Source organism: Trichosurus vulpecula, chromosome 6 (assembly GCF_011100635.1).
Source record: "Trichosurus vulpecula isolate mTriVul1 chromosome 6, mTriVul1.pri, whole genome shotgun sequence".
In the NCBI taxonomy this organism is placed as follows: domain Eukaryota; kingdom Metazoa; phylum Chordata; class Mammalia; order Diprotodontia; family Phalangeridae; genus Trichosurus; species Trichosurus vulpecula.
Window position 1 is genome coordinate 56,355,533 of NC_050578.1, and position 144,179 is coordinate 56,499,711.

Consider the following 144,179-nt stretch of genomic DNA (forward strand, 5'->3'; position numbering starts at 1 on the left):
AATACTGCAAGCAGCCAGAAAGAAACAATTTGAATATTGTGGAAACATAATCAGAATAACCCAAGGTCTGGCAGGTTCTACATTAAGAGATCAAAGGGCTTGGAATATGATATTCCGGAGGTCAATGGAGCTAGGATTAAAACCAAGAATCACCTACCCAGCAAAACTGAGTATCATGCTCCAAGGCAAAATATGGATTTTCAATAAAATAGAGGACTTTCAAGCTTTCTCAGTGAAAAGACCAGAGCTGAGTAGAAAATTTGACTTTCATACTCAAGAATCAAGAGAAGCATGAAAAGGTAATCAAGAAAAAGAACAAGAAAAAGAAATTGCAAGGGACTTACTAAAGTTGAACTGTTTTGTTTACATTATACATGGAAAGATGACATGTATGATTCATGAGACCTCAGTATTAGACTCCCATGCATATATACATATATATATGTTTATATATATGTATGTATAAGTGAATGTGTATGTATGTGTATATATATATATATGTATGTATGTATATATATGTAAATATATATATATATATATATATATATATAGAGAGAGAGAGAGAGAGAGAGAGAGAGAGAGAGAGAGAGAGAGAGGGCACAGGATGAGTTGAAGATGAAGGGAAGATATCTAAAAGGAATAAAATCAAATTAGGGATGAGAGAGGAATATATTGAGAGAGGGAGATAGAGAGAGACAGAATGGGGTAAATTATCTCACATAAAAGTGGCAAGAAAAAGCCGTTCTGTAGGAAGAGAAGGGAAGGCAGTTGGGGGGGGAAATGAGTGAATCTGGCTTTCATCAGATTTGACCTGAGGAGGGAATACCATACATACTCAGTTGGGTATCTTACCCCACAGGAAAGAAGAAGGAAGAAGATAAAACAGGGGGGGATGATAGAAGGGAGGGCAGATGGAGGTGGAGGTAATCAAAAACAAACACTTTCTAAAGGGGACAGGGTCAAGGGAGAAAATTCAATAAAGCGGGATAGGTTAGGAAGGAGCAAAATATAGTGAGTCTTTCCCAACATGAGTATTGAGGAAGGGTTATACGTAATGATACACATGTGGCCTATGTTGAATTGCTTGACTTCTTAGGGAGGGTGGGTGGGAAGGGAAGAGGGGAGAGAATTTGGAACTCAAAGTTTTAAAAACAGATGTTCAAAAACAAAAAAAAAAGTTTTTGCATGCAACTAGAAAATAAGATACACAGGCAATGGGGCGTAGAAATTTATCTTGCCCTACAAGAAAGGAAGGGAAAAGGGGATGGGAAGGGAGTGGGGTGACAGAAAGGAGGGCTGACTGGGGAACAGGGCAACCAGAATATATGTCATCTTGGAGTGGGGGGAGGGTAGAAATGGGGAGAAAATTTGTAATTCAAAGTCTTGTGAAAATCAATGCTGAAAACTAAATATATTAAATAAATAAAAAAGAAATAAAAAAATAAAAAAAACAAAAAAGAAAAAAAAAAGGGTATAAACTGTTTACCCCTTAGGCATAGTTCCAAATTGCTCTCCAGAATAGTTGGATAAATTCACAACTTCACCAACTGTGTATTAGTGTCCAAATTTTCCCACATTCCCTTCAACATTTGTCATTTTCCTTTTCTATCATATTAGCCAATCTGATAGACATGAGGTAGTATTTCAGAGTTGTTTTAATTTTTATTTCTCTAATCGATAATAATTTAGAGAATTTTTCATATGATTATAGATACCTTTAATTTCTTCATTTGAAAACTGATGGTCATATCTTTTGACCATTTATCAATTAGGGAATGGCTTGTATTCTTATAAATTTAACTCAGTTTCCTATATATTTGAGAAATGAGGCCTTTATCAGAGACACTTGCTATATCCCCCCCCCCATTTTCTACTTTCTGATATTGGCTGCATTGTTTTTGTTTGTGCTAAATGTTTTAGTTTAATGTAATAAAAATTATTCATTTTATGTCCCGTAATGCTCCCTATCTTTTGTTTGCCCATAAATGCTTCCCTTATGCATAAATCTGTATGTAAACATGTTCATGCTCCCCTAATTTGCTTATGATATCACTTTTTTTTGTCTAAATCATGTAGTCCACCCTGCTATCTGATTTCCATTTTACAAGCAAGTTCATCCCATTCACAGTTACGATTACTAAGTTACATTTATCCTCTCCTACTTCCCCTCCCACATTATTTCTCTCTCTCTCTCTATCTCTCTCCCTCCCTCTCCCCCTCCCCCTCCCTCCCTGTCTCTCTCTCTCTCCCTCCTTTCCTCCCTTCCTCCCTTCCCCTCTGTCTCTCTCTCCCCCTCCCTCCTTCTCTCCCCTTTCACCCTATTCCTCCTTGAAAGTGTTTTGCTTCTGATTATCATCTCCCCCAATCTGCCCTTCCTTCTATCAGACTCCCTCATCCTTCTCCTCTCTTACTTCCCTGTAAGGTAAGACCAATTTCTATACTTAACAGTGTATATGTTTTCTTATTCCTTCTTTGAGCCAATTCCAATGAAGCTAAGGTTTAAATATTGCCCAGAACTCCCCATATTCCCCTCCATTGTAAAAAAAAAACTCTTCCAAACCTCTTTTATGTAAGATAATTCACCTTATTCTACCTCTTCCTTCTCTATTATCCCAATGCATCCCTCTTTCTCACCTCCTTAATTTGTTTTTATATCTTCCACTCCACTGTGGCCACAAACTCTGGTGTGCTAGTAGCCCTCCTGGGACTGCAACCCAGAACTGAATATGGGCAATGCAACAGAGTCCTGTATCCAATGCCAGCAAAGTGTCCCATGTAATAACCTCCTTGCCAGTTGTCTGAGCCTGTTACTGTCTTTGGGCTGAAGGCTCTAGAAGTCTGTACTGCAGTGACATATTCAGTAGCCCCCAAGGCTTGCTGATAGCTTTCCAGGGCATGGCCTGCACTGGAGTAGTCTGCACCAGACTGCACTCCAACTTCATCCTAGTGAGACAAACCTATTCAGCCAGCCTTCTAAGTTGTCTCAGTTGTCAAAAAAAATGTTTCATCTGTCCTTTATTAGTTCTGCCACTTCAGAATTTGTTTTGAGGAATTATTTTAATATTATTTAGAGGGGAATTTGGGAGAGCTCAGGTGAGTCTCTGCCTTTACTTTGTAATCTTTGTTCCACTCCAGAATTATTTCTTTCCAAATCTAATTTTTAAGGAGTTATTTTCTTATGTGAGGTTTTGTACTGCTCCTGCCATTTGGCAATTTCTTATTTTGAAGGAGTTATTTTCTTTTTGTATCTCTTTTTCTAAACTGTTAATTCTTATTTTGTAATTTTCTTCTATAGCTTTATTTTCTAACTTTTCTCTAATACTCCTTTGCTTTTTAAAAATCCTTTCTATTCTTTTTTGCCTCTTCCTTGAATTGTTTGCAAAATTCTTTTAGGGTTTGTGTCAAATCTGCATTTTTCCTTGAAGCTTTGTTTTCATACCTTTTGAAGTCTTTGTCTTCTTCTGTGCTTGTGTCTTGATCTTCCTTGTCACTATAGTAGTTTTTACTCTCTCTCTCTTTCTCTGTTTCTCTCTCTCTCTCTGCTCATTTTTCCAGACTAATTCTTGACTTAGGACTTTAGGTTTCGGTGTTGGTATCTGCTCAACTCTGAACAGAGTGTTTGGCCTGATCTTCTATGTTTTATGTCCATCTGCTACTTTCACAGGACGATTTAGAGGTTTTGATACTTCCAAGGTGGTATGATCTAGGAAGAGGTCTATTCCCAACTGCCCTGATTTTCACTCTGCAAAGTCTCAATGTAATTGTTTCTATTGGCTTGTGTGTCCTTGTGTTTTCCATAGACTGCTGCTGGACTCAGTCACTGTTAATCTGCTGGAATGTTCTTCAGTTTTAGAGTGACTGAACTGCTGGTTGCCCCTTGGTTTTAGTCTCTTGCATTGTGAATGGGAACTGGGTAATTGTCAGTAGAGCTGCAAGATGCCACCTGTTCCTGCTTCCCAGTATGAGTACAGGGCATACATAAGTCCCCTGGGATCTTTTTCTGCCTTGATGTTTGGTATCCTTACCATCCCAGTACTGTTCCCTACCTCTGCAGCTTGATGCCTTTTCTGCTTGTTGGTGCTCTGCTACTGCTGCCATCTACTCCTAGCCAGCCCCTAGTTTGCTATTACAGACCTCTCTGTCTATTACTCTAAGTTTCCCTTTGATAGAAAAAAAAAGACTAACTGTGACTTTTCTTGTCTTTTCCAATCAGAATTTGGTCTGGTTTGCTTTATGGATTATTTCAGAGGATGGCTTTTGGGTGCTAAGACAAAATTATAACCTTTCACTCAACCATCTTGAGTCGTCCCCTACTTTGGTGTCTTGGTTGAGCTAAGATTCTTTACTCTGCCAATTTAAACACATGCATTCTAACACACACCCTGACATGACTTACTATGTGGCAGGCATTGTGCTAAGTGCTTTATAATTATCTCATTTGATCCTCGCAACCCTGAGATGTAGGTATTATTATCTTCATTTTGCAGATGATGAAACTAAGGCAAATAGAGGTAAAGTGACTTACCTAGGGTCACACAGATAGTGAGTGTCTGAGGCTGGATTTTAATTCAGATCTTTCTAACTCCAGTCCATTGTACCACCTACTTGTATGCAGTAGGGAGAACTCATTTAGTTCCTGTATTTCCTGACCTATTCTAATGTGTACAACTTCTCTGATTTCTAGTAACTCATTGCTTAGATAAATGCATTTTCCTTATGCCCTACTTACTATGATCTCTTTTGTGTAACTAGAGTTTGGTATCAAGAAACTAAGCAATTTTTATATGTTTTTTCCTAAGTTAGAATATCTAGGAAAGTTTTCTTTCTGTTCTAAATCAATTGTGCCCCTATTATGACAAAAAAGATATAGTTCTCATCCATCATTCTTGGGGTCCCTTCTTCTACACCTCTGAAGATAAGAATCACAGTGTCCCTTAGAAGTAACTGGACAAGATTTCAGAGATATACTATCAGTGGCTCTCCCCACCTCCCACCCCCACCTTGAGTTGGCTGCATGTCATGAGTGTAGATATCCTGTGTTTCTGTATAATGCATACATATTATATAGATAGCACACACTTCTATAATCCTTGCTCTCTAATTTTCAATCTATTTCCCTCCCTCTAGCTACTTTCTACTATTGTCTAGAAACATTTCAATTAGGAAGGAAGGAGGGAAGGAAGGAAGGAAAGATGGAAGGAAGGAAGAAAAGAAGGAAGGAAGGAATGATGAAAGAAAGGAAGGAGGGAAGGAGGGAAGGAAGGAGGGAAGGAAGAAGGGAGGGAAGGAAGGAAGGAAGAAGGACGGTCCTGGGTCCCCTTTTATATATAATACCTCACTTATCTTATTGATGATCTCGTAAGTTCCTGTAGGGTCCGTTAGTTATAAAAGATATTCACATGAGTCCTAGATCTGTTAATATTGTTGTATCCTCTTTCCTGAACCCCATTCTCTTTGTAAATAATATTTTATTTTCCCCAATTACATGTAAATTTTTTAACATTCATTTAAAAAAAACAAAAAAAAACCCCAAAACTTGAGTTTCAAATTATCTCCCTCTCCACCTAATATGGCAAACAATCTGATATAGGTTATACATGTGCAATCACATAAAACACATTTCCACATTAGTCATTTTGTGGAAGGAAACTTAAAAAAGAATAAATAAAGAAAAAAAATAATATACTTTAATCTGCATTCAGACTCAGTTCTTTCTCTGGAGGTAGGTAGCATTTTTCATCATTACTCCTTTGGGAATGTCTTGGATCATTGTATTGCTGAGAAATAGCTAAGTCATTCACAGTTGTTCCTTGTACAATATGTCTGTTACTGTGTACAGTGTTCTCCTATTTCTGCCTGAGCCCCATTCTTGAATCAGCAGCTGCCTTCTAAACATTTAGAATTGGATATATTCTTGACCTCATAAATTCATCATTTCCAAAATAGAGTCTTTTATCTTTTTCCTCCCAAACTCTCTTCTCTCCTCTACTTTCCTATTAGTGTTGAGAGTGCCACCAGATTAGTCAACCATGCTCACAACCTTACTGTCATCTTTGATTCCTCAATCCAAATCACCTCATATGTCGAAGCTGTTGTCATTCTTATCCTTTCTACCTTCACAACATCTTTGGTGTTCATCTTTGTCCCTTCACTTACACAGTTGTGACAAATGTGGAAACCCTCATCTCCTCATGGCTGGACCATTGTATAGTCCTCTTATTGATCTTCCTTCATCAAATCTCTCACCATTCCAATCCATCCTCCACTAAGCTTCCTAAGTGTGCTTCCTAAAGTACAGTTCTGATGATGTCATACATCCGTCCTGCGCAGTAAACTCCAGTTTCTCCTAATTACCTCCAGTATCAATTGTTCAGGTCTTGTGTTTGGCTTTTAAAGTCCTTCACGAATTTTTGCCTTTTCATTCATGTTACATTTTATTCAAATTCTATGTAATCTATGATTCAGTAATACTGGCTTTGCCAGTTTCATGCCTTTTCATTGGCTGTCCCTTGCACTTGGAATATTCTCTCTTTTTATCTCTGACTCCTAGCTTCTCTGGCTTCCTTCAAGAGTCAGTTCTAATCCCAACCTTCTGCAGGAGGCCTTTCCTACTCCTCCTCCTCTGTTTGCATGTTCCCTCTGAGATTATCTTTCATTGTATTCATTATCTTGAAAGTATATAGTTGTCTGCATGGTGTCCCCCCTTTAGAATGTTAATATCTTAAGGTCAGGGACATATGTTTGCCTTTCTTTGTATCCCTTGAACTTAGTAAAGTATTTGGCACACAGTAAGCACTCAAAGGGGTTCTGTTGACATGATTTCAGAGGACCTATTATGAAGCATAATATATACCTCCTATAAGAGAAGTAAGCAACTCGGAGGGTACAGATTGAGATTCATCTTTTTTGAACATGGTAAACATAGGGCATTTGTTTAAATTGACTGTGCATCTTTGTTACAAGAGTGCTTTTTTTCCTTTAGCCCCTCCACCCCTTGGACTGGGAAGAAAAAAAGTATCAATTGAAAATTTTTTTTAAATGGTGTTGACTGACAGAGGATAACATCTATGCTACAATAAAGCACCCGAGTATAACTTTAATGGAGGATTTTACAAGTATAGCTAATTTCCAGAGCTAGTAATCTATTTCAGATTAAAAAGAATTTCAAATAAGAAATTAAGCAGTAATGAAAGTCTTTAAGAAATAGATGAAACTTTATCAATTGTAATATTGGATTTTGCATGTTATTTTATATGCACAAGTTTAATTAAATCACTACAATTCTGTATCACCTAACATTAATTTATTTTCTGTTCCTAGATGGAGGAGACAGGTTTAGGATTCACCAACATTGAAGCTGAGTTTATCAATTCATTTTTATCAAGGGAATCTTAATATTCATCTGTTCTGGGTTTGAGGGTCTTCCTTTTAGAGACTGGAGGAGTGAGCGGTCTTTCCCATTAATTTCTTTCATACATCAGCATTTTAGAGAAATGAAGAGACAATTCCCCCACCAAACTTGCATGTCTCTAGCAAATATTTTGAAGGATATTGTGTATAGCCTGACAGTTCTCAGGTAATGATTTGAAAACTTAAAATAGAAGTACAGCAACTTTCTCCCAGGTAGTTCTATGGGGAGGAGGTGCTGTTGTTTAGACTTGTATTTTAAGTCTTATGCCAACTGTGTGCAGCAAGAAACACCAGCATCCATAGATCTGTTAGTGAGAGGCAATATTGCAGAAGCACATGAAGTCTCCTTTCTGATATATGTTGATGATGCCTCTTTTTTTCCCCTTTCACACCCCCTTAGAGATAGGGAGAAAAAAACCTTGTAAAACTTAGGATCCCTTTAAGATTCCACGATAGCAGAAAGCAGAAATACAAGCCATTTTATCTAAGAAAAAACATCCTCATCTTATTACATTGTATTCCTAATGTTGTCTGTGCAATGTCAGGCTTCTGTGCTATTCATCACTTCTAGTGGAATGAAGTTAACACTATCACTGTACTAAGAACAGGGTTCATTCCTGTCATAAATAAAGTATACCCTTTAAGTGGGAATGCAAGCTTCTCAGATATAAGACAGAAGCCTTGGCATCTTTCCAAAGGCCATGACGGATTATTTATACTGTTTTTTAATAGCAGTAATCATTTCTTTCCAGGAGCAATTTTTGATGAATCTGCCAAAAAGGATGATGAGGTATTTCGCATGGCAGTTGCTGATCTCAACCAGAATGAGGAGATCTTACAGACAGAGAAAATCACATTTTCTGTGACATTTGTGGATGGCAACAACCCCTTTCAAGCAGTTCAAGAAGGTAAGGTCCCTTCAGAGGTCAGGACTGCTTTTTAATGAAGTTTGAGGGTGAAAATATTTGATTTATAAAGAGCACTTAGCCATCTCCATAATTTTCATGCTGTTGTATATTGTATAAAACATGTTGATCATCTTTCGGGGTTTTTTTCAAACTATTTTATAAAAGTTTGGTCATGTTAACCACTCCTGGCAGGCTAAGGTGTAGGAAATTATTTTCTTGATTGAAGTGGAAAAGAAGAAGGGATTTTAGTGGTCTTCCACATGTTTGTTAGAAGTGCAAAGGATGTATTGGAGAGAAGGTCTGCATCTTGTCTTTGACTTGAATGGTTTCTTCGAGTTTTCTGCCAACATGTGCTTGTGATGACATTTCACTTGCTCTAGGGACTTGTATACCATTGTTAGAGAATTATTAGACACTATATCTAACCTAAAATTTAATGTCATAACCCTGTGCTATCTAATTGTTCCATATATTTGTCTTCCAGATGTCCAATGAAATTAATTTATTTAAAATGTTTCTATAAAGATAAATTCACAGTTTGCAAGGTACAAAATAATTGAAATATAAACCATTTTTATTGTGTTATATTAGAATTATTCTTAATATGAATATAGTTGCTGATTTAAAGGTCATGGAAAAATATGTATATAGTTGTGTTTTTTTTTAGCATAGTCAACTAATTAACTCCCAGAAAAGTAAAGCAAAACGTAAGCTGTGGGCCTATTGATAATCCAAGATATATATGTCTTTATTATCCTAAATACATGTGTTTAAAAATAGACTAGGCAATTTTAATAAGACATATGTTGTTTTAACTTTAATTTTGAAGATTTGTGACAGATATGATTTATTTGACTTTACATGTAATATTTGGATTTTTGAAAAAATATTTTAAAGTCAAATACAGCAAGAGAAAGGACAAGTGAAACACAATAAAAATCTTATATACTTTACATTTATAATCTCAGCAAATAAATGGTACTGTAATACAGTCTTAATCAGTAGGATTAGTTGACGTGTATTTATGTCTAACAATAAATGCTGTCAATCAGAGTGTTGTGGTGATAAAAGTATTTCATAGTTAATTTCAGCAAAATATTTTTAACATCATATTTGTTTAGATAATTGAAAAAAAATCTGTTTTATAAGGATAGGATTACTTTTAAAGATAATTTCCAAAGTAATAAGTTAATCAATTTTATTATAATATGATGTAATTTTCCTTGGTAAAAATTATTTCAGGAAGTCATATTGGAATATACATTGTTATATATCTACTTCAAATTCTACTTAATATATAAAATGAAACCTTTTAAAAGAGCAGTATAATTATTAGGAAAAAAGGTGTTTTATAAAATATGTTTTTAATTTTCAAGCCCTAGTAGTTTTCCTTTTCTTAATATTGTCTAAAATTGTTAGATATGGGAGTAGAATAAGGGAAGGGAATGCTTTATTTATCTATGCTACTGCCTTCTGGGTAACTAGATATCTTAATTTCCGTTCAGACAAAAGTCAACTAAGTTTTTTAAAAGGCAGCCATATTGGGTAAGACTAGGATGAAGAAGCAAGGAAATCAGGAATAGGCAGGATGGGAGGACAATTTAAAAAGCAAAAGAAAGCATCTTAAATAAAATTCTTTCCTAGGAGATTTAATTCTCCGATTTAGAACAGGGAAATGTTTTTACTCTATTTTCGTATTAACCTTAGCTATTCTTATGCAGTCTAAATTCTGGAACCAAAAAGACTTTTTCCAGGAATTCAATAATAAAGACCTATGTAGATATAAGATAGTAAATGGCTAACAACCAGCTCTCCAGGAAGAGAAAAAAAAGATTCAACATTTTTAAATTTAATCTGCATTTTTTAACATTTCCCCAAGCACTTTCTTAATTCTAGCCAATCATCAAAATCAGTAAATGAAACCCTATTGTGTTTGTTGATTTCTAAGGCATAACTAAAATTTAAAAAAGGCTTTCCTCTGCAGATTTTATACAGCAGGATTTTGCTTACAGATCTTTTTCTTTTCTTTTTAAAAAATTACTATTTGTTTTTAACATCCTTTTAAAATTGTTGTGTTCTGAATTCTCTCCTTCCTTCTAGTCCCTCCCAAACCCATTGAGAAGGCAAGCAACATGTTATCAGTTATACGAGAAAACATGCAAAACATTTCCATTTTAGGTATGTTGCAAAAAAGGCAGGAAAAATAGATTGAAAAATTATACTTCATTTTTCACTCAGAGTTCATCAATTCTCTCTGGAGCTGGATATCATTTTTCATCATTAGTCTTTCTAATTGTCTTGATCATTACAGTGATCAAAGTAGCTAAGTCTTTCACAGTTTATCATCATTATGATATTGCTATTATTGTGGACAATGATCTGGTTTTCATTCTGCATCAGTTCATATAGGCTTTTTAAAGGATTTTCTGGTACCATCCCCCTAATAATTTCTTGTATTACAATAGTATTTGAATATATACTACATATATGTCATATACTACATACATGTCACATACTATAACTTCTTTAGTCATCCTCAATTTCAAATCCTGTGCCACCACAAAAAGAGCTGCTATAAATATTTTTATACATATATATCCTTTTCCCCCATTTGACTTCTCTGGGTTAGAGAACTATTAGTGGTATAGCTGGGTCAAAGGGTATCCATAGTTTTATAGTCCTTTGGGCATAGCTACAAATCGCTTTCTAGAATGGTTCAACCAGTTCCAGTGTCATAAAGAGTACATTTGTGCCCTAATTTTTCCACATTCCCTCCAGCATTTGTCATTTTTTTACTTGTCATGTTAGCCAATGTGATAGGTATGAGGTGGTATCTAGAGCTGTCTTAATTTGCCTTGCTCTGATCCATAGTGATTTAGCTCATTTTCATATGATTATAGGCAGCTTTGATTTTTTTTCATCTGAAAACTGCCTTTTCACATCCTTTGACCACTTATCAATTAGGAAATCACTTATATTCTAATATTTGACTCAGTTCTCTATACATCTGAGAAATGAGGCCTTTATTAGAGAAACTTCATGTAAATCCACCCCCCCCAATTTCTTGCTTTCTTTCTAATGTTGGCTGTATTGCTTTTATTTGTGCAAAGCCATTTTAATTTAATGTCATAAAAGTTATTCTTTTTACATTCCATAATTCTCTCTGTTGATTATAAATTCCTCCCTCATCCATAAATCTAACAGCTAAAATTTTCTAAGTTCCTCTTATTTGCTCATAATATCACCCTTTATGTGTAAATTGTATACCCATTTCTACCTTATCTTGGTATATGGTGTTACATGTCAGTCTATTCCTAGTTTCTTCCAAATTGTTTTTCTGTTTTCATAGCAATTTTGTTAAATAGTGAGTTTTCACCCTAAAAGCTTGGATCTTTGGTTTTATCAAACACTAGATTAATATGATCATTTACTATTGTTTATTGTGTATCTAATCTATTTCACTGATTCACCACTCTACTTCTTAGCCAGTACCAAATTGTTTTCATGATTATCATTTTGTAATACAGTTTGAGATCTGGCATTGCTAAGCCATCTTCTTTTATTTAAAAAAAATGATTCCTTTGATAGTCTTGACCTTTTGTTTTTCCTGATAAATTTTGCTATAATTTTTCTAACTTTATAAAATAATTTTTGGTAGTTTGATTAGTATGACAGTAAATGAGTAAATTAATTTACGTAGAATTTCATTTTTATTACATTTTTCAGCTTACCCATGAATAATTGATACATCTCCGATTGTTCAGATCTGACTTTATTAGGTGGAAAAGAGTTTTGTAATTGTATTCATATTGTTTCTCGGTCTGTCTTGGTAGGTAGACTGCCAAGTATTTTATATTGTCTATAGTTATTTTAAATGAAATTTCTCTTTCTATATCTTGCTACTGGACTTTTGTTGGTAATATATGGAAAAACTGATGATTTATGTGGATTAATTTCATATCCTGCAACTTTGCTGAAGTTGTTAATTATTTTAACTAGTGTTTTGATTGTTTGTCTAAGTATACCATCTTATAATCTGCAAAGAGTAATAGTTTTGTTTTCTCAGTGTCTATTCTAATACTTTCAATTTCTTTTTTTAAACATTCTTCAAGGGGGGAAGGCAGGGCAATTGGAGTTAAGTGATTTGCCCAAGGTCACACAGCTAGTAAGTATGTCTAGTGTTTGAGGCCAGATTTGAACTCAGGTCCTCCTGACTCCAGGGCTGGTGATCTACTCACTGCACCACTTAAATGCCCCTAATTTCAAATTGCTTTCTTTTTTCTTTTTCTTTGGAGGGGGGAATGCAGAACACGTTGGATTAAGTGACTTGTCCAAAGTCACACAGCTAGTAAGTGTGTAAAGTATCTGAGGTCAAATTTGAACTCAGGTCCTCCTGACTCCAGGGCCAGTGATCTACTCACTGTGCCACCTAGCTGCCAATTGTTTTCTTTCCTTATTTCTATAGCTAGCATTTCTAATACAGTATTGAATAATAGTGGTGATAATGGACATGATAGCTTCACCACCTATCTTGTTGGGAGGCTTCTAGGTTATCCTGATTACATATAATGCTTGCTGTTGCTTTTAGATAGACATTACTTATAATTTTAAGGAAGGATCCACTTATTCCTATGCTTTCTAGTGTTTTTTTTTTTCAAAACAGGAATGAGTATTTTACTTTGTCAGTAAGCCTTTTCTGCATCTATTGAAATAATCATATGATTTTTATTGATTTCATTATGGATATGGTAAATTATTCTGGTAGTTTTCCTAATATTGAACCAACCCTGCATTCCTGGTATAAATCCTACCTAGTTATAACGTATGCTTTTTTTGATATATTGCTGGATTTTTGTTTATATGTTTAGAGTTTCTGTTGAAGAAACTGAGTATCAGAGAGCTTAAGTGACTTGGGCAGGAGGTCCACACAAATAGTGACTATCTTAGGCAGGATTCAAACCCATCTTCTGTACTCAAAGACAGATTTTCTGGATACCAAGTCCAATAATCTATCAACATACTGTTTTACATGTTAAGGTATACATATAAGGAATGTATATGGTTAGGATAAAAATTGTAGGTCTACACATAAGAAACAAATGTGGACAGTGGCACGCACGAAGGAACAATTCATGCCTCCTGCACTACAGAGCCACTGGTGTCTGCTGAAGATTCCCAAACTGTGACTCCTTTTGGAATTGTTTCCCATCATTCTTATGTGGAGTCCAGTCTTTTCCAAGAGTATAGTTTGCATGTTGTCTTTGCTACTTTCCATTCTGTGCTCACCTGTTCACTTTTTGAAAGTACTCTTCTGCTCCTATAATAACACTTGTTGCTTCCCGACATGAATCCATTGAGCCTGAGGTTGTAGAGTCTTGATGAGTTTTTAGTTTCTGGTATTAGTGATGAGGTACTACATTTTCCTGAGAAGAGAAAGGATTGATTTTGAAATCTTTCTTTTTGTTTAAATCCCAGGACTTAAATATAGATCATTTAAAAATTCAAAATCGTAGCACATCATTCCTCTTGGTTGGGGCAGGGGAAGGGTTGGTATCTTCACATCTCTTCCCCTTATAAGAAGGGTCTTTCCATTCTTAAAATATTGATTGCAATAGGTATTTCTTCTCCCAAAATAGGACTTTTTCCAGATAGCAAACTTTTAAAAAAAATAGTTCTACCAAACTAAGACGTGTGTATGTACACAGATATATGTCCATATACTCATCTATGCATATGGGCACACGTTTATGTATCAATGTGCATATATGTGTCAATGTTTGTGTATATATGCTTATGTGTGCATTTATATCTTTAATCTCTGTCATAAAAAAACACACTTTGAGGAAAGATTAGATATTCATTGTGCCTACTGGCCAAATATGTGATTGTAACACTGTACTCACTTTAGAGATTACCCTTCCAATAAAATGCCATAATCATTTGGAGTCTAGCTCCCCACTCCCCATGTCCACCATATCAAATCCTCTACTGTTTTTCAACTTCTCCATTAATTTTGAATCCCCTTGAAATGAACAGAAGGTGAAAGGCCAGTATTTGTGGTTGGCATAAAGCTACCACCACATTTTATATTGAATCTATATCATTGTTCACCATTTCTTGTCTGTTAAATTTTAGGATGCAAACTAACTACAAATACACACACATGCACACATGTATACATATGCATATATATATATACATAATATTTAACTGAAGGATACTGTCTATATATGTTTACATTATTTTTCTAAAGAAATCATCGTGGTGAAAGTTTAGGCAAATGAGATGACAGTTACTTTAAATTATTTGTCATAAAGTTAACATAAAATACTAACGTAACCATAAACATATTTTAAAACTATTAGCATGTACATAAATGAATTTCAGTATATACTTCATAACTTTTTAGTCCCTCAGTATATTTTTAATTCTCCTTCATTTTTTTCCATTCATGTGAACATAGTTAAAGTGGGCTTATTTCCTTTTACATTATTTTAAAAATGTCTCTGTACAGAGTTTTATTAATATCTGACATATTGGTTAGCTTAATTATACTGTAGTATTTCATTGTAATGTACCATAATATATTCAGATCTTTAACTCTTCTTGCACATTTAAGTTGCCTTCTTGTTTTTGTAATTACAAATAATTTTGAAAATGTTTGATTTGCTCTTTTTGTTTTTATCAAAACTTTCAGGAAACAGTGAAACAATATTGTAGGATGTATTACAAGAAATTTTAAAGAACATGGAACATATTACTTATAAGATATGCATAGGTGACCAATTTATAAATAAACAAGAGAGAGCAAAATGAGGTATAAAATAGATAATATTGATTACATTAAATTAAAAAAGTTTTTGTACAAATAAAATGAATGTAGCCAATATCAGAAGGAAAGCAGAAAACTGGGGGAAGCAGAATTATAAAGATGATTTTTCAGATACAGGCTTCATATCTCAAATATATAAAGAACATTGTCAAATCTATAAGAATATGAGTCATTCCCCAGTTGTTAAATGGTCAAAGGATATGAACTAGCCGTCTTCTGATGAAGAAATAAAAACAATTCATAGTTATATGAAAAATTGTCTAAATCATTATTAATTAGAGAAATGTAAATTAAAACAACCTTGAAATATCATTTTACACCTATCAGATTGGATAAATGACTGAAGGAGAAATCAACAAATATTGGAGGGGATGAGGAAAAATTGGGACACTAATTCAGTGTTGGGGAAACTGTGAACTGATCCAACCATTTTGGAGAGCAATCTGGAATTATGCCCAAAGAGTTACTAAACTGTCTATACCCTTTGACTTAGTAATACCACTACTAGGTCTATTTCCAAAGATGATTAGGGAAAAGGGAAAAGAGCATATACATTCTTAAATATTTATAGCAGCATTCCTTGTGGTGGCACAGAATTGGAAATTGCAGGGATACTTGTCAACTGGGGAATAGCTGAACACGTTGTGGTATATGATTTTGATGGAATAATAATGTACAATAGGAAATAATGAGCTCAATGACCTTGGAAAAATGTGGATACATTTGCATGAAATAATGAAGAGTGAAATAAGCAGAACCAAGAGAACATTGTATACAATATCAGCAATATTATTTTAAGAACAACTTTGAATGACTAAGTCATTTTGACTAGTATAAATACCCAAATTAACTACAAAGGGACATATGAAGGAAGATGATATCTGCATCAAGAAAAAGAACTGATAAATAGAATTATGCAAGAATGATTTTATATACGCACATGCATACACTCTCACACATACATATTTTTGTCTGATGGTAGTCATCTCTAGGGCAGGAGGAGGGAGAAGGGAAAGAAGAAATTTGCATGATAACTTTATTATATTTAAAATAATTGATTTGCATATTCATATGCAATTATCTTTTTATTATAATATGTTATGGAAATGCTTGTTTTACTTCATAAATTAAAAATAAATAAATTTAAAAACTTTAAAAGTGATTGAATTGAGTCAAAAAGTATATGTATTATGTAATTTATTGCATATGAATAGATTACTGCTTTCTAAACATATTTAGGAATTTTGCAATTCTGTAAGTAATGTTGAATGTGCTTGTTTCTCCATAATCACACAAGCATTGAGTTTGATTTCATTTACTCTTGATAATTTAATGGGTGTGAAATGATACCTGAAAATTTTCATTTGCTTATGTCTATGATTATCCATTAGGTTAAGTGTTTTTTCTAATGGCTTTAAAAAACAATGTGTACTCCCTCCTCCTTTTTTTTTCTTTTTAGAAAATTGTCAAGATATGGCTATTTTCAAACATGGAAAATCAAAACAGCCATGAAAGGAAAAAACTATACACACACATACACACACACACACATGCACATATATATATATTCCCTACCCAATGGTTAGAAATTTATTTCATTTTTAAAAAATATTTAATTTATTTATTTTTAGTTTTCAACATTCATTTCCATAAGTTTAAATTTTCTTCTCCTTCCTCCCTCCTCCCTCCCCAAGGTGACATGCAACCCAATATGGGCTCTACGCATACATTCCGATTAAACACATTTTCATGTTAGTCATGTTGCATAGAAGAATTAAAGAGAATAAGAGAAACTATAAGAAACAAAACAGAATAAAACAAAAGCGAAAAAGTTTATGCTTCACTCTGCGTTCCAACTCCATAGTTTTCTCTCTCTGGAACACATATATATATATTTAAAGAAAGCAGTCTAGTATTACATACTGAAAATTACTCAAAACAGCATATTATTTGCTCCAATGATATTATAATTGTGAATATACCCTAAACGTAGAACAATAAAAAGAAGTATCTATTCAAAGTTTTGCCTCATTGCCTTACTTGTAATTGCAAAAGATGAGAAGCCACCTACATGTTTTACATTATAATGAAGTAGTTTGAGACACTGAAGGGGACAGATTTCAGAGATGTCATAGAACTAGCTAAACAATTAATAAGATTTGTTAACTGATTGCTTGTGAGGGGTGAGGGAGAAAGAAAAATAAAGGATAATTCTTGTGTTGTGAACCCTGTTGACTGGAAGGTTTGTGGTGCCACCAACATGGACAGGTTTGAGGAAGGTAGTGGATGTTTGGGAAAATGTGAGTCTTGTTTGGGATATTTAGAGTCTGAGATGTCTACTTGGCATCTAGTTCGAGATTCTGGAGTGGCTAGATAAAGTAGTTAAAAAAAGAAAGCATTGGACTTGAGAATTGGGGAGACCTGAAATCAAATTTTGCCTTAAGCACTTATTAACCTTGTGACCCTCATCGAGACATTTAACTTCTTTAAGCCTCAGTTTCCTCCTCTCTAAAATTGGCATAATAACATCAACCCCTTGCAGCATAGTTATCATTGATCAAATTTATATAATACACACTAACTTTGCAAACTTTGAGGAACTATCATATAGAACTATCTAACTTTAAAATAAAATATTATGCTATTAATAAGCTTTTATTATTGTCGCAATGATATAATTTAGGCATTAGGACTAGAATTTAAGAGATAAGACAGGGATAAACATAAAGATTTGATTGTCTTCCATTTAGAATTGCTATTGAATCCACTGAAGACTGATGAAACCACCAAAGAGAATAGATATAGGAGAGATGAAAGTTCAAGACCAGGCCTTGAGGTATTTTCAAATTTATTGAGAAGTTGAATGATAAAGACCCAACAAAGGACACTGATATGGAGAGATCATATAGATAGGAGAACCAAGAAAAAGCAAGCTCATGGCATCCAAGGGTGGAGGGAATGTCAAGGTGGAGAATGTGGTGGTCAAGTATTAAAAGGTACAGAAAGGTCAAGAAGAATGAAAATTGAAAGAAAGCCAATTAAGAAATCATCCATAATCTTGGAGATAGAAGTTTCTGAACAATAGTGGAGTCAGATGCCAGATTAAAAGGGGCTGAGTAGAAGGTAAAAGGCTGTGCAAAGGAGAACGAAGAGATGATACAGCATGTAAGCACCAGGTAAATGGATATGTATGCATACGTATATGTATACATGCAAGTACATGTAATTGTTGTTGTGTGTTTCTCCTTTGTTCTCAAAGAGGACTGTATATCTGGAAGGTGATGCCATGACTTGCAAACGAATTGGATTTAAGTTGGAGAGGGCTGAGCAATGTCACTGGCTTCACTTTCTCCTCTGGAACCAGCTGGGTCTAGTGGCAAGATATAGATCAAATATGACTGGGGCATGTTAACAATTGGGGAGAGATGAGAGAATGTTTACATGAAGGAGGGGAAGGAATGTGTGGATGAGAGAAAACTGAAGATGAGAGAAAGATAAGGAATAATGGAGGGGGCAAACTAAATATCATATAGTATTATTATAGGCAATTCAGTTAACCATTCTGTTATGCTTAAATAAATCCATGTGATTATTTGTAGATTATGTTACATGGAGTTAACCATAATTGTGTTTTTGTTCTTACAAGGTTATTGTGAAAAAAGTTATTTTTTTAAATTGTAAAGTGCTAGACAAATAAAATCTATTATTATTAGCTGTCAATATCCACTAGCACTCTGCCCTGCAAATACAATTCACCTAAAATAAGCTAATTTCTAAGCGTATTTTTAGAGTGTGGTTCCTATGTAAAATGCAGCATAAGAGAATTCTTGTGTAGGATTAGTGAGTCAGGAAAGAGGAACATTAAGCACCCTCTATTTGTTGAAGCTCTGCATGTGAATTACTGCTCTTGCTCACTACTGCTAACTACAACATTTATATTCCTAATCCATGAACTTAATTCTGTCCTGAACCAGATATTTTTCACATTGTATATTATGGTTTTGCTACCTTGCCAAGTGTAATGAAAACTACAGCTCATAAGACTTTTAAGTTGCCTTTTCAAAAATCGATCCTGAATTATAACAACATAACAGATGGAGTAGGAGAGAGAAGAGGGGAGCTTTGTGGTTTGCTTGTTGGACAAAGCTGACTCTGAAAACATTTTTAAAAACACGCATAACCTTTTATATTAGAGACAGCTTAGGTGGGGAAAATGGTCTTAATCACTTGGTGAGCCAGGTAGGTTTTCAGGATTCATAGACAGAGGCCAAGAAACCTAAGAAGTTTTAACCTCTCAGGAAGTTAATAAATATCACAGTGGTAGCAGGTGCTCCCTACATACCACATCACTACATTTCAAACCTCCTTAGTACATCTGTCATCTTATATATTGTTGTAAATCATCTTCATTGAACCCCTTCAAAACGTTTCACATGTAGCACCCCTAGGTATTCAATTAAGCACTGGGGTTTGCAGAAAGGTGTCGAAAGTGAAGTGGAAAGAGGCAGAAAATGAAATTGGATATAGCACAATTCTGGCTGTCAGACACAATTTCTTCTCTTAAAATAGGCAGTAGCCAATGTTGTTCTATTGAAGCATAGTAAAGGAGGTGATTGATTGAAAAAGACAGACAGGAGTAGTGTGAGGTTAGGGTGAACTTTTTCAGATATAGCTAAGGTCTTATTGGTTGGAATCTTAAGAATTCAGTGTGGATTGCTAAAATAATTGAAGGACAAACATAAAATAGATTCAGCTTGCTGTTCTTTTTTCAAAGCATACATATGCATCCTCTGTAATATATCGTTGTAAAAAAGAGGATAAGTCTGTATGTGGATTGTAACAAAAAGAAAGTGGCTTTATTTTAGATTTTCCTTTAATGTTTCCAAAAATTGAATAATGATTCTTGTGTACTTCCATTTGAAACAGTTCAGTATTCCTTCCTTAAGTGAAGTCATTTAATGAATTTGTTGTCTCTTTGAAATAACTGTGTCTAGGTAAAAAATAAATTAGCCTATGGTAGAGTTACAGAGTACTTTCCCATCTCATTGTCACTAATAAGGTATACACCTTCATTACCATTTCTTTAGACACAGGGTCCATATCTAACAATTTTGGCCTCCAAGGCTAGTAGAGAGAAATATGCCCTTGAATCAAAATGAATTTAATAGAGGAAGGGAAAAGAGATACTAAGACTTCTTCGAGTCACGTCTGTGTAGACTTCCAGGCTTAGGATGCTGCAGAAAGAGAAAGGAATCATGCCATCAGGAAGTTTCTTATTTTAATCATCATTATTGCTAACAAGGTACTAAATTCGATTGTTCCTATGTTGCTGAAGGGGCACACTCTCTAAATTTTAGTGCCTTTTTCAAAAATCCAGTTGCTTTACTCAAGTCATAAGAGCATATAATGTTTTAATAGCTCTTCTTTTCCTGCAATGTGTTTTTGCCAGTTCACCTTCCCAGAGCATAGATCTGATCATCTTACTTCACTGAAAAGTGGATTCTTGAATGTTTCTGTATTCTGTAACAATTAAAACATTTTAGTCTGGTATTCAAAACTCTCTACAATCTAGTATCAACTTATCTTCTCAATTCATTTTGTATTTCCCTGCTCCAATAGCCTTCCAGAAATGCAAGCAATTTTCTTTTTCAATTCATGATGAAAGTAAGCATTTGTTAGAGGTTTATTTGCCACTGGCTGTATACCATGAAAAACCAAATATACACAAAGGTTGAAGCCCACTGAGAGAGAGGGCGAGTGAATATTCCTAAACCCAGCCCAACTCAAGTTTCTTTTTACTCCTCCCCTCGAACTAAATGTCAAGTGGTATTCATGTTTTTTATTGATTCCTTATTAATTTAATTCTAAAAAAATCTACTTTTTCATGTTTTCTGCATTCTAGTATTTTTTTCAAGATGTTCCTAATAGAGACTTGAGATATTCTATTATGTTTATTTCCATTAATCTTTGTTGATTTCACCATTCTGCCTATCTGAACTTTTAGTATGTATATACATACATATATACATACATGTATGTATGTATATCCCTTCATTATTTTCTAGTATTGTTTGAGATGATTACTGAAACTGTTGTAAAAGTTCTAATCTTATGTTCTATTTCTAATTGTGACTGAGTATGGAAGTTATTCTTAAAATTGGGTTTCCTTCCAAATAAATATGGAAGACAAATAGCTTGCTGCTTATCACATTGAATTTTTCAATGTATTTTCCCATTGATAATCTCCTGGGGGGCGGGGGGAAATGGGGCAGCTAGGTGGCATAGCGAGTAGAGCACAGGCCCTGGGGTGTAGGAGGATCTGAGTTCAAATGCGACCTCAGAAACTTGACACATTTACTAGCTGTGTGACCTTTGGCAAGTAATTTAACCCCAATTGCCATGCCTTTCCCTGTCCAAAAAAAAAAAAAAGGAAAAAAAAATAAAACCTCTCATGGTCCTGACCATGTTTGACAGTTCTGTACAATATTATGACTTCTCTGCTGACCCTGCTGATTCTAGGGTGGACTAAATCCTACAATCCCCGGTGTTCCCAAGGGTCCTATATCCTATCCCCATAATGATTGCCTGCTTTACACGTATCCCTTTGCTCTCCTGCTTGTGTTCAGACTTTTCCATGTTTGAAGATCCCTGCACCCCACATCCCCCATTGAACTTCTATTCCTCTTTTGTAATTCCAATGTCAGTTTCTCTATGAAGCCTTCCCTAATCTTCTCAGTCAGGAATAACCCTTGCCTCTTGAAACTTCACACAGTCCTCTATATATGCATCTTTAAGCATTTATCCTATATCATATAGTATGGCTGATCTTTCGCTTCCTTTAAGTCCCATTAAAAATCCCATCTTTTATAGGAAGCTTTTCCCAACCCCACTTGATTCTACTGCCTTCCCTCTCATAATTGTTTCCTATTAATCCTATATACAGCTTTCTTTGTACATTGTGTTTGTAAGGTGTGCCCCCCATTAAATTGTAAGCCTCTTGAAGGCAGGGACTGATTTTCCTTCATTTGTTTGTATCCCACTTAGCCCAGTGCCTGACATATAGTAGGTGCTTAAAAAATGTTTATTGATTGATTATTGATTGGTTGAAGTCATGGACCATGTTTGATTTAAACTTTTCTCCTTCCTTAAAATTTAGCCCAGTGTTCTATACTCAAGGAAAGTTGTTTTTGTTTGTTTTATTTTGAAGAATGCACCTGAATTTTATGATGAGAAAGTTACTATGTAATTGTATTTAAAACTTCTTTATTTAATTATATTTTAAAAACATATTGGTGATGAGTTTGAGGAAGCGATTGTGAGATTAAAAAAAGAAGATAGTCAAATGTTTTGGTAAAACATTTTTAATATCAGTTAAAGAAGAGGAGGGGCAGCTAGGAGGTAGAGTGGATAGAGCTCTGGTCTGGAATCAGAAAGACTCAGCCTCATGAGCTCAAATCTGGCCTCAGATACTAACCAGCTGTGTGACCCTTGACAAGTCATTTAAATCCTGTTTGCCTCAGTTTTCTCATCTGTAAAATGATCTGGAGAAAGAAATAGCAAGCCATTCTAGTATCTTTGCCAAGGAAACCCCAAATGGGATCACAAACAATCAGACATAACTGAAATGACTCAACAATGAAGCAGAGAAATCAAGAGAGGCTAAGTTGAGAGAAGAGGGTGAGAACACATTGTCTCTATAACTTATTCTGCTACTTTACAATATCTTGATTCAAGGAACAATAACAGTATTGGAGGCAGCCTTTCCAAGAGAGAAGAGAAACAGATTTAATGTGGTTGTTAATCTGTCCATCTTTTCTGTTACTGAGACAAAAGAGAAAAAAACTATGGCTGGTGAAGTATTTGGAATCTCTGGTAGGAAACTGGTTCTCAGGTAGTTCAATAAATTTTTTCTAGATGAATTGAAACAGTGGTACCATGGAACTGGTTTAATGATCTCTAAGTTAACCAGGTAGAAAATAAGCATGATATTTAGTTAATCTATTTTAAAGCAAAATATGTAATGTGATAGAATAGAAAGAATGTTGTACCAGGGACTCAGTGACCTGGACCCTGGTGCTAGAAGGGCCCATGGACCTAGCTATGGGGAGCATGGATAAATAATGCAATAATACTCTGTCCTAAATTGTTCTACTGTAAATTTTTAAAATTTACTTATCTGTGAAAAGAAGTAGTAGGATTGAATAAATATTAAGGTTATCTTCAGGCCTATGAATTTATGCAATTTAATAAGGCAAATGGTTTACTGAGATGTATTTCTGAAGTCATATATTTAATAAGTATGACATATTAGAGATCTGGGCTTGGAGCTAGGAAGAACTGAGTTCAAATCCTGACTCAGACATTTAGTAGCAGTGTGACTCTAGGCAAGTCACTTAAATTCTCTCAGTCTCAGTTTCCTCATTTACAAACTGGTAATAACACCTAGACCAAAGGGTTAATGTGAGATAATAGATGCCAGGATTGTGTGAATAACAAATGACAATGGATGTAAAGCACCTTATAAATGTTAAAGTTGTATATGAAGACTGGCTTTTTGGCGGGGTAAATATTATATGATACCATCTTCACATAAATTAAACAAGTTGAAATATTAAATATTATATGATATTTTCATATTGGTAATTTTAGAATGGTCTAACAATTTTAACTCAAATCGTGTCTGGAAATGAGAATAAATAGCTCTGGCAGTTCCAGTAGAATGTAAGTTCCATGAGGACAGAAACTCTTTTATATGTTTTTATATTCCCCATCACCTTCTACATATTAGGTTATCCTTGTGTTATTGTTCAGTTGAATTGAATTTATTCCACAAATACTTCTATTATTCTAAATATTACATATATTTTTTCAATTAATTCCAGTAGGATATTAAATTAATGGCACAATTGCATTTATCTCCCAGTCAGAATAAACCCTTTAAGATAGCAACATTCCTAATTCCATGTTGTTTTTATTATTATTTTTTATTTCAGAAGAGCATGCATCATGTACCTACTATATTTCACATGCTGATGTGATGCTTTCACATTTCTGCATGCTGATGATTCTCAGATCTATTTATCCAGTCCCTTTAAAAGAGAGCTAAAAAGAACCATTTATTATTTTAATCACCCAAGAGTGCCCTTCCTCAGTGAAAAATGACTTCCAGTTACTCATCAGCTGCATTCCACTAACATTTCTTACTGCTCAGAATTTTTGTCATTATCATAGAATTAAACGAAATATGATGGACTGAAATAAACTAACAAAAGTTCAGTCTGTTTCTATCCATAGAGATCTTAATCATTATAAAAGGACAGAAAAGTCTTGTGTTTTATTAATTTTCCGCATTGTAGTTTTAATTTGGATTTTTAATATTTTCCAAGATGAGGAAAGCAGCAGAACTGAACCTTGTAAGATGATTGCTCCTGAGGCATTATTAAAACTTTTAAAAATATATCTGCCAGAAAAGCACTACAGTTGCTTAATGGTCCAGGTAACAGGTGTGCACATGTGCGCGCGCGCACGCACACACACACACACACACACACACACACACGCGCGCGCGCATCCTTTCTGCTCAATTAGATGCTAGGGCTGCTGAAGAATTCTTCAGATGATAAGAATTCCATTCCTATTCAAGGTTCTCCAACAAGAAAATCCAAAGGAGTTGGCTGAATGATTGCATATTGACTATCTTTCCAAATAATTAGTTGATAAGATTTATATTTTATATTTTGGCATGACAAGATAACAAAAGTCCATGGATAAGATACAGAGTTTGAGGAAAATAATTATTGTTTGTAGCAAGAGAAGGAAACCTTAAGTAAAACTTCAGTAAAGTTAAAGCAAAAAAGAGCAAATCAACAGACAGCTGGGGTGATTAGTGATTAGTGTTGGACCTAGAGTCAGGAAGACCAAGGATTAAATGTGGCCTGGGATATTTATTTTTTATGTGACCCTGGGCAAATCTCTTAACTTCTACATGCTTAATTTCCTCATCTGTAAAATGGGAATACTAAAAGCACCTGAATCATAGGGTTTTAAAGTACTTTCAAACTGTAAAACTCTATGTAAATGCTAGTGTTTATTATCTGTAGCTGGGCAGCTGGGTGGCAAAGTGACTAGAATACTGGGCCCCAAGTCAAGAAGACTCCTATTTCTAAGTTCAAACCTGGCCTCAAGACACTCACTAGCTGTGTGACCCTGAGCAAGTCACTTAACCCTGTGTGTCTCAGGTTTTTCATCTGTAAAATGAGCTGGAGAAGAAAATCACAAAGCGCTCCGGTGTCTTTGCCAAGAAAACCCCAAATGGAATCACGAAGTGTCAGACATGACTGAAATGACTGAACAAGAACAGAATTATTACTAGCTATCAGTTTGACATTTTCAAGACAAATTGATAGTCTGACATTCCTGGCCTCTGCTCCAATATGTGCTTGTGTGTGTGTTTGTGTGTGTGCATGCTCATGGGTAAAAGAATAAGACAGGCATTTTCCTGACAGAAGCATCAGCAGCTGCTAGGGCCTCTTTGTCCTGGCCTGCAGTCTTGCTGCCAAGATTTCCAGTTATACCAGGTGTGTGGTAATTTTTTTTTGTTGTGCAGAAATAGGCCTTTGGGCTGACGATCCAAACTGAATGTGCTAGAGTTAAGGGTAAATGGCTCTAAGCAGTCTCAGGGATGAGTTTTTCATTTTTCCTCTCTTCCATCTCCTCTCCAAATCATTACTTTCATTATAATAACATTCAGCCAAAACCATGATCTGGATTTATTTGTTAAGGCCCTGAAGTTTTGTTCGCACCCTGTGATGCCTCCTGGAAGCATTTGCTTGGTGAGCAGTGTGCTAGTCATAGACTCAGGAAGAATGTCCTTCAAATCCTTCTTCTTTGTGACCACTGAAAAGTTATAACCTCTGTGCCTCAGTTTCCTCATCTTTAAAAAGGGCGATAATAAACTAGGGGTTTTGTGAGGATAGAATGAGGAGATGTTATGGGATTATATTTCTATGCCTTTAAAATTATAGTGCTATATAAATATCAGGTATGTGTGGTTGGTTGGTTGTTGTCCTTCATTCTTGAAGAGGACCAAAATGACATTACTGTGTTAGAGTCAAGTTACAGTGTGTCTAACTGTCTAATCAGACCAATTCGAGCTTGGGTGCTCTACCTCAGGTTGGACACAAAAAGTCTATGTGAACATTGGGGGTGGATTCTTTAAATTTGCACATCTTGCATTTCTTTTAAGCTAACTCCATTCTGCTTTGCTCATAGAGCACTGTGCAATACCAAAAGGTTTTATGTATAACCAATATGGCGGATGCTTCCTCTAGCCCTCACCATGCCACAGGGACCAACCTCTAAGGGGGTGCATTTTCTCCTTGCAGTTGTCACTTAGAACATCCTAGGGTCATGGAGGACCCCTGCATGTTGACTCTCAGATGTGGTGCTCACTTTCTCCTTCTACCGCATTTCAGGACTCTTGACATCTGCCCTTGGAGGCCTGCCCCCATACCTCTTGACCTCTTCACTTTGCTCTATGTATCTGCAGTCAGATCAGGGTGTCCCTTGGTTATCTGACACCTCACATGCCACCTTCCTACTTCCCTACATACACTTTGACCCAGGTGCTAAATATAGAGCTCTGTATAACAGATTATTTTAATTCTTGCATCTAAAGGCATTCCTTATGTTTAAAGGATACTTGATATCACTGAACTGAATATTTTGAATTTCCTTTGGTACTGACATATTTGTATTGTGGACAAGATTCATAATCATGATGTAACTTTGCAATATAGCTACTGAAATATTTGTTATCCAGAAACTTCTGATACTTAACTCTATACTTATGTTTGTTGTTGTTGATGACGATGATGATGTCAGGATCTACAAAATTAAGAAAACACTTTATAAAGGCAGATTGGGGACTTTTCTGCTATGTGTAATCTTAGAGTTGTCTGAGGCACTGAGAGATTGTGACTTTGTCCAGAATCATATAGCCAGTATATTATAAAGTTGGGACTTGAACTCAGTTCTCCTGGTCCCAGATCTCTCATTCTTTTTATAGACAGTATTTTTTGTTTTTGAGCCAAAGATTTTTTTTTTTGGTACTTGTACAAAATCAACTTAGAACCATAGACTCAAAGCTGAATCTAACATTGAAGGTCGGATCTAGTCTAGCCCAGGGTTGGAGAACTGTTGCCTTGAGGTCACATGTGGCCCTCTAGGTCCTCAAGTGTGGCCCTTTGACCGAATCCAAACGTCCCAGAATCCAAACTTCACAATTTGTTCTGTGAAGTTTGGATTCAAAGGGCTGCACCTGAGGACCTAGAGGGCCACATGTGACCTTGAGGCGGCAAGTTTCCCACCCCTGGACAACACTTCATTTTATAGATGAGATATCTCAAGCCCAGAAAGCTTATGTGACTTTTTCAAAGCTACATGTCAAAGATAGATTTCAAACCCAGGGCCTCAGACTCTACACTCAAGCATTCTTTCCATTGGATTGCATGGTCTTATGCTTTTGATGTTCACATCATGGCAGCAACCTGTAAATAACATGTGAAGAATGATTTTTGTGTTCTAATTGATCATAGTTAAACCTCTGCTAGTTAAACTCCCACTTTGTGATTTGCCATTCAGTCAGATTTCTCATGGTGTGAAACATTCCTAATTTTTTGTATAGTATCATTAATTCTATTCATCATCTTGCATATTCAATGAAAGAATATGAGTTAATTGTACAAATATCTTTTATATGCTTATTGCTATTAATTGAACATCAAATTCATGACTTTAGAAGCCCTTTAAATTAGATAGTTAGTGGTTATGAAGCTGACTGAAATGCAGTTTGGCAACTAAATTTAACTAAACAGACCCATGGAGTTGGTAGGATGTTCTCTGTGTGAATTGTTTCATCAAAAATTGCATCAGCAGGTATTTTTACGTAACGGAGGTAATCAAATGAGTGCCCATCTCCAGGCTTGTGCATGCTCCATGAGACAGTCCCTTAATTCCCAGTCCATCAGATCAATGGGGCTTCCCTGATCACATCCATTACTCTTAGAATGCTACAAAGATAGGAAGCCATGCTAAGAACTTACCTATTTCTCCATTTCTCTGACCAGGAATGCATAGTGGCATCCCTGCTAGGAATATGTCTGCTCACAGTATTTGTATGTTAGTGCTAAACTCAAAATTAAACAATTACAGTAATAAATCTGATCCAGTATGAAAAATACAGAGAACAGCCCTTAGATTTTACAGCCAGCTAAACCAAGTTACTGTAAGATCAAGATATTTGCAATGAGTCCTATCGATTCAATTTGAAGCCAACATAGTTCAAGGCTTTTCAGTCTTTCAATCTCTTTATTTTACCTTATCCCTGAACATAGCTCAGCTATTAAATTTTTGATGATTCGATTTAGTGGCACATTCAATTATTTTCCAGTTATGTAAGATCTGCAGGCTGCAAAATGGCAATAGGTCAGAGGTCATGCCACAGGCTAATGATGTAGCCCTGTGCGACATCCGTGATGTCAAACCCCAGCTTTGCCGGTCAGCTCTTAGAGTTCACAGAAGATGCCAATTTGACATTCATGTGTCAAAACTGCATGCAACTGTCCCTGTCTGCACTTCTATTTTGATTTCAATTGCTCTTGCTTCAAATTCTTCCTCCTTAAAAAAATCATGGTGTTATAATATATGAGTGATGCCTCAGAGGAGACTGTGGTTCTTTTTTTTCCCACGTTGAAGATGAATTATAATCATGTTATATTTATCGTACAGAGTATCGTAGCTACTTGTTCTTTCAAATCAGCAAATGCTCTTTATTTGTTTTGCACTTTGTTTTCAGTTGAATATAAATATAAATCATTTTAATTTCCAGTGACAACAGAAGTAATACATTTTCTTAAAATATAGCATTTATTTGTTTCTCACAGTGTTATTTTGGGTAAGAAGGCCACTTCTGCATTCTGATAATTGTGTTTTTCAATTGGTTCTTTGTCTCATCAGTGTTGTGTCTTTTAATTCAAAAATTTCATATCTGGATATGCGCAGTTGGTTTTCAAATTGGGTGAATTTATTAGCAGAGTTGTGCCCAATGTAATCAAAGTAGATAAATTTGTATCAGATATTTTTTGAAATTGTATCTGAGAGGATACGTAGTGGATAGTGTACTGTATGTGAAGTAAAGGAGGCCAAGATTGAAAGTAACCAATTCCACGAGCCAAAGTAACCTGGCCTTACTCTGGTATTACTGGGCAAATTGATTAATCTGTTAAGCCCAGTTTCCTTATTTACAAAACGGGGATTATAGTAACTATTAACTACCTAACCAGGTTGCTATGAGGTTCAAATGAGGAGACGATGACATACCTATTATGTTCCAGGCCCTGTTTTAGGTACTAGGGATACTAATATAAAGAATGAAATAATCTTTGTTCTCAAGGCCCTGATGACATTCTAATAAGCTTACATTATGTGTTAATGAGTTCAATCAGAAAAATAAAAAAAAATGTGCCGAATAGTTTAAGTAATGATATGACTCTAAAAATAAAAAGTGTGTTAGTGTGAAAATAATGACACTGCATAGTTTACATTCTTTCCAAGCAATCCTTTCCAATAGATTAATTTGTTATATGTAGTAGACTTAATAATGGAATTAGAAACGATGGACATCCTACATTGGTTTAAAGTGAAAAATGTTTTTAGTGTGAAAATAGCTTTGCATAGTTTACATTATTTTCAAGCACTCCTTTCCACTAGATTAATTTGTTGTATGTAGTGGACTTATTAATGGAATTAGAAATGATGGACATCTTATATTGGTTTAAAGTGAAAAGTGCTTTAGAGTTCTTGCTATTTAGTTATTTGTCTCTGTTTATTTTAACCCTTCTCCACGCTCCATTTCATAAGACCACTTAACTTAAACCAGAAAAGCTCATTAGCATCTGTCTGTATCCACATACTGTTTCTAGCTGGTCTGGTGTGAAAAGACTCCCAGAATCAGAGCTTGAAGGGCCTCCAGGATTATCTGTACCTGTTTGTTTTTCTTGCACAAATATCATAAACAAGTGGACATCCAATCACTATTGTGAACTTTGAGTGGGGGAGAGGAAGGCAACTTATTCCATTTTTTGGAAACTCTGTTTTTTAGGAAGGTTTTCTGTGCATAAAGTTGGATTCTGTCTTTTTGAAGCTTTTATCTGCCACTGCTTGTTCTATCTTTTAGGTCCAATTTGAACAACTCTAGTCTTTCTTCCATATCATAGCCTCAATATTTAATATTTTAAAATGATTATCATATTCCCCCAGTCCTCCAGGGCAAACACTTTTACATCCTTCAACTGACACTTACATGTTATCATCTCCAATTATATATCCATCCAGGCCTTCTCCTATGAGAATCAGTCTATCAAAATTATTTTTTAAATGTAGTGTTCATAACTGAATAGAGCTCTATGACTTAAGAAAAGCAGGACTATCAGATTAAGAATCCATGGTCTTCCCCCTAATTATAGAATAATCACAGCTAAGGTTGTATTCCACTATAAGTATTTTTACTTCTTTGATTCTTACAACAGCCTGTGAGGTAAATATCATTATTATGTTCATTTTACAGACAAAGAAACTAAATCTCAGAGATTAACTGTTTTGTTAAAGGCCATACAGCTAGTAAGTATCTAACATTTAAACCTCAGTTTTTTATTCCGTCCTGTGTGTACAGTATACCATACTGTGCTGCTTCCACTATACAAGGTTGCCCCCACCAGTTGTTCAAGGAAACTCCTGCTACCACTATAGATTGGCATGTGCTCAGAGATTTTTAGAAAATTGTTTGGGGCATTGAGAGGTTCAAAGACATATATGTCAAGTCACACAGCCAATATACATGAGGCAGGCCTTTAACATAGGTCTTCCTGACTCTGAGGCCACCCCTCTTTCCACTTCACCTAACCACCTCTTAGGGCAAAGTCAGTATATATAATATTTTTCTATATACTTACTGCTTAATACTATTTATTGTATTCTCTTTAATTTATCATTATATCATGTTTAGAATCAATTTTGGGGGTGAAATACAAACCAGGATAATGAACACCCTCCGCCCCCTCACTACTTTCCACTATCATCACTGTGGAAACAAGAAGCCACATAAAATCGAAAGTAAGTTTGTATTTTTTCCCTGTTTCTTGGGTAACTACATGTGTAACTGATAAAAATTATAAGCTGATTAACAACCTTCCAGGGCTATGTCCCTATGAATTGAGTTTGATTGATCCTACAGTTCCAAGTTCAGCACTTTGGTGAGTCTCCATCTCAAACTCTGCTGTATAGCTTTTCAGGACTTTTATAGCATGATGGGACTTTGGAGGAAAGCCACACACCAGGCTTTATTACTCTTCTTGGATTTAGTGCTAGACAGAGAATAGAAAAGTTGCCTGTTTTGAAAAGCTATACATTACTAGTTTGAAGATTACACTTTTGCTGTCCAAATTCTAGACCTTCTTCCAGCCACACTGGAATCTCTTAAATCCCCAGTTCCCTAGAACTATTGGAGCATGTTTCCAGCTTTAACTGTATGTAGGAGCACTAAAAGCAAAGTTGACATGGCTCTTCTTGGGGTGGGGATGCAAGAGAAATAGGTAAAGAATTGCTGCTTGGGCTTAACAGTGGAATGCTAGGTAGATGAGTGTCACAATGAGTAAGAGTCAATGGCTGGGAAAAAGATGGATAAAGCAGCTCTCTACTATTCTGTAATAAACTTGAGGAAAGACTAAAGAAAAAAATATTTTGAGATACTTTCCCCTGCCCCCTACTTTCCAGATGCCTGCTCGGGTTATATCAGGAGAATGAAAGCTAGAATGCTGATGGAATGAGAAAGCAGGTAGTATAGCTTTAGTTCCACTTTAAGGCATAAAAAGCTATCTGCAGAAACACATTGTTTTATTTTACTGCATGGCATCAAAGATGTAGTGTGTGATTTATCTTTACTTTGTAGTAGCAGGTGTTTGATTTTCTCAGAGTCATAATTCTGACCCTGTTTAATTAATATTATTTCCAAGGAAACACAAGTATATGACGTTCCTATGAAAAAATAAGAGTGTCACAAAGGGTACACAGATACACGGATGTTTGCCATTTAACAGGTTTGTTATTTGGAATAACATATTAGTGAGTTGTGTAGCCAGGGAACAAAATTCATTCACATATAATTAAATAATCTAAGTGATATCCAGGCTAATAACTCACATCCCTTCAAATGAAAATTAATTCTGGAAAAGGGCGTATTTTATATAATAAAATTGATTTCTTTTAAAAAATGTCCTAAATCATCGTGAAAATAATCCAGAGATAATGTATGGACCGTGAAATTGTAATCTGAAATATTTGGAACTGAAAAATCTAGAGAACCTCAGAAGTTGTGTGTTAACTATATAGCTAGTAGAAGACTAAAAATAACAGCTTTCATTTTTATTCTGCTCTTAGATTTGGCAGCTTTTCTTGTTACGGCTATTAACTTTTATAGATGTCAAGAATTTTTATGTTAGTAGCTTAAGCATTGTGTATGAAGAGGATTTTGACTTCTGTTCATTGAATGAATTCATGAGCATATTATGATACACCCCCAAAATGCTGTAAAAAAATTATAAATAATTTAACCATAATTTATGAATTGAATTTTTTATAAAATATGTTCCTGGCTCTACTTCAGAGATCTTCTGCAGGAAAAAACCTGCCTCTTGTGGTGCTGACTATGGCTTGAGTAAGTTTTGTTAGTCTGGAATCTTGGCTATCTGCCCTAGCCTGAGCAGACATCTGCCTGGAGCTGGACATCCATGATACTGGAAAGAAGACAGAGGGGAGACCAAATGGTGGGGGTGGGGTTTTTTGAGAGCTCATATTGGTCAGGTAATACAGCTTCACTAGTGTGTAGCGTGAGGGAGGGGAGCTGTCAGTTCCACATAGAAGTCAGTTAATGTTTTGTTTTGTTATACTCTGCTTTGTTTTAACTTTCTTTTGGATCCCAAGTGTCCTAGATCATAGAAACAGCTAAAGTTTCTTTATATTTGGCCCATAATTTCTGTTTTGGAGAAGTGGAAGGGATCAATGACAATGTCTAGCCCTGCATCCTTTACATCATGTCACCTGGAAGTCTAGTGATGTGCTTTTGATTATATTCAGGGATTGATATTAAACAATGACAATAACCTTAGACTTTGTTGCTACAAAAAAGATAAACTAGAGTACAGTAACTATTCATATATAAATACCTGCTTTCCCAGCTACATGTAATTTATGAGAATAATCTACACATGTATCAAAGGCATTTCTGATGCATGTTTAGAAGGTAATAATCAGGCTTTTGTAAGACCTGTTTTGAAGTAAACTACAACTTTATTTTTACACAATGTAGAGAAATTAGTGTCCTATTGAAAGATAAAACAATAGAGATAACCTTGTTCAGCAACTCTCTCTTAACTATAACTATTTTTTGGCCACCATCATAGAGGAGATCCAGCATTCGTGCTTGATCAAAACGGAAGAGGCAAGCCCTTTCTATTGTAAGGTCCTCGATTTTTTCTCTTCATAGGTACCATTTCCTCACCTTTGCTTTCTGAATCCTTTGCTCCATTCAAGGATCAATGAACATTTTTTCCTAGTTCCCCTAAATGTTAATAGTTACCCTCTCAAATTACTTTATGTTTTCTTTGTATGTATGTTGTGTTTGTTCACATGCACATAATGTTGCCCTGATGTAGAATGCCTTTGAGGGAAGGAGCTGTTTTCACGTTTGTCTATATATTCAAGGTACCTTCCACAATTTTCTGGCACAGAGTAGATATTCACTGAATATTTATTGTATTAAATTTTATATATTCTTCATTTTCTTTTTATTCTTATAAATAATTTTATTATTTTATTCTGAACTTAAGAAACAAAATAAGTATTGCCATGACATAGTAGAATAGAAAAAAAGATGATTTTACATGAAACTGCAAATCTCTTATACACGCTCTTTATTCCTTTAAATTGTATAATAAAATTGTCATGTAACTTTCTTTTTTTCCCTTTTTTATCCATTTTCTATATATGTATATAAAACACATGTATAGAATGGTGATTTTATATATGTGTGTATACATACATACACATACATACATACACACACAAATACACATACACACACATACGCATATATATATGTGTATATATATATCTATATATATATATTTATATATAAAATCACCATTCTATACCTACTTCTATTTATCGGTTCTTTTTCTGGATACAGATAGCACCTTCCTTCATATGTCCTTTGTAGTTAATTCGAGTATTTATAGTAGTCAAAATGACTTAGTCACTCAAAGTTGTTTTTAAAACAGTATTGTTACCATACACAACATTTTCTTGGTTCTGCTCATTTTGCTCTCCAACAATCCTCTCCCCCTGTAGTAACGTCCTTTACCAAATGCTAAAACAACAACAAAAATTAAATATGAGGTAAAACCACTAACCCAAACTGTCTCATATTTAAAATGTAACATTCCATGTTTATTTTTACCAGATCTTCACAGTGAGGAGGGAACAACATTCACCTGGAGTCTCTGTTTCCCACTATGTTTGACCTCTATTATGTTATCTTTTAGTCTTCATTTACATTTTTGTTGTCATTGTGTGTCTTGTTCTCTTCTGTGTCTGCTTGTTTTCTTATGCATTACTTCATGCAAGTATATGCCTATGTTTCTCTGAATTCCCAATATTCATTGTTCCTTATCATTGTTGTTGTCGGGTTGTAGCCATGTCCCACTCTTCATGACCCTATTTGGGGTTTCTTTGGTAAAGATACTGAAGTGCTTCATAATTTCCTTCTCTGACTCATTTTACAGATGAGGAAATGGAGGCAAACAGGGTTAACTGACTTGACCAGGGTCACATAGCTCATAAGTGATATGATAAGGCCACATTTGAACTTAGATCTCCATGAGTCCAGGCCTAGCATTCTATCCACCATACCACTTAGCTACCCTATCATTCCTTATTATCACAGTAATTTTCCATTTCATTTATATTCCTGTATTGGCAATCAAAATGTGCTCTTAGCACTTAATTCAACCAAGTGCCCTTGAAGAGTTTGGCCTTTTTTTCCTTGATTAAATTAGGAGTCCTTGATGACCTCCTTGCCTCAAGGGAAAGCCTAGTTTACATGGGTTTGAGTGACATGTTTGTGACATCAGAAGCTTTTAGACCATGTGGGTTTAAGTCGCATTTTTGCGACAATTTTAGGTCACGTGGGTAAGTCGCATGTGTGACTCACCCTTGACCCTGAAAAAGATATAAAACCAGAGGTTGGCTTTCTTTTTTTGGAGCTCTGACCCACAGCAGGAGTGTTGTGTGACTCTGGGCTGGCCCTTGTCGAGCTCCTGGCTGAACTCAGATGTTGGTAACTATGAATTGTATTTGATCTGTCTGTTGATGTTTGTAATTTGTTTGTATTTGCTCTGAAGTTCAGGGTACTGGCTTTTCCCCCTGAACTAAGTGAATGATATTTGTATGTTGGATTAAAGTAAGATTGTTAACCCCTTAACGTTGCTTTCCTTAGTAAAGCTGATCAAAAGAACTTGGGCTTGCAGCATTCTGTGAGCTGGTTGTTGTTGGTTTTTCACCCCCACAGCAGCTGCTAGCCAGATTGTTGAAACAATACCACAGTTTCTTAGATATCCCCAACTGATGGATGCATACGATATCTCCAGCTTTTTGGTATCATAAATTTTCTCATATAAATGTTTTAGTATCTATGGGACTTCCAAAGTTTCTGTCATTGACTTCCTTAGGATATATGCCTATTAGTAATATTGGTAGGTTAAGTTCACCTAACCCACACACTATGCCTTATATCAAGGTAGTACTTATATCAGGTACCTTACCAGACACTAGGTATTCAAAACAAAACAAAACAAAACTGAAACCCTATTTTATTAACTCATACCACCTCCCACCCCTACCACCTGAGAGACTGTGTGTATGTGACAGAGGGGCCAGAGAGTTGGAATCATACTCTGAAAGAACTGAATTGAAGTCTCAATTGTGGCCCACAGTAGCCATGTGACAACAGGTAAGTTGCTTAATTCTTAGTGCCCCAAGAAAATCTCAAAAATTTTAGATGACACAGCAAGGTCCTATCTGCCTCAGTGGAAGGATTTTCTTTACTAAAAACTCCATGTTTAAATGCAATCACAGGTCATGTGTAAAACAATAATGATGTAACCTCAGATAAATAAAAAAATAATAATTTCGTATTTATACCAGTTAGTAAAAACTAAGAAATGCACTTTATTTTCTATAAGCCAGTACTCTTTGTGGTTTAGAAATATTAAATAACTGAAACTTACGTAATCTTTCTTATAATTGACTTCCTTCCTTCCTTCCTGTCTTTAAAATAGAATTAGTTGGAATTTAAAATTGGACAGCTGTGTCTATAACTGTAAACACTTGGTATCTATTTTAGAATTAGAATTCAGACATTCTGCAGTCCAAGTGAAAAAAAAAAGTTGGTTATCATTTACTAAACACCTACTATGGGCCAGATACTTTGCTAAGCACTAGGGATATAAATAAAGGCAAAAAAAATAGTTCTTGCTATCCAGAAGCTCACAGTCTAATGGGGATTGGGGTGCAGGTGGACAACCTAAAAACAACTATGTACAACCAAGATATATACAGGATAGATTGTGAATAGTCTCAGAGGGAAGGTTTAAGATTAAAGGAGACTAGGAAAGGCTTCTTGAAAAAAACGGGACTTTATCTGAGATTTGAAGCAAACCAGCAAAGCTAGGAGACAGAGATGAGAAAGGAGAGAATTGCAGGTAAAAGGGGCAATCAGACAAAATATTCACTGTCAGAGATGGACTGTTGTGTGCAGGGTGCGGCAAGGAGGACAATGTCACTGAATTGCAGAGAATGCAGAGAGAAGTAAAGTGTAAAACTGAAAATGTAGGAGGGATCCAGGTATGAAAAGCTTTAAAAGTTGAACGAAATATTTTATATTTGATCCTGCAGGTATTAGGAAATCAATGGAGCTTCCTAAATAGGGGTTGATATGGTCAGACCTGAATTTTACAAAGATGAAGATGACAGCTAAATGAAGGATGGATTAGGGTGAGAAGAGAGAAGGGGAGTACAAACAATAGGATATTACAATAATCTAGGTGTGAGGTCCTGAGGGTGTAAACCAGTATAGTTGAAATGTCAGAAGAGAGAAGATAAATGTGCTAGATGTTATAAACAATGGGACTTGACAACTTACAGGAAATGTAGGATGAGAGATTGAAGAATGGAGTATGACACCTAGATTTTGAGCTTCAGTGACTGGGAGGATAGTGGCACTCTTAACAATAGTAGAAAAGTTAAGAAGAGTGAAACGGTGGGGGGCGGGGCATTCAGTTTTTAACATGTTGAGTTTAAAATGTCTATGGGATAATCAATTCAAGATGTTTAAAAGGCTGTTCAAGATTTGAAACTAGAGTTGGGGAAAGAAGTTAAGACTAGACTAGTAGACCTGAAAGTTATCTGCATGAATATGATGTTTGAAACTATTAGGGCTTATGAGACCAACAGTCAGGACAGAAATTTGACTGACCTTCTTGGTTGGTGGTTGTGCCTTGTATGAAGAGCCAGCAAGGGAAGAAGAGAAGGAGCAGTCAGTTAGGTAGGAGGACAACAAGGAACGAGTTACATCATGAAAAACTAGAAGAGAATATTAAGAAGGGAATGATCAACTGTGTCAAAAACTGCAGAAATTAAGAAGGATGAAGACTGAGAAAAGGTTATTAGATTTGGCAGTTAAGGGATCATTAATAGCTTTGGGAAAGAAAGAATCTTGTTTGAATAATAAGGTAAGAAGCCAAATTGCACAAAATTAAGAAGAGAGTGAGAGGAAAAGAAGTAGAAACAGCCATTGTAGATGGCCTTCTCAAGGCATTTAACCACAAAGGGGGAACAATTTTGGATGATAGCTAAAACGGAAGGATGGATCAAATGAGTTTTTTTTTTGATTGGGAGAGAAATGTATGTGTTTATAGGCAGTATAGGGAAGAAACTACTATTCAAGGAGCAATTTAATATTAATTAGTGAGAGAGTAGGGGACATGATAGAGGAAGCAATCTGCTGAAGAAGATGGGATGAAATGGGGGATCATGTAGAGTGGTTGGCCTTGGCAAACAAGTCACCTCTTTATGTGAAGCTCTGGTGAAGGAGGAGATAGTGGTAGAAGGTCAGTGATGTTAAGATGAGAAACAGAAAATAAAAGGTAGCTTTCAGTGAATAACAAGTTTTCCGTGAAATATGAGGCCAGCTTGTCAACTTTGAGAGTCAGTGATGGGAAGCCATGGGTGGTTTAAAGAGGGTTAAAAAGATTTGGAAAAGCCCCTTTTTGCTTCTGTAAATAACAACCGAGGAGAACAAGTGACCACAACTCTCCAGAGCATTCTGTTTTCTGTAAGCAGGGTAAATAATGCATGGCATTTCCCTTCTTACAACTGCCAACTAAACTTAATCCTTATCAAATTGTTATTTTTTTCAACAGAATAATGATTAAATTATTATGGGATTAAAATCGTAGTTACAAAAATTATAGATGGAAACTATTTTTGTCTACATGCTCTCATTTGATGCTATAACTTACATGCCTTGATTATGCATAATGTACTATATTTACACATAATACCTATGGTGATTTTTAAAGGATAATAATCATTTAAACATAACATCCTATACTTCAACTATGCTAGAGAACAAGAGAAGAGATTCAGTACTTCAGTGCCATTATCAAATGTCAACAAACTATCTTAAATTTTATCCATTAAAATATATCATTATATTGTTGCTTTTTGTTTTAATAAAATGTTTTTTGCTCTTCTTGTAATTTTGGTAATGTACCACGCAGAAAGAAATGTTTGATGAAAACCAGTGTATCTGTTTAGCACACAGTCCAGCTAGCAAGAGGATTGTTCAGAGAATTTGATTAGCTTTGCTACAAAGGGTGTAGCTGAAGCCCCATTAGATTTGGCCCAGAAAGCCTGTTTGTTTGCAGGAGCTGAGTAAATGACATTAATTGATCTTTACAGCTTCCTTACTGAAAGGGACTGGTGTCAGAATGGCAACAGACTTTTCTCCTATATGTCTATATTCTGCAAGTTCACCCAGGTCCTCAGGTCACCAGGAGAAAAAAGGCAGCTAAATGAAGTAAAGTACAGTTTTTTCTTGTTTAGCTAGAAGGCACTTGAACAATTATATTCATTAGAAGACTTCTTTTACTAAGGTGTTTGAGTTGGAACTGTGATGTGTATTTGCCCTCTCCCTAGCAAACTGTACTTTCTTTCAAAGGCTCACTGTGTTTGCCAGGGAGGTAATTTATTTAAAACTTATATAGCAGTGTCACTGTGGGATATATATGAGGTATATTTTACACTGATACACACTACCTCTTCTCTATGGTCAATGATATGTCTATCAGATCATGTCTATCTGATTTGATGAGGAAACTTATTGTGTAGGACTGGGTGATTGAGCAGGGGGTTGAAGAAATGGTAGGATTTCTGTAGGGGAACCTAGGGAAAAGAATTATTGACAGAGGAAATAACAGAAACAAAAGGCACAAAGTGAAGTATGATTCGTAGTAGAGGTTGAAGGAACTCTTGTTCTTCTGGACTGGAGCACTTCCCTTGCAGTTAGACATGCCTTGGTAAACAACATATACTTTTGCTCTGTTGACACAGGAAGTTATCCCTTGTCCCTAGTTATTTGGTGTTGTTTCAGAGTAAATTTGGCAAATGAAAGTCAGAAGGAATGGACTCACTGCCATCTTTCCAAACTCCTTTTGCTCTCATCCAGTCCATCCTATCACTGGAAATCTAAGAGAAAGAAGGCACTGGAAAAGAGTCCCAAAAGAGGAAGTGTTGAGGGAGAAAAGAAACCCAGGGATGTAGGAATCCCAAACCAAAGTTCCCAGGGCAAGGTTGCCTGGAAAGAATTCATGATCTCAAGCATTCTTTAAGTCTAGTTGGCAAAGATTTATTATGCTTTACAGTTGGCAAGAGTTCTTAGGGAACTTGCAACCTTTCCGGGGTACAGGGGAAGTTGTTATAAAGGTTTAGGGGGGAAACATGTCAATCAGGTGTTTTGGGGTTAAGATTAGGGAGTGGTTAAGAGGTGGTCAGTTCTTAAAGGAACATGCAATTTTTGTACCTACTGCACAGATATCTTACCCAGAGTTCACTGGGAAATAGCCCAAGTGGGGATTATTAGGGGCTGTGGCTTTTACTGTGAAATGTCACTGTTAACTATTGGTCAGGGCTAACAAGCAGTCTCTATGTAGCTTCTCATCTAATTCTTGTTAAACAAAATACTATGTCTAGGATATATATTAGAAAGGTCAGTAAGCAGCAAATATGGTCATGACTCAGTGTACAGTCAATTATTCACATCTGGAAATCAATCTATAGATAGGCACAGCTGCTTAACTGAGGAAGGAGCAGAGATAATCTGGGGCACACTGCCCTTTATCTAGAGAGAAACTGCTAGGGCCAGAATGTGTTTTAGAACTGGGGTGCAGGCACAGGCACCTAAGCAGAGACTGTTAGAATTAGGGTCCAAGCACAAGCACCCAAGTACCACATCATTCCCCCTTAAATAGATGGGACACCAAATCATTTGGGGTAAGGGACAAGGGTCTCAGCTTCTGGAACTGCTTCATGCTGAGAGAGGACATAGAGCTGTCCCTGCCTCCCAGGGGCCCTCATTCAAAGAGTTGGGCCTGTAGCCAGTGTCCGGAACTTGGTCAATGCCAGGTCCGGGGGTGATGAGACAGAGGGGGCCTTGGACAGAGGTTGGTATCCAGCTTGAGCTGTCATCTGCAAGTGGAGTGCACTGAGTCTGGAAGAGACAAATCTGATAAGGAGATTAAACAAACAAGGACCAAAAAAAAGAGTAGGAGGAAAATGACCAGAAGTGGGGTGAGTATAGGCTAGTAGAAATTTGATTGAACTATCAACTTTCAAATCAGGCTACATAATTTTTCCTTTCTTAATTCATTATTCAGACCATTTCGCTTTCCTTTATATTTCTACCATAGACAAGATAGCTCATAAGTTATTACTCTTCACTAACATAACTGTACTGCCTTAAACAAAAGAGGTTCCTGACTTGAACCTTACAACTGGATAGACATACACTGTTGTTTCACAAGCTTATTTATCTTTTCTGAAAAGAGATACTTCAGAAATTGAATCTTTTACATATAAGTTCAAATATTAATTTGAACTTGGGCCATGAAATGACTACAAATTCAGATCAAAACAGCAAGAACTATCCTGCTTTACAACTTATTACATTAATTTAGCAGTTAATTATCTTGCAAATGAAAGTTTGGTAGGCCTTCTAAAATCACAAAACTTTTTTTAACATTTCTTCTAAAAGTGTTTCCCCTTTTAAAACAGTTTTAAGATTCATCCTGATGTTAAGAAATAATCACTAATCTTTTCTGAAGAAAATTAGTTGAAAACTTTTAAAATGCTAGTTTTCTTTTTCACCTTGAGGCAAAAAAGTAAACCTTTAAAATTGAGATTCATTATAACTAAGTTGATGTAAAATTTCCTTAAGTAACATAAATTCCCAAAGTATTGTAAGAAACAAAATTTCTAGTTACTGCAGAATTCCTAGATATAACAAAGTTTCTTAGTCAAAAAGGTGTTTTAATGGAATCTCACATTGGTAGCAGTAAGAGACTGATCACAGGAAAAATACTGCTGCTTTTAGAATCCTTTTAAACAATGGGAGCATCTTAAGGTGAGTCTTAAGCAGTTTGCATAAATTTCTGTACATGTTCTAGTTCTAGATAAAAATAATATTAGATTGCCCAGTAAGATAACACAAAAGAGTTTGTATCTTTTACTGACTACTTGCTATGATCATAGAAATTTGCTATAGAAGGAAAAAAAAACAGGGATATGTGACATACCAAATATGACAGGATAAAACATCCTTGGTTTTGTTTAAAATCAGATATAGTTACAGTTATTCAATCATGCAGTATCTGTTCTATGGCTAAACTCAGGAATAGTCAGGTGGGAAACATCCTTTCCAAAGGAACACAAGGGGGAAACTGTGTCAGGAGGAACCCATTCTAGATTGAGGCTAATATTGTCCCCAAATATAGACCTACACCTTTTAACAGTACAGGATAACATTCCCTCTGAGTAGCTTGTGGCATTTCTCTCAGATACTGATTTAATGCAGACAACTATACCCAAATTCAAACTCAAAACAAAATTAGTTATGGTCCCAAGTGCCTTTTGCCTTGAACAGCAAGTTTCACCAATCACAGCTTAGAGCCAGATACAGTTGCTTTTACTCTTGTGGAGTTGCAGTAAGCAATAAAGATTTACCAAGACTCACATTAAACAGCTTTCCTTCTCAAATTTAAACTTGTCCTGGTGTAAAAGCCAATCATTAGAATCCTTTCTATCTATTGTACATAAACTTGCAACTTCTCAGCAAGCTGAATTCATTGTTTAGGACCTACATAACTCAAACAAGTTCTTTTCCCAGGTGTGATGACCTTGCCTGTACAGATGGCTTCCAGGGGCCTTGGCAATTTGCAAAATAAGGAGAATTAACATGGACCTGAGGAAGGGGTTAATACTGGTATGCCTGCCTGCTTACCTCCAGGCATACAGGAGGACTGTTCTGAATGGGCAGAACCAACCTGATAAGGCTTTACACAATTCCCTTCTTTCCACATACAGTAATCAATTAATAATTTTAAGTTTTAGCATAAATACAGTAACCACAAATGACTTGGTTAACAATCTTACAAGTTTTATAAGTGATAGCCAAATTGTTTTTAGCTGTAACTTCCCTTTAACTACAGGCAAAAGTAGAAATACCTGGTTTTCTAAATGACAGTTATAAAACATAAGACAGGTTTAGCAAGGCTGATAAAGTAACATAACTGGTTTTACACAATTTTTTCCATCTTTTAGTTTCAGCAAAATTCAGATTAAAAATTGCTTTGTCTAACACCATTTCTGGCTCACAATGGTCACTCAAGTTTTACAATATAGAAGAATTTTACTACAATTTAGAAATACAATTATAACACAAGCAGAAACCTTCAGATTACATTAATTGCATTTCCAAATCATTACATATATTGGGCTTACCAAGTGTAGAGGCTTTTCTTCTCTCCCCACAGTTGCAGAGTCTAGTTGTAGACTCAGGGGTGAGAGATTTGGGAAAGGGGAGAGAGAGGGACTAAGGACTGGGGAGTGCTGGGAGGCTGTAGAGTCCAGCACCTGAATTAAAGGTCTGAGGAGTCACTGAGGAGGGTCCCTGAGGAACCTTGGCTTCCTAATAGGGGTTGCTCCACTTTGGGGAACTTGGAGCAAAAGCTTCAGGTTCCAGTGGTGAGGAGCAAGGACCTGGGGGCTTGAGAGGAGAGATTCCTCTGGTTGTCTAGAGGTGTGGGCTTCAGGATGCCCAGGGGTCCAGGGCTGCTGCCAGTGGGGTCCCCAATGTAGCAGAAGGTGGAGCCATTTTCCTCAAGTCTACTTATACAACAAAACTGGTTCTCTTACTGAGAATCCATTTCTTCTTAACTCAGTCTCCAAACACTTCTGAGACAGTCCCTTGCTAAAAGAGATTAATCAGGAGCTCCCTGCAAGACTCGTGTTCCTGACCAAGGAGTCAGAAAAAACATGCAGGTCCATGGGAGGTGCCACAGACCAGCAAATTAGGCAGAGTTTCCCTCAGTAACCTTTCCTTTGTTTAGAACGTGTTCATGAAAAGGCAAACAGTTAAGGTTTTTTGCAAGTGTGTGTGTGTGTGTGTGTGTGTGTGTGTGTGTGTGTGTATGTGTGTGTTGGGGAAGATGAGGAGTAAAATGTGGGAAAGTAAGTCTGGTCCAGCTGAAAGAGGACCTCAAATGCAAAGACAAAGTGGTTGGACTCTTTTTAGACTAGTAAGTTCCATGGAGTGTGTCTGATCAAAGGATTGACACCATTCAAGTGTGCCTGGCAGTGACGAATAAGCTGAATTGGAGAGGGAGAATCAAGAGGCAGAGAGATGAGGTAGGAAGCTCTTCTTATAGTCTAAGTATGCAGTGGCTAGCTGCTGAATAGGAGTTTTGACAGGATAAATAGAAAGGAAGAACTATAGATATTTAGTAAATAAATTTTGGGATGGGAAGGAAAAAGCAGAGTGAATAGTCACCAAAGTTTTGAACCTTGATAACTGGGAAGTTGACAGAGAGAAGGAAATCATGACAAGTCAGCTTGGGGTGAAATATGATGAATTCTGATTTTGACATGTTAAATTTGGACTGTTCGTGGAAGAGCCAGGTAGAAGTCTGGAGGAGACTATCAGAAATATGGAATTTGATCTTAGGAAAGACGGGCTAAGCATATAGCTTCAGACATAAATTTTGGAATTATCCATATAAAAGTAACATTGATAGCAAGAGAAGAGAATTGGGGACTAACTCTTGAGGAATCATTATATGGAGGGTGGAACAAAAAGGTGAGCCATTAAGGGAGACAAAGAGGGAGTAATTAGAGAGATAGAGAATGCTTGCCATAGCACAGTGCAATGGAATTCAAAGAAATTTAAAAAATTAATTCAAATTAAAAATTTAAAGACAGGGAAAATGCTTAATAGAATCATATACTGAAGAAAAACCAAGGTGACTGTGGACTGGAGTTTTTAATTCACATTTCTTTGAAAACTATTTTAAAAAGTTTAGGTTAGTGCCAGCAGCTGTTATACTTTAAGGACGTAAGTCATGAATGGTGAGAAAATGAAAGCAGAAGTATTTTTTCAAGAAATTCAGTGATGAAAACAAAGAAAAGACTAGAAGGGTTTTATTTACTTTTTAGTGTGATGCTCAGACTGGAAGTCTTTGTTTTTATTTTGGCTAGGCATACCCAAATTCTTTGGGTAAAATGTAGCATAGTGTAGAGGATAGAAGGGTGATCAGAAAGAACTGATCTCAAGTCCCAAACTCAACAGTACTTGCTCAGTACTTCCCTCCCCTCCCCTCCCATTCCCTTGGGTCATGGACAAGTCATTTAACATCACAGTGCCTCCAAGAAAATCTCAGTGTTTTCAGTTACCTATGGGTTGCTGATCTACATTGGAAAATGGAGGTTTGCTCCTTGGAAGCCTGTTTGCATTTGCCTTGAAGTTCAGAGGGCTGATCTTTTCCCCCTGAACTAAGTGAATGACATATGTATGTTTGATTAAAGTGAATTGTTAACCCCTTAACATTACTTTTCTTAGTAAAGCTGATCAAAAGAACCTGTGCTGCAAGCTCTTGTTGCTGGTCTTTTTGGGTGTTACACCTCACAACAGCTGCTAGCAAAATTGTTATTACAAAATTGCTACAAACAGCAATAAAACAAACAGACAAAAATGTAATAATAGATGTTCCCATTTCCTAATTGAAATAAGTCAAATTAAAATGTTAAAATTAAACACTTGTTTTAACTCAACTTTTTATTTAATAAAATGTAGTTACCAGTTATATGGAAATAAATAGGATAAACATGAAATATATATAATTTCACATGTGCATGGAATTCTCTCAAAAATTTTTCTTGTATTAATTTATAAAATATGACAAATGCAGAAATTATACATGCTATAAAATGTTATAGAAATGTGAAAATCACTAAATATTTTAAAAAATCCACACAGCTGTATTTCAACAAATCAGAGCATATGAAGAAAACAGATTTTTAGTTACAATATCAATTACCAGAACAGATGAAATTAATTTTCCCATGTTGTAATAGATTTATTTGATCATAGAAACTGCTAGTTTTGATCTATAATCATTTAGCAACTGCTTTTTTGGCTGCCAATTTTTTAATCATTTTCTTTATTAATGGTAAGATCAATACCCTTTTTTTCAAGGCAAAGAAATCCAAGGCTTATTATTATTGCCCAAAACAAAAACTTTTGAAAGCCTTTTGGTAAAGCTACTGGTAATAATATCCTTTACACACATGACCTCAAAAGAGCCAGGATGTTTTTCTTTGTTCAACTGAAATTGGCACTGATAGTTACCACATCATCATGGTGCCAGTATCAACCTTGATGAAGTCAATGATCCTGCCAATTTTATAAATCAACCTGAATGACATGACTCCCTTTGGTCAGAGGGTCTGGATAGCACATATATCATGGGTCACCAAAGGAGTGATGGCCTTTTGTGGCCCCAGAGCAAATGTAGATTTTGCTTATTCAGTTGTAATATGATGAACATCAAAAAAACCTAATAGTTGGCTTCTGAACCTGGCTTTGACATTTACTGGTTGTGTGACCATAGAAAAGTTACTTAATTATCCATATCCTAAGGTTGCCAGTCTATAAAATGAAGATAGTAATACTCTCACTGGTACCAACCTGGAAAATGGTGAGTAAAACACTTTCAGCATTCTTATTCTCTCCACAGAATTATGATTGAAATGATAAAAATCAGTCATGCCCCCAAAACAAACAAACCAGGGAGAGGATATTACATAATGCAAATATTTGTCTCATATAACTACTTAAACTCAAAGGGAAAGAACTCAAGATCTGGTGTCAATAGATATTAGGCACATAACCTCCAGAGGGCCATGGTTATTCTCTTCTTTAAATGGGTTAAATGGGGATAGAGATACCTGTATTATTTTTATCATAGGACTAGAGTGGGGATCAAATGAGATAAAGCACATAAAGTACTTTGCAGACTTGATCTATATAGATATTATAAACCAAGAAGCTATTTTGTGCTTTTATCAACAATCCTGAGTATTCTTATTTTCTCCACACAATTTTATAGTTTTCTATTGTAAAATTGCCATATTTGCATAATTAAAGTTATAAAATCACTGGTCAAGTATTCAACTTAATTCTTTTTTCTGTATCATTGCTGGGAAATATGAATTCACTTAGTCTATTTACATTTTATATTTAAATGGTTATTAAATGTATTTTTTCTTAAGTGCATACAAGCCTTGTTTCAGAAGTAAATTCTGAAGATATTCTTATAATAGGGCATTTGGGAAAAAGCGAGTTGCCAGATGCAATCTTAGAGCCTAAAGATGTTCTTTATATGTACGCGCGAGGGATATATTTGAGAGAGGAAGCAGAACAATGAGGCAGCCTAAAAAAAGAAGACCTAAACTGCATACGAACCTATATGGGCCTGGATGCTCCCCATCCCAAATCCTACTCTTGCATGTAACTTGGATTCCCAGCATTTGGCTGCCTATCTCTACCTCTCAGGCCTCTAAAGATAACCATGTGGGGTCAAAGGTGATTCTCTAAAGCTAATTTCTCTAGTTCCCACTTGCTTGCTTCTCAATATTTTCAATTGAGAAACAACTTAGTGATTCTCAAAACAACTTTTATAAAAGGATATTTAAAAACAAGGTTACATAATTAAAATACTTTTTATAAAATATTCCCCAAAAGTTTATGATATACTCTCTCACACAAGTATTTACAGAATCCAGAGGAAAGTAGAAATGAACTTAGATACTCTAGGGAGCAGAGGAGTAACTCACAGCTCTTGGTTGATAGAAGTCCTTTTCTCTCATTCAAAAGGTGTTCAAGAATTTCTTCTCAAGCATAATGCCTCTGCATCCATCTATCGTTGGCTCACAATGATACAAACACTGCTTTCAGCTGATACTGGGACATTGCTAGGACACTGATGTTCCCATTGGAGCCTATGCTATTCCCCAGGGTATGATGCTGGAACACAAATGGGAAGTTCAACATTCGGAGTGATTGGGATATATTCTTAACAGAGCTAAAATGGGATAGGGTAGTTTCTACCCCAATGTTACATAATCATGAGTTTTTAAGATTCAAAAAAAGAAGTTCATATTTTATGATTGCAATATGTGAGGTCAAAAATTATCCAATCTGTAAGGAAAACAAAACTAAACACTGAGGCAGAGCTCTAAGCTAATAGCGCATTTTAAAAGGTCCATGACCACCTCTAACGAAATGAACCTTAGATCTTCCTCCTAATCTGAGATGTCCCCTTCCTCCACAGTCTTAGTTTTATAGTACTTGATTACCAAACAATACAAATTATGTAAACTAAAAATGTAAAGTCTCATTGTTTGATAGATCTTGACCTTGACCTTCTGGGTGAATCTACATAAAATACAGAGTTCCATTGGTTGACAAATAAGCCAATGAGCAAACTTTGATAGACCTACTTTGGTCTTTCAGGAGCTCCTACTGGCCCTTGAGCAGACCCATGGGCTGGGCTGATAAAAAGATGTCAAAACATCTGCATGGGTTGATGGACCAGTAGAAAGGCAGACCACAGGCCTGCACACAGGGTCACTTATTAGACTTATCCTCTCCAAGCTAGATATTCACGTTCAATAAAAGTGGTGGCCCAGAGGCAAGATGACTACCTAAAGACTTAATGTTGACAGATTAGAGCACTTCTCCAAGTGGGAATAGTTTGTTGCTAACTTGGAGGTAAACCTGAGCCAACATACGGTTAGCAATAGTGGAACAGAAAAGGAGGGGATAGCTTTCAGAGATTTAATATACAGCACTGCATTTACTAATCTGGGCCATAACACTCACAAACACTGAGATTGATGTGATGAACATAATGGTGAAATTTAGAAGCTGCTAAATGAAAAACTAGAACTCTACAAGGTCTATCAGCAGGACAGTTCATCTGTCTCTAAGAAGTCAACATTTTACTCCATCAAAAGTAAAGTACAAATGAAACTTCAGTAAGGAGGCAGATGAAATTCAGTTTAATACTTATAGTAACAAGCCAAAGCACTTTTATGATGCCCTGCTGGGTATTTATGTTTCAAAGACCTATGGTGTTTCTCAACTACTCAGTGATAAATAATGGACCCACATTGATTAGTTAAAAGGACATGATCCTGTAGGGATGGGCTGAATCCTTCCACAGAATTCTCAACAGACCATCATCAGTCAATGCTGAAGACATTGACCTGTATACCTCAGGCTGAAGTCAATCCATCTGTAGGTGGACTTCCAACAGAAGAAGTTTTGAAGTGCCATATGGCTCCTCTCGTGTGGCAAAGTGCCTGGTGCTGATTCTATTCCAGGTAAGATTTACAAGGCAGGGAATCCAATGCTTATATATAAACTGACTGAAATCTTCTGGTTTATACAGCAAGAGGAGATTATCCCCCAGGAGGCTGAGGATGCCTCCATCATCCATCTCTATAAAGGTAAAGGAAATAGATTGTCCTGTGACAATCACAAGGTGGTCTATCTCTTAGTCATTCCTGGCAGGTGACCATCTACCTGAGAGCCAAGAAAGAGCTGAGGAACGATTGATATGGTGTTTACTGACCAACAACTCCAGGAGAAATAGCAGGAACAGAACAGAGGTCTGTACACAATGTTTGTTGATCAAGGTCTTTGATTCTGTCAGTCTTGAGGGCTTCTGGAAAATTAAATTTGCTTGCCTGGAGTTCACCAGTATTGTGAATCAATTTCATGATGGCATGCCCAGGTTCTGCATAATGGATGATGCTCTTGTGCTTTCCCCATCACCAATAGTGTAAAGCAGGGCTGTGTGATTTCTCCCATGCTTTTTAGCATGTTGTTTTCAGCAATTTTTTCAGACACCTTCAACAAGGATGAAAACAGCATCAAGGTCAGCTGCTCCACTTATGGTAAATTATTTAACCTGAGAATGGAACAAGGCAAGACTAAAGCGGAGGGAGAGTTGGGGCATGACTTTTTGTTTGCAGATTATTGTGCACTCAGTGAATCCTCTGAGGCTGAGATGCAACAAAGTATGGATCAATTCTCTGCTGCTTATGCTAATTTTGGATAAACGATTAATTTCAAGAAAACACATATTCTCTACCAGCTAGCACAGCACCATCCATACGTGGAACTAGTGATTATACCAAATGGAGAAATATTGAATGCTGTGGAAAATACACTTACATTGGTCGTATACTTTGCAGAGATGTACACAGAGATGATGACATTGATACACACATTGCCAGGGCTAGTTCGGTGTTTGGGAGGCTCTTGAGAGTGTGGGAGAGAAGAGGTGTTAGATTTCCTACCAAACCGAAGGTCTACACAGCCATTGTGTTGACCTCATTGTTGTATGCTTGTGAAGCCTGGTCAGTATAACAGTGCCATGCTAGGACACAAAATTGCTTCCATTTTAATTGTCTTAGGAAGATTCTGAGATCACCTGGAAAGATGAAGTACTGGACACTGAGGTCCTTTCTTGAGCTAAACTTCAAAGCATTCAAAGTAGTGCAGAGAGCACAACCTTGATGGGCTGGTCACATTGTCCAAAGGCCAAACATATGTTTGGCCAAATGTTTATTTTATGGAGTACTCACACAAGGCAAGGTTTACACAGAGGTCAAAAGAAGGGATACAAGGACACTTTCAAGGTCTCTGAAGAACTTTGGAATCAATTGTGTGACATGGGAAACCCTGGCAAGGACTACTCAGCATGGTGTGCTCACATCAAATAAAGTGCTGTGTACTATGAGTGAAGCAGAATTGCAGTACCTCAAAAGAAATGTGGGATGCACAAATTTAGAGACATCTCAATTATATGTATATGTATATATATATGTGTGTGTTTGTGTGTGTGTGTACATATATGTACATGCATATACACAGATATATCTACGTATATGTGTATGTATCCATACACATATACATACACATATATGTATATATGTATATGTATACACATAGTGTTAAGTGATGGCACTGAAAAACTTAATTTGATCTTGGACTCCATTAAAAGACACATTGTTTTCAAAAATAATGACATAATAGTCCCACTGTATTCTCCCTCATCAACTCTTATCTGCTGTGTTGTCTTCAGCTCTGGGAGTGTATCCTGACAAAAACAATCAAAGAGGTTCAATTGAGGATTTGTACGAGGCTTGCGTGAATTTAGAGAATTGGTACCTAAACTGGATGGGAAAACCATGTGGGTTCCCCAAACCAAAAAGTGAGGAAGGAGGGGTAGGAATGACCATGTTGTTTTCCTCCAGCAAATAATTTGTCCATCAGAGACTAAGAAAGTCGAAGCTAGGCATCTTCTCTTCCTTGAAGATGCTGTGGTTCTAACACCATAGAGTTCTCCCATGTAGCCAAAGCATGTGGAAGAAGGGGAGATGGGAATGGCGAAAAGCATCTAATCTTTAAACTTATTCTTGAGATAACTACCTAGGCACAGAGATGAGACATGGAGTGGGAGAAGTATAGGGTCACTTCCCAAAATACTGGATTTGAAAATCAACCCTCTTAGAGCCTTAGCAATCACCCTTCTTGACAAGGCTCTTACCAGACCAGGACCTCCCCTGTCTCACCCTACCTAAGTGATGTTCAACCTGGGGATTTAGTGGGTTCCCTCTGATTGGATTTGTTTAAATAAAATCTGGGTATGTTTTGCATATACTGTAGAAGGGATTCTTTTTCAGGCATTGGTTGGAATTGTACCCTTTGTGCCTACATAGTACAAGTACAATTGTTAGTGATTATTGACTAATTGGGTGCCTAGCTACTGTCCAAATCTAAAATTCTATGACTTGGTAAATAAAATAACTAGGTAGCACTATGGAGGCCGTGAGTATATAGTATCCAGATACCTATGAATTTAGGTATAACGGTGTTTTCAGATAGATATTTAGAATAATGTATACAACCATAGAAGGTCATAAGAGTCATGTTGTTTTATTACCACCTTCCTGTCTCATCACTAACAATTCTTAAACCTTAACAGTATGTGACTTCATGGAAAATAAATTGTAGTAAATAAACTCCCTTTAATTCCTAATCTTAGTTTTGGCTATCCAGCAAGGATGAGAAAATATAATTTAAGGTTAAGCTTTTTTCAGATTTTCTAGCAAAAATGGTTTCTGTTCATGTTTTAATTGCCATTTGATGAATTGTTTTTTGAAGCAAACTGCTTAATTCATTCTTCAAAATAGTATATACATACGTATATATAAATATAATAACCACTTAATAAATATGATTGTTTTTTACAAGTACATGAGTCCATATAAATAGAATGCAATATATATACATGTATATGAATATATACACATTATATATATATATATGTATATATTTATAGAGAATGTGATGGAATAAAATTATAATATTTATTAGAAAATCAACCATTATTTTTTTCACTAAATGCACTATTTTAACAGTAAGTTGAAGATCTTTTCATTTAGCAAATTATTCTGTTGATATTATCAAAATAAGAATGTTCTACTTATCCTTTCCAGTTCATTAAATGCAATCTGTAATGAATCTCATGCAAAGCAATTTGTTATGGTGGAAGCTCTTGGTGCTGTCCTGCTCTACGTAATAGGTCAGACTCCACAGTGTCAAGGAAAATCAATGCTAATAGAAAACTTAAGTAATATTAATTGAGTATGATTCTGTTCCAAATGTTCTGTTTGAATAAGAGTTCGGTGTAGGGATTAATGTTTTTTCTTCACTAAAAGTGAAACTATGCTTTATTACCTTGTCCTCACTTTCTCCTTTATCAATCAACTGATGTCAAAATGTTAATAAATAAGAATGATAAATGGAAGTTCGAGACAAAAAATAAAAAAAAAGACATTTGAGGTCACTCACTCTACTTTATGCTAAGTCAGGCTAAGCCTGAAGGAATCTTTTTCATTTCTGCAGCCGCCTGTTGATTGAGATTCGTTAAAAAAGGTCTCTCTTACTGTCCTGGAAACAATAATGCATTTTACTGACTTGAACCAATGTGGCAGCTGTGACTGGGTTTGCTGAAATCCTGTTTATTCACTGTTAGTTTGTAATCGAGCAACTAAAGTTGTGGAGCTGACTCTGTAGGTCTTAGTTCAGCTTGTTAGATACTTGTTCATGTCACAAAATCATTGTATTTATAAGTCATTGCAATTGGCAAGTGTCTGATTAAGGAAGGGGCAAACAGACATGCTGTATATTAGCATGGGGCTCCAATCTCAGATTCTTCGGAAATAATGCTCTTTTCTTTGCAAGCTATTTTTATAATATGGTAAGGAATATGGTTAACATTTTGGTTCTCTCCTTCATACTTGCCCATCCATAAATATTATGCCTGGAAGCTGGCATTTCCATGTATAAACATTTACTATGCTGGAGGCTGGGAGGAGGAAGGGTAATAAACAAGTTCAATTGTGTCATTTTTTCTGCTGCAACAGGAAAGGTGTGTGATCACATGTCACGATTACAATATGGTAAAGTGGAGAGAGCACTGACCCTCACTAGACTCAGCAGAGTCTTTTTGCTGATGTGACCTTTGGCAAGTGACTTATGCTCCCTAGACTGTTCCCTTATGGGTAAAATGAAGAAGTTGGCCTACATGGGCTCTGATTTTCTTTGCTGTTCTAGATCTATGTCACATGATTCTTTGTGTTTATATATAATCAAAATTAACTTCTATGAGAACCCATCTTCACTCCTTTGTTATCACTGTTTGTCAACAGTGCTTGCAGAATTCATCATTTCTAAATTCTCTGCCTTTAAAACCATTGCCTGAATTTGGGGCTGAGCTTTTTTTTTTCATCCAAATATGAAATACTTTCACAGAATCAGTGAAGCGGGAGTATAGCTTAAAGACCATCTAGTCAAACAGAGAAGGAGGAGCTAACAGAAGCCAGACACAGGAAATGCCTCATTTATGGGCAGAAAGGCAGTTAATGTCCATTGTTTTTGCAATATGGTAGTGGAAGCGATAATAGAAAAAAGGAAACATCCATACTACCATGGCTGGAAGCACCACAGAAGCTGCTACTGTTTCCTGTTTGGGTGTTCTTCTGATGTACCTCCAGCCCACACAACTACTCTCCTTACAGTTTTTTTTTTAAATGATTTCCCAATCCATATGACTTCTATCGGTCTCCCTTTCCCCCTTCCCACTGATCATGCTTTATCATGTTCCAACCATGGATTTCTCTCACTATCCACTGCCCTCAGTGTTATTTACATGATACTGAAGAAACCTGGTGGGGTGGGGGTGGAGATCATGAAACCAGGAAAATAGGACTCACTATAAATTTATGTGTCACAATGTAAACTGGGCCCTCACAGCCACAAAGGCCCTCCCTAGTGGATTCACTTTCTTGCTCATCGGAGCAGTTTTTTTAAGTGTTAAAGTCAGCTAGGTGGCACAGTGGATAGCAGCTAGGGCTAGAGTCAGGAAATCCTGTGTTCAAATCCAGCCTCAGGTGCTTACAAGCTGTATAAACCTGAGCACGTCACTTAGCCCCTATTTGCCTCAGTTTTCTCAATTATAAAATGATTATAAAATGGAGATGATAGCAGCACCTATCTTTGGTTGTTGAGAGGATCCTATGAAAGTAAGTCAAGGAAGTGCTTAGCAGAATGCCTGGCAAACAGTAGGTACTATATAAATGCTTATTCCCTTTCCCTTCCCTCTCTTCCTCCTTTATTAACAAGCTATCTTTTGTATTTAAGAAAAAAGAAAGAAATAGAAAAAAGGAAAACCAACCAAGATAGCAAACATTCCTGACAGATTTTGTAATATTTCACACTCATATGCTCCCAGTTCTGTAATGCATATTTTCTTAGCTTATCCTTGAGACTAAGCTTAGCTATTATAATTGTGTGATATTCAGGCTTTCTTATTTTTTAAATTCTTCCTTCCCTCAGTCCTTCCTTCCTTTTTTACTTCTATTTTCTGTTCTTTCCTTTACATCAATGTAGGCATTGTATATATTGTTTTCAGGGTTCTATCTATTTTGGCATGAGTTCAAGTAAAATCTTTCCACACATCTTTGAATTCATATTCTTTTTTTCCTATAGCATAATAAGAATCCATTATAGTCATGTGCTACAATGTATTTAGCTATTGACCTATATATGTAGAGTGAGGGCTGTTCACACATATAGCACAGAAATTTCATTATGTGACTTAAAGGAAGAACAGAAATCTCTGTCTTCCTCTTTTCCTACCTTTCTCCAAATAAGACTGTAATTCCTGCCTGGAGGGAAAACAGAGTTGGCATCAGAGGCTCCAAGTCCTCAGATCTTCTCTCCTCAGAGAGATGGAGTACCAAGCTAGAATTATATCTTTATGCTTCTTTAAATATTATTTTTCTAGAGCATGTGATTTTCAGGTTCAAGCTAACTTCTGATTGCTCTTTCATTTTGGGGAAAAGAAGGACCCCAACAAAATTGACTTCTTTCCCACAGAAATCTACTTCCACAATGAGTACAAAGATGTCAAATATGAAAGAAACCCATGTAGATAAATAGCAGCAATCCAGAAATCAGAGAAGATAGACAAAAGTAAATATATACCAGACAATGCAGAGTAAAGAAGCTCTCCCAACGGCAGTGAGATAACTCAGCTCAACTGAGGGAGAGAGGGAGTCCTAGATCCAACCCAGGAATTACCTTGAAGTCTCTAAGGTAGGGTGTAGAGGATAGGGACATGATGGAGACTTCCTCTCATGTCCACTTCTTCCCAGAGTCTTAATTTCCCTTTAGAACCCTTAGGTGGGTTTGGCAATCTTGTGTCTCCTCTCTTGAAGCTGCATGCCAGAAGCGCACAAAATCTGAAGAGACTCGGAAACTTGAAGAAGAAAGAGAGCTCTCCTCTCTCCCACTCTTGTCCACTCCCCTCAAGCAGGTGATCTCCACTAATACGGAGAGAGTCCCAGGCTTTGGGAGTGGAGCTACGTATGGATGTCCACTTTGATTTGAGTTGTCACCACAACAAAGTTCTATTTGAACGTTTGTCCATGTGAGACTTTTAGGAACATTTTCCTTAAAAGGATTTTCTGAAGAATAGCTTCACTAAGGTGGCAAATCTATGTTGGGAAATTGTAGTAGACAGGGCCACTGAACATGTAGAAATCTTGTATTTTATGATCCATAGTGTAAAGTTGCAGAGCCACCAATAAAATGTTCCTCAGCTGCAAATCAAATAGATGTGCATGTATTCATTGTGGATAACTATAATACTGCCCTTTCAGATACACTTTCACAAATAGATATGACCATCATTGGTGACATCTCCAAAAACAGATCATAGGCAATATTTTACCTCTGAGGAAAGAAAAATCAGTTTGGAATATGTTCGACCTGCGCCAATGGCCAGCATTTCTCATCATTTTCTACTATACACCATCAAAGTTCCATAGCTGAGCTCACTTACGATATCACTATTTCTTTCTCTGAGTACAGACTAGAGATAGCTCCTTCAATATTCTTTATAGTACTGAATGATTGAGCTGTTCTTTTCTATGCTTGGCATAGTTGGCAAGAACAGTAAACTCTGTTCTCACTTGTTCAAACTCACTGCATGAAAACTAGTAAAGTACTTCTTTCCCTGTGATGACCTAATATAAGTTAAGTAGCACAGAGAACTTGCTGAGCTTTGTAACAAAATATCAAATACCTATAAATTGAAGGCTAATAAATTCGGTCTGTGGTGCCTTTGATTCATCTATAATCTAAAGTTACTGAAATATTCTATACTTGTGGAATTTTCCATTAGATTGTTGTTTGAAGCCCAATTAATTTACAATTCATTAAGTGTTCTGACCTTTGTTATGTTGTTATTAACTGGAATTTAGGGAAGAAAAGATTAAACAAAAAATGAAGACTATAGAATTGTCATCACATTTCTCATCTAAAATGCCTTTTGAAATACTCTGTACATGTTTTCTGGTTAATTTCCATCATCTTATAAAAATTTATTTCTTCTTGCTTTGTTCTATTTATTCTTGTTTTGTATGAATTGGAAAATTTAGGTTATATTTTAGAGTTAATTTTAATTTCGAGGTACACCTATTTGAGGCTTATATACAAGTTATATAAAATGTGGCTTTAAGATCACATCTCTAGGGTCTCTTAGCACCTGATTGGAGTCAACATTCCCATCTCCTTCAACTATAACAACTACCAGGAAAGTTTGAAAACATATTGATTCCTTTATTATATAAAGTTTGGGCCTTCTGTTGGAATTCCTTTTAAGGTCCTATTATCTTTTTTTAAGATTTTTTTTAAAATTTAAATTTATTTATTTAACATATTTAGTTTTCAGCATTGACTTTCACAAGAGTTTGAATTACAAATTTTCTCCCCATTTCTACCCTCCCCCCCACTCCAAGATGATGTATATTCTGGTTGCCCTGTTCCCCATTCAGCCCTCCCTTCTGTCACCCCACTCCCCTCCCACCCCCTTTTTCCTTCCTTTCTTGTAGGGCAAGATAAATTTCTACGCCCCATTTCCTGTGTATCTTATTTTCTAGTTGCATGCAAAAACTTTTTTTTTTTGTTTTTGAACATCTGTTTTTAAAACTTTGAGTTCCAAATTCTCTCCCCTCTTCCCTTCCCACCCACCCTCCCTAAGAAGTCAAGCAATTCAACATAGGCCACATGTGTATCATTATGTGTAACCCTTCCACAATACTCATGTTGGGAAAGACTAACTATATTTTGCTCCTTCCCAACCCATCCCCCTTTATTGAATTTTCTCCCTTGACCCTGTCCCCTTTCGAAAGTGTTTGTTGTAATCTATATCTCTAGTTTGCAGGTCGTTTTCCTTAATTCTATGTGGTAAGCAAGTTCAGGTTGTTAGACAAGCCTGATTTCTCAGTCAAATTCTTAGATAAGACACCATTTAGTGCACCCCTTACTTCCTCAAATGTGTATGCTTTTACAGTGATGTTGCCATAGTTTAAACAAAGAAAGAACAACACAAAGATACATGTGGTGTGTGTTCACACATGCTATGGTTAAAAAAAAAGAATTTATTATCTACTAGGCCCTATGCTAGAATTTGAGGATGTGAAAACAAAAGTGAAACAGCCATTGTCCTCAAGAGGATTATATTCTGTTGTGATGAGTTGACATCTATCATTGTTGCTAGGAACTATTTATATTATATTAGCTTCTAGGTTACCTACAGTATCTGATTCACAATTTTTCTTTCCAAGCTGTCCTATACCCTGATTTGTAGAAACTTTAGAATGCATATGCACATCTCTTCAAACATTTTAGCCTACCCTATTCATCCAACTACTCATCTCCCATGATCAATAGCTTTATTCTACATCAGCTGTTCCTCAGTATGGCATAGATCTCAAAATCACCCATAACTCCTCCATGAACTTGAACCCTGAGATTATCCCCTTTGATAATAATTTCCTGCATTTCTATGTATTCCTCTGCTGAGATCCTTCTATACTCCTTCTTCATCCTTAGACAGTCTACAAACAGACTGACCAACTTAACTATAAAACATCCTCCACCTTTGACTTCCTTACCTCCTCATCCTACCCTCATTCACATTCAGCAAACCCTAAACCCTATTTTACTTTGCACATACCTGTTCTTTGTTTATATTCTTGAATGCCATTCAAGAAAATGACACACTCATGACAAAGTTCAGTATAGATTTATAGTGTCTAATTTCAACTAGGTTCTCATTGCTGCATGGCAAAACCTTATTTTTCCCCTTGATTGTTTCTCTATCCATTTTCCCTCAGGTATTCCAAATCTTGTCTTCTTTCCTCATCTCCAACTTTCCCTCTACTCTCCTACTACCGCCTACTTTACTGAGAAAATGGAGGTAATCTGCTACAGTCTCCCGCTTCTTCTCTTCTCTTTCCCTCAAAGCTCTGTGAATCTTCCACATTCTTTTACCTTTTATTCTTATTTTTGAGCATGGGAAACTAATTTCTTGGCCTTGTATGCTATACTCTTTATCTCTTCCCTCAGTACTATCCACTTTTGCCTCCCCTAATATCTTGTTTCATCAGTCATTCTCACTGTCTGTCTTGCCTGTCTCTTTGTCTCTGTATCTATCTTTTATCTCTTTCCCTCTCTCCTTTACCATCCTTCCTTCTTTCTCTCTTCCTCCCTTCCCCCCACCCTCTCTCTCCCTTTACCACCCACTGCCTAAAAATATGTTGAGATGTTCTATATATCATCATTTAAACAATGACCCTAAATTTACTTTAACACTTCCTTAAGATGTCCTCTTTCTATACTTTTTCTCCCCACCAAACTCCTACAAAGAATCATCTATGCTGCCTGCCTCCACTTTCTTCTCACATACTCTTTATTTCATATGGGTTTGGTCTGATTGATTGAAATGTATCTTTTATGTTTTGGCATGTAGTTTGAAATGGTAATTATATCATTACAGAATTGAGAGCTACAAGAACCTTAGAAACTTTCTTCATGGGATTACAAATTTAGAGCATGAAGCTTAAGAATGCAAAATTCAGAAAGACATAGATATCTGTTTTATATAACCGTGTCTGACCCTGACTGCTAAATTCTATTTTTGTAGCTGACCATAATTCCTTGCTATATGCTGAGATAGAATAATGTGATGGAAAGTGCACTCACCTGTTACTTAATCTTTTGTACCAGCTTTGTCAGAAAGACGATGTGTGATCTTGAACTTAATCTCTGGCTTCATTTTTAATGGTAGTGTGAGATTGAAAGAGATAACCTAGAAAGGTCCCTCTTTTCCATCACTTTTTTTTCCCTTTGGGGACAGAAAATCCAGTTTCTTGATTACACTGGTTAAGGAAACATCTGGTGAAAAGCTCCCTTGCTTCTTCAGAGATCAACAACGATTCTGAAACTTGTGTTCTTGGATTTAATTGAGTTTCCTAAGAGGCTAAGTAAATTGCACAGGGTCACATAGCCAACATGTTCCAGAAATAGGACTTTAACTCAGGTCTTCCTAACTTGAATGGCAAAGATGCTTGTTAAGGTTCCATAATTCTGCAACTTCTAGAGTAAGTCTGGATCTTTCTAGCTTCTTTACCTCTTGCTACCATGTGAGTTACTCTTAAGCGCATTCCATGTGGCTCTTCATGACTCTCATTCCAGAGCTCTTCACTGTTTTTGTAGATTCTACCTTCTACCTCCATTGTCTTCATTCCTCTTAAAAAGTCCTATCTTCCAACTTGAGATATTTTGGGTCTTGCTTTAGTTTTCAGGCCTTTCAAAGAGATGGAATGACCCTTTGACTAGTTATCACTGGGCAGTGAAAAGTATCAAATGATAATTGGATGAAATGTTCTTCTATCTTTTACATCTACCACTAATGAGCTTGGTCCCAATGCTGGGTCATTTTTAGCTTGTAGTAGAAGGTGGTAGAAGAGAGGGGACATGAAAGAATAAATTCATGAACAAACCTGAGCTAGACCTTGAAACAGAAGGATCTACATAGGCAGAGAAAACATCCCCCAAGTTATTGCATGCAAAGGCATGGAGTAAGCAAAAATAGGACAGCATTGGGGTTAGTAACTAGCTTAAATTGGCTAGAACGGAGAGAGCCAGAAAAGAAACACAATGTTATAGCAGTAGATGGGAGTTGCAAACAGGTGGATTTCTTGTTTCTTGGCAAACAAACTCTTCCTTATAATTAGCACTTTCTGAAAATGTAATGGTAGTGGCCTCCACTTTACTAGTGGAATTCTACTGAAGAGTAGATTTCCACTTGTAGAGGGGGTTCCTATTGATGTATAGGTCTAAATAAATGATCTCTGAGGTGCCTTATGAGTCTTCAGTCCTTTTATTCTTTAAAGTTGCCCCTATAAATTGAAACTAGATTGTGGAGATCCTTGAATGCTAAACTTGGAGTTTGTATTTTATTCAATATATTTTAGGGAGCCACTGAAAGCTTTTCAGCAGAGCATAATGGGAAATTAGAAATGTGGCGGAAGAAAGGATGAAAGGAGAAAGCTGTCAGAGGGGAGACCAATCAGTGACCTTTAGCATCCAGATATCTAGATGCATGCTTCCTGTTTTAAAGAATATTATATTATGATATGTTATATTATTATTATATTATATAAATAATATTATTTTCACTAATATTTAATTATACAGTATTTAAACCAGAATTCCCCTCACTTATATCCTGTAATATATCCCTGTGCCTGTCATATTAGTTCTATCCCTCCTTAATGAGACTTCTTACACCAAAATATATCAAGTAATATTCTAGAGGACTTGCTTTACCAAAATGCTTAATTTGCATGTACTACCACTTCCTTTATCCTATGCATTGCACCAAGTTTATTTTGATTTTTCAATTACTTTTGAATGACATACAAAGTCTATCCTTCTTGCTGAAAGTAGCAGGTGGCACAGCAGATAGAGTACTGGGCCTGGAGTCAGGAAGACCTGAGTACAAAGTAGTCCTCAGACAGTTACTAGTTGTGTGACCCTGGAGAAGTCATTTAACCTGTGACTGCCTAAGTTTCCTAAAAATGTAAATTGGGAATAATAATAGCACCTACCACAAGGTTGTTCTGAGGAGCCACTGAGATATTATTTGCAAAAAGCACTTAGCACAATAACTGACATATGGTAGGCACTATATATTTGTTCTCTTCCCCAGCTTAAAAGGGAAAAAGTCTAATTAAGTTACTTAATTAAACTAATCAAGTAATTTAATTAAAAGAAATTAAAATTATGCTATTATATCAATAACTAATTATGAATTTGTGATCCATCCTTTTTCCTTTTATTCCTGTTAAGACCGAACCCCTGACAAGGTCGGGCTGTTGAGAAGGGTATAATAGTAAGGTAATCTTCTGCCAGCCCCAAGGCATCTACCTGGGCAGGCACCCTTACTTTTTGTCTTCTCTGTAAACAAAAGGCAGCCTCAGGTGGAATATTATTTTATTTTGACTTTGTCAAGTTGTTTTAGAAATATCTAAGCTTTTTAAAGAAAATACATGTTCTCGCTCTCTCTCTCTTTCTTTTCCTCCTCCTCTTCTTCTTCCTCCTCCTCCTCCTCCTCCTCCTTCCCCTCCTCCCCCTCTCTTTCCCTCTCTCTCCTATGCTATGTAATGTTTTTACTTTTTTTTTCAGAATCTATATACATTTTAGATGACATATACCTTAAACATCATCCAGATAATACCTCTATTTATGAAATAAGTACATTGAGGTTCATATAGGTTAAATGATTTAATGAACATTACATATTTAAGGACAGTCAAGATTAGAGTGCAGTTCTCCTAAATCATATTCTTATATTCTTTCTACTATAGCATCTTCATTAAGTTTATGCTTCCTTAAGTGTACTTCACTATTTCAGGTAAGTAGTTAATAATAAAAGGTTAAGAGAAAATGTATGCTTATATATGATATATCCATATGTGTACATACATATACACATACTATATATATGTATATGTGCATATATATATATATATATATATCATTCTAATGAGTGAAGGTTACTCACATAGCTCCTTTTTTTGGAGTTTCTATTTAACCTTGATGAAAACTCTTCAAAGACAAGTGATTGATTTTTTAACATCGAATATTCTAACCCATTTAGTTATTTGGAGAATGTTATTCTGGCTAAATTTTAAACATTCATCAGCCCAAAGCTTTAGAGAAATAAATTGGCTCTTTAGAGAGGGTACTTTATTATGAGTAACATTAAACATGGTACCAACATCCAAGGATAAACCTTGATTATTATTACTAATTATAAAAATAAAATTATATCACATTTTGAATATATGAAAATTCATATTATCTTGCAAGTGATGCATTTCCTCTTTGGTTAGAAATCAGAATCTATAACTAAATATATAGATTTGTCAGTATTCTTTACCGTGAATGTCATATTATCTTTTACCAAGAATAGAATAGATAATAGATATTTCTTGGCCTACATTGTTTTACAAAAGGATTAGGTCTTAGCAGACATTGTGAATTTGAATTCTTGGGTTCTGATAATTCAATTAAACTTTTTTTTTTCCTTTTTCTTTATCTGCTAAATAGAGGTGGCATAGCTAGTGAAGATGGAAATGTGTTAAAATTAAGAAATGTCTACGTTAGTAAATTAGGTACTGTTCCCAGAGGGTACCTTTTGCAAAGCAGATAGGTTAATACTAACTGATTAGGGAGATCTGCTTTTCCGCTTCGTTAGAACTCTAACTTTAAAATCATGGTTATTTAGAAATATGAATGAAAATTTCATGCAAGTAGGGCTGAATGAAAATTATATGCTTGTAAACATCCTTCCAAATAAGTTCTTGCATCAATAATATGAATGATTTACCTAGGGCTCATTTCATGGAATAATAGAATAAAGGTGAGACTTGTAAATGATCATGTGATCATTTAGCATAAGGTTTATATTTCATAAATGAGGGGACTGAGCAGATAGAGATAAGAGAGAGTTATTTGTGACTGAAGTGACTTGTTCAAGGTCTCACACTAAATTAGTATCAGATGCTAAGTTAGAACTTAGGTCCTCACCACTGGCTCTTAGATTCAGCTCAAGTACCATGATTGGCAGAGGACCTTTTCTTGTCTGGCAGATGATAAAGTCCTCCAGTCTAAAAGAGCAAGGTATCTAATCCGAGTGTATGTATGTATACACAGATATACATATATACCAGTCATATAAATACACACTGTTGGATAGATAGAGAGATAGATAGATAGATAGATAGATAGATACAGATGGATAAATGTTTCCCTCCACTAGAACATAAGCTTTTAAAGGACAGGGGGTGGTTTGCTTTGCTTTTTTTTCATATCACCTACTTATCAGAGTGGCCAGCACACAGTAGACAGCTAATAAATTTTTGTTGATTGATTGACATCATCTTTGTTTGTTGTCCTTGTCATTTCCTGCAGGCTTCCAGAATAGCTTGTAGGAGTTACTTGCACTACTGAGATATCACAGGCAATAACTATTAAGTGCAAGCAAAGTTTTTACCTGTGTTACACTATAAAAATGAGACCTGAGGAAACTGAAACTGACCTAAAGTCACATTGGTTAATGGTAGAACCTGAAAATGACTTTTTTTCCCTTTAAATTTTTTATATCCATCCCACTTTATGTCCAAAAGCTTTTCCAGTGGTTGAGTAAATCTAGGCTTCAGTAAGCTTTTTCCTCCTTCAACATAAAATAATCATAATAACACTAGCATTCAAACAAACAAAAACAAGACAGATATTTTAAAAGCAGAATATTCTATTAGTGTGAACGCCAAAGCAAAATTAGTCCTTTTGTTTCTGTTCCGCAAGAGTATTTTTAAAATGTAGTCTTCTACAAAGAAAGTCTAAGCTGTCTAACCATTTGCCATTTAAATATGATACTGTACTTTACTATAACGTATATTTAATAACAGTAAAATGGCTTTTAATTTATTTTTCATTTAGTCCATTTCATAAAATAGCAATAATGTTCTTTCAAGTGAGGTTGATGAAAAGAAAATTGCTCCTTATTTTTTAAATGTACTCTTCACTTTCCTGTACCATTTAGTGTTCTGACAAGGTCAGTTATTCCTTGAAACATTCATTTAATTTAAATGTATTGTATAGTTTATTTTTCGAAAAGAGAAACCCACCTCTCTGGGTGACTGCTCCCTGACTCCCATCTCTATTCTCCCAAACTGCATTAAGTCGGATATGTTCTTATAAGGCAGTTAAAATTTAGATGAATATTGCTTCCTTTTGGTAGAGGAAACCATTCATGTTGCAAAATAAAATATAAAGCACTTGGGAATGTTCTCAGTGGTACGTAGAAATATTTGTGGGAGGTAGACACATTTTTATTTCATCCATGCATTTTGTTTAATGGCATATTTCAGATAGAAGTGACTTACTATTCATCATTAATTTCAATATACCTACTTCATATAAAATCTGTGATTCTATTTTTTAAAGTCATCTTTTTCACTTTGAACCTTATTCAATAGGTAACAGGTAGATTTTGAAGAATTTTGAGCAGGGAAAAGATGTGTTCAGAATTATGCTTTAAGGAATATTGTTTAATGATTAAACACTGTCCTAGGAATCAGGAGCCCTAGCTTCTGGTCCAGTATCTACTTATTGCTAGTCATCTGTGTGACCTAAGGCAAGGCATACTTCCTCATCACATATCCCACATACTCAGTTTCTTCATCTTTTTTTTTAATTGCAATAACTACCTTCAATATCTCAAAAATCTCATTGTAAAGTCAATCTGTAAGGGAAACATCTTTCCTGGGCCCATTGAATTGACCTCAGGTGGGGCTAACAAAGGGAGGCCTGATTAGAGGCAGGCCCACACCCTTTCACTAACTGGGTATGAGGCTCCAGGCCCCACACCTTTTTGCTAAGCAGACTCTGAGCCCTCAGGGCCCTGAAGAGGGTATAAAAGCTTTGAGGTTCGTTGTTTGTCTTTGGAGGGAGCACACTCATTGGAAGAATGTTGGTGAGGAGACTCTGGGTAGCCATTAAGGAGCCTCCCCTCCCTCTGGCTTTGAAAAAACAGATATTGGACAGACAGCTAGAAGCCTGTCTACTGGTTTATGTTATTCTATCCCTTTGAAAGGCCTGAAGTTTGTGTTTGCTCTGTTTATATAATGTATGCTTGTAAGTTCTGTTTGTATTCTCTCTGAAGTTCAGTGTGCTGGTTTTTTTCCCCGAACAAAGTGAATGATATATGTATATTTAATTAAAGTTAGATTGTTAGCCCCTTAAAGTTGATTTAATTAGAAAAGTAGATCAAAGAACCTGTGCTAGCAGCCCTCCTGTGTGCTGGTGTTATTGGCGTTACACAACCACAGTAATGGCAAGCAGCATTGTTGTTAAACTCATTTAACTCTAATATTTTCTTATTCTGTTATTCCAAAATTAATTTGTCAGGATCTTATAATATTGGACAGGCTTATGTAGGATTCAATTAAAATTAGTTTAACAAGAATTTGTTAATTTCATACTGCATGACAAACACCATTACGTAGTGGCTAGATAATTGGCTTCAAGGTTTAGAAGATCTGGGTTCCAATCCTACTTCTGGCACATATTGGTTGTGTAGCTTTCCTTAGGTACAACCCGTAACTCCCCTGTGCCCTAGGTGAAGACCTAAGACTATGATTTCTGGATGAGTTCCAGATCTTCAATGCTAGAGGATTACAGGTCCATACCTGTTACTGCAACGCCCACCCCTGTCACCCCTAAAATTATGATAGACAGCATAAAAATGAGGCAGTCTGTACCCACAAGGAATTTATATCCTATTGGCATGAAACAAAATATGAACAGACAATTAGGTACAAAGAAATATAGAAATTATGTATTTGTACACTTAGTTCAATAAAACATTTGTTAAGCATACTGTGCTAGGTGGTAGGGTTGCAAACGTAAGTCAGCAAAAAGTTGCTTCTCTCCAGAAATTCATATTCCAATGGAGGAATACAGTACACAAAGGGGGGTGGGGTGGAAGAGTGGAGTATATGCATTTGGCCCAGAAACATGGTGGAAGGGTGAATCTAAAGAAGATAAGGCAAAACATCACTAATGAGTGAAGGGGGACACAAAAGAGGAGATTATGATACACACACACACACATGTGTATGTACATATATGTATGTATGTATTCCTTCCAACTACCCTATTACTGAGAAAGGTCTTATGAGTTACAAATATCATCTTTCCATGTAGGAATGTAAACAGTTCAACTTTAATAAGTCGGTTATGATTTCTCTTTCCTGTTTACCTTTACATGCTGCTCTTGAATTTGAAAGTCCAATTTTCTGTTTAGCTCTGGTCTTTTCTCAAGAATGCATTAAATTCCTCAACTCACTGAATGTTGGTTTTTCCCCTCATGAGTTACACTTAGTTTTGCTGAGTAGGTGATTCTTTTTTTTTTTTATTTTTTGGAGGGTGGAAGGCAGGGCAATTGGGGTTAAGTGACTTGCCCAAGGTCACACAGCTAATAAATGTGTCAAGTGTCTGAGGCTGGATTTGAACTCAGGTCCTCCTGATTCCAGAGCCAATTCTCTACTCACTGTGCCACCTAGCTGCCCCTGAGTAGGTAATTCTTGATTGTAACACTAGCTCCTTTGACCTCTGGAATATCATATTCTAAGCCCTCTGATCACTTAATGTAGAAGCTGCTAAGTCTTGTGTTATCCTGATTGTGGTTCTGTAATACTTGAATTGTTTCTTTCTGGATGCTTGCAATATTTTCTCCTTGACCTGGGAACTCCAGACTTTGGCTATAATATTCCTGGAAGTTATCATTTTGGGATCTCTTTCAGAAGGTGACCAGCGGATTCTTTCAATTTCTATTTTACCATCTGGTTGTAGAATATCAGGGCAGTTTTCCTTGATGATTTCTTAAAAGATGATGTCTAGGCTCTTTTTTTTTATCCTGGCTTTCAGGTAGTCCAATACTTTGAAAATAATCTCTCCTGGATCTGTTTTCCAGTTCAGTTGTTTTTCCAATGAGATATTTCATACTGTCTCATGTTTTTTTTCATTCTTTTGATTTTGTTTTATAATTTCTTGATTTCTCATAAAGTCATTAGCTTCCATTTGCTCCATCCTAATTTTTAAGGAATTATTTTCTTCAGTGAGCTTTTGGACCTCCTTTTCCATTTGGCCAGTTCTGCTTTTTAAGGCATTTTTCTCCTCATTGGCTTTCTGGAGCTCTTTTGCCATTTGGGTTAGTCTATTTTTTAAGGTGTTATTTTCTTCAGCTATTTTTTGTGTGTATCTCCTCTAGCAAGCTGTTAACTTTTTTTTTTCATGATTTTCTTGCATCACTATCATTTCTCTTCCCAATTTTTCCCCTATTTCTCTTTATTTTCAAAATCCTTTTTGAGCTCTTCGATGGCCTGAGATGAATTCGTATTTTCCTTGAAGGCTCTGGACATAGGAGCTTTGATTTTGTTGTCTTCTTCTGAGTATATGTTTTGATCTTCCTTGCCATGAAAGTATGATTCTATAGTTTGATTTTTTCCCCACTGTTTGCTATTTTTCCCCAGGCAATTACTTGACTTTTTAGCTCTTTGTTAAGGTAGGTCTCTGTTCCAGTGTGGGGGGTATACTGTCCCAAGCTTCAGGGGTTTTGTGCAGCTGTTTTCAGAGATATTTCTAGGGCCTGTAAATTTTCAGTTCTTCTAAGGTTGTATGATGAAAGGAAGGGTGTTTACCCATCTCCTGGTCTGTGCTTTGGTCTGTGAGTGATGTCAAGCACTCTTTTCTTCCTTGGAGCTGTTTGAAGTATTCCCTTTCTACTGCCACCACAAGCTCCATCGTGCCAGCACTCCTCTTCACCCCAGGACCACCACCCAGGACTGTGACCCAGATCTAAGCAAGGGCAAAGCAAAAGAATCCTGCCTCAGTGCCAGCAAAGAGATGCCTGAAATCCACCACTGGACCCCCCCACCCCCCACTGCCTTTCAGCTTAGAGCTGTGGAAGCAGCTGTGGCTGCTGCTGCTCTGCCATTGCCTACCCTGCCCTCAGGCTGGGGCTGTGGCTAGGATGGTGCTCCTCTCTCACCCAGGTTCCACAGACCTTCTAAGTTGTCTTTGGCGTTTGTGAGTTGAGAAGCTTGGAAACCACCATAGCTACCAGTGATTCAGTCCCCTGAAGCCTGCTCCAGCCCCTTCTGTCTAGGTGCAGCCCACACTGGACTACACTCTTCTCTCAGACTGGTGCAACAGACCTTTCCTGTCGACGTTCCAGGTTGTCTTGGGCTTGAAACTTGTTTCACTCTGTCATTTTGTGGATTCTGCTGCTCTAGAATTTGTTTAGAGTCATTTTTACAAGTATTTTAGGAGTTTGGGGGAGAGCTCAAACTAGTCCCTGCTTTTACTCCACCATCTTGGCTCTGCACCAAAGGCTGTCTTTTTCTAATGATATTCATACCTTCTGTTAGAAGTGAGCTGTGCATAACTGATGTTTTCTTTAAACAATAAAAATACCAATAGCATGCATTTATAATGCCTACTATGTTCCAGGCACTGTGCTAAGCACTTTATAAATATTATCTCATTTGATCTGCACAACAACCTTGCAGGGTGGGTGCTGTTTATCCCCATCTTACAGTTAAGGAAACAGAGGTAAACAGACTTAAATACATAGCTAGTAAGTGTCAGAAATCACATTCGAATTCACATCTTCATGACCCCAGGTTCAGTCCTCCGTCCATTAAACTATCTAGCTGGCTCAGTTTTACTGGATTATCAAAAAAAATCACAGAATTTCTGTTTAGTGGAATAGTCAGTCATCTAGTCAAATCTAAAAATTTCCTTCTACAGTAGTATCTCAATTATGGGGCTTATATTATAGCAGAAGAAAAGCTCTTCCATTAAATAGCATCTAGGAATCCTCTTCTTCATCTAGGAGCAACATCAGAGGCCAGTCTTTCCACACTTTCTTCTCTAGCAGATTTTTCACCTGGAGGTGGCTGGGAAAGTGGTGATGTGGATATTCTATGTTATGTGTGGCCATGAGTCCAGAGAAATTGGGACTCTCACCCAGAAGTTACTCTAGCTCATTCTAACTACTGTAGTACTATCAGGAATCAATCTTGCTATATTATCTGCTCTTATGTTAGGTTTCTTCTAAGAAAAAGAAGACTTTGGAAAGGAAGATAGGGAAGTTTTCGTACATAATGTATGGCCATCAGCCACTATAACAAGCAGAGATTCTCAACCAGAATGAATTACTCTAGCTTCTTCTTATTCAATATTACCATCAGGTGCTGGCTCTCCCATCATCTGCTTCCATGGCAAGTTTCTCCTTTAGGGGGAGATAGCTGGGCAAATGGTGATATGGAGGTTTCATATGCAGTTTAGCTATGTGGCCCCAGAAAATGAAAGAGGCTATTTCTGGGTGCAGCCATGCAGTCAAAGTCTATCCTTGCTATAGTTGACTCCTGTGGCAGGCTTCTCCTCAGGAGAATAGGGTCTAGGAAAGGAAGATGGGGATGTTTCATATACTGTGTTGTCATTAGTGGGGAATGTAGGGAAAGTAGGGAATCACAACCAAAACAAATTACTCTAGTTTTTTCTGGGTTTAGTAATGTCATCAAGGGCCAAACTTACTGTAGTCTTCATGGAGAAGACAGGGATTTTCATACGAGGCTGGGCTGGCCACTGCCACTACCCTCTATTAGGTTACCTGAGCCAAAGTTTTCTCCTAGGGGAGACAAGCTTTTTTCTTACAGATGGACCATCAACACTTCAGTTACCTCCTGCAGTTACCAGATCATGGAGTTGTCATAAAAATGATTCAGTTCCCCAGTATTCTTATGCTTTCTTTCACGAGAAGAGAATTGTCAAAGTGATTTTCTGGATCAAAAAAGTCAGGATAAGCTTAAAGCCTGCAGGTTCCATTGAATCCTCAATTGTCTTGTGCCACAAAGCTATAGTATACCAACTACATTTGCCTATAGATTCAGTAGGCTGCTAATGATTTAGCAGACAGATTGAATAAAATGTGTTGGCCACAAGTAGCTGCTTCATTGCCTGCTGGGCTGCAGGACACCCAGACAGATAGATAGATGGACTGAAGTAAGAAGGGTCTGATGTTGGGCCACTTGTGCTTTAGAGGCCTGAGGATAGAGGACAGCGACAGCAGCGGACACTAGCGGCAATCTCTAGGAGCCAGGAGAACCCTGGCAGTCAGCCACCTTAGACATCCTAACGGCTCTGGGCCTGGTTCCTTTTTGTCTATATATTCTCAGTACAGTGCCTGTCTCCTCACAGTCACTTAATTAATCATCGTTGAATTGAAAGGTTGTCGTCCATGGAGTCGTATAACCTATCATCAGTCAAGTTTTTCAAGAGTTGCCCATGCTTGATGCATTGGTATTTAGCCTGTGATAAATATTCTCAACCAGAATGAGTTGCTGTAGCCTTATCTTATTCCAGAAGTACCATCAGGAGCCAGCCCTCAAATCATCCTGTGTTCCCAAGAACTGCTTCATGTATTGTCAAAGATCCTAGAGGATCTCAGGGAATTGTGGGAACTTTGACTCCCTTAGAGATCCTGCTTAAATGAGATAGTAAATGTGGCCCAGAGTTGAAGATAAGCAAAGTAGTTATAGAAGAAAATAAAATATAAGAGATTTGCAAAGTACTAGTGAAAATACTGGATTAAAAATAGACTGTAGGACTAGGTGAAGCTAAAAAGGTGGTACTGAGGAGAGAGAATAGAAAAAGTTTGAGTGATCAATACCTATGAAAATGTCCAAAAAAAGCCATTTTTCATATTGAATTTTTTCATATCACATGACACTCCTAATTTTTTTCTTTGACTCTAATACAGTGTGTATTACATTAGAAAATTCTAAAACATGCCTGGGAAGTTAAATGTATATGAAAATTATTGATATTCATATATTTCTAATTTTAAAGGACAGTGCCTTCTAAGGACACAGATTTTATACAATTCTGTTTTTGTGATGCAAAAATAACCAGAAAATACATTTAACTCATTCATATATTAAGTTACCTACATGTTGCCAAGTAAACAGTTTCTTTTTTATTTAACTGTTTTAATATTGTGTTTTTTAGTCTTTTGAATACATAATTTCAAAGTTCTCCATGAGAATTATAGCAGAATTCTCATTAATCCCAGAATAAAAAAACAAAGTAAAAAAGTGATATGAGAACAAAATTGATGACTATATCTGGCCTTTAAAATCTTATGAATTTTTTCATTCTTCCTTCAAAGTAAAGTAGAAAAGGAAGGAAGAAAGTCTGAGGTGCAGGAAATCTTACAAAGATTAACCATTTTATTTGTTCATTTTCAACCTTGCTTAGTAGAATGTTGATAAAAAGCAATGAATGTTTTTTGTCTGATTTTAAACCAGAAAAGATAACAAGCTCGTAATTCAACTGAGAAAAGAGCTATAACAAACTGGAGAAGATCATTAAAATTAACAAGAAAATATTTATAGAAGACAAAATTGCTCTCAGTAGGAGCAAAGTGAAGGTTAGTGTAATATGAAGGGGAAAGCAGTAAAATGCTGGATCCGGAGGATAGTCTGCTAATTCCTTTATCATCTACAAATTGTCTTAAACTTTGCTGTTATATAAGTTCCTCTTAGCTTTAGCTAAGTAGCAAACATCTTTTGATCATTTTTACTACTTGTGCAGGAAGATCAAGCTTCTAAGAAGTTTGACACCAAAAAATATGGATTTGGTAACTCTTGTTGTTCCTGGTATCCATTCAGTCCACTAATGGTACAGCTTAGGCCCGCTAATGCAGCCATAATGTTTGGTTAGTTGGTGGATTTCCACTCAATCTGGGTTTGGCCCTGGGCTGATGGATAGCTGTGGCCATAAAAATGTACATTGTACCAACACTTTTGTAAATTAGAGTTGATGACAATATAATGTAATGCCTAAACTAAGCGTTAAACTTAAAGGACCCTTCAAACTATTCCCCTAGTATGTGATATTTACCCAGAAACTCATTGGGCAGGATCTGCAGATTTGTCATTTTTAGCTTGGAGAGGGTTCAGAACATCCCCACCCCTACCCCACCAACTTTTAATTTGTCTCTGAAAACATTTCTCCTGATATATAAATAACTTAAACAATTCCAGAGGATTATATTTTTGAAGTTGGAAGGTATTATAGATCCCTTCATCAGTTTCAAACCCCTCATTTTATATCTGAGCATGCCATGGCACAGAGAAGTTCAGTGACTTGCTCAGGGTCGCGCAGTAAGCCATCGCCATCACCCTATCCAGACACTGATTACAACACTACATGCAAAGGATTCCAAATAGAGATGTTTGTAACTAGTCTTTCCTCACCCCACCCATCTTACATACTGAAACTAGATCAATGTATCCCCAAACCTCTGTGATAAGGTTATACCTCTGGCCCCAAATATTTAATAACTCCTACAAAATAAAGGCAGAATTTAACTTCTGAATTGTGTGACCATAGATGTGTCATGGATGTAACCATGAAGAAGTCATATATCCATCTGAACCTCAGTTTCTTCATCTCTAAAATGAAGGTGCAACCGAATCTCCCACCTCACAGGGTTTCTATTAGGCTCAAAGGAGATGATTTTTTGTTATTAAAGGAGTTTTAGTATTTTTTCTAATTACATATAAAAATAATTTTTAACATTCATTTAAAAATGTTGAATTCCAAATTCTCTCCCTCTCTGCCCTCCCCCCTCATTGAGAAGGCAAGCAGTTTGCTATAGGTTATACATGAGCAGTCATGTAAAACAGATTTCCATATTAGTCATGTTCTGAAAGAAAACACAGAGCAAAAAAAATCCACAAAAAATAAAGTAAAAAATAATATACTTAGATCCACATTCAGACTCCATCATTTCACTGGAGGTAGATAGCATTTTTATCATAAAAAAGGAGATAGTCCTTGTAAAGTACTTTGCAAACTTTGAGTTTTCTAAATGTCAGTGATGATGATGATGATGATGATGATGATGATGGTGATGACGATGACAACCATGATGATGACAATGACAGGCAAATAACACAGACTATAGCCCACTCACCTTTTCCTGACTTTTTCCTCTTGATCTCCAATACAAACTCTTTTGTAATCAGGACTGGTCTAGTTGATGTCAGACATTGTGAATGGAGAACTGACAAGAGCTGGTAATTGATTTAATATATGTGGAGTGTGTGCGAGGTCAAATGTGCTTCAGGTCTGAACATGGGTGAGAGAAAGAATGGTGATGTCACTAAGAGAAATAAACAAGCCAGAAAAAGAAAAAAATAAAGGGGGGCAGTATTTCCAACAATTATTTATCATTTGTAAATTAAAAGTATTCATTATTTTAAGCATGTGCTATGTACAAGCCAATGTATGCCATGTTCTGAGGGCAAAATAACTAGCTAAAGGAAAAATAGACTCTTCCTGCAAGGTGCTTACCTTATCCTAAAAAGGATTTAATATTTAACAAGTAGACCTAAAAATAAAAGGTATTTTGAAGAAAGAAGAGAACAATAACAAGTAGCAAAATTAGTAAAAGTAAATGGTGGTATTTGAAGTAGTACATTCCTGAAAAATTGAAGTGACTGACTTTATAAAGGCATAGAGCTGTGTGGGGAGGCATGTGGAGTTCAGGGAATAATGATTAGTTTGATGTGAACAGTCTGGAAGAAATAAATTTTGCCAAAGTGGCCTATATCTCACTATATATTTACAGGTGATGATGGCATATAGTTGGAAATTTCTAGCGAGCAGCATGGATAGATTTCAAGGGGACCTTGAACTTAGGGGGAAAATATGTGGTTATTTTTGTTTAGCTGTAAATGAAATTTAGCATTTCTCTAAATTATTTTAAAAACATTACTCTGGGGATTACAATGGTTTCAACAGACTCCTAAAAGAGTCTATGACACATAAAAGGTTGAGGACTGTGGACTAAAATGTAAGCAAAAGATTCAGGCTAAAAATGTTTTGGTGGAGGTGACCATTGAGGGGAGAAGGAATAAGTATTTATCAAATACCTGCTATGTATCAGGTCCTCTGCTAAACACTTCAGAAACATTGTCTCTACTGAAGACTAAGAGTGGATGAGTTCTCAGGACTATGAATTGAGAAAGAATATCAGAATGAGGAAGAGAGACCCTTACAAGTTAAAAGCGAGCTATAAAACACAAACATACACATATATACACATACATACACATTTATATGTATGTTTCTATGTTTTTATACACATGCACATACACATATCATACACCAAAATGTTCAGATTTTATATATATTGTTATTTTGGAAACTGTGTAGGATTGGCTTTTTACAAAGTTTTCTATGGCTTTTATCAAAATGATATGTGATTGTAACTTTTGATAGAAAAGCAAATGGGGGATGTGAATGATCAAATCGGTTGATCTACAATGACTGCAATGACCAAGAATTGAAAGAGGTTCATTTCACTTTTCAGTAAGCAGGCAGAGTCTTTGGATTCCTGAACAAGTTACTTCTCTGTTTGTAGCATGTCCCCAAGCATGTTGTGTACCTTTGTTGTTCTCAGATGTAATCCTTTGGTATAACATTAATCCCATCCCATTGCCCCAGTTAGCACAGGCCAGATACAGTTTTCTCTAAGGTCATACTGCCTTTCAAAAGTCAAATTTCAAGCCAATCATAGTGTTACTTGTTTATATGTTATATTTTCAGACTTCCTTTCAATATCTTTGAAGCCAAGTTTCCTTAAAGTACATTAAGAAATCATGGGTTGCCCAATGACCTTTCTTATTTCTAATTCTATCTCTGCATAAGATTCCCTTTCTGTCATCCTAGTTTGTGGTGTGTAATTAGAAAATGTCAGTTAAAGAAACACATTAAATATCTGAGTGAAAATAACTACTGTGTAAATGCAAGGATGGTAAGGAAATTAATTTACCAATTAACTATAGAAAGTCAACTGGACCATGTTGTTTAATAATTTTGCAAATATATATGATTATTGCCCACAGAATTTGCTTGATTATACATACATACATGTATATATACATATATACATGTATGTATTATGTGTGTATGTATTATGTGTATTATACATATATGCATATATTATATATGTATATATGCATATATATAAATGAGAAGATAAGCCAAATGAATAATCTAGTCTGAATGAATGAAGAGGCATTTATTAATCACCTACTCTATATTAAGCACTGTGCTTGGTGATGGTGGGGGAATATCATATAGAAGGGAGACATTCCCTGCATTTAAGGATCTTACATTATAGTAGAGGGATGTGACATAAGATAAGGGGGGACTGGGAAGGGAGTTTTTATTATAATATATTGACCCCTGTTCCAAGACAAGAAGCAAGAGGTAAAAGCAAATTGTGTGAGCATAGGGCAGAAGTGGTGAGTTGTAAGATGTTTGGTGAGGCAGCCCATGGTTTTGTGTTTGGTTAATGAGATAAAGCCCTACGTCATTCAAAGTTTAGGGGCAGCTATATATAATCAATTTGGTCAATTTTCACTCATTTAGTTAACAATGAAGATAACTGGGCTTCAGTGCCAAAGCTGAGTCTATTAGTGAAGTCCCTCAGGGTTGGGAGACAGGTTTGTTTCTTGGTGTGAAGAAGGGGGCAATGCAGTGCCAATGCAATGTCATTATGTCTGTGCTTGTTTCAGAAACAGATAATTAATTCGTATTTCTATGAAAAGATATGACTTACTTTAAATATAGTAGACATGGTATATGCTTGTTGAATGAATGAGTGAATTAGTGAATAGAGGTTGTATGCCTTAACATGATAACCTTAAATTGGTAGACAATTGGCAAGATTAGGCACGGAAAAAATTTGATTTCTCAAAATTAAGAAAATAAAATGTAGAATGTTTCTCTTAAGGATGATTATTCACCTTTTTGCTCTTCTAAGAAAACTTAAAAGTTTTAATAAATGTGGCTCCAGTTTTGTGCTTAATTTGGAAATCATCAGCACAATTCAAAATATTTGAACATCTGGAATTAGATTTTACTAGATGTTCTCTGTTGTCCCCAGGGTTCATAACATAGTTTCAAAGCACTTTTAAAATTCAAAGTTATTGTGCGTTCACTCTATAACACCGTGCTTCCACTATAATCCAATCTGAATAACAATTAAACTGACCATGCATTTCTATTGATTATCAGCTGTGGGTTTCTTTTCCCCTTTTGAAGTAAATAAGAACTGGAATTTTTAAAATCAAAGTCAGTACAGAAAATACCTGTAAGTGGACCTAGTAGAATTCTGAACGTCTTAATTGGGAAGCCATGAGAAATTATGAAGCTCTAATATTCAAAAGAAGAATATGACATATTCACAGATTGGTTCTATAATGAAGTGATATAAAAGGGTCCAGAAGTTATAAGAAAAAGAAAAGCTAGAAAGCACCTAATAAACACTTGTTGAATTGAAATGTTAGTCAAAAAAAACCCAAAACAACCAAGGGGTAGTAAGATGTTTGTCGCATTTATTGAATGAAATTTATTTCCATATTTAAAACAAACAAAAAAAAACAATTCAAATGCAAACAAATTACATTGGACAAATATTTTGCCTAATGTTCAGGTGGAGAGAGGAAGCTTGCTATTTTCAAGAATGTTTGCATCCTTTAAAGAATTGAGTTAAATTAGTTAAAATCCTTTAAAGGACATATATCTTTTTGATAATTTCTTTTATTTATGTCACTTTGTGCATTCAGTTTTGTGATTTTCGTTATATTGGCCTGGCCAAGCCATGATCACTGAATATCCTTCCAGCAACTTAAATTATTCTTTATCTCTTTATGGAACATTTTGCAATCTATATAATTTTTTAATTGATTTCAATTTGAGTTTTTTATAAATGAATCTATATAAATCATTTGGTAGGTTGATTCCCAAATATTTTATGTATTTTGTGATTATTTGAATTTCCCTTTTTATTAGTGACTCAGGCTTTTTGTTTATTGTTATAGAAAAAGATAGTTGATTCATTAGGGTTTATTTTATATTCTACAACTTTACTGAAGCTATTATTGGCTCAGTGTATTTGCTGATTCTCTAGAATTTTCTGAGTATACCATTATATCATCAGCAAATAAATATAGTTTTATCTCCTTTTTACTTTTCTTTATATTTTTAATTACTTTCTCTTTTCTAATACCATTGCTAGTATTTCCAGAACTAGACAAAATAATAGTTGGGAGGGTGATCCCCCTCGTTTTGCCCAATTGGAGAAGAGTTTAGGGTATCTCCTTTGTATTATGATGCTTCCTTTGGGATTTAAATAAATGCCTTTAATGGTATTAAAAATGCCATCATATGCCTATTTTTCACAGGGTTTTCAGCATAAATATGTATCATACTTTGTCAAAGGCTTTTTCTGCATCTACTGAGATAAACATGTAGTTTTAGATTTTTTTTTGCTTTCAATATGATTACATTCATTATCTCCCTGGTTTTAAACCACCCCTATATACATAGTATAAATCTAATTTGGTAGTTTCTTTGAAGTATTGTACTTTGGCAGAATGATGCTTAAAAATTTAGAATTGATATTCATTGTCATTCATGTTGCTTTCTTTGTTTATGTTCAAGGTCTTTAATTGAGTTTCCTTCTTTCCAAGATGTTTGGTAACTAGGGTATTTTTTATTTATTCCTCCCATTACTCACTTTCTGACTTCCTCACCTTTAATGGTGTGTCAGCCTCCTCCCCTGTGAAGCGATTCATAGTTTACCCACCTGTCCTCTTCAAATGATTTCTCTTGTGATAAAACCGTTCCAAGTTAGATGTTGCCTCTTTCCCTCATGTTTACTATAGTGGCACACCTTCTCCCAGGAACACAATTTCTGCCACTTTTCCTTCTGATCTTCCATTCTCTAACCAAACAGTCGCTTCTGAGAAAATTGTATTCTGAGAAAATTACTGGTAAAATATTGATATTTCTGCAAAACAGGGAGGAAATGGGGGCCAAAGTTAGGGATGCCCTACTGAGAGCATAGTAGGCCTGGCCTTGGAGGAGGGTGCTGAATAACCAGCTTAGAGCTTGGGTATTCTCTGTTGTTAGTTTATTGAATTTTTACCTTGTTTAGTTTTTGATGTCCTAGGCCATGGAGACAGTTGAAATTGTTCTTGCACAGAATTCTCGTCTTAGAGAAGTCTGAGAGTTTTTGACAATTGGAGAAAATGTCCCATCCTCTATTTCTTGATCACATGACCAGAAGTCAGGTATTGTCTTTAAGTAAAGGGAAGTCTGCTATTGTAGACAATAATAAATAATTGATCTTTCTTTTTCTGCTCAAGTGAATGGCAAGAAATAGTTGTAGATTTTAGAGGAATCAAGTTGATGCAAAAAAACCCTATTTCCTATAAGTATGCATTATAGCCAAACATTTTTCAAAGTAACTTAAAAGACCAGACATTTAGACCCCTTTTTCACAGTGGCATGTTCCACTCTAGTGGCCAAATGGAAGGAGAAGTGGCAAATAAGCTTCAGGGTGTGAAGTTCAGACATACAGTAAATTTTAGATTGTATATTCCCTAGGGTACATGATCATTTCTAGCTTAAGCAGTTTTATGGCATCTACCAACATATGGGACATTTATTCACGGATCCATATTTGCCTTTTGGGCAGGATAAAATATGATTGTCTTATATCTTCTCCTTTTTACAAGATGCATGGAATGAAGATGGAATAACTATTCACTTCTTGCCAGATAGGCAGTATTCCTCCAAAGTGGATAACTGAAAGCTCATAGATTTGTATTACATAAATGTGCTCTTTTATATGAAACTAAATTTTATTTTAAAAAATCAAATATGAATAAACAATTGTCCCCTTAAAAGCCTACTAAACCAAAAGAAATAATGTAAAGAATGTTTATGTTGGAAGTAAGACTAGATATAGCTATAGCACTTTCTCTGACTATAATCAACTAGTATTAATTATCTTCAACAACACTTTCCAAGATCAAGCATATGCTTTATAGCTCATTTATAAACTTTTCTTATGATATCTGAAAAACTAATTTATTTCTTACAGCACATATCTGTTTAGCTCTAGATTTTAATGGGGTGGGGGGCATCAGCTTGAACAGTGAGGTTAGTACTATATTCCATATGCATCCTCATGATTTTCCAGTTAATAAAAAAAACACAACCTTTTGTCTTGATTACAACACAGAATCATTGAATTAAGGAATTTCCAAACTACAGAATGTCCCCTTCTGTAACTTATTAACCAGTGGCAACTCATTTGTTTGAAGACTTCCACTTAGATCTTTAAGCATTACTTTTTAAGGAAATTTTTTGTCTCTTCTGCATAGCCTTAAATATCAGGCAGTTGTTCCTTCCAGAAGAATGTGAGATATTAAGACTCATTTGTTTGTCTTAGTAAGTACTTGCTGAATTGAGTTAAATTGACTTTGCCTTTGTATCTCTAGTGTAACTCAGTATTTTTGAACTATTGGGTACATAATGAATATTTGTTTATTTGAATTTAATTACGTCAAACTTACATTCTTCCCTTTTTAATTTCTACCCCTTTTTCCTTGTTTTACTTTCTTGGAAATAGATGGACCAAGCTTAATCCCTTTTGCACACCTTCAAATAGTTGAAAATAATGCCCCAATACCCAAATATTTCCTTCTCCAGACTTAACATCCCTGGGTCTTTCAACTAATCTTCATTAAAATGAACTCAATATCCTTCATTATTTTCATTATCTATTGATCTCTAGATGCTCTTCAGATTATGAAGGGCTTCCCTAAACTATGATACTCAGAATAGAATGCCAGAATACCAGAAGTGATTTGGCCAGGACAGAATATAGAGAGCTTATCAATTTTCCCCTCAATTCCTTGAATCTTTAAATGCAAGCTAGGTTCATATGAGCTTTCATTGTCTGCCATATAGTTTTGTTGACTCATTTAGACCTTATAGTCTGATAACCCTCCCTGACCCTGATCATTTTCAACATGTAATTAGTTAGGCTTACCTCCACCATCTTGTTTATGAGGTTAGATATTTTAACTATTTAAGAACTCAGGCTTTTCTACATTAAATTTTATCTTACTAGATTCTGTTCAGTGTGCTAGCCTTTGAAAATACTAACTCTCTAATGTATTTACAATTATTGCCAACTTTGTGTCAAAATTTTTAAACGTGGCATCCATGCCTTTGTTGTTAGTATTAAATAGCACAGATATTTCTATTATATTTTAATCATTTTATCCTTATTCTCAGAATCAATGTGTCTCTGAGTTGGATTTCCTGTATTCTGTAATAAAACATTTTCAGGGAGTTTGTTGGAAGTTTATTGAACAACTCTTTGATATATAACCATTCAATAGTATTTCCATTTGCTCTTTTGCCACATCTCTATTATTCTGTCTCCCTGAATGAAAGCTCCCCAACACTAAGCACTTTTTATGAATAAGTTTCAATGACCTTCTCTCATATTCCAAAATAAATCAAGGGTTGCATACTATTCCTTTCCCACCTCTACTCTTACCCAGAGCAACTCAGCCAGGTCAAGAGACTAAAAATGACTCTTGCTTTTCATTTCTCCAATCTAGGTCACATGAGAATGTATTCCCTTTTATTTGCTTACCTCCCCCAGTGGCTTTCTTTTCAGTTACCACTGCCCATTCCCACCTCCTCCCCATACACTATACTTTCATACGTATAAGGTAAGTAGATCCCACAAGAATATAATTTAACAATTTCTCACTTCATTCTCCTGATTAATTTATCCTCTTAAACCTGTAACCAATTAGAAGGAAGGATTTGATTGCACTATATAATTTTTAGTTTTTTTGGCTACAGTTAGGCTACAATTATTTACTTTTCTTTTTTCTCTTTCTTCCATTTCACATAGTTCCATGTTGAACTTGTTTACCTCTGGTGTCTTTTGTGTTAATGACTTTAATGTCTCTCTTTTGTTTAACTTCAGTCCTTTTTATGACTAGGCATAGCTTTAATGGGAGTGCAGAATGATTTCCTTTTTTTTTTTTGAAATATATTCTGAGATGGGGCCATTTCATGTGTCTGCCTTTATATATCCCCAGTGCCTATCAGAGCATCGTGCACATAGTGGGCATTCTGTACAAGTTGATTGAGTCATCAGTTCACTGAGTAAAGAACACAGATCCAATGATTTCCAATCCAGTATTTTTTCAACTATAGTATAATGATGAAAGAATAGTGGAATAAGAAAAAAAAGTGCCTGAAGACCTTACCAAAGATCAGCAGAAAGCCTTATCTTTTTATTCCAGTATGGTAAGAATTTATTTTAATAAAATTAGCTCAGACTCCACAAATTCTGATATGCTGATAATTTGGTATTTGGCACAATTGTTTTTCTTTGAATTATTTGTAAAGTGATGTATCAATTAGTAAATGCATGTATAGATGGAAATGATTTAAATTATAAATAAAAATGAACTTTTTGAACACTTTGAGAAGGTAACATAGATATCAACAACTGATACCCTAATTAGACATCTTTTTCTTTTCTCATTATTAAAGCAGATCCCTTAATCTAATAGGCAAAACTTCATTTTTTCCCCAGTATTTCAAAATTATTCTTCCAAAATGACTTTAGTTTTTGTCTTGCTGTTGCCTGTGATTATAAATGAAGGTATAAAATTGGGTTGAAAGAATGTGGGGAAGAGGAAAATAGTTTTAGGAACTCCCTGCTACCTCAGTTTCCTGGACACAGCTGAGCAAGGAAAGTGAATGGTTTGTCTGACCCTGCTATAAATGCCTTTTGCCTATGTGGGTACTTGACTTCATTCTGTGTAGATTACAATTTAGTGACAGATCTGTCTCTGCATAATTTAGTGCAATTCCAGCCTGCCATATTGTATTGATTACCTGTGTTGAAACCTGGCTTTAACTTTTGCACAGCTTTTCTGTTTATTCACCTTTGGTTTTTGCTTAGAACATTTCTTTTTCTCTACCATAGTTCACTTTGGAATGGTTCTTTCTAATTTATGATTCTTTTGTTCCCTGGAAAGGGCTATGGGCATTTCTAACCCTATTTCATACAAATCAGCTAGTGATATGTAATTTATATAAACTAGAGTCTTACTATGGCAAATCATTCCTATTTCAGATATTATTAGCATTCCAGTTTCTTAGTGACAATTTTTTTCCACAATAGCAAACCAGTTGTGTGTGTGTGTGTGTGTGTGTGTGTGTGTGTATGTATAACAGGAGGAAATGCACATTTAGATTTTTTTCTAGTTTTGAGTCTGTAACTTGCAAGCCATTCATTCTGTCACTATCTGAACCATTGAGCTATTTTGTACCTTATTGTGGTTTTTGAAGTATTAGCAAGGTTATTAATTTTAAATGCACACCAATAAAATGTAGTTTTATTTTTGCATTAAATTATTAAAGATACTAGGCTGCTGTGTTTGCATTATTATTTCTAAGAAGTGCATTCATATTACATTAGCAATTTTACTAGTAGACACTATTGTAATGCTCCTACTGTGATATTTATTACCCTTGTTGCAAACTGTTATGGTTTTATAATTATGGCCAAATACAGTAGTTAAGTTTTCCTCAGATCCATATATGGCTTATAAACACAATTATGCTGCTTATATACTATTAATGTCTGAAATATAATCAGGACTCATTAGCACAGGAAGAATTCTCATATTACACTTTACAAATAAAATGTGTTATTATGTTCAACAAACTGAAAGAGTTTATATCACTTGCTATGCTATTATCTTGCTAAAATTTAGTATTTGAAAGAATAGGATCACCTTTTTAATGAGTAGTCCATAGTGTACACTTTATAAATTTCCTCATATAAAAGTCTAAATATTGTATTTATCCAGCTTTATTTGGGTGGTATTGACTATTTTTTAAAATAAATTAAAAAGTTCAGGTAATTTACAGATTCAACACAAGGCTACAAGAACATTTGGATGACAAGTGAAAATTCTAAAATCAGTCTAATATACTTTGGACAGTTTGAACATTTCTGACACTTGGCTTCCCCTCTTATCAGAAGCTAAGAAGTTGTTTATCTCTACCAGAATGAGATAGCCTTACTAAACTCTTGGACCCCACTAGCATATGGAAAGATAGATCTAAATAATCCTGCCTCTGGGTTAGACTGAAATCTAACTCCTACTGGAAGAATATGTGGGTTTGCAATCTGTGGGAGAATGGTGTTACTTTGGGGACAAAACAACATCTCAAGTAATAGATATTGAGCAGCAGGCCAAAGGATCAGCAAATATAATGTCCTGATAAATGAAAAAAGCATGATCTTTTTCTCTTGAAATTATGTTAATCTAGGCACAATATAATAGAGGGAAAAGGAGAGCTATACAGAAATGAATGCTAAATGAAATCGTCTAATATTTTTCTACATGAGTTGTTTTCTATTATTAGGCATCTTAGCAGAATCAAATGAATCATTTATGATACCTTCAATAGCATTTATTTCTCATTAAAGTGGCAAAAAAACATGTAAATGACATAGTTATTAGCATAGGTGAGTAGGTCAGTAACTCTGCATTTTCACGTCTTTTAAATCACATTTGAATTTACCAAATGAATGCAACACATTTTCTTTCAGTAATTGTTGCATGAAAATTAGATCCTTCAATTACTTTCTCCTCCTACCTTGCCCTTTGCTCAGCTACAAAGACCTATATATTTCTATCCACTCTTCTCATTATAAAGTACAAAGTCAATGCCCTGATATATTCCAAAGATTGATAGCAGATAGAGGTGCTACACAGAAATACTAAGTTGTCATATTCTAGTACCATGTGTTCTGTATTCAAAATGTTTGAGTTGCCATATGAAGCCTTGGGATTGAAAATATTGATGTTGACTGAGGATAATAAACATTTAGGAATATACGGGGGATATAAAGCCTTTGCCATTCTCAATATACTATTGTATTCAGTATAGAAATAGTTATTATAATGGATATTATTTCCATATGCACAATCAAACACTTATTTGGACTTTTGATACTTTATTGAAGGGTGAAAACATCAGCAGAATAGCAAAAAAATAAAAAGAGACAAATATTAGAAGTGGTGATCAATTTAAGAAACTAATATCTGGAAATAGATTTTAGATTTCTGGACCAAAGCTTCAAATATTAGAAAGCCAGAATGTTGGTAATCTAATCAGAAGGAATTTAAACTGAAAATGAAGGTGGAGGGAGAAAATAAAACCCATCAAACTTGATAACACAAAAAGTAACAGCAGTTTTTGAACAAAAATACCCAGAAATTTATGGGAGATAAAAATGCAAGAAAGGAAAACTTGTAAAATGCTAATAAACAAAATAAGATAAGCTAGAACTCAGTTTGATCTCATACATTTCATGGGTGATACAAATAAAAGCAGAAAAAAAACTCTACTCCCAAATATCTATATCCTAATAGGAGGAACATATGCAACTATTTACGAATAAAAGTAAAGACAATGGTGTGAGTCTGGGAGCAGCCATCTCATATCTAACTCAGAACTTTTGCAGACTGACCAGCAACCTCGATATCTCCCCAGATAGCCCCCAAAATGGCATCTACTGTCAAGGATCAGCTGATTTTGAATGTCCTAAAGGAAGAACAGGTTCCCAGAGCAATATCACTGTTGTTGGGGTTGGTACAGTTGGCATGGCATGTGCCATCAGTATTTTAACCAAGGATTTGGCTGATGAACTTGCCCTAGTTGATGTAATAGAAGACAAAATAAAGGGAGAGATGATAGATCCCAACATGGCAGCCTTTTGCTCAAAACACCAAAGATTGTTTCTGGCAAAGAGTGCAGTGTGACTGCAAACTCAAAACTGGTCATTGTTACAGCTAGGGCACGCCAACAGAGGGGAGAAAGTCATCTTAATTTGGTCCAGCGTAATGTGAATATCTTTAAATTCATCATTCCCAATATTGTTAAATACAGCTCTAATTGCAAGCTCCTTATTGTTTCCAATCCAATGGATTCTTTGACATATGTGGCCGGGAAGCTTGTGTTATTGGAAGTGGTTGCAATCTGGATTCTGCCCGTTTCCGTTACCTAAAGGCGGAGAGACTTGGTGTCCATTCTTCAAATTGTCATGGATGGGTCCTTGGGGAACATGGAGATTCCAGTGTTCCTGTGTGGAGTGGTGTGAATGTTGCTGGTGTGTCTCTGAAGAATCTTCATCCTTCTTTGGGAACTGATTCTGATTCAGAGAATTGGAAAGATGTTCATAAACAGGTGGTTGAAAGTTCTTATGAGGTGATCAAACTGAAGGGCTACACTTCCTGGGCCATTGGCTTGTCTGTGGCAGATCTGGCAGAAAGCATTATGAAGAATCTTAGGAGAGTGCATCTGATTTCCACCATGATTAAGGGCCTATATGGCATTAATGAGGATATCTTCCTAAGTGTCCCGTGTATCTTGGGGCAAAATGGCATTTCAGATGTAGGGAAGGTAAACCTGAGAGGAGAGCCATTTAAAGAAGAGCGCAGATACTCTTTGGGGAATCCAGAAGGAGCTGCAATTTTAAAACCTTTAAATGTGCTGCCATCAAGAGAGAACATGACAGTCGTTAAGGTGTTATGTATGATGCGCTTTTCAAGTAGGTCAAATCTTTCCTCTGGTTAGTGATTGAACACCAGAAATGTAAAACCCATGAACACACTCTAGTCTCTTCCTAAAGTTAGAAATGGGGAATAGTACAGTGTGACTACTATTTGTTAAACCCTGTTGTTGTTTGCGTGTGATTCTGGATGTGACTTACATAGTCTCAGTAGTTGGTGTCAAGCAGAGCCAGCACCCCACAGGTATATAAACTACCTGCCATGTATGTAGGTGCTATAGGTTTCCATGTGTCCTGAAGACAACAGTCCTGGATACAAAACACCACATGGTAGTAATTCTTTATTGATGCATTGATTACTTCATTAGTGCTCTACAGCATGGCACCATGTATCACCTTTCCAGAGGACCTGATTTTGTCTACATACATACATACATATATATATATATAGTTGTAAATATCTATAGTATATTAAAAGATCTTTATATGTACAATGATGCAATCAATTCCTCAAGTGTCATACTAACCCTAAATACTGAATAAACAACAAATAACTGATTAAAAAATAAAGAGAAGAATTAAATAAAAAAGTAGATAAAATACAAGGTAATTTGATAAGAATGGCATTAACAGTGGGAGGATCAAGAAAGAGGTCATGTAGAAAGGAATCCTGTCTTGACAGAAGAGAAGAATTTGATGCGATGGAGATGAGGAGCAAATGCATTCCAGGCATTAGGGACAGCCTGGAATTGGCAAAGTTTGGTGGGATAAAGATAATGAGTTCTGGTTTGGACATGATGAGTTTTAGATATATCCAGGACATCTAGGTTTAAAAATCCAAAATCTGCAACTTGTGGTGCAACTTTGAAGCTCAAGGGTAAGACTTGGACTGGATAGATAAATTTCTAAGCAATCAACCTAGAACTTGGAAACAACCTAGAGGTGATTATTGAACACATGAGAATTGATGTAGAAAGATAGTACTTGGTCTAGAACAGGTTCTTTTGGTATACTCGCGGGGGGCATGATGAACCAGCAAAAAGAGATGAAGGCAGGGAGAGAGGAGTGTCTCAAAAGCCCCGAGAAAACCAAGTGCCTGTGAAGAGAGACTGATCAGCAGCATCACATGTAGCAAGCAGATAGAGAAATAAGAAAACTGAAAAAAATTACCGTATTTGGCAATTCAAAAATCTCTGGTACCTTTGTAGAGAACAATTTCAGTGGAGTGATAAGGTTAGGGTTTGGCAGGAAAGAATCTAGGTTGGAATTTTGGCTGTGTTATTTGCTGCTTGTGTGAATATGGATAAATCACTTAAACCAGGGGTTGGGGAACCTGCTTGTGGACCTAGAGCAGGGTGGAGAACCTGCTGCCTCAAGGCCACATGTGGCCGTCTAGGTCCACAAGTGCGGTCCTTTGACTAAATCTAAACTTCATATAACATGAATCCCCTTAATAAAAGTGTTTGTTCTGTGATACTTGGACTTGGTCAAAAGGCCACACTCAAGGACCTAGAAGGCCACATGTTAAATCTTAACCTCTAGCCTTTAGCTTTTTTGTTGTTCAGTTGTTTTTCAGTGGTTTGACTCTTTGTGACCCCATTTGGGGTTTTCTTGGATACTGGAGTAGTTTTCCATTTCCTTCTCCAGCTCATTTTACTGTTGAAGAAACTGAGCCAAACAGGGTTAAGTGACTTACCGAGGGTCACACAGCTAGTATGTGTCTGAGGCCGGATTTGAATTCAGGAAGAGGAGTCTTCCTGACTCCAGGCCCTACACTCTACTGGGCCACCTAGCTACTCTTCAGCCTTTAGCTTATTGATGGGAAGAGTTCAATTATGAAAACTGTATGGTCTATTCTGGCTCTAAATCATAAGTCTAGGAAGTATATGTTACATCAAAAAGAAATTCAGAGCAATTTAGCAAACATCTGAATATTTTATCAAATATACAAACGAAAAATGAGATATTTTTGTCACTACTAAATAGCCGTGATTTCACAGCCCTTTGAGAAATATGATTTCATCTGTTCTTAGTTTGGAAAAGTAATTGAAAATATCAACAGGCACAGATTTTGAAGAAGTTTATTTGGTTCTACTTTTTCAAAGAAGTACTGAATTACAGATCTTCATATGTTATTTAAATATCATGATTATTTACGTTCAGTTACTTTACTCTTTGAGTACTGTTACTTTATGAAGTGAAACAATTTCAGCGGCAGCTTAGAATCATGTTAATCTCTGACCCTTCCCTTTTGCTCAGGCGGGTTAGCTGCTGTTATAAGACCATTCATTAAATTGACATAAGAACTTAAAACACATCAATTGGGGGTGACCATATTTAGATAATGTATTACTTGACTGAGGAACTAAACTAAAAGCTAAAAAGTGTTAAGAACCAGACAGCTGAAACCAATCAGAAACAAAGCAAAACAATCAGGAAGTACAAGTTGATATATGCACAGGTTTTAATACTATATTACAAAAAGTGATGCATGTCTATGAATTATTGATGTTGCAGTTATAGTTCTTGTGTTCAGGAAGTACAGAGAAGCTTAAGGTGGGCACTAGGTAGTAATTTTCTTTGGCCATGGTGATGCATATACAATGAAAAATGTAAAAGACCACCTTGTGATTCTATAGTGATGGAGGTAGCACTGAGAAGTGGGGGGAGAAGGTATTGAGAATCACAGCTTTTAAATCATCTGTGAATTTTAACTTAGCTATTGATCTTCTAAATATATTATACTTGTCCAATGACCAATGAATGGTTATATATCTGGAGCAACTAAATGGCACAGTTTTGAATTGCTTTCCAGAATGGAAAGTTATTCCTACATTCATTCCAACACTAATGATTTCCATCATTTGTTATCTTTGCCAATTTATTGTACGTAAGATCAAACTGCAATTGTTTCAGTTTCCAGTTTCTTATTCTTAGGTATTTAGAGCAATGTGGCATATGGTTGTTAATAGTTTATAAGATAAATAATTCCAATAAGGAGGAAAAAGCAGTTATATAAAGAAACTAATATAGATACTCAGAAAACTTATCAACCAACATAGGGTATTTTTTAAGACATATAGAGAAGAGGGAAATAAGAAAAGCTAATAGAGGATAGTAATTAGTTTTACTCAGTTGATACTTTTGTTTGCAAAAACATCATCTCATATCAGTAACCGTATATGATAGATGTTTCAAGTTTTATTATCCTCATTGCCTAGATGATGATAAACTGATGTCTGTAAAGGTTAAGTGGTCCTCTCATAGTCATGTGGTTCATAAGTGTCTGGAGCAGAATTTGAACCTAGGTATTTCTGACTCTAAACAACTCTAAGTGACTAGCCACTATTCCAGGCTGCTTCTGCAAAGATAAATATAAAGGGAAGACTCTTTCATTAAGAATAGTGTTAATATTATATTTGTATTCCAAAACTGAAGAAGGGCAAAATGAAGGATATGTGGCTGGACAATAATCTAGCTGGAAAACAAATTGTTGGGGTTTTCTTATACTTCAAGCTCAGTGAATCAACATTGCCAAGTGCAGTTCTTTTGAGAACAATTTGGTCATATCTCTGGCCACTTATCAATTGGGAAATGTCTCTTGATCCTATATTTTCATTTTTCATTTTGCCACCAGCTAATCTGGTCAGTGTCACTCCATCATCATCTTCTTCATGCTTGGCCCAGTATAAGCTCATTACTAGGATTAGCTAATAATCAGGGAATTGCTTCTACTCATCAGTACCTTCAGTTGCTTCTGCCCCATTGATTGAAGGGCTGCAGGGTGAACTATAAACTTTCTCCCATAGACTCCCTTTATAAACTTCAAAATCCTAGCCATCTCTTTATTTGCCACCAGCTGCTCTACTTGTTTTCAACTCCACCATCATCTTCATCGTACTCTCAAGTCCAGGTGTACCCTCAAGTTCCTCCTTCCCTCTTTCAGCTCCCTTTTAGTTGTTTTCTCTCCTCATTACATCATAAGCTCCTTGAGAATAGAGTCTTTCTTTTTCTTTCTGTTTTTGTACTTGGCAAAGTGTCTGTAACATAGTCAGAACTTAATAAATGTTTATTGTACAATATTGTATCCTACATATTTGTGCTGTTTTCCTAGACATATTGGATATCAGGTGTTTATCAGATATTTTGGTGCAAAATATTTCCCAATTGATCATTTCCATTCTTATTCTACTGGGCATTGATTTTGTTTGTGCAAAAGCTTTTAAATTTTAAACCATCAAAATTATCTATTTTGTCTTTTACCACTACTACTGTTTTCTCTTATTTGGTTGAGAATAATCCCAATGGCCATTTCTTTTTTTTTTCCCTATCACTATTGAAGCCTTCTGGAGTTTCATTTAAATAGAATCTTAAAATAATAGTTATACCACTTACATCAAAGAAATCATAGCTGGGAGACAAGGTCCTCTATCATTAGCTTTTTTCTTCCACTTAATAATATTTTGGTTTTTTTCCAATTACATATCAAACAGGTTTTAACAATCATTTTTATGAGATTTTTGAATTCCAATTTTTTCTCCCTCCCTCCCATCCTTCTCAAGATAGCGATCAATCTGATATAGGTTATACATGTACTACCATATTAAACATATTTCCACATTAGTCATATTATGAAAGGAAGATAAGAACAAAAGGGGAAAACATGAGAAAGAGAAATAAAAGCAAAAATAGTATGCTTTGAATTGCATTCAAACTCCATAGTTCCTTCCCTGGACATGGATAGCATTTTCCATCATTAGTCTTTTGGGATTAGCTTGGATCATTGTATCACTGAGAAGAGCTAAGTCTGTCATAGTTGATCATTGTACAATGTTGCTGTTACTTTGTACAATATTCTTCTAGTTCTTCTCGCTTCACTCAGCATCAGTTTGTCTTTCCATGTTTTTCTGAAATCTGTCTGCTTGTCATTTTTAATAGCACAGTAGCATTCCATTACATTCACATAACCACAACTTGTTCAGGCATTCTCCATTTGGTGAGCATCCCCTCAATTTCCAGTTCTTTGCCACCACAAAAAGATTTGCTATAAATATTTTTGTACATGTGGGTCCTTTCCCCTTTTTATTGATCTCTTTGGGATACGTACCTAGTAGTGGTATTACTGAGTCAAAGAGTATGCCCAGTTTTGTTTTTTTTTTAGTCCTTGGGGCATAGTTCCAAATTGATTTCCTTTCCAGAATGGTTGGATCAGTTCACAACTCCACCAACAATGCATTAGTGTTCCAATTTTGCCACATCCTCTCCAACACTTATCATTTTCCTTTTTGGTCATATTAGCCAATGTGAGAGGTGTGAAGTGGTACCTCAGAATTGTTTTGATTTGCATTTCTCTAATGAATAGTGATTTAGAGTATTTTTTTCATATGACTATAGATCACTTTAATTTCTTCATCTGAAAACTTCCTGTTAATATTCTTTGACTGACTTGTGTTTTATAAATTTGACGTACTTTTCTATATATTTTCACAACCATTTCTATGAAAGTTATCTGACCTGGTTCTCTTCTAAAGTGACTTGCAGATTAACTGGGGAAAAATAAAATAATTGTTTGGACATACAGTAAACCTTATCACTTTTACATAATCATGTATTGAATGCAGCAGACTTTGACACATATTCCTTATTATCATGAAGCCACACTTTTATCACACTGGATATTAAGTGAACTTTTGCTAAGCATTATATTTTCTAAGACATCCTGATTAAGATCCACAAGTTTTCAGTGAAATTTAAATTAGGTGAGCTTTTAGGCTACTGAAACATGTTTATCTCCATCATATTTCTTATATGTTTTTCATATGTGTATGATGTAAGGTCTGGTTGCAGTATTATACCATCCCCGTTTTTATTTTTTTCTTTTGGAACATTCTGCCTTTTAATATGGAGATGTATTTCCCAGAATTCATCATTTCCTGAATTTGATTAAAACATCTAGACCACTGGAAGAGTTAAAAAAATCTTTCAAACATTTTTGTGTAGATGTTTCTAGTTCTCAATTTTTTCATGTTCGCCTGCACTTTTCTTTGCACTTTGGTGTGATTTAACCTGTTTCATTGTGGCTTTGAATGATCTTTGATACGCTTGTCTTTCTCACATGAAAAAACTGCTCAACTATTCCTTTTCACTCTCATTGATTGGGTCATAAACTGATCACACTTCCTAACCATGAGTGTTCCCGATGGATCTGTCCTAATATCCCTATTCTCCCCCTAGAATCTCTAGGCCACCTTGTGAGCTCTTGTTTCTTTAGTTTGCAGATGACATGCAAATCTACATATTAAGCCTCAGTCTCTCCACTGAGCTCCAACCCTACATCACCAATTGGCTGTTGGAATTTCAAACTGAATTATGGCTTCAAGATATTTGAAACTCAAAATATCTAAAATTGGGCTTGCTATCTTTTCCCAAAAATCTATTTTTTCTTCCAAACTTCCTTAACCCTTTTAAAGATGCAATCAATCTTCTAGGCTTATAACCTCAGTGTTACATTTGATTATTAATTCTCTGTCACCCCACATATCCAATCATTTGCCAAATCTTGCCATTTCTACCTGCACAACTTCATTTGAATCCTACCCTCCCCTTTCTACTCAAATAACTATCACCTTAATTCATATTTTCATCTCCTCTCATCTAGATCAAATAGCCTTTAATTGGTCTCCTTACCTCAATCTCCTTACTCCTATATACAATACACTGCCACCCAAATTACCTATCTTAAGCACAGTTAAACATGTGTCTTCACTATTAGTAAACTCTAATAGTTCTCTATTTGCTTTTAGGATCAAATAGAAACTCCACTGTTTAGGGTTTTTTTTTCCATTCAAAATCTGATCTCCACACATCTTTCTAGTATTATTGGACATTACTCCCCTCTTGTACTCTGTGACCCAATCAGAGAATTTTTTTTTGTTCCTCACATGTGACACTCCCATCTCTATGACTTTGCATTTGCCATGCTCCATGACTAGAATACATTCTTTTATCTGCTTTTCCTTATAGAAACCCTTTCTTCATTCAAAATGCAGTTCAAACAGCAAATTCTATGTGGAACTTTACCTGATACCCTCAACTACTAATTCTATTGTTTGCAAACTACATTGGTGGGATAGGGTCAAAACCATATGACAGCATTTTAGCCTTAGTACTATATCTCTGAGAGGATACATGTTAATGATAAGCCTTAGTTCAAAAGTTTTTGAAAGTCATTTGATGAAGACCAGGTTTCTTCTCACCACTCCTTTAATCAGAGGTACACTTTTCCAATTTCAAATGATCCAAAGGTTGATGGACATTTCATTTTCTCATTTATGTCCTAGCATCATAACACCAGGGACAACAGTGGTTCCCATTTTCCCATCAGTGTCCTAAATGCTATCCACAGATCAATAAGCAAGGGACAGTGTCTATATAATGAGGAAGGGACAGAAAAGACACAAGAATTATTCAATTATTACAAAGTATTTCATTTACTGTATTGAGACACTCATATGTCCCCTAGTCAATATTCATCTTGACTTTTGGTTTGGACTTTGAGGATAACTTTAGTAGTCTTTACTTGTCAGTACTATTTCTTTGGGTACCAGTTGAGACATTAATTATATTCACATATATTTAACATGCAACATATATTCTACATTCAAAAGAAAATAAAGGAGTTAAAGCCAAGTTTTCTAGTTTTTCACATCGAGCCTAACAAATTATTCCTTATTTCAAAACCTTATCATGCAATGTTAATACTCTAGGTATAATAGAAGACTTAATGTCAAAGATTTTTGTTGATTTTTGATTCTATTACATTAAAAAACTCCAGAATTACCATTTATGTATGTATTTAAAATATTTTAAGCTGTATGGCTTTACTTTAATATTTTTGAGGCTTTCTGACATGTAAAACATTACCATTTCCCATTAACTGTCCAGATTCCAAACTTTCTCTTATTATACTGTAATAGAATTAAACATACAAAAAAAACTGACATAGCATCTTTGAGTGACAGTATATGCTTACCACTTCTCTCTTGGGAGGAGGGGCATGTGTTTCATTATCTGTTCTTTGGAAACAATTTTGACATCATATGAATCCCTATCCTAAACACCAACACACTGTTTTTGGTCAATTCTAGAAAAAAAAAATATGAGGTCTTAATGAGGAATAAAAACAAAATTGCAAAGGATATATTTAGTCATGATTTTGGTTCTCAGTAATATATTCAAGGGTTAAGTGATCTAGTTTCTTTGTTATTTCAGACCAGAAGTTACCTGAGTCCATAGGGATAAAATGGAAGGGAAAGTTTGCATTGCAAGGGGCTGCTATTGTTTTTCTTTCCTTTGTTTATCAATGGACCAGGAACTTTGAATTTTCTTTTAGTTTACTATTCCACTTTTTTCAGTTGAATATATGTGAAGTTTTTAAATATAAAATAGTTTGAGGGAAAGTAGGCAGCAAAATGTACCTTCACAGCTATTTAAAAAACTACTTAACTCTTCCCCAAGAAAAAGTACTATTAATATTCACTTATGAAATAGGAATACCATGGCATAAGCTTCTATTGATTTCCTCCCTCTAGAAACAGATACTTTATGGGTTTCATTTTCATGTTAGATTAAAAATACAGGAATTAAAGACGTTTAATGGTATAGATTCATTTTCACTTTGTTGCATTTTACTTTAGCGTATTTGCTTTTCTCCATATTTTCTTCTGTAAAGCTTTTGCTTGTGAAGAGTTTTAAAACCAATCATTTCTTCTTGTTTCATTTCAGAGCCTGTCGGGTGAGTTAAGGTGTTTCTATAGAAGAGGTGCTAGACTGTGTTAACGACTGGCGCAAAGTAATAGCAGGATAGGCTGTTTTGGTGGAAGAGAATAAAATGTGCTCCAGGTTATTATTCATGTTTTTATAATCTTGGGATAGCAACAGAGATAAAATTTACTTTTCTCTGGTAAAAGGATATACACTATCATTCAAATTGTTATTTCAAAGGCTTGTAGGAGATAATAAATTATTCACAAAATTGGCCTGTCAATTCATCATAGTTTCACTCACTCATTTAGCACGCATTTATTATGTGCTTTCTGTGGAGTGCTGAGGATACAAAGAAAAGTTAAAAAAGTAATCACTGCCCTCAAGGAATTCACATTCTAGTAAGAGGGACAACTTAAAAAAAAACTAAGTAAATACATGATACATACAGAATAGATGCAAGGTAATCTCAGGAAAGCAAAGCAGAAGATGCATTAAAGAGAGGAATGTTTGGACGCAGTGAGACCAATTAGAATGACATTACGATTGGTCCACAAAAGGTGTAATGAGGACTGGCCAGAATTAAGTAACTATGCAAGTCAAGAGAACGGGACCAACAGGAGGCAATCTTGTGAAGTTAGAAATGATGAGATTTGACAACAGATGAGAAAGGTGGGTTGAGTAAGGGTAAAGAACTGAGAATGACATTGAGGTTGTGTACCTTGGCACCTAGAAGGATGCCGGTGCTCTCCAAAAATAATGGGCAAGTTCAAGTTTAAGTGCAAATATAGAATGCCAAAAAGAATTATCAAATTTACCATCATTCAATGTAGTGAAAATTGCAACAAAAGTGGCATGTAAATAAATAAAATACTCGTTTCCAACTTCAGAATAGTTTATATACTAGTTTAAGTCTTTAAATGATATGTTCTTGGGTAGTTTAGCATTCTCTGAGAGTCAATTTCAGTGATAAGAAATTTATTAAGAAAATTTCCATTTAATAAAATTCAAAAGTCACATGATGGAGAATGCTATCTTCATCCAGAGAAAGAACTGTGAAGTTTGAATACAGATTGAGGCGCACTACGTATTCGCCTTTTTTGCTTCTCTTTTGTTTTTGTTTTTGGGGTTTCTTTTTGGTTCTGTTTCTTCTTTCTCATGATTCATTCCATTGGTTATAATTCTTCTCCACAACTTGACTAGTGTATAAATTAATTCAATGTGAAGTTATACATGGTAGTTATATGAGATTCCATGCCGTCTTGGGAAGGGAGGGGGGAGGGAGGGGAGAAAATCTGGAACTCAAAATTATGTAGAACCGTGTGTGGTAAACTAAAAATAAATAAATAAATTTAAAAAAAAATTCAAAAGTCATAGGAATTGCTTATTGTTACTTGGACTTCTATAGATAAATAATATGATTAGGGTTATCTTTGCTTATTATTAGCTAAAATCTATCTTCCTGTGACTTTGCACCCATTATTCTTATTTCTGCATCTTGGAACAAGTTTGTTGCCTATTCTTTATGACAATCCTTCAAATATTTGAAAGTAATGATGATGAATCCACCTGGTCTCCTTTCACCCCACACTTTAGTATTAACTATCCTTTGGTCCACCAATCATATGAGGTAATGTTTTTACTCTTTGCTTTTCCGTTAAGTCCCCTCTAGATATTCATCAGTTTTAAATGCTTCTCCTTAAATCTATATCAGCACAGGCATACATACTAGAAAAATAAAGTAGATAAAATGCATATTTATTGTTACATTATATAGCTAAGTAAAGTTCACTGAAATTGTCTAATTATTTATCTGTCTGTCAAAGTTGGACAAGCCTCAGTAGCTCACTGCCAGACCCAGAGTTAAAAGGAAGAAAGTGGATTATATTTTGGGACTTATTTGGTGATTTTTACTAATTTCAGGCTAACCGTTCCCAACTATATTTCTTTAACTGCAATACTCTCCTGGTGATGCCACTTGGTTGTCAATTGTGGAACATGCAGGAAAAATTGCAGTTGATCCAAAAGACGGTGGGGAAATGATTGGTAGGGCAAATGCAAATAGGACAAAGTATATTGCTAAAGATAGGAGCAAGAGAAATATCCTAGATTCTAGGATAATTCTAAGACCTAGGATTGTCAAATGTGAGATCGCTGACTGGAAAAGGAAGTAGGCTGATGACATAATGAGAGTGAGGGACAGCGTAAAGACAGACAAGGAGAAGCATTGGTTTCACTCAAGTAATAAAAGAACCAGAAGAATGTCTCCAACATTTTGAGCACATTTTCTATGGAGGATTTGTTAACAGGCTGACTGAGATAAATTAGATGAGCTTCAGTCTGCCAGGAGGCATGCTTTTATCAATAAGATCACAGTTCTTTTGAAATATCTAAGTTAGTCACTCTTCAAATTGAACTCAGTACTTCTCATGAGGTTTCCCCATTCCACAGAGTACAGCAAGATTACTTCTTTACATGATCCAGATATTATAATTCTATTAATGCAGCATGAGTCTGTGCCAGCTTTTTATCGCATTATTCTGACAGATCATAAGAAGCCTGACTACTAAAGTCTAATCCATTTGAAGAACATATCTGATTCTCTTGTTGTTTTGCCATCACTAACATTCTCTCTTTGAAAATGGAACAGGAAGCAATTTTAATCACAGTCATCTCATGATTACCTATCTATTCATTCTTGTTTTGCCTTCATGTACCATTTTTGCCTCACTTTTCTAGCAGTGTTAAGGAGGCATTAGAGAGGGGAATGACTAGAGATAGGGATGACTAAAGGTAGAAACTGAAGGAGAAAAAAGCTAAATGAAATTCATTTCCTACTAAATCATGCCATTTACCATATCATTAATAAAGTATTTTATAAAACTGATTCCCAAATTAACTATAAAGGATATTTGAAGAAAGATGCTATCTGCATCCAGAGAAAGAACTGCTAAATAGAAGCATGTATAGAATAATTTTACATATTTGTGTGTATGTGTATATTTGTATCTAATGGTGGCCATCTGGAGGAGAGAGAGAAGGAAAAAAACTACATGATAACTTTGTTGTATATTTAAAAGGAACGGCAAGTTGAACATAGTAGATTTGCAGTTTCATGTACAATCGTCTTTTACTGTACTATGTTATGGAAATTCTTTGTTTTTCCATAAAGTTAAAATAAATATTAGAAGTGTTTATTTAAATTTTGACTGGGATGAAATTTCAAAATTTTCTGTCAATTCCAAGCAGCTATACTTTTCCTATGTACTCCTTCTATATCCCTGATGATGAAGACTAGCAGTGGTAGAGTGGAATGAGTCTTAAAGTCAGATCAAAACATTAGATGTGTTCTAATTCCATAGATTTACTTCCAGTGTGATCTTGGATAAGTGACTTTATCTCTCTACACATCAATTTATTCATTTATAAGAATGAGGGGGTTGAACTATGCGATGTCTGGGTTCTTTCCAGTTCTATCATTGCAAATGGACCTGTAGATGAGAAAAGAAGGAAATTACAGAGGCAGTGAGTTATAAATCAATGGAAAGAAAAGAAATGCTGGAAATTCTCTATAGCGGAGTGGATTAGCAACTGTGAAGCAACTTAAAGCCTAAGAGTGTTGCCTGGGATATGTGTCATCGTCCACAACTTCATAAGAAGCCTGACTACTAAAAATATATCTCTTTGAAATTACTTTGTCCCTTTCATTAGCTCTGTGTCTACATCTTCTACTATTCAGTTAGCAGGTATGGTGAGTATAGATGGCTTATAGATGGCTCTTTTCATTTTAACTGGTTATATTCAAAGTTCATTTTAAGTTGTTACACTCAAAATCTAATTGTCTATTTGATTACAGGAATTACTTATCAACAGCCTACATAGATATTCCAAAATATTATTCAATTGAATTTGTAAAGGTTTTAAATTGTCAGATGAAATGAAAGGAAAGGAGTTGGCAAGTCTGCTGTTCTTATTTTAATGAAGCTACAGAAATAAAGTAGCAGAGAAATGAGAGATTATTATTCCTTAAGCAATCTTTATTCCCTAATACCATTTTCTGTGCATAGACTTGAAATAGTTTGTCAATTTTCCTTAGTTTTAAAATTCATCATGAACAAAAGCTAAACTATGCCTCTTTTAAGATTAGTAACCTTAACTAAACTATTATTTGTCATTTTCCCTGCACCAAGCCTTTATTTTTTCATTAATAATCTCATCCCTTAAAGTGAAATGAGAGCCATTTTACAAAGAAATCAATATTAACTCTAGCTCTAAAATAGGCAGATGCATTTGTGTGTGCAGACAATTTTTCACCGGAGTTCTATGAATCATGGCATATTTTGTAATGTCTTTGAAAAGTCTTGCAAAAGATGCCATTGTTCATCTTAAAAGGATTGTTTTGTGACACAGCAGAGGAATTTTTGAAACCATGGTGACTAAAAATTATCTAGCCCAGACCTAAATATGCTGCTTATTATTCAAAGGTTCTACTTTTGGGGCATGTCAGAAAGCTTGTACAATTTCTGTAGTGGCATTTAAAGTGTTTTGAAGATTTCTTCCTCTTCATCAATTAAGACATCACTAACCTCTCATTCTTATTCAACTCACTGTAAGCCACAGAAACTTTTGGCCCAAAATGTACACATTCATTTGTTCTTTCTACCTTATTTTTTTTTCTTATATCTCTCATCTCATCTCTCTTTTCCTCCTCTACTACTGCCTTTGCCTTTTCAACACCAGGAAGCCAAATTGATTCCATTCAATAAGTATTTAGTGAGCATTTACTTTGTACAAGACGATGGATTGGGCTGTTCTCCCGATATGTTCTCAATTCCGTTCTATTGGCATCTTTTCCTTCAGCATCTGCCTGGAGTTTTTGTGTTGGACAGTAAACCCACTCCTTCTATCCAGGGTCTGTAACTCATCAGACCATGTTCACTATTGCTTTCATTTAGTGATGGCTTGATACCTATTTGCATAGTTTTGAAGAAGATAAAATAAAATTTTTATGGTGATAGATTTCTCGACTCTTTATTAGCCCCATTCTTTAAAGAATTTTTTCTACAATGCTTTTGTATGCCCATATATGAAAGCAGCTATGTTCTTGGACTCCCAACACACATCAAAGTCAAACATTTTCCTTGCAAAATAATGTAAAGCTAAGAGATATATGGAAAGAAGGGAACATTGAGATCTTAGGTGTCAAATAGAAAAGGCAGTCACCAACCTCCATATTAAATGTTCTTCAGCTCTTCTAAGAAGCACATATTTGAGCATTCTCTGTAAGAGAGGTGACTTAAACTTAATCATTCTTGGAATGTTTTCCTGATAGGAAAGAGAAATTTTTATAGCACGCATTTTTTTCCTTGTTTCTCCCCCACCCCACTTTTTCTATGTATATGAGCAGGAAATTTGTTTTTCTGATTAATATAAACTTTTCACTTGAGATATGAAAGACAAGAAAATCAATTAAATCAGGGAAAGTTAAAAGGAATATGTTTATGTGGAATAGATTGGATTGCATTTTTAGAAATGTACATTATAAAAATAAGTATGCTTTATATTATCATGAAATGCCATACCAAAGACTGCTTACGATTTCTTTGGGAGGCATTATACTCAGCTGTTATGCAACAAATCCTAAAGCTTCTGTAGTAACAATAATAATATTTTGAGATTTACAAAATATCTCTGAACCTAAAATTAGGCTAGTCACTCAGTCAATAAACATTTATTAACTGTCTACTACATGCCACATGCCAGGCATTGTCCTAACTTTGAGGATACAAACATGAAAAAAGATATAATTTGGAAATGTTGAGTGTGCCAGGAACTCTTTGATCTGCCGTCTAATCAGAGGGTTCCAGGACAGTGGATACTGATGAAGCAAAGGGTACAGATGAGGATGGAGTTCCAAGGCTGATGCAATCTTGCAGAATGTTGATGTTCTTATTAATGTTGTTCCTGGGGGGGATGATGGAGAAGTCCAAAGGAGGGCAACTGTCTGGGAAACGAAAAGAGTAATCCATTGTCACCCAGATGATAAAGTACAAAAAGATGAGTCAAAACCTAGGTTTGCCAACTCTATGTACAGAGTATGGCTTCTTGTCACAATTGCTTGCTAGACTGCAGTTTAAGTGCTCTGACTCCCAACAGCTGGATACAGCTGCCTTCTAGTTTTCTGTCAACCATTTATTCATGAAATATTTGCTCCCAGCTACCTTTTTTTGAGAGACAATACTTCTACATTCTTTCTCTTTCCCCCACTCCTCACTAAAAAACTTGCTTCTTAGTACAAAGGAAGGCCTTCACAGAGTGTGTGTGTGTGTGTGTGTGTGTGTGTGTGTGTGTACGTGTACATTGTTACTAAACTTATCTATCCAACCATCAACAGACATTTATTAAACACCTGCTCTTTGGGAGGTATTGGGCTATGAGTTAGGGCCGTTTATATTCTAACTGGGACACAATGTATATGTAAGTTCATGAAACATAGATATAAAATGAGGGGTAGTATGTTGAGGGGAACACTAGTAGCTGCGAACATCAGAAAGGGTTTCATTCTGAAGAAAATGAGAAATCCTAAGAAGTGGAGTTGGTGGGCTATCTAATGGATTATAAAACTATTTCAAGCCCCTGCCAAATAATCACTTCCTATTCCTCTACTTCACCATTTCATTCCACGTGATCATAGTTTCATTGTATTTTTAGAAATAAGGATGCTTTATAATATCATGTAATGTCATATCAAAAGCTGCTTATGACTTCACTGGGAAGTCTTATGCTCAGATATGATGCACTAAATCCTAAAAGTGAAATAATAACAGAAGTAATAATAACAATTTACATCCTAGTACTAAATATAGCTTTGGGAGTTATTGTGGAGGATAGAATTGACTGGGAAATCCTCCATCTTTTCTCTTCCCTACTTTCAACGAGGTATACAGAAACAGACTTAGGGTGTGATCTTTTCTTTGTCACATCCCTTTCCTCCCTAACACAGTCCTTTAATTGGTCACACTCTATTGGAACACTTAGCATATGTTTTATCTTAGGGGAACTAAAGTGGCCTTCAGGTTCACATAATCTCTTTCTCTGCTGCCTTAGGGAGTTTAAATCAGAGACAAAGTTCTTAGTATGATGACAGTATTTCAGAGTTCCCTAATTAGGAACATTTCTAATGTTTGGTTTTCTATGCAAATCTATTTATTTTTTACTATTTCCAGCTTAGCTTCTCTATATTTGAAGTGAAACCACGATATAGGAAAAATTGAAGTATTTCTTATACTTCTGGTGAGCAGAAGCACACTTAGATTGTATCTTAGTGGTCAAACAAAGGCAAGGGGATGTTGGGAAAAGATCGGACATTTCTTTGAAACTTCCCTTAGTTCTCAAAAGAGTAATTATCACCTGCCTGAAGCCTCCAAACTTTCGAAAATGACTTCAGTTCACTGATGACACATCTCGCTTCTCCCTTCTTGATCATAACTTTGACTTGATTTCTCCTTTGGATTTCTTTTTTCACTCATTGTCCCTATGCCACTTATGCTTTCTAGCTTATTGGAGTTTGAGATACTATGTCTGCCCCCACCCCCACCCAGTCTTTTCTCAGTGTACTCTCTTGAAGGTTGTATGAATCTCTTTTAAAAGTCCCACATGCAACTCATATCAAAAATTCATGCTTTCATATCAAAGGGGTCCCTGAGAGATGTGTGTCCCTCTAAACTACAAATTCCAGAATTACTGTAAGTTCTTGAAGTGTCATTATGTAAAAAAAGCAAAAATGATATCGGCACAAGAATCAATAAATTTTTAAAGTGAAAATGCAAAATTGCAAAATATAGCATTGGTAGTGGAAGGAGAATTGAATTTGAAATCACAAGACCTGAGTGCAGATTTCACTCCTAACACTTGTGTGACCATGAGCAAAGCATTTAACTTTTCTAGACCTCACTTTTCTCATCTGTAAAATTAAGGGGTTAACCAAATGACCTCTGAAGTCCCTTTCAGCTCTAGGCTTATGCTCAGCCTATGATCACATGGACAAAAAATAATATGAAAAGGTTAGAGGACAGAAAAGAAATGACTCCTAATGTTCAAACATTCTACAATTTAAAGGACTTCTATTATTATTTTCCTTTCAAGAATTCTACACTTTAACTAGAAATGTGTTGAAGCCAGGTCTATCAGCTTATTAAATTTTCAGAGCATTTATACCTCAAAAATCAGTAATCACTACAAATAAGAACTTGAATTAGTTTTTTTTAAATTGTCTAGACTTAATGTTAATAATTAAGAGTAAGCTTTAGAAGTGTATATGGATATAGTTTGTTTTCCTGGAGAGCCCTGTTATTAAATATTAATGAGTACAAACTGGTATTTTTCTATAAACATTGCTTGAGCTCAGCAGGAGTGCAGTAGAAGGCTTATTGAATGAAATTGTCATCAGACTAGAGATCACTGAAAGTTAATTAGTAGTAGTAGTAGTAGTAGCAGCAATTAATAATAATAACTGGCATTAATATTGTGCTTTAAGGTCTTCAAAGAGCTTTTCACCAGCTATCTCATTTAAACCTCACAGCACCTCTGACTTTAAACACATTGGTCTCCAGTCAAAACTTATTGTTTTCTGCTTCCATTTCTTGGCTCACACTATTACCCTCATTCTGTTGCTGTTCAGTTGTGGCCAACTCTTTATGACCCTATTTGGGGTTTTCTTGGCAAAAATAGAGGTTGGCCAATACCTACTCCAACTCATTTACTCATTTGAGAAAATTGAGGCAGGCAGGGTTAAGTGACTTGCCCAGGGTCACACAGCTACTAAGTGTCTGAGGCTAGACCTGAATTTAGGAAGATGTATCTTCCTGACTCCAGGCCCTCCAGTCTATCTGCTAGGCCATCTACCTGCCCCACCCTAATCTACCTTGCCTTAATATGGTCTCTGCACCTCCATTAAGCCTTTGAAGATTCCTGCAGTCACAGCTAGATCTTTATTTGAATTCAATGTTTTTACCCATCTTTTGTTCATAGATTTTGTTCTGATTGCCTGGTAAGTTCTCCTTGATATTTAATATTTAGATTTGGCTTGCTTTTATAATGATGGTCACATCTTTTTCTTCTCAATTCAGCTATTTTTCTGCATTTTTTAAAAAATTTACTATTGTATTCTAGATCTAAGATGTACTTACTCACTTTTCAGAAGTTGTATTAGGTCTAGGGAATTAATTAATGAGTCCCTCTAGTAAAATTGATGTTGGTTGTTTGGTTAATTTGGGGTCACTCAAATAAACATCCATACCCTTTGTTTGTCTTTTGGCTTACTCATTTTATTTTTATTTTCCTTGAATGCAGTCTATTTTTTTTCCAAAATATATTTAAAAATGAGTTAGTTTTAATGAGAGTAATATTTCTTTGTGCCTCCTCTTATATTCCTTAGTTTCTTCCTAGACATATGAGCTTTGGGAGTTCTTAATGGAATTAGGTATTGAAGCACATTGAAGCAATTTTTAATATTCCAAAGTAAGGAGAAGAGTAAAATAAAAGCCAAGAAAGAAGACAAAAGATGACCAGCATGCAAATTTTTTAAGTCAAAGGACTTGACTGGAATTAAGATTCCCCCCACTACACACACACATCCCCCTTCCTTTTCTAGGAAGGGAATGCCTGGAAACTCTGATTTCCATACAGATTCAAGAAATATGCACAACAAATTTATATTCCATTGCCATTAACTAGTGTAGCTAAAGTGGCTCTTGTGATTATTTGCCAAAAGGTGATATTGTTTACTTTTAAATGCCTGCTCAGTTCCACTCCATCAAAGTCTATCAGACTAACTCTTCTCTCCTTCTCCTTTTCTCCTCACCCTTTTCAACCCAAGACAGAGGTATTCTTGATTTTGTACATGTCCACTCCTTAACATATATTTATAATCACCTTAATTTGTACCCTCCATACTTTTCACCTGGTCTACTGCAATAACCAGCTAACTCCTCCCTGCCTCCAAGCTTTCCCTTTCAATTCATCCTACATATCCTACACACATTGTCTCCTAAGATTTGGAGATGAAATGAATATTTTTTTAATTTAAAAAAATATTTTATTTTAAATATTTTCTTGTTAAATTTTGTGTTTTAAATCCTCTCCCTCCTTCGAACCTCCTCAACAATCACTGAGAAGGTAAGTAGTATATCAATTATACATGTGAAATCATGCTAAAAATATTACCATATTAGCCTTATGGCCAAGAAAAAACAAAAAAGTGAGAAAATTATACTTCAATTTGCATTTGTGTTCATCATTTCTGTCTTTGGAATTGGATATTTTTTTCCATCATTAATCCTCTGGAATTGTCTTGGATCATTGTACTGCTCAGAGTAGCCAAATCTTTCACAGTTGACGATCCTTACAATATTGCTGTTACTGTGCACAATGATCTCCTGTTTTGTTTTCTCTTTTTTACTTTACTTTACATTGGTTCGTATAAGTCTTGCCATGTTTTTCTGAAACCACTTACCTTGTCATTTCTTATAGCACAGTACTGCTCCATCACAATCATGTGCCACAGTTTCTTCAGGCACTCCTCAATTCATGACCATCCCCTCAATTTCCAAATCTTTGTCACCATAAAAGAGTTGCTATAAATACTTTTGTATGTATAGGTCCTTTTCCTTTTTAAAAAAAAATCTTTTTTGGGTACAGACCTAGTAGTAATATTGCTGAGTCCAAGGGTGCTCACAGTTTTATAGACCTTTTGAGCATAGTTCAAAATTTTTCTCTAGAATGGTTAGAACAGTTCACTATGCCACCAACAATTAATTAAAATACCTATTTTTCCTCATCCCCTCTAGTATTTGTCATTTCTGATAGGTATGAAGTGGTATCTCTGAGATATTTTAATTTGCATTCTCTTATCAATAGTAACTTAAAGCATTTTTTACGTGATTGAAGATAGCTTTGATTTCTTCCTCTGAAAACCATGTGTTTACTTCCTTTGATGATTTCTTAATTGGGGAATTGTTCTTATTTTTTATAAATTTTACTTAGTTCTCTATATATTTAAGAAATGAGAACTTTATCAGAAAAACTTGCTGTAATTTTTTATATTGTTTCATTGTCTATGGTGTCTTTCCTCAAAATATAATTTCTCTGATTATCGCTATTAAAAAGATCTACTTATGCTTTTGCTTTGTCTAAGCTCATGATTGTTACCCCTGCCTTTTTTACTTCAGCCAAACTGTATTATATTTGCTCCAGTCCTCTACTTTAACTCTGGATATGTCTTTCTCTTTCAAGTGTTTCTCTTGTAAATAACAAATTGGTGGATTGTAGTTTCTAATCCATTCTCCTATCTACTTCATTTTATGAGTGAGCTCCGTCCATTCATATTCACAGTTATTATCACTGTGTATTTCCCTCCATTCTATTTTCTTCTGTTTATTTTTCTCTCTCTGTTTTTATCCTTTCACTCCTCAAAAGTTTATTTTTCATCTAACCATGGTCTCCCTTAATCTACCCTCCTTTTTATCATCCCCACCACCTTTTGCTTATACCCTTCCCCTCTGATTTCTCTATTGGGTAACCTTCTTATATTAAAGATGAAGAAAGAGATCACATCACTCCATTGGCCCCAAACATTCAATGATTATGATAGACCACTATATAAATTTTAAACCACTTAACTGCCAATTTAAGGCCTTCTACAATCTGACTTCAACCAGGCTTTCTAATACTGAGCATGCTCAATATCTTACCCCCCTGAACCTTTGTTTATATTCTTCCTTATTCCTGAAATGTCATTTCTTTTGACATCTTATCTGATATTAAAGACCTAAGTTGGATCCTGTCACCCCCTGAAGCCCTGTCTTGATCCTTCAGACAAAATGTAACCTTTTAACCTTTTTTCCTATGCTACTAGCATCTTACAAATGTCTCTCTCATGTCTTTATCATATTTTACTTTCTATCACATTTATATATACATATATATTATTTTTCTTCATCTGTAAGCTATTCAAAGATAGAAACTAATTATTTATTTTTATATTTCTAGCAATGCCTATTCTGTGCCTAATAGGTGCTTAAGAAATGTTTGTGTTTGTGTAATGATGCATGCTACATGCTAGTCTTTCAGTGTCTCCTCACTTGTAAATTTACAATATATTTGTCTTTTCTTTATCTTTTGAGGGATAATCTGTTATACTGAAATTTCATTCTTAGTCTTTAGTGCCATACTAAAAAGCAATTATTTAAAAGTTTTATAATCCTAAATGTGTATTACAATACTTATCATTTTTGCTATGTGTCTGTCTTTGCCATTTAGAGAATCATGTTTGTCTTTTCCTTCAAAGACCTGGCCCCTCTGATATTTGATCAGCCCATCTAAGGGTCAGCCAAGCTTCATTTCTCCCTTAGACAAATAGCTTGTCTCAGATTTTCCAGGCTAATCTCCTCAAAGTTCATAGTATTTTGGCAAAGTAGATTGAAAGTTTTGTTCATGTTTTTGCCCATTACCTTTATTCCCATGCAGTTCCCAGGAAGTTTAAATGACTTTGAATGTCAAAAGACATTATGTTGTAATAGGAGTCTGTGGCTGAAAGCATGAATGATGTTAATGTCTGTTTAACACTGCTAACAGCTTCTACAGGAAAAGGTCGGGACAAGTGGAGAGAAAAGGTAATCACAAAAAAAAGTGTGTGTTATAATACACATCATTTATTTGACAACTTCCATAAGAAAGCTCAAAGCAAATCCAACAAAGAAATGCATGCTTCATATTTATCGAGCAAATCACTACCACTTATAATACTTTCTTAGTTATATAATTATCCTTCTTAAAAGTACATTACAAACTTTGGAATCATTAGCAACACCTTCTAAATTGCTTCAGTCAGTGTCATTTAGTGCCCTGGGAGAAGTGAGCATCATTCACCCCATTAGATCATTCTGGAGAATTTTCTGCCATATCCTAGATACATGTCTAGATAAAACATCAGACATCTCTACTTCTGTTATGAAGTTAACAAGGAAAGGGAAAGGGAGAGCACAAACATTTATTAAGTACCTACTCTGTCCTAGGCACTGTGTTATTACTTTATAAATATTGTCTTATGTGATTTGATCCTAAAAACAATCCTGTCAGGTAGTTGCAATTATTATCTGCATTGTATAGTCAAAGAAACTGAAGAAGCAGAGGTTAATTGACTTACCTAGGGTCACATAGCTACTAAGTGTGTGTGATTGGATTTGAACACAGATCTTCCTGTCTGCAGGTCCAGCTCTCTAAGCCGCTGTGCCACCTAACTACCTATAATAACAAATAGCCTCCTCAGCACCCTTGCCAAAGAGTCAACAGTGGCTGGTGGTATAGAATGATGATGTTGCAAGTCTTGTTGCTAAGGATTTGGTAGCCAAGGAAAGGAGAGGAAGTCTGTGCATCTAGTATAGGCAGCTTTATTGAGGATATTAACAGAGGAAGGGAGGAAAGGTATAGGATCATAGCTAGCAGAGTTGGATTAAGTGTTTTTTTTCAAAGAAGCATGGAAACATGAGTGCATTGTAGGGATCAAGAAAGAAATCAGTAGCTAGGGAAAGGTTAAAAATTCTGTTGGAGAAACCAAGAGAGGATGGAATTAGGGGTGCACATAAAGGGCTATCTCTTCATGTGATACAGAAATGAAGGTGGGGATAATATGGGAAGAAAAAATGATTAATATGAGATGAGGAATGGGAGGAAAGGAAGAGCTCTTGGCAATTGGCCCCAACTTTTCTGGTGAAGTATGTGAAGACAAGGTCTTCAACTGAGAGAGTGTGGTGAGGCAGTACTTATGGAAGTTTGAGGATGGATGAAAAGGTTTGAAATATCCACTGTGATGAGTAGAATAGTAAATTGATTAGCGAGGGGGAAAAATGATTGACTTTCAGTGTGGATGGTCCAGTTGAGATTATGTAATTTAAAATTTTAGTTGACCCAATCAGCATGGTTTTGTGATTTTCTTCAGCTCTGTTCAGTAACATGTGAAAAAGAATGAAAGAGGCCCATCATGGGAATAATCCAAACTTTGGGATTAGCTGCTATGCTTAAGTGATAGGATAAGGTGGCAAGAGATTTGAGTGGAGAGGACAATGTAGAGTTGAAGTGATTCACCAATGGAATGATAAAGTAAAGAAAAGAGAGCATAGTCAGTGCCAGGTGATGACTTTACAAAGAATTGAGGGGTTGAGGGAATGGAGCCCATAATAAATAACAGAATTAGGAGGCATAAAGCATTGGGAAAAGTAAACTACTCAAATATTATGATTAAGTAAAGAATTTTGAAGTTCATGGATATGGAATTAGAATGCTTTCTGTGATGGCAAGATCAAGAATATGACCATATTTGGGTGTATCTGAGGTGGAGTGGAAGGCATGGGAATTGAAAATATTGAGCAAGTAGGAAGTTGAGGTCATCAAGAAAGCCTCAGCAACACTGATGAAGTGGTCTAGTATGAGGGCAGACATTGGGGTAGAAAGACTTTAAGCCAGTAAACAAACTCAGTGAGTAAGGAAGGAGAAGAGTATGGCCACTCAGATCTGGAATGAGTGGTAATTTTGGATACCATGAACCTTGAAGGAGGAGAGGTTGTTGAACAATAGCAGTAGAGGGTTAGTCTAAAAGTTGCAATGGGGAACCAAGAGTGCCTTGCCTGTCTTTCTTTTTAATGAAACATAGGCAATTTTGTTCAATTTCACAATATTTCAGGTTCTCTCTAGAACTAAATATCTAGCAAAATGTATTTACTCGAGTGGTAATTTTTCCATGTGTTCTTCTTCTAAAGTATTTTAGTACAAACCAGAGTTTTGAGTAGCTCAGTAAGGAACCTCTGACTTGCTATTCTGATTGATTTTTTTCTCATTATTCATCTCATTATTCACATCTGACTTTGAAAAGAAAGGCTTTTGATCTTTACAATCACTTGTTAATAGGGTGAGACTACCTTGTTACCCATAACCACATGGCCCAATTTGGAGTCATTCTTGGCTTGAAACCTGGCATTTCTAATCAAATTGACTATCCATCTTTCAGCTTATTCAGGAGTCATGTTCGACTTATCTGCCAACATGCTAATTCTGATGGGTGCAACAGAGAGGTCCAATATGAAGAGTAGAATAAGTTGGGTAATATGAAACAGAGTACAAATAATACTGGAGATGGTGGCCAGGGATTTCATGCCACAAAGAGGAAGCCAGGTCACTCTGAGTGTCAGAGGGTGGAAGTGAGAAAGGAAAAAGTTTAAAATGAAAGACGGCATCATCATTGTTAACTATATAGCAGGATTTGCAGAGAGCACAGTGGAAGGGACAGGTAGACAGCTGCTAAATTCAGCTTAAGGATAGAGAGTGGATACTGTTTTGGTGGTGTTGGCAGTTTCTGGGCCAATGTATGTATTATGTCTACTTTCTTTAGTGATCCACTGTGTGACATATTCGGTTGGGAAATATGATTATCCGTACTGAGTGGGATCTAAAAGACTAAACACAAAGTCAAGTGTCATATCAGGGCAGCAATATGTCCATAACTGTGTAAATGTTATATATTTGGTCTAAAGCGATTTATTTCACTGCATGACATTTGCCACTTTCATATATAATATCTGAAAATGTGGTCTGTGCCAGTAATGTCCAATGGAATTTTTCCCTTGATAAACTTGCATTGAACATTTTACCATATTTGCCACTTGATGTGGTAAAAGATCAGAGGATCATAGACTGAGAACTTAAAGGGACCTTAAAAGCAGTAATGACTATAACCCCAGTCATAAAGCTCATTGGTATAGGACTCTCTGCTTTAGATGGAGATCAATGCCCTGCACATTTTTCATGAATGTGGTAGAGTGGAAAAAGCTGTTCCAATTTTTTTTATCCTCTTTGAGTCACTGACTCTCTTCAGACTTTTGGCACTTCTGGCTTCTAGATTTTACCTTCCAAAGAGAAGGTGGAAGATGTCAACCACACTTTAGGCTGCTTAATGGAAAGATTCTTGAAAGGAGCTGATGTGAGAGGAACAGTTTTCATCATGTTCCTATCCCTAGCTTGTTACACTAGCAACCAAGGGAGCTTCCCCTTTGGTGAGATCTAGGATGTTTCTCTTGGATAAACTTAATTACCTTACTCCTAACGGGAGGGCTCCTTCACTTTATATTGTCCATATATTCTCAAATGTATCTTTTTTTCTGAATCTGCTTTTGTTGTGACTTAAATAAATGGATATCATTGCTGTTTACTATATGTGTTTATTGTGGTGGTATTTGGAGGGAAAGGGGTCAAGCTTTGGCTATAGAGCTTGGGGTCTTCATCCCCCAGAATATTGGAAGAGTGATCAAAAATTAGACTGAACTTGAAGATCATGTACCCTAGATTAACAATATTTAAGGGAGCAGATAGATACAATTCTTGCCTGGTACCCTCTCTCTCTCCCTCTCTGAGGAGAGCAAAGGGTCAAGCCTCTGGCATTAGTTTACTGATTCCGCTTCTGGCAGGAATCAAAATCTCTCTCAGAAAAGAGATGTCTCTTCTGCCCCTCTTTGAGCTGTGTGCCAATAGCCCCATACTGCATATTGGGGATATAGCCCTTGGTGCTCTCATTTGAACAACTTAGAAACTTAGACCCAGATATGTTAAATAACTTGGCCAAGATCATATAGGTAATAAGTAGCAAAGCATAGAAATATAATATTAAGTTTTAGGGTGTGTGTGTGTGTGTGTGTGTGTGTGTGTGTACTTCTAAGGGCATATATGTCCAAATATCTATTTTGAGGGGAAACATCAAGACCTTGCATCAGGGAAAGCCTCTTTAACTGTAAGCAGCCAAGTACCAGAAATCTGAGAAGTGATAGGGAAAAGAAGGCAGTGCTGAGGCCAAGAATTATACAGAATGCAGATGGTCCTCATACATATATAATTTTTCATGTGTGTGTATGTATCAATCATTATGTGCCCCTGAAAGACACACAGCTATATTTGATTCCTTCATATACTTAAACCCATAATTTATGAACCTCCATTTCTATTTAATCTTTTCAAACCAAACTAGAATGAAACAACTTCAAATGAAAAGGCATTTAATCAAAGCAGGATGATGAGGTACATCAAATAAACTGAAATTAGGAGTGAATATTCCCCCAAAGCTGCTTTCCCAGTGCATCTCTATAGGAGCCAGCTATCCTTATTTCCAAGCTTACTCTTCTGTTTTCCCCACACAGCAGGATAGGGGGGAATGGTATAATATATCAGTGTTCAGGAAAATCACTGTAGCTCATGGGCTCACACTACAGATGGTCACAGCAAAACCTGACTGCTCCTTTGGTCATACCACCTACTTGTGGCCACCTACATCCAATCCACACCATTCAGACCCTTCCCCCCAGGCTTTTACCTTTCTACATCCACTACTACATCTCCATTGGTCTTTAACTAAATCTCTAAATCTATTGTCTTAACAGTCTTTATGCTCAAGACCTGGATAGGAGTTGCCATGTTGAGGAGCCTTCACATAATCTTTTAAGAGATATACTTCAGAGAGAACATGTAATCCATTCTCACCTAGGAATGCATTTTCACATATAATAAATTTGTCTTCATTTGAATTTTCTTCTAGGAGAAGTGTAATTAGAAATAGAATTTTAAGTGTCTGAAAAATAATGAAAGAGCCTTGAAATGATGAAAGAGCTTGAAATCTGACAAATTTCTTGAATATTCAATTTAAACTGAAAGGTAATAGTAATAATAAATTTATATTGTGTTTCAGACATTATATCATTAGTATTATTTCACTGATCATAGGTTTATCAGCAATGAAAAAAGTTATTTTCTCTGCCATTAGCCTCTTTTTTTCACTGTCATCATTTTCCTAGAAATTTCTACTCTTTCTAGTAGCTGTTGTGTGTGTGTCTAGCTATATATATATTTTTTTCTTATAGCTTACTATTAACCCTAACCCTGAATAAGACTTGTGTTTTCTTGGTAGCACCTGTTCTGTTATTATCTGGTGCTTTTTCCTGTGACCCACCATGTGCTGTGTACTGTGACTAATAGATGTACTCCCTATGGAGAAGTAATACCAAATGCACTCTAAGGCTGTATCTAAGGCCAGACCTCAATCTGTAGACAGAGCTGATGATCACCGGCTGTTTGTAGTGATGACCTACCCCTAGTGAATAAAACTGGAAATATGGGTGGCAGACTGTCCTTCTGGCTATTGGCAGAGATTCAGTGGGCACAGCATGCAGGTGAGGGATAAAATTATGTTCCTCCCATTGCTGTGATATCCAAATAATATCCCTTTCTTCTGATAACTGAAAAAAATAGAACAGAACTTTGTCTGAATAAGCATATCTACCATTTACTTTCAATTTATAATATTCTTTGTGACTGACAAGAGTCTAGTTGGAGCCAAAGGTTTGAACTTTTATGTCAGTTTTTATTAATTGCAATTAATTGCAAAGTTGAGTCAATGTCATCTTCTTGCCTAGTTATTGTTCTTTTCTCTATATTACTAAGTTTCAACCATTCAAACTCTACTGCAGAGAGCACAACTCCAATGTTGTTCAAATGCCAAATGTATGTTGGCCTAAAATACTTTTATGGAGAACTCACACAAGACAGGTGCTCACATGGTGATCAGAAGAAGCCATAAAAGGACAATCTCAAGGTCTCTCTGAAGAACTTTAGAATCAACTACAAGATATGGGAAACACTGCCAAAAGATGGCTCAGAATGGCATGCCCCCCAAAAAGACACTATAAAAATTTAGAGATATCTCCACTGCAAGTGTTCATATGGACTATTTGTGCCCAGCCTGTGGGAGCATTCAGAGCTTGTATTGGTCTAATCAGGCTCAATCAGACACACTGTACATTGACTCCAACATAGTGATGTCATTGTGATCTTCTTTAAGAACCAAAGACAACAACCAACCAAGTTCCTGATTATGTGCGTGTGTATATTTGTGTACATTCATATATTTAGTAACAAGATCCTATAATATTAGTGACAGCAGAGATATAAGAATATGTTGAAGTTGTTATGTATTTATAAGTATTATCAAAAAGTTGCATCTATGGGCTTTACTCCTAAAAGGTCCCAAGTATAGGCCATGACTCAATACTGTGATATTTCAGTGAATGGATATAGGTACTCCCTGTATCAGTGAATATTATAACCTACCTACATTTTCTCCAATTAAGCCGCATAAAAAATCTGCCCAATTCTATGATTTTTTTAATTGTCTGTTGATTTTAGTTCAGCACTTGGACTGCTAATTCATTCTCCCCTCTCTCTCTCTCCCCCTCTCTCTCCCTCTCCCCTACATGACCAAGGACTCTATCTCCTTTTCCAATCATACATTTCCTGAAAAACATCCTTTATTCTATTTGTCAAACATAGATTGTCATCGGAAACATACTGTAGTTTTTTTTTTAATTGCCATGTTTCTCTCCATTGACCTTTACGCCACCTGCAATTGTAATTCTGCAGAGATGACCATGTTCCATGATCCATACAGAATCCCTAGGGTATACATTGTACTTTATGAGAATATGATACATATAAAAGTATATGATGAAAATATAAAATAGGTTTCCATTTTTACCAATGCTCTTATAAAAGAAACAGGGTCAAGTGACCCATAAAACTCATAGCTCACAGCCAGTTAGTATGTTGAGCATCTCAGTGGATGAGTATCTCAAGCAGTCTGTTTCAGGAGCTGCTATGGGTTGATTAAGTCCAACTCTTAGTATTGTACCTGATACATTCCACTAGTGATTCAGTCCGGCTTGTTGACATTGTTTCCGTTCAAATTATTTCAGTATAAAACAGAAAAAAGCCTGATTTTTCAAACCTTCACCACATCCTCTGTCTTCGCTCTAAGGGACTTACTAAGGAGTCTTCTGTTAGGCCCCTATTTTGCCCACCTGGATTGCATGTCCCAGATACAAGAACATCTGATTGGTATCTGTCTTGCTGGCCCTATAGTCAGGGCACTATATCATGATTAAGTCTTCATAAATTAATAATTTCAGTAGAACACCTCTGATGAAATTGATGGAGGGGGTAATATTTCCATTTAGCTTTTTAGCTCCCCCCTCCGCCCCAGTAGTTATAACTACTTCTTGCTGTGCAATTTTTTGTTTAATTTAGAAATTCAATTCAGCAAACATCTGTTAAGTACCCACTATGTGTAATGTAGTGGGCTGGGAATGACTAATATTAACACAAGAAAAAATACATTGCCTTTAGACCAGTGCCTGAGGTGCAGGTTTAGGGAATTTTTTTTTAATATTCCCCATATGCACTGGTATTTGAGGGCAGGTTGGAGCCACCATCGGTTACTGTAGAACTAGCTCTTCAACTTATCAAACACTTCAAAGACTTGCTATTATATTTTCAGAATCAAAGCAGGAAAACAGGCAAAAAGAAGTGGAAAAAGCCAATTTTTTAATTTATATGTTGCTATCCTTATCGCTACTGGGTCTGTGGGGGGAGATGATGGCTGACCTCCCAGCTTGGCTATGACTAAATCAAATATGTAATTGTGTATGACCTGGACCTCTTATTTGCAGAGCTGTAAATATTAGTCATCTTAGAAACATCATCAAATTCTTGTCCCCAATAGAATACAAACTCCTTAAGGACTTCTCTACCTCAGTTTCTTTATTTGTAAAATGAAGTGTGATTCAGACAAGATGGTCTCTAAGGTCCCTCTCCATTCTAAATATATGATCTTATGAGAGGCAGTAGAATGTAAAGTTTTGCACAGCTTAAATAACACCAGCATTCGCTTTTTCCCACTTCACCACTTCATTATTTATCAAGAATTTGCTACTAATAGGAAAAGATCAAACTGCACTCAGTACTAAAATAAATTTGCTTCACTTATGAATGTCTAATGGAAAAATATAATCTCACTAAAACCCAGAAAATGACAAATTCCACACATCATATAGGAAGAAATTGGTTAATTTTGATCTTTCATTTAAAATAATACAATTTTGCATTCACCAATATTTTCATGAATTTAGAAACAGACTGGCTGACTTACAAAAATCATTAATAATTCCTTCCTGTTGGGGCAGCTAGGTGGTGCAGTGAGTACAGCACTGGCCCTGGAGTCAGGAGGATGTGAGTTGAAGTCCAGCCTTAACACTTAACACTTAACACTTAACACACTTACTAGCTGTGTGGCCTTGAGCAAGTCACTTAACTCCAATTGTCCTGCCTTCCCCTCTCCAAATAAAAAAGAATTTAAAAATAAATACAATTTATTAGGGCAGCTTGGTGGCTCAGTGAGTAGAGCACTGGCCCTGGAGTCAAGAGGACCTGAGTTCAAGTTCAACCTCAGACACTTACTAGCTGTGTGACCTTGGGCAAGTCGCTTAACCCCAATTGCCCTGCCTTCCTCTGAAAAACAAAGAAACAAACAAAAAATAATTCCTTCCTGTCAATAGAAATCATACATGTAGGTTAGGATAAATGTAGATTTGGGTGAAGTAGAATCCTTCATTTCCTGTATTATATTAATAGTTTCTGTGCTAAAATTATGGATTATGCATGGAATCTTTATATTGCATAATATATTTTATCTGAGGAATTTAATGTTTACAGAATTCAAATTGGTATATTTTTTACCTTCTTCTTTGAAGTAAAGTGAAGACCAGATTTTAACAAATTCAAGGCATCAGGTTTTAGGAAGCATGATGAAAAACTAAAGTGTGATCAAAATTGGCCAAGTAGTATAACAAGATTGGAGAAAATTCCGTATAAGGGTCAGTTGAAGAAACTTGCAAAATCTAGTCTGAGAAGGTAGTACTTAGGGAGTGACAGGGTAAGAGTCTTCAAGTATTTGAAATCTAGTTATACAGAAGACCAATTACCCTTGTATTGCTTAAAGGCACTACTAGAAGTAATGGATTGAGGTTATAGAGGCAGATTTAAGAATGATGGACATCTCCTAGTAATTGGATATGTACAAAACTGGATGGGCTCCTTCCAGAGATGGTGGGTTCCTCCTCACTTAGAGGCCTTCAAGCAAAAGGGAAAAAGAATGCTTTGGGGACATGTTATAGAGAGAATTACTATCTAGATACAGGTTAAATTATAAGGTGTCTGAAGATGGTTTTTTTTTTTAACCATGAGTTTCAGTGATTCTTTGAAGTCATATGACCATGGGAGGTGGGGATGGGAAGACAAAAATAATGAAACAAGAAAATTGTTTTCCTCAACCTTTGCGATTCCTTCTTACATTCTAAAATAAAATGAAAGTTTAGGCAAAACATCTGCCACTCTAATGAGAACATAAAAGAGTTTCTCTACATAATAAGGAAATTTCTTTTTAACTTTCCATGCCCATGTGCATGCACGAGCACACACACACACACACACACACACACACACACACACACACACACACACACACAAAACAGTGCCACTGCAGGGGGGCATAGTGGATAGAAAGAGAAACAGATGGTGGTGGCCAAAGAGCAGCAGCCAAGAAGTTGGGAACTTACCAGGGGACATCCTGAACACATCTTGACAGTTTTAGTTTTGCATCCCTTTTGGGGAAAATATTTTTTTTACTGATAATATATCACCATATATTTTAAAAACTATTGTAAAACATATCCTGATTTCAGAAGCTACAGGCTGTTTATTAGTTAGTAAAACACCCTGATGCCATTTTGCAGGTGATGGAAAATATTCCTTACTCTACAAGGAGATTTCTTACGTTTTAAATTAACGTAAGTCTGTTCTCTTATTTTAAGGAATGATCTTTATATAAGGAACATGAGTGGAAAGAGTGATAATATGACATCATTGTGACATCTACCTTTTTTGGCTTTTGACATAAGAACCTACAATGAGAATATCTGGAACTCAAAGGATTAATTTCAAAATGAGGTCAGAAACCTAAGAGCAAATTACGGCTTTTTTGCCCGTTTTTTAGAGTGAGAGTTTTGGGGGGGGAAGGAGTATTTTTTATTTGGAAATCAGTGTCCATCAGTAAACACTATTAAGCAAACAAGAGATTCAGTTGAGTTCATGTGAAAAAATTGGTCATTTTATTACATAATATTTTTTAAAAATTGCTTTTGCTCTTATGAAATTAAGTATAGAATAAGAAAAAAACTATCAAGTGAGAAAAATATTTATATTAATTATCACATAAAAGGTTGGTGTGAAAGATATATAGGGAATTGATGCAAATATATAAGATGACCAGCTGTTCCCCAATAGATAAGTGGTCAAGGATGTGAAGAATATTTAAAAGAATTGCAAAGCCCAAATGAATAACTGGAAATTTCCCAAATCACCAATAGTAAGAGAAACGAATTTTAAAGTAACTAGGTTTTTTTGTGACATTATGGTCTTTGGCAAAAATGACACAGAAACTAGAAGAGTCAATGTTGGAAGGGTTGGGGGAAGTCAGGCACACTAATGCTCTGTTGGAGGAGCTGTGAATTAGTTCCAATTTACCAAAGCTTAACTTGGAATTATTCAAGAAAACTTACAAATCTACCCCAGCAAGTCTGCCAGTGGGCATATAATGTAAAGAGATGAGAAACAGAAAGCATGATATTCATAGAAATATATACAACAGCACTTTTTTATATTATAAAAAATTGAAATAAAGTAGTTTTCATGAGTTGAGTAATAGATAAACTGTGACATTGGACTGAAAAAAGTATTACTGTAAGATAAGAAATTACTAATATGAGTTATTCAGAGGAACAGAAGAGCATATGTCCTATTTCATACGGAGTGAAATAAATAGAACTAAGCAAACAATATGCAAAAGGATTAGAATAATATTAATGAAAAGATAACCCCCAAAAAGGGTTGAACTCAGAGTTAATGAAAAAGAACAACAATAATTGCCCTGGAGAACAAATAATAAAATAAAACTCCTTTCTCCCAAGAGAGAAATGAAAGGAATAGGGCAAGAATATTGTATGCGACAGTCAATTGGGTAACTTACCCTAGAGGAAAGTAGGAGAGAAGTGGATAAGAGGGGAGGAATATTAGAAGGGAGGGCAGACTGGGGGAGTGGTAGTCAAAAGCAAACCCTTTTGAAAAGGGATAGGGTCAAAGGAGAAAAACTGAATAAAGGGGGATGTGGTTGGATGGAGGGAAATATAGTTAGTCTTTCACACCATGACTATTGTGGAAATGTTTTGCATAATGATATATGTAAAACCTATATTGAATTGCTTGCTTTCTCAAGGATGGTGGGTGGGGAGGGAAGAAGGGAGAGAATTTGGAACTCTAAGTTCTAAAAACAAATGTTTAAAAACTGTTTTTACATGCAACTGGGAAATAAGATGTACGGGCAATGGGGTGCAGAAATCTATCTGGCCCTACAAGAAAGTAAGGGGGAAGGGAATAAGGGGGTGGGGGAGTGGGGTGATAGAAGGGAGGGCAGACTGGGGAAAGGGGCAATCAGAATACATGCCATCTTGGGGTGGGCAGGAGGATAGAGACAGGGAGAAAATCTGTAACTCAAATCTTGTGGAAAGATTGTTGAAAACTAAAACAAATTTTGAAAAAAAAGAATATTGTATGCAGTGTCATATGCACTCTTTGTATTAGTTTGGACTGTTTTTCTTGTCTTTTTTAGAAACAAATCTTATTTTACGATTAATAAACATTTATTATCTTTCTCTCCCACCTCATCTGCCCTGAAAAAGGGGGAAAATAACCTTATTATAAATATATGAATTCAAGCAAAACTAATTTCCCTATTGACCATGTTAAAAAAATGTATCTCATTCTGCAATTTTAGACAATCCATGAGGAAATGGATAACTATTTTTGTTACAATGTGTAGTTAGTTTAATTTTAAGGGTGAAGGGATTAGGTTTTGTTTCCAGAGATGATTGTGATATAAAGACAAAAGGCATCAATAAACATATTTTTAAAAAATCAACATCCAAGCTTGCTGTTACATATATTATTCTAAACACACTATAAGAAAAGCCAAACAAAATACATTTGGAAGCTGCTGATACCAATAAGTACTCTTGCTGGAATTTAATAAATCCAAGAACTTGTCAGACATGCAAGAGAACAAGTGTGTGTGTGTGTGTGTGTGTGTGTGTGTGTGTGTGTGTAGACAAGTCAGCCCTGTCACGTATAGGAAATACTGACTTCTGTTATTATCAAGTAACTGCTAAAATAGTTATGAAAAGAGAATTTGGCTCCCTATGGCACAACTAATGTACCTGAAACATTTAAAGTGCACTTTAGTAGTTAGGAGGGTAACCTCACATTCACCACCTCACTTATATACCTTTAATTGTGAACATTAGTGTGTAGTAAAAGAGACTTGAGGGAAACAGACAAAACATGCAATTTCAGCTTGAGCTTTGCCTTTCTCAAATTGACTCCAACTTTCTGCTGAAAGCAAATTTAATTTCGGTTGAGATAGAACTTTGCCTTGTGGTGTACAGATCTATAGACATTGAATTCCATAGAGCCTGACTCATTTGATATAAGACGCTAATAGACCTTTGATCTGAATTCTCTGAAAGCATAGTTCACAGGTGACCTAGAACTCTTGAAGGGTAAGCTTCATAGCTACCTCTCAATATCCAATTATATAATGTTACAGCTTGCCTAAGCTAAAATAATGAGAGGTAAATATGACATTTAAAATTGTTGATTCTTTTAATACAGCAGATAAACAATGCAAACAGATTTTTTAAAAGGATAGAAATGAATTTTTACAGTAGATATCATAACTAGAAATTCTTTCACCTGTGGATAAAATATAATGTGGAGTAGGGGAAGAGGGGGAGGAAGAACTGAGTACAGTCTGTTGACAGTCTAAGGTAGGGGGATAATTGTGGTATCATAGAAGTTGCTATGACCATGAATATAGTCCAGAAGTTTGGAAGTTAAGGGAAAAAGTGTGTGAGACAGAGGGTAAGTGAACCCTGACTATGTTAAAAGTACAATCTTGATGCTTGCTGTTTGAAAACCTTGAAATATCAGCATTTCAACCTTTGATTTGTAAATCTCAAATCTAAAGGAGGAAGCACATTCCTTCCCCTAAAAAAATATTCTAGTCATCCTTCTCTAGTAAGGGAGCTGGATAATATATGCAGACATACACGTTTCTAATTAGTTATTTTTTAAAAGTATGGAAGATTGTGTGCTTTCACACTAAGAAGGCAACATACCACTGTTAGCTCTTGCATATCTGAGTTTGTTACTCATTGTGTTCATTTACATAATTGCAGCTAGTGTGCATATTGTTTTTATGATTTGCTTTCACATATCTGATTTTTCCATTAAACAATGGTATAAACAGGGGGTTATATTATGATTCCCAACATTATGTAGAAATGATCACAGATGGCATACTTGATGAAGTGTCAATAAAGTCTGTATTGTTTAAAGTGGGCAACATGTAGAACTGTCATAAATATAATGAACTATACTAATGTATATCTTAACATGTTGTACAAAGTTCTTATCATATTTTAATGCCCAATTTTTATAGCAGCAAAGAAAAAGATGAAGGAAGACCTTTCATTTTATTAGAAGAATTCTTAAAAATTTCAGTGAGGAGATATTTGGGGAAACTTAGTGCCACTTGTTTGCTTTTTGAGAAAGTAATCAAGGGACATGTGTTTTGTTGCTGCCTTTTTTTCTCCTTAAAAAAAGGAGAATACAAGTTGAGTTGATGTTCATTCTGTCATCTTTCAAAACAGTCTTTCTGTTTTCTTGTGTAGCCACTCCATCCACAGCAATTGCTTCTCATTAGATGTTATTAAACTAGGAAAAATCTACCCATAAATGAATGAACCAGATAGTATTGGTGCTGAATTTTTAATCTGATAATCTCATACCATATTTTTACTTCATCCTGTTCAAAAAGTTTTGACTTACATGGTGACCAGGCACCAATTGGCTAATTTAATCCAACACTGCTGAATCAGTCACCAGGTTTTTAAGGATGGCATAGGTTCAATGAATGTGCTAACATCTACTCAGGCCTTTTTATTTGGTACTTTTTTTTCATATTGAGGTATTTTGCATCAATGAGATAAGCTAGCTGGCAATTGCCAGTGGCCTAAGTAGCCCTTAACATACTATCTCTTCAAGCTATGATATTATAACTCTTGTCTCTTTCATAATCAAACTCCTCGAAAGCATTGTACACCTTCCTTGCCACCATTTCATCACCCTTAACTCTCTTATTAAACCCATAAACCTGATTTCTGGGAAAGATGTTGTAGAAGTCCAGCTCCCAATAGAACGATCTCAAGAATAAGGGGGAAAAAAACCCATCATCATCGTTAAGAACAATGACAACAACAGTATACCATATAGCAGGTTCCATTACTGAAGTCCATACGATACTATCTAAAAACCATAAGAAACTGTATTGGATAAAAAACAGAAGGGGTATAAACAAAAGAAATAAAGGGAAATTATTTGTTGAGGTACTCCTCCAAATTTTTGTTCTTGTTTAGTCATTTTTCAGGCATTTCCAACTCTTCACGACCCCATTTGGGGTTTTCTTGGCAAAAGCCACTGGAGTGGTTTGCCATTTCCTTCTCCAGCTCACTTTACAGGTGAAGAAATTGAGGCAAACAGGGTTAAATGATTTGCCCAGGGTCACACAATTTGTAATTATCTGAGGCCAGATTTGAATTTGAGGGAAAAATAGTCTTTTTGACTCTAGGCCTGGCACTCTATTCATTATGCCACCTAGTTGCCCCACTCCTCAAAATAAATGAACAGCAAAGGACCACAATATCAACTTTGTTCGGTTCTGATTAATCTTTGATCCAGTGCTGATGGGGAAAATACTCTTTATCTCTTGGCTTACCCTGGTCTGGACTTAATCCATAGCTGAGCAGGAAGTATGAGTTCTTTTTTTTTTTTCTAAAATGAGGATTTAGTGACTGAAATTTCTTTTCCTTCATTCCTTTTGTTTGTTGATCTTTGCTTTCTTGAAGTAAAGCTCTTTGTGACTGCTATCAGGAAGAAATGGAAAAAGGAGATAAGAAGCCGAATTAGAGCTCTTAATGAAATAATGTTATAGGACTAAATGTTTATTAAATGCTTATATCCTTTAAAGGGGCTGAGGGGATGGGGAGGCAGATACTATTGTCCCTTCAAAAGTCCATGGTCTCTAAGAGACAAGAGAAGATAAAGGTAGACATACCCAGGGTGTAGATATTTCTTTTTTTTAATTCAATTTTATTTTCAGTTCCATCTTCTTTCCCTCCCTCACTCCGTCACTCACACATTGAGAAAGCAAGGAATACAAAGCAGATTGTGAAAAAAATTATAAAAATACAAATTATGTCATGCAAGTCATTAAGGCATTAAGCTAGCTCTACCTGCAATGCATTACTGTACCTATTTTCCCACATACCTTCCAGCTTTTTTCATTGTTTTTAAAAAATGCATTAACCGTGTTATGGAATAAGAAAAAGAAAGAAAATGCTTCGATTTATACGTTGAGTCCATCAATTATCTATCTGTAGGTGAATAGCATTTTAAAATTGTAGTGAGTCATTGCGTTGATAAGTTACTAAGTCTTTCACAGTTCATTATCTTTAAAACATCACTATTGCTATATTAAATATTCTCCTGGTTTTGCTTACTTCAGTTTTAGTTCATACATACCTTTTTAGGTTTTTCTAAAACAATCTCTGTCATCATTTCTTATAGGACCATAGCATTCCATTATATTAATAGATAATAATTTGTCTAGCCATTCCCTAGTTGATGGATATCCCCTCAGTTTCCATTATTTTGCCAATATAAAAAGAACTATTGGGAATATTTTTGTACATGTTTGTCCTTTTCCTCTTTTTCATCTCTTTGGAGTATAGACCTAATAGCAGTATTGCTGAATAAAAGATTATGCACAGTTTAATAGAGATTTTGTTTGTTTGTTTGATTTAGGCAGAGTTTTAAATTGTTTTCCAAAATTAGTCCATAGTTCTACAGATCATATATTAGCATAACTGTTTCCCCACATTCCTTCTAGCATTTCTGATTTTACTTTTCTGTCATCATAGCCAACTTGATAAGTGTGAGGTGAACCTCAAATTTGTTTTAATTTGTATTTCTCCAATTATTAGAAATTTAGATAATTTTATATGACTATCCATAGCTTTAAAGTCTTTTTCTGAAAAGTGCCTGTTCATTTCCTCTGGCCCTTTATGCACTGGGGAATGGATCCTATTCTTGTGAATTTGACTCTGTCCTCTATGTATTTGAGAAATGAAACTTATCTGAAAAATTTGCTACTAAAATTTCTCTCCCAGGTTTCCTATTTTCTTCTAATTTTAGCTGCATTGATATGCATTTAGTGCATTTAAAAATAGTGTAATTAAAATTATACATTTTGCATTCTGTGAACTCTTCTAATTTTTTTTTTTGGGGGGTGATACATTCTTCCTTTTCCATAGATCTGAAAGGTAATTTCTTCCATTCTCCTCTAATTTTCTTATACCACCATGAAGCCATTTTGAGTTTTTCTTGGTGTATACAGGGATATACCTGCTCGATTTCTGCAATAATAACTTCCTTTTTTCTAGCAGTTTTTGTTGAATAGAATTCCTGTCCTAATATCTCATTTCTTTGGGTGCCTCTCTCATTTAACCTCTCTCATTCTCAGTTTCCTTATCTTAAAAATGGAGGTAATAAATGAGACAATATATATAAAATACTTTGCAAAACTTAAAGCATTATTTGATCTAGCTAGTATTGTTGACTAGTTGGCTTTTATCACACCATTCTCTCTTAGTTTTTCTCCTAGTTGTCTAATTGTTCCATCTCAGTCTTTCTTGATGAATCACTATCCACATGTCATGCTCAAGCTGTGAACATATCTGAAGCCTTTGTCTTGGATCATTTGCTCTTCTCCCTTCAGATTCTCTACTTTGCTCATTTAATGCATCTATGAATTCAGTTATCTCTGCAGAGATGTTTTTCAAGGCTATATATAATCTCTATTTTGAATTTCATTTGTGCCCTACCAACTAACTACCTACAGACATTTCTCTATACTAATGTTCTGTGGTTATCTTAAATTTGATATTTCTATGGTTAAACTCATCTCCAAAACCCATTTCTCCTAAAAAATTCCATTATTTCTTTTAAGGGAAATAACAAGTTCCTCACTCAAATTTGTAACCCTAGAGTTCTCTTTTTTTTCTTCCCTCTCCCTTAATTCTCATGTCCAATGAACTGCTAAATTATTATGACTCTACTTCCACATGATCTCTAACATTTGTCTACCTCTCTCCACATAAACAGCTTCTAACCCAGTTCAGACCCTCATCATTTCTCTTCAAACTATTGTAATGACCTCCTCATGGGTCTTCCTTTCCCACCCCTTCTCCTCACTAATCCACCACAACTCCCAAATACCTATTTCAAAAAACATATTACTTCCCTACTCAAAAATATTTCATAGCTTCTTATTATCTCTGTGATAAAATATAAAGTGTTTAGCCTGACATTTAAAGCCCTCTCTGGTATTACTCAGTCTCCTTTTCCTACTAATGCTATCTTACTCTGGGTGTACTGGCTTTAAACTGTCATTACCCTGCTAATAAAATAAGTTATAAGGAGCAAGAGACAGTTTCCTTTCCTACAGAGATTGCTTTTGTACATATGCTTAATTATATCTTTTTACCTTGTCCAGCATCATTATTGATTCTCTATTTGTTCTCCCTATTCATTATGTACATGCCAAATATTTTATAGTTTTCAATGTATTCTAAATTGATGTTTTGTCCATGGTCAGGAATCCTATAGTAAACTTATGCCTTATTTAGAATTCCTAATAAGAGTCATTATTTTCTTGGGTTATTCGTTACTTTCAATGCTGCTTAACTTCTCTCTTTGCACACAAACCTACACACTGAAGTTGTGGCCAACCCAGCACAAGCATATTGTCTGTCTAAGTAATATAAGCCTTTTTGCTGAACACCATTCCATTCTGCTAGCCTTTTCCTATTGAGGCAAACTATTAGCTCTCTCTTATTTTTGGTTTTGTTTCTTCTTTCTCGTGATTCATTCCATTGGTCATAATTCTTCTTTACAACTTGACTATTGTGTAAATAAGTTTAATGAGAAGGTATATGTAGAACATATATTAGATTCCATGCCATCTTGGGTGGGGAGGGGGAAGTGGAGGGAGGGAGTGGAAGATAATTTGGAAATCAGAAAACTTGTGGAACTGAGTGTTTTAAACCAAAAATAAAAAAAAATCTAAAAAAAATTTTAAAATAAAACCAATCCCTCCCCCAAAAAGACTATACCTCAGAAGTGTGTGTGTGTGTGTGTGTGTGTGTGTGTGTGTGTGTGTGTGTGTGTTTAATTCAGCTATTATCATAGCCAAGAAAATTAGAAGGAAATTAGTCCCAAGATCACTTGGAAGAATCTAGGAATATTGATCACAGTTTTTCTAAAAGTATTAAATCATGATATTCTGTGTGATGATTTCCCTTTAATCATTTAATTTGATTAACCTTTAATCATTTTCATCTTGTTTGAGACTACTCAGATTGTGTTAATCACTTTTACCAATTCCTTTCACTGTGCGCTTGTGAAATGCAACAGTTTGTAGGAGTCTCTTTATTAATGCTTCATATTGCTGTTAGTTATAGCACACAAAAATCTCATTATATTCATATGCTCAACTTATTGGCTCAATGGACACTTACTCTCACTCATATACTATGTTATAGTCAAATTGACCTCAACTCCTTTCTTCCTGCCTTTGCACTGGAAGTCTCCTATGCCCAGAACAGGCACCTACCTCGCTTCTACCTCTCAGAATCTCTATCATCTTCCAAAATACAACTCAGTACTACCTCTAATATCAGGCCTTTCTTGATCATCAACTGCTAATACCTTCTCTACATCCCGATCAACCTAGCATTTACTTAATATATAGTTTGCATATACTTCTTTATTTATATATGGTTTCCCTTGATAGAATGTAAACTACTCGAGGGCAAGAAACTATTCTTTTTCTTTTCTTTATATTACACAGAACCTACTGCAATGTCTAGTGCATAGTGTATAATAAAATCTTACCAATTGATTAAATTAGTTTGTTTAAGTTTGTAACAAGAGATGTACATTTATACTTGCTTACAGATGTATATAGTATATACCTTCCCTTCACTCTCAACTGAATAATGTAAATTCCTTTAAGACAGGCACTATTTGATTTCTCACTTTGCATCCCCAATGCCTAGAAAATGCCTTGGACATAGTAGACACTTAATCAATGCTTGTTTGATTGGATTTCATTTGTCCCTCAGAGAAACCCTACCAGGTCAGTGGTACAGGCATAACTGATTATCTGTACCTTATAGACAATAGGACCATTCCATCTGAATTGCTGAGTTGCAACTAAAACCTTCTACATGTGTTGTCATGAGAGTTTTTTGAGATTAGGTGCTGTCATACTTTTATATTTACATCTCTAGCATTTAGTACAGTGCTGTGTACAAAATATGCTTTTAATAAATATTTTGTTCTTTCATTCATTTCCTATATGAAGAAATGGAGACTAAAGATTAGTCCAAAGTCACAAATCCTATAAGTATCAGAGGTGAGATTAAAATCCAGATTTTGTCAAATTCCAATTCCAGAATCCTTTCCACTATTCCATGATAGTACTTTTATAGCAAACCTTCAAGGTGTGATCCTAAGCACAATTTAAAACTGCCCATTATTTCACTTAACTACTGGAACTCCTACTATGGTCAGAATCCTACCGTATGTTGTTCCTTTTTTAAAAAAAAATGTATATTTCACTTTTATTTCTGAGGAAAAGTTTTACTTGTTTTGATTTTTATATGATAGTAATTTCTTGATATTTCACATATCCATATATTGAGCCTTCCTTTGTAACAAAGAAATAGAATCATTAAAAATCAATAAACATATCAACCATGTCTGATAAAATATATAGCATTCTATAGCTGAAGTTCCCCTACCTCTCCAATGAAGGGAGAGAAACATATTTCCTCATTTCTTCTCAGTGATCAAGTTTGGTTATTAGTATTAATTTTAATGTTCTTTTTGTTTAGATTATTATAATTATTCTATATATTCTCTTATTTCTATCTGCTTTACATATCAGTTCATTCAAATCTTCCCATTTTTCTCTGAATTCTTTGTATTTGCTTTTCTTAAAGCACAATATTCCATTTGTTTGTATATTATTAAAATTATTCTGAGCTTAACAGATACCACATAAAATGAGCAAAATGAGTACAATCCCACATGAAACTGTAATTTCACCTATATATGAGTTGCTTTTTATTTTAAGCATGATACATTTAATATGTAACTTTCAAAGCTGTCTAGCTTATCTGTATTTCCTTTTGGTCTTCTGTTCTCTTCCGTGAATTTAAAAATGCTTCATTGACATTCTTTTCTTTCTTTTTCTCTGGCTAACCCATCACTTAATAGAAAAAAAAAAAAAAGAAAAAACAAAACTAAATCTTGTAACAAATATGTATGGTCAAGCAAAATAAAGTCCCACGTTGGTTGTGCCAAAAAAAGATATGTCTCATTCATTCTGCACATCTAGTCCATCACCCCTCTCTTAGGAGGTCAGTTGGCATGCTTTATTGTCTCTCCTATGAAATTATGATTGATCATTGCCTTGGTGAGAGTTCTTAAATCTTTCTTTTTCCTCCTTTTAAAATTTTGTTTTTAATTTATGGAATAAAACAAGCATTTCCATAACAGTACAATAAAAAGATATGCATATGCATGTGAAACCATAAATGTACAAGTTGCTCTTCCTTTCAAATATACAACAAAATTATCATGTAAACTTTTTTTTTCTTCCCTCCTCCTTCCCTAGAGATAGCTTCCACTAAATCTTAAATTACTACCATTGATACTCTGGTTTTCTAACCTCACTCTGCATTTGTTCATAGAAGTATCTCCATGTCTTTCTGAATTTTTCATTTCTGTTATTTCTTATAGCTCAATGATGTTTCATTGTATTAATACTCTACAATTGTTTACCCCAGTGGATGCACACTTTGCTTCTGGTAATTTTTTGTCCTACCATAAATGAGTTGCTTTGGATATTTCGGTGTGTATGAACATGAGCATTGCCTTTCTTTCTATCTACATGTCTAGCAATGGGAACCTCTAGAAAAAAAGGCTAAGTAGAGTTTATTGATTTTTTTTTACATATTTCCTAATTATTCTTCAGAATGTCTAGAACAATGCCTAATTCCACCAACATTGTATCAATGTGCCATCTTCCCAAATCCCCTTCAACGCTGACTGTTTTTTTTCCTTTTGTCATCTTTACCAGTCTACTGGGAATTAAGTAAAACCTCAGTGTCAATTTAATTGATATTTCTTTTATTGCTGATTTGAACCTTCTTCCATGAAGTTGTTAACAGCTCACATAATTCTTTTCAATACTCCTTAGTCATGTACTTTGACCACTTATTTACTGGGTAGTATTGGGTTGAAGAATATTCTGTTGTTTCTTGTTTATATTAAAGTAACCAGGAATCTCTGAAAAGGATCCCATTAAATTTAATTCTTTTATATCATCTTTAATACTCAAACTCTTGAGCTAGCAGAGGGTGTTTAATTTAATTGCCATATTAATCACTGTTCAGAACACATGGCCTTGTCTGTCATAACTGTCATCTCAAGAATTTTCATGCCTGGTATCCAAAGCCAAAAAATGATTTATGGTAACAATAGAAATAGAATTCATTTTTAGGACCACCTACTAATGCCATGTCTCATGGATGCTATTTGTTAGAGAATCATGTTCAAGGAATCAGTAGTTCAGAGCAAAAATGGCCACTCTGAAAGGAATTTAGACAAATGATCTAACAATATTATGTAGAAACGCCATATTATGACACAGATGCTCCCTGAAAATTTCAAATAATCTCAAATTATATTTTTATGCACTTTTGGACAGCTAAGAGAAAAAATTAGCTGACATTCTCATGTCTTTCATCTCAGTGTTATATAACTGCTTATTTTTTTATAATGAATTTAATATTTTGAGTGATGGATGTTGACTTTCAGTAGAAGGAATAAGTTTTGTGAAATACTGTGTACTTTGCCCCTGACAAGGCACTAGGATTCATATAAAGAAAGATAACTTGGACTGCCACAAATTTTGATATAATTTCAATCATATCACATCCTCTGGGTATAAACAATGTATTGTGCATCTATTTTGTAACTCAAAAAATCTTTAATGTTCTTCATTCGTGTTTACCAAACATAGTTAATATAATGGGGCTCTACTTGACCATATAGTCTAGAATAGCCAGAAGTAGGATTTTAAATATGTGAGGCTACGCTCGAATGTTTTTGTTTGTCGTTTTGTTTTCTATTGATTATGAGTAACCATCTGTTACAAGATGCCTGAAGGGGGAAAATGCTGGCAGGAACTGTTAATATCTCATATGAGCATTTTTTCCCCGAACCCTCTGAAAGGCCTTTTGTGTCTGAATCTGTAAGAAGACATAAAGGGAAAAACATTAAGCATGACAGATGAATCACTAGAGTCAGGTTGGTTGATCCAAGCCTACTGTGTATGTATGTAAATACAGTTATTGATTTGAAATAACGTGATTGGATGCCAAAGGAGTTTACTTTCTGAAGATACCATGGGGGAAAAAAGAAGGGCAGTGGACTATGGTTTTCTAGTCTTGGTGAAAGAAATGTAATCAGGTGCTAGAATTCCTATTCAATTTACATGCCAAGGGTCAATGTGTTCTGCTGTAAAATCCATTGAAACTGGAAACCTGGATTTAAATTCTATTTCCAGTACTTCCTAGTCATTCAAGTATGCAAGTTATTGAAATTCTCTTGTCAGTTTCTTCACCTTCAAAATGAGAATAATAGTTCACATGCTACCCATGTCATGGACTGTTGCATGTATGTATATCTATATCTATCTATCTTTCTATCTATGTATATATACACACATACACATACATACAACAGTTCATTGTGTATATATGTATGTGTATATGCATATATGTCTATATATGTATATGTCTATATATGTATAGACATATACATATATATTTATAGTATGTGTATGTGTGTGTATATGTGTGTATATACACACAAACACACACACACATATATATATAATTTATATATATATTATATATATATAATTTATATATATATATATATATATATATACTTAAATTGGATAATAACAGTAGCTCATATTTACATTAAAAAAGCATTTTCCTCACAACAGTAGTTCTTGATGGGATATCTTCAGTGGAATAGTCTAAAAAAGACTATAGTGTTCCCACTGAACAGTAGAAGCTTTGTAGCCCATGGATTATTAAATAATTTCATTAGTCAATATACATTTATTTAGTGTCAACTATGTGCTAGGGACTGTGCTAAATGCTGACAATCTGAAGGGCTATAAGAAATGGGGGGAACAATTTTGTTTCCACAGAGTTGAAATTATCCCTCCCCCACCCCCCCGCCCAGCTTTAAGAGAATGTAAGTCACATGATGAGCTCTGATCTAGCAGAGATCAGGCCTCTGATCTGGTGAAAGGTCAGAGGCTTGTACATATTCTTAAATGAGCCATTTGAGAAGGGCATGACGTAGGCAGTCAGGGACTTGCATCTGGCCAATGAAGAGCCTGGTGGGAGATTCGAAGTGGGGTGTCAATAAAAGGAGTGGGGTCCATCTGAGTCCTTGTACTCATCTTGCTCTATTCAGGGGATGTACCCATTTATTCAGACCTAATAAATGTAAAATATAATTAAAACATTCCTGGCTTCCCAACAAGTATTGTTTATTCCTAGACAATGTAAGTATGTTTCTAACGGGGAAGATGAAATACAAAAAGAAGTTAAGAAGAGGGAGGGAGATTGAGGAGGGTGAGGCAGTCCCAAATAGTGCAACTAATTGAGAAAAGAAGGGATGTCTGAGCTGGGTTCTCTCCTTAAATGGAGGTTTAGAGTTCCTGGCCCTACCGTCCAATCAAAGGGACAGAGGATAGTGATGAGGCGGAGTACCAAGGCTGATGAGAGCTTGCAGAGCAATTCGGTTATTGCAATAATGAGCTTCCTGGCATGATGGAGAAATCAGTCAGAGTAGTCCCAAAATAGTATAGCCAGGTGAAAATTGAGGCCCTGGGTATGCTATGTATCATGAATTTTCACCAACCAGAAACCCAGAAATCCAGTGCAGTGTGCCCTGGACCCTAACCCTTAATATATCCTGAATTACAAGAAAAGGAAGACAATGGTAGTTCAGAGGGAAAAGAAGTCTTCCCACAACTGCCTATGACTTTTCTTTACTGTGCAATAGCTGAGAACTTTGACAATTCTTGAAACTTTGAAATTCCCTTTGACAGCAATCATCATGTCTACCTTGGTCATCGGTTTATATCTCCATTCCAATCAATTCATTCAAGCAATCAATAAATCAAGAAAGTGTTTATTAAGCACTAATCATACTAAGTGCTAAGAACACAAAGAAAAATATTCCAACTACCCTATTCTCAAAGTGTTTCAATTCGAATGAGATAATATATAGATATGTAAAAGTAAAAATACATCCAAAATGAACATGAGTTAATGTTGGAGAAGCAGGGTATTAGCGGATACAGGTGGATCAGGAAGGGCTTCAAGGAGAAATTGGTGCTTGTGCCTAATTTTGAAGGGAACCACACACTCTGAGTTGTGGAGATAAGAAAGGAGAACAATCCACCGATGGTGGACAGAACAGTCCAAAACAAAATGTATATCTCCCCTTAAATTTTCTTGCACTCCCACTTTCCCTACTACTGTGAAGGGCAACATGATCCTCTGGGACCCACAGGCTCACATCCTGGGAATTATCCTCTATTCTTCACTATCTCTTACCCCTCCATATTCAATCTGTTTCTAAGGTCTGTCAATTTAATCTTTTAATTGCCCCTTTCTCACCTCTGACACTACACAGCTCTATTGCAAACCTTCATCACCTAATGCCTGAATTATCTCAGTAGCTTGCTGGTGGGTACGCCTTTCTCAAGCCTCTCCCCATTGAGTTACTAAGGTGATTTGCCTAAAGCATAAGTCTGATTATGTCACTACCACAACTCTTTACTCAATAATCTTTAAAAGTAAATAAGTTAGCATTTATTACTTTGATTTATTTTTTAGCTTGATTATAGGATTAAAGTCTCTTCTTTAGGAAAAGCTAACCCTATCACCTAAGCCAGACTAACATAATCTCTTAAATCTGTTTTGAAAAGTTTGATAAATCTAGGTTATCTATAGATATTGATAAGACTTCATCATTTGGTAGCAGATAATTTAGAATAAGATATAGATCCTCATAGGAATAAAATAATCATAGGATTATAAGACTCTTTTTAAAGCCTAAATTCCCCTTTTTAGCAGCTGGAGAAAAGAGGGTTGACTAAGGTTAAATTCTTTAGTGGATAAGCTCCCTTTTTTCTTGAGCTATAATCTAAATTGAATAACTTAATCTTGGCAGCTGGAGGATGGGGGTGGGGTGGGGTAGGTGACTACTAACCAAAAACCACAAGTGCCCTGTTAGAGTGAGCTTTCTGGTTTCAAAATGTATCACCTGTAGAGCAAAGACTTTGGGGATAAACTCATTTTGAGAGCTAAATGTTTCCCAAGAGGATGAATTTGGGTGAAGAAAGCCTGGGAGATGACCTGCTTTGTCCAAGTAAATGATGTTTAAAACAAGTTTCTATATATTTTTTTTAATTCTTCGCTTCCGTTACAAAAATCAGCTCCGTAAATCACTCCTTGTCTCTGACATCTCAGGAGTCAGATGACTTGGTTTAATATGCAAATGCTAGCTTTGCAAATCAAATCATAAATGTTGAGTAACTTTGTACCTCAGTTTCGTTTTTATTTCAAATAATTAATTTTAACTAACTCCTGTTGCTCCCTATTTCCTCGAGGATGAAAAACAAAATGCTCTGTTTGGTGTTCAAAGTCCTTCATAAGTCCCTCGTCTTACCTTTCCAGTCTTTTTAAATCTTACTCCCTACCAAGTACTCTTTGATTTGGTGACCCTGGCCTCCTGGCTATTCCAAGAACAACACACTCCATCCTCTGGGCTCTGGGGATTTTATCTGGCTGTCACCCACACCTGGAACACCCTTCCACTCCAACTACCGAGCTCCCTCAATCCCCCCCCTTCTCTAATCTTTAATTGTTTTCTGTGTATTAGCTTATTCTTCTCTGCTGACTATAAAGATGTTTGCCATGTTGAGAGAGAGAGAGGAGGGGGAGTTGCTGAGCGGTAGGCATGAAAACAAGTAAAAGGACAGTCCCTGCCCTAAAGGAATTCTAATTCTAATAGGAGAGTTGGAAGGTGAGGGCACCTGGAAATAGTAGCCAGCAAATGATGAGGAGGCCTGGTTCTCAGCAAAATCATATGAAATGTCACCCATCGGAAAGAAACCACTGGGATTCCAAGAGGAAGAAGTTAGATGAGAGCGATGGCTAGAATGGAGGTGGCATGGTTAGAAAGTGGTGAAGGAAAACTGCTTAATCCTACTGCCATACCCTCAGGCAGGCAGGCAGGCAGGCAAGTAGGCAAGTATCATTTACTAAATACATAAAATGTGCAAGTAATTGTGCTAAAAATTAGGGATACCAAGAAGTGGGGGAAAAAACAAACAAACAAAAAAACAGGGCCTGCTCTAAAGAAGCCCACAGTTGAATTGGGAAGACAGTATGCAAACTAGTCTGTAGCTATATTTAAACAAAATAGGAAGGAAGCTAGAGAATCCAAGAGGTGGTGGTGAGGAGAGTGAGCATTGCAGGTTAGCTGAAAATGCCTGGAGTCAGGGGATGAAACTTTGAAAAACAGCAAGCAGGCCAGTGTTACAGGATCATGGAGGGGTGTAAGATTTAAGAAGACTGGAAAGGTAAAAGAAGATACATCACTATGAACTTTAAAAGCCAGAGGATTTTATATTTGAACCTGGAGGCAATAGGGATCCACGGGAGTTTATTGAATGGGGGTGAGAAGGGGAAGACATGCTCAGTCCCACATTTTTTTTAATTTATTTATTTATTTTTAGTTTACCACACACATTTCTACATAGTTTTGAGTTCCAGATTTTCTCCCCTCCCTCCCCCTCCCTCCCCAAGACGGCATGGAATCTCATATAACTGTCATGTATAACTTTGCATTGAATTAATTTATGCACTAGTCAAGTTGAAGAGAAGAATTTTGACCAATGGACTGAATCATGAGAAAGAAGAAATAGAACCAAAAAAAACCAACCCAAAAACAAAAACGAAAGAGAAGCAAAAAAGGCGAGCATGTAGTGCGCTTCGATCTGTATTCAAACTTCACAGTTCTTTCTCTGGATGAAGATAGCATTCTCCATCGTGAGTCCCCTGGAGTTGTCCTTGCCCCTTAGGTTGCTGAGAAGAGCGCAGTATGTCAGGGTTGGTCCTCATGGAATCCATATATCTGTGGCTGTGCACAACGTTCTCCTGGCTCTGCTCCGCTCACTCAGCATTATGTCATGTATGTTTTTCCAGGTTGTTACAAAGTCTGCATCATCCCCATTTCTTATGGCACAATACTATTCCATCACCTTCATATACCACAGCTTGTTCAGCCATTCCCCAATTGATGGGCATCCCTTTGATTTCCAATTCTTGGCCACCACAAAAAGAGCTGCTATAAATATCCTTGTACATATGGGTCCTTTTCCCGCTTGTGTGATTTCTTTGGGATACAACCCTAGAAGTGGTATTGCTGGGTCAAAGGGTATGAACATATCTATAGCCCTTTGGGCATAGTTCCAAACTGCTCTCCAAAATGGCTGGATCAGCTCACAACTCCACCAGCAATGCAACAATGTTCCAATTTCCCCACATCCTTTCCAGCATTTATCATTTTCCTGTTTTGTTATTTTAGCCAATCTGACAGGAGAGATGTGGTATCTAAGAGTTGTTTTGATTTGCATTTCTCTAATCAGTAGTGATCCAGAGCATTTTTTTCATATGCCTACAGATAGCTTTAATTTCTTCCTCTGAAAACTGCCTGTTCATATCCTTTGACCATTTCTCAATTGGGGAATGACTTGTATTCCTATATATTTGGCTCAGTTCCCTGTATATTTTAGAAATGAGGCCTTTATCAGAGATACTAGTTGCAAAAGACTTTCTCCCAATTTTCTGCTTCCCTCCTAATTTTTGTTGCATTGGCTTTTGTTGTACAAAAACATTTCAATTTGACATAATCAAAATTATCCATTTTGCATTTTGTAATGCTCTCTATCTCTTGTTGGGTCATGAATTCTTTACTTTTCCATAAATCTGATAAGTAAACTATTCCTTGCTTTCCCAAATTACTTATAGTATCAGCTTTTACTCCTAAATCATGAACCCATTTTGACTTTATTTTGGTATATGATGTAAGATATTGGTCTATGCCCAGTTTTTGCCCTACCATTTTCCAATTTTTCCAACAGTTTTTGTGAAATAGTGAATTATTAGCCCAGAAGCTGGCCTCTTTGGGTTTATCAAAGAGTAGATTGCTAAACTTGTTGATTTCTCCTACTTGTGTACCTATCCTATTCCACTGATCCACGCCCCTGTTTCTTAACCAGTACCAGGCAGTTTTGATGACTGCTGCTGTGTAGTACAGTTTAATATCTGGTGTGGCTAAGCCGCCTTCTCTAGCATGTCTTTTCATTAATATCCTAGATACTCTAGACCTCTTGTTTTTCCAAATGAATTTTGTTATTATTTTGTCCAGCTCAGTAAAATAAAATTTTACCTAAATTAATCTATCTATTCCGTGCCATACCAATCGAACTATCAGTCCCACATTTTAAGATCATTTTAACAGTTGAATGGAAGAAGAAATAGTGGCAGACAGATCCACAAGCAAATTACTGTAGTAGTCCAAGTATGAAGTAATGAGGGCCTGAACTAGGGTTGTGGCTGTATCAAAGGAGAAAAATGGGCATAGAAAAAGATGGTAAGAAGTTAGAAATTATAGGAATTGTCAACAGATATTGTCCTAGGTTTTCATAATATTGCTCTTTCTTGGTTCTTTAACTCCTTGCTTAGCTGTTCCTTCCTAACTTCCAGTGCTGAATTGCCATTTTTGTCATGGCCACTAACTATGAATGTTCCCAAAAGCTCAGTCCAAGGCCCTATACTTTTTTCTCTTTCTATAATTTCTCCCTTGATGATCTCATCAGCTACCATCTGTTCAATTTTCATCTCAATGCAAATGACTTTTAGATCTGTATTACCATTCTTCATCTCTGTCCTGAGATCCAATCCCTCATCACTACTTACTTAGTGGACACATTCAAATGTATGCCTTATAGTCATGTCCAACTTAGCATATCCAAAACACAACTCCATCTTTCATCTCAGGCCTACCCCACATTATAACTTTCCTGTTTCTATCAAGGGCATTATAATCCTTGTGGTCAGTCAGGCTCATGACCTCAAAATCATCTCTTGCTCTTAATTCTCATACAATTTCCACTTCTAAACTGTTTCCAAATTTATCTCTTCTACCTCCACAACATATCTTACATCTGTCTCCTTCTCCCCAATCACACAGCCACCCCTCTAGTGAAGGGCCTTATCACCTGTCTCTTGGTTTCCTTAATAATATACTAATCTGGCCTTTTCCCCTTAAGTGTCTTCATTCTCTAGGACATTTTCTATGCATTTTGACAAATTGTTGGCCATATTGCTTTCCCACTCAAAAAAAAAATATCTTGCTTTCAAGATAAAAAGCAAATTTTGTTGACTGATGATTCAAGTCCTTAACTGTCTTAAGCATCTTCTAGTATTATTGCATATTTTTCTCTTTCGTGTAATTTAGATTTAAACCCAACCGTTCTTTTTTCCATATTCTATCACATTCTACATGTATCCATATTCCCATCTTCCATCTCATCCCTTTGCCTTTTTACAGGCTGACCTAAGTGACTGGAATAGCCTACCTCCTCACCTCCATTTGTTTTTAGTTTTAAGTTTTATTGATGCCTTTTGTTTTTACTTTACGGCCTATGGGTAAGAGATTGGGAGATGACTTCTAAAGTTATTCTAACTCATCCAAAGATTCTGAGATTACAGCAGCCAATTTACCAGTCCAGTTTTAAAAATAATCTCTTTTGACAAATTCAGAATTTATAGAATCATTGACCTTTGTGATGTCTTTGGGGAAAAAAAAAATTACCTGCAAGATCCCAGAAATATAGAAGCCTCCTGTTAGAAGAAGGTGGCACAATGGATAGAGCTGTGGGCTTGGATTCAGGAAAACATGAGTGAAAAATCCACCACACACACTTATTATTTCTGTAACTCTGGGCAAGTGACAACCTCTGTTTACTTCAGTTTGCTCAACTGTAAAAGAATAGCATTAATACCAATATGCCAAGGTTGATGCAAGGATTAAATGAGATCATTATAAAGCACAGTTCCTGGCACATAGTAAGTAGTTGATTAACACTTGTTTCCTTTTTTCCTTCTGGTTCAAAGAATCAGAGAAGACACTACAGTATTTTTTATCATGTTTTAGTATATCACTTAGTTGTAGCCAGAAAGACTTATAGAATTTCCAAATATCATAAAATTTAGTGATAAGCTGTCTGGGAGTCTAATTTCCTTAATGTGTCAGGATCTGGTTGAAAGGGCTTTGTTGTCATGCTTGGAACCTTTACCGGATGCAGATGTAGCATCTTGCTAACTTTTGCCTGTCAGCCAGGCTGGCCTTCCTCATACATTCCAGGCTATTAAGCAGACTTCCCCACAGAGGCAGCAAACTTAATAGCATTTTGGTTGAAGATTGGCCTTTCTGTGTTTTTCTGGCATTTTGCCTTCTCTTGTTTACTTTTTGTTTTCCCTCCAGAATTTGTAACCCAACTCCAAATTATAGCTTCAGTTAGGTTAACATTGGTTGGAAGCAATCCTGGCTGGATACATTTTTGGCATAGTCTGTGTTTACACTCAATGCAATTTGCCTGCTATGATGAGTCTGGATCCTGTTTTTCACCCCCTTCCTTAGGCTTCTGCACTGACTTATTCCTTATTCCCACCCACACAGTCCTTCATTAATCGAAACTCCTTGAGTTGTTTTGGGAACACTTTTCTGATTCATTACATACATCACAGAGTCACAGTACACAGGAGTAAGAAGAGGCCTCAACAAACATCTATTTCAACCTGTATCTCAGTAAGAATTCCTTCTACATATCAGAGAAAGGGTCATTCAACATCTGTTTAAAAAGCCTCCATAAAAGGCAGATTCAGATTGAAAGTCACAGTTAATAATCTAATAAGGGAAGACAATATATTTAAAAGAAACTGGAAAGGGCATGAGAGGAGAGAACCCATCTTGGATTCCAGATAAAAGCCCTGCAGCCTAGGGTGGGAAATAATGTGATGAAGTGTGATTTTCAGAGTTGATTTTATCTTTCAGAATGATGAGTTTCTAGGGATCATGAAAACCAGGAGAGCAGCCAGGTAGGAAATGATGAAGTGTATTCCCTAGGAGTATTCCTCAAATGAAGTGTCAGGGATTTCTTAAATGTCTCCTCTCCCCTCCTCAACCCTCTCAAACCAGAGTGAGGGAGGGACTTTAGAAGCGTGAGAAGCTGAGGACATGTGAGTTTCAGAGTTGATTTTTACTTGCAGAATGATGAGTTGTCAGAGATCATGAAATCCAAGAAAGCAGCTAGGTAGAAAATAATGATTTCACTTTGGAATCTAATTGTTTGGAAGTTATTCCTTAAAGAAATCTTTCATCTGCTTCATTTCAACTTCAGCTTTGGTTCTCAGAGTGACATTAAAAAAGATTCATGGGATTGGCATAGATGTTCTATACAACAAAAAAATTGGCAGAATAAGTCTTAGGCAGTCCTGTCACCTAATTTTTTACCCAAACTGCCAATCTGGAGGAATTAACAACAACATGGATCTGAAAGAAGCAGCTTTCTCCCTAGCAGCCTGGCAAAGCTCTGAAGCATCAAAGTTTATATACATCCTTGGTTTCTAGAATTTTTACCACATGGAGAATACGGTTGCAGATTTTAGATAACAGCATAATCTTCTCACATTTGATCTGTAATGAATGTTGAGAGATTTCTTTCAGAAGTATTAGGATAGAATGAAGGGAAGTTTGTTTTAACTTTATGGATTCACTAAAAAAAATGGGTTTTTAAAAATAGATATCTATAATTTATACAATCAAAACATTTAAAAAAAACTACTTTGTCATTTCTTCCCCAAAATTTTAGAAATAGATTGGATCATTTTTTATATTTAGTAAACTAGCATTTAATAAGTAACTTTTATGTGATAGTCACAGTGCAAAGAGCTGGGAAAACAGAGAACAGGTCAAAGACAGTCCTTGTTCTCAAGGAACTCACAATCCAAAGGGGGTAGAAGACATGAAAATAACTATGCATAAATAGCGTATATGCATGATATAATTTCAGAGGAAAGGCACTAAGACTAAGGAGGACTGCAAAAGGCTTCTTACAGAAAGTGTGACTTTATCTGACACTTTAAGGAAGCCAGGGAAGGTAGGAGGTAGAGATGAAGAATGAGAACATTCTAGCAGCCAGTGAAAATACTCAGGATCAGAGATGGGCAAGTAAGTAGATCATTGTCAATGGATCAAAGAGTGTGTGTGTGTGTGTGTGTGTGTGTGTGTGTGTGTGTGAAAGAGAGAGAGAGGCAGAGAGAGAGAGAGAGAGAGAGAGAGAGAGAGAGAGAGAGAGTATTATTTTTTATCCTGGAAATAATGGGGCACTGGAGTTGATTGAATGAGGGGAGTTTGAGGTGAAATGGTCAGATTTGTGTTGTAGAAAGATCAATTCTGCAGCTGAGTAGAAGATGAGTGGTACACAATAGCCACATTAGAATTGCAGGCAGGAAACCTGTAGGTCCGTGTGGAAGCATAACACATCAATGTTTATAGCATGCTCAGTTGATTAAAGGATCTCTGACTACACGTGGAAATACCTGTCCCATTATTCGCACAATATCACATTACCTTGGTTACTGGATAGCCCCCCACGAATGATCTGCTGTAGGTTCCATAGCATTAGTATGCTCAGACTTATGGGACTACTGCCCTAATTCCAGCCTGCTTGGGGGCCAGGGTTGGCTAGTGTTGCCTCTAATTCCCAAAGAGTCAAGTTCTATAAGCGATCTTTCTTAAGACTTCTTTAGATGTAGTACTGAGTTGGAAAAAGTCCGTCGTCCCTATTTGAAAGAGGTCCTTCTTGGGGAAAAAGTAGTCACAGCAGTCTTCCTTGACCTTCAAGAGATTCTCAGCATGCAATTTTCTCCTCATCTGAATTGTGATAGGAGCTGTCATCTGACTCTGTTTCGTACATCTGAAATGGACATTTTCCCAGCCTATTTGGCTATCTCTGCGTCGTTTTTCTCTTTCTGATAACCAGGGATACTCTGGTCTGATAACCAGAGTACTGACCATTCCCTAGAGCAATATTGTGTATTAACAAATCTCCAAGTCTTTCCCATCCTTAGTCTCCGCTGGTCAAGCATTTTGAATTTTCTTTGAATTTCAGACTTAATACTAGGATCGTATCCTCTGGCTAAAGTTCCTAATGGTGAATTTTATCATTATGTCCTTGCTGATTTCTCTGTGCTTTTTTTAAGGTGAAGTCATAGTTTTGCCTACAGACACATCAAGAAACTCACTGAATGTGACCGTCCCTCATTTTCCAAGACACCTAAACATAAATTAATAAGCATTTGTTTCAAACATCAGGAGGTAAGGTGGGTAGGATATCAACAATATCAGTAAATCAATAATTCTTGGTGATACTACATGTCATAAATATTATGAGAGAATGCCAAGCTACTTTCTTATACTTGGGATCTTAACGTTTTCAGTAGTGTACCATTAATGTATTTTCACTTAATATCTCCCCGAGTCATAGATCTAGTTATCGATTCCTGACACTGGTGATACCTCATTTAATAGTTTGATCTCAAAATTTTTGCCTTAATCATAGTGGATACTATTAGGGAAGACAAATACTAAGATCTACTTTTCCATAGAAATTATTTGATTCCTAGTTGTGTACAAGTAGTGATACTATGGAGTCAAAATGAACACTCTAGCCAAGGATTTTGCTCATATTATTTCAGTTACCTTCCAAAGATTAAAAAAAAATGAAAGAAAAATCTTATGCATGAAAGCTCCAAAGTCTTGCTGGTATCTACATTCTCTAGATAAGCAGATAAACAGTAAAAGTTGGTCTCACTATTCCTAAACATCTTAAACTTATCTTAAACCATCTTATGCCAGTAGTATCTATTTTGTAAGTCTCAGAATTCTCTCTTGGTCCAATTATCCAAAATCAGTGTACAGCGTGTTTATGACCATTAAATGGTATGCCTGGGGAAGGACTAGCAGCTTTCTTTTAGCTAGCTATTGTTCATGAGATGTAGTCTCAACGCAGACCTTCAGCTTGTTACTTTGTCAACAATGGAGAACCCTCAGAGGAGTGAAGGCTCAGTCCCGGAAGTTTTGTAGTTAGCCCTGCTGCTAGCTATGTACTTGTCAAATGAGAAAGGGAGGGTTGTTTCAATACTAGTAAATTTATGTCTACTGATGGAACACTCCCTATCAAAGTCCAGGTTCTCAGCTAAACTTTTATGTGTCCCTTGCTTGTCAAAGATTGATTTCACCCCCTCTGTGGATATTTTCATGGCTTATGACCATAGTGCTCCCTAAATGACAATGTCACCACAACCTATAATTTATTAGTTGCATTCCCCATCTCTAGCAGGTAACATCCAAGCTAGTGGATTATTAGCTGTCCAAACTTGAAGTGGAGTTCCCCTGTACGTAGTTTTGGAGCTTAATCTGTGCCAACTCTCTTCAAAAGCAACAACTCCAGTTTTCGGATGGGATTACAAATCTCACCATCAGTGAGTCTTCTTTGGGAAAATGCATTAAGCTTCTCATCATCTACTTTCCTTATAGAAAACTTCCCAGACAGTTTGGATTGGTATTAATGCATAACATAAAGAGCTTGAATATGAAGAAGCCAAGAATGGGTCAAGTGTAAGTCTACTGAACAGCTACTTGAACGCGCCTTTCCTTGCTTGTCCCAGCTATCTGTAAATGGTGCCCAAGTGGTATAAGGCAAGCGAAGTGGGACTTTTTTTTTTCCTGTTTTTCCTTTTGGAGAGCTTCTAAGCACTAAGGAAATCAAGTATCTTTGATTGAGTCTTGCCTTTGTTTCTAGAAAGGCCCACACCCTTCTGCTAATTAGGTCACAAGAGGTGTGAAGCCCCTAAGTGGTGTGAAGTCCTAGGGCCCTGATACTCTGAGGTTAGCATTTTGCTTGGGGTTCACTCATTGGAAGAGTGTTGCTGTGGAGACTTTGGGCAGCTGTTACAGAGCCCTGGCTTTCTATCTGGTAACTATGTATGTAATGTCTTTGTCAGAAAGCTAGAAGCCCTATCCGTTGATTTGCTTCTTTTACTCTTTTTATATAATTTCTGCTTCTAATTTCTGTTTGTGTTTTCTCTAAAGGTCAAGGTGCTGACTTTTTCCCCTGAACTAGATGAATGATATATGTATGTTTAATAAAGTAAGATTGTTAACCCTTTAAAGTCGCTTTCCTTAGAAAAGCAGATCAAAGAACCTGTGCTAACAGCCCTTTTGTGTGCTGGTATTATTGGCCTTACACAGCAACAGTAAGCAAGTAGCCTTGCTGGTACAAGTGGTCAGGCCAAATGTTAGAAGCAGTGTGACAGCGTATTAAGTGTTGGACTTGGAGTCGAGAGGAACTTAATTCAAATCTTGCCTCAGATAATTACTAACTTGCGTACCTTAGGGAGTCACTCAACAGTTTGAGCCTCAGTTTCCTCCTATGTAAAATATAATAATAGCACCTATGTCTCAGAGTTATTCTAAAGATCAGATGAGGTAATATATGAAGTCATTTTGCAAACCTTAAGGAACTATATAACTATTAGATACTATTATTATTTCCCCTTTTTTCTCCTTTTGCCTCCAGTTCTTCTTGGTGATTACCCCACAAACGAGCTGGTTGAGGGACTTAGTAATGATGGTATAGTTGTATACAAACGTCTAAATTGTATCCACAAAAATCCTATGAAATTCTTGAATTTTCAGAAATTATTTCAACATGAACAGTTGACGTGGTTATCTTTTCAGAAACATAACTTAACTCTCTGATGAGAAACTAAGTGACACATATATTTCACACAGGTACTACAGAACTAAAACTTGTCATTTGACAACTTTATACTATCAGCTTCTGCCCCA

General features: G+C 35.8%; 1 pseudogene; it reads left to right on the forward strand.

Annotated features, from left to right (window-relative positions):
* Positions 1 to 85,036: 85,036 nt before the first annotated feature.
* On the forward strand, positions 85,037 to 86,019 carry LOC118853364 (annotated as a pseudogene).
* The last annotated feature ends 58,160 nt before the right edge of the window (positions 86,020 to 144,179 follow it).